Source organism: Lygodium microphyllum, chromosome 8, assembly GCF_053477565.2.
Source record: "Lygodium microphyllum isolate KBCC chromosome 8, Lygodium_microphyllum_v1.1.10, whole genome shotgun sequence".
In the NCBI taxonomy this organism is placed as follows: domain Eukaryota; kingdom Viridiplantae; phylum Streptophyta; class Polypodiopsida; order Schizaeales; family Lygodiaceae; genus Lygodium; species Lygodium microphyllum.
The window spans coordinates 139,644,964-139,789,142 of NC_141142.1; the positions used below are offsets into that span (position 1 = coordinate 139,644,964).

General features: G+C 41.6%; 1 protein-coding gene across 2 annotated transcripts; it reads left to right on the plus strand.

Annotated features, from left to right (window-relative positions):
- The first annotated feature begins 33,033 nt into the window (after window positions 1-33,033).
- On the plus strand, window positions 33,034-119,589 carry LOC148032936 (uncharacterized). Of its 2 annotated transcripts, none has more exons than XM_087683616.1 (5): window positions 33,034-33,333; window positions 33,391-33,552; window positions 73,493-73,627; window positions 74,065-74,135; window positions 118,226-118,899. In XM_087683616.1, the coding sequence occupies exons 1-5, from the start codon at window positions 33,073-33,075 to the stop codon at window positions 118,485-118,487; spliced, it is 891 nt and encodes a 296-aa protein (XP_087539742.1). In that variant the 5' UTR covers window positions 33,034-33,072; the 3' UTR covers window positions 118,488-118,899. The 2 variants fall into 2 exon arrangements, with proteins under 2 accessions (XP_087539742.1, XP_087539743.1); XM_087683617.1 differs by lacking the exon at window positions 118,226-118,899 and adding an exon at window positions 119,187-119,589 and having other exon boundaries at window positions 33,035-33,333.
- Window positions 119,590-144,179: the final 24,590 nt, after the last annotated feature.

Consider the following 144,179-nt stretch of genomic DNA (forward strand, 5'->3'; position numbering starts at 1 on the left):
TGGGTCTCAAACCAAACTCAACTAACTAAGGTGGCATACTAACTGAGCCACGAACTAGAGTAGATAAGGATAGCTATCATGTAGCTATTATTCATGAGCGGTGTACCAACCGCGTCTGCAACTGACAAGTCGGTGACATAAATATACAACGGTCACCCTGGCGTATCACGAGTGGAGCTCGATATCTCAACACTCCCCCTCGAGCTCAATCCCAATTCCTGCACACCAAGCAGGTCTCTGAACTTGCGCAGCTTCTCTGCACCCAATGCCTTCGTGAATATGTCAGCTACCTGATCCTTTGTGCTGACATAAACTAGATCAATAAGACCTAGTAAAACCCTCTCTCGCACATAGTGATAATGCACCTCAATGTGCTTTGTTCTAGCATGATAGACTGGGTTATTTGCCAAGTGTATACTACTCATGTTGTCACAATAAATGACAACTGGCCCATCTGTAGACTGATGCATATCATAAAGTAGCTTATGCAACCAAGCTACCTCACATGCAGCCATTGCTGCACCCCTGTACTCAGCCTCTGTGCTCGACAAGGCAACTGTAGGCTGTTTCTTGCTGCTCCAAGTGATTGCAGCACTCCCAAAATAGAATACATATCCACTGGTAGATCGTCTATCAGAAATACTACCAGCCCAATCAGCATCAGTGTATCCATGCAACTGTATCTGAACCCCAGTCTCATAAAATAGTCCATACTGCAATGTGGACTTCACATACCTAAGTATGCGTCTAGCCGCATCCAAATGTGGTTTCCTTGGAGCCTGCATAAACTGACTTACCAATCCAACAGCATAGCTCAAATCTGGCCTGGTAATAGTCATATAAATCAAACTTCCTACTATGCGTCTGTACATAGTAGGGTCTTCTAGAAGCTCACCTGCATCTGTGCTCAGCTTCACATTTTGCTCCAAAGGAACTGAAATAGGCTTACAGCCTGTCATCCCATATTTGGACAGCATGTCCAATCCATACTGCCTCTGCAAGAGCTGTATCCCACTTGGTGATCTAATCACCTCAATGCCCAAGAAATAACGCAGCTCTCCCAAATCCTTCATCTCAAACTTCTGCTTCAATAGCATTTTCACATGAAGGATATCTTCATCACTGTCACCTGTCATAATCAAATCATCAACATAAATGACAAGCAGCATAATACCTTTCTCTGTTTTTCTCACATAAAGTGAGAAATCTGCCTTGGAAATCTGAAAGCCAATAGTGACAAGATACTGTCCTATCTTGTCAGACCATGCTCTAGGTGCTTGCTTCAAGCCATACAAGGCTTTCTTCAACCTGCAAACAAACTCAGGATGAACAGCATGCACATAACCTGGTGGCTGCTCCATATAGACCTCTTCTTGCAAATCACCATGCAAGAAGGCATTCTTTACATCCATCTGATGTAAAGACCATCCCTTTGATGCAGCCATAGCAATGACTGCTCTTACGGTTGCCATCCTTGCAACCGGACTAAATGTTTCTTCATAGTCAATGCCATATGTTTGTGCATACCCCTTGACTACTAATCTTGCCTTGTATCTGTTCACAGAACCATCAGCATTGTGCTTCACCTTATAAACCCACTTACAGCCAATTGCATTCTTACCTTTAGGCAAAGGTACTAACTCCCATGTAGCATTTGCTTCCAAGGCATCCATTTCTTCATCCATGGCTTTCTCCCATTTTTCTTTTCCCATGGCTTGCTCAAAAGATGTGGGTTCTGGTTCCTGTATCACTTTGACCATATATGCATAGTGAATGGCTGTAAATCCATCATATTTCAGCCTATCCACAGGATACCTAGCTCTTGTAGACCTGCGCAAAGTAGGTTCACTCCCAGGTGCTCTCAAAACATCCCTGGTCTTCCTTACTCCAGGTGTAACAATAGAAGGAATACCCAACTCATCATCAATGCTCTGTTCTGAGCCACTGGATTCACCATCCACATAAGAGTGACCTGCATTCACATCAAACATGGGCTGATCAACCTTCTCTTTTCCTTTTCATGATACATGCATACCACTATCTGCATTGCTTTGAGAAGATTCTCCTGATCTCAATCTGCCTGTCCATGGCGAAGAATGTGAACCACTGCTAGAGGACGCTCCAGGTCCACTAATATTTTGTGACTGCTGCTGTGAATTCTGTGTAGCATTACCATTTTGTGCATCTTCATCATCAATCACATTTACTGGTTTATACCAGCTACTCATCTCATCAAAAACAACATCTCTGCTCACTGTAAACTTACGAGTAGAAGGGTTATAGCATCTATACCCTTTTTGCTGCAGAGAGTAACCAATAAAGATGCACTTCTCAGCTTTTGGATCCAACTTGGATCTCAGCTCATCTGGCACATGTACATAGGCAATGCAACCAAAAATTTTCAAATGAGAAATATCTGGTTTCCTACCAGTATACCTCTCCTCTGGAGTCATTCCATGTATTGCTGCAGTGGGAGTCCTGTTCATTATGTAGACTGCTGTAGCAACTGCTTCAGCCCAATAAAAATCTGGTAAGTCTTTTTCATTGAGCATGGCACGAGATACCTCTCCAATATGCCTGTTTTTCCTTTCTGCAATTCCATTTTGTTGTGGGGTATAACTGCATGAATATTGCTGCTTTATGCCATGCTCCTGCAAGAACTTTGCAAACTCATTTGAGAGGTACTCTCCCCCTCCATCTGACCTTAGGCATTTTATCTGCAAGCCTGTTTCTTTTTCAACCATAGCTTTAAGAGTTTTGAAATGCCCAAAAACTTCACTTTTTTTTTCATAAAATACACCCAAACTTTTCTGCTATAGTCATCAATAAAACTGACAAAATAATGACAGCCTCCAAGAGATGCAGCTTTAGTTGTCCACACATCAGAGTGAATTAATTCCAATGGCTTCTCACTCTCTTGAACATGTCTAGGAAATGGTTTCCTTGCCTGTTTTCCAAACTGACAGGCTTCACATACCTTATGCATTTCTGCAACCTTGAATTTGGGCAATCCTGCAACAATATTTTGGGCCTGCATTGATTTAAGTCGCTGTACATTAACATGACCAATGCGTTTATGCCAGATATCAATATCTGCAACTACACCGGTCCCATGTGCAAACATTGCTGCACTCAATTCAGACATGTCTGCATCCAATGTAAACATTCTGCCCTTCTTCTTTCCTTTTGCTATCAAGCGACCTTTATTTTTCATATCCTCAACAAAGCATCCATGAGGATTAAATCTGACCTGCAAGCCCTGTTCAACCATTTGACCAACTGAAACCAGATTCTTGGTGATATTCGGGACATGAAATACATCGGACAGGTATTTCTTTTTCCCACCCTGCATAGACAAGGGAATTTTTCCAATCTGCACAATAGGATGTGCAGTATCATCACCAGTCTCCACAAATCCTGGTTTTTCCATTTTCCTTGCATCCTCCATCCATTCTGCATGACCTGTCATGTGGTTTGATGCACCTGAGTCAACATACCATACATCATTGCTTTCTTCTGCACTTGTCATAGAATTGTTCATGTGCTGCACCATGAACAAATGCTCATTTCTGTCATCACCCTGTCTACTAGAAGATGCATAATTCCCTTGTTGCAGTTTTCCATTCATGATGTCATTCTGTTTTTTATAGCAGTCTTTAGCCATATGACCCATTTTACCACAGTAGTAGCATTCAACATTACTGTTTGCATTTTGGCCTCTTTGCCATCCACCACGACCTCTTTGGCTCCCCCTGCCTCTAGAGTTACCACGTCCTCCTCCATAGGACTGGTTTTCTTGAGTTTGCTGCATATTCTGATTTCTGCCACGGCCTCCAAATCGGCCTCCTCTACCTCTGCCTCTACCTCTTCCAGCATTTGAGTAGAAGACAGCTTCTTTTGAAGTTCCTCCTGAAGAAGATGCACCACCATTTCTCTGTTCCTCAGAAATTAGAAGAGCAATCAACTCCTCAAAATCAGGAAATCTTTCACGAACTGAAATGGATGTCCGAAACTGTGCATAATCCTTTCCTAGACCATTCAAGGTCACGGAAACTAAATCATCATCTTCCACTGGCGACCCAATGGAAGCAAGTGCATCTGCAATCTTCTTCACCTTCATGTGGTAGTCGTTGATGCTCATACTTTCTCTTTGCACATTATGCAACTCTTGCTTGAGCTGCATTTTCCTGGCTTGCGTATTTGTGCTATACATTTTTGACAAAGTATCCCATGCCTCCTTTGGCGTACTTGCATCCTGAATATGCACAATCATAGAGTCTGAAATACTGATAGACAGCCAATACATAACTTTCCTAGCTCTCTCATGCCATGTTTTAAATGCCTGCATTTGTTGTTGATTGGGAACATCAGGAAGAACTGGTTCTTCTTCATTTCCTGCAACAAATTCCCAATATCCTTTTCCCATAAGGAAATTCGTCATTCTAAACTTCCATGCCTGGAAGTTGTTCTTGTCAAGCTTTTCAGTGACAATCTGTGAAAGAGAATCAGACGCCATTACAGAATACTGCAAGAAATTCTGTCACTGCAAAAAAACACAGCTTCACCCTCACAAGGGCAAATCTGCAAAACTGGCGAAAGTGGTATTTGACCACACAGTCACTTCCTAGTGACGATTTTGCATAAACAGGAACCAAGGATGATTCTGAAACTCCCAATGTCTCTGCGCTCAAGCATACGATGCAATTTCTACAGTAACTTTTCACCGACCTGTAGAACAGTGGTCGCACAGCATAAAACTGAGCCTTTTCTTGAGTGCGTGCAGAAAACTTCCGTCTGCAAAACAGGCCCCGAAATGGCCTCAAATCAAAAAAACAAGGTCGCCAAGGGCTAAAGCCCTTTCCCGCAGCATATACTGCCCTCTTGCTTCACCGCGAAGGGCGTCTCAACCTGAGACAATGCACTCCTGCAATTTCCGGCTGTGCTACCTGCAGAGATCTGCTCCCAAAACAGGAAATGAAAGCAACACTGCTCCTCTTACCAGACCACCGCGAGCTTGGCTTGCTTTCTTGAGCTCCTTACCACGAACAAGGCTCTGATACCATGTCAAGATTGTGGGAGAGAAGGAAGGAGTCTCGCTTGAAGCTTTCTTGCTTGCACAATGGGGGAAGACACACAAGGGTGGAGGCTGAAAACAGTTTTCCTCTTCTTAGTTGTGTAAGCCAAAAGAACTCTAGTACAAAGAAATAGAAGAACCCTATATATGGGTCTCAAACCAAACTCAACTAACTAAGGTGGCATACTAACTGAGCCACGAACTAGAGTAGATAAGGATAGCTATCATGTAGCTATTATTCATGAGCGGTGTACCAACCGCGTCTGCAACTGACAAGTCGGTGACATAAATATACAACGGTCACCCTGGCGTATCACGAGTGGAGCTCGATATCTCAACATCTTCATGGAGCCTAAAGCACGCCGGAATCTTTCCTGGTCATCATCCTTAAACCCCATCACTTATCATTCACCCAACCACATTGGAAGCAGTGTCAGCCACCTACATGTTCCACCTGGCAGCCGACCTAACTAGCCACTACGTCCCACCGCAGTGCCATGGGACTGGCACTTGGCTAGGAGGGGGGTAATGTTACCGTGTTTCCCGCAGCACAGAGGAGCGCCGAAAAATGGAAAAAATGGAAATAGCAAAAAAGGCACAGAGTAAAAGCAGAAAAAGGCACCTTGACCGGTAGCCAGTCCCTTAAAAATTCAAATGTTCGGGCACGACCCTCAGAAAGCCGCAGTGTTGGCCCGAGACAACAAAAGAGAAAAAGGGCGCACCATTAAAATGTGGGAGCACCCCCTAATCTTTGTAAAAGAGTTCCAGGCTCGCTCCTGTGCAAAGTGTACGCGTTAGTTGGGAATATGATAAATTAGAATGGTGGGAAATGGGAAAAAGGGCCTAGGCTATGGCCGGCCATGTAAAAGAGGGAAAAGGAGATGACCGCCCAAAACGGATTTAGGGCTTTGTATATAAAGTTGAAAAGTGAATGAGAAGCTCATTCTTTGGTGTGTGGCAAAAAGAGTCTTCTTCTTTCTCTCTTCTTCTCTCCTTCTTGCTTGTGTGTGCTCTTGAGAGAGGGAGTGTGAGAGTGTGAGGGAGTGAGTGTGTGTGAGAGTGAGGGATCAAGAGGGTGAAGCTCTTCACCATCTCCTCTCCTCTTCTTCTCTTCTCTTCTCTTCTCTTCTCTTCTCTTCTCTTCTCTTGTGCACGCGGCTATGGAGGATGGAGCTTGGAGAGGGAGGAGGCTTGAGGATGCTTGAGCTAGCATCAAGAATCGTGGAGCTACCGGAGTGCAAGAGAGAGGAGGGTACTCGATCGAGCATCAAGGTAAGCTCACTATACTCGTAGGATCGACGGCGCGTCGGCTAGGTGAGAGATAGCCATTAGAGCTCGCTTGGAACGCTTGAAACAATAAGCAATCCGTGGGACTTGGCGGTTGAGCGAAAGCTCCCACATGAGTAGAGATGGAACAGAGGTGAAGATCTAATAAAATGAGCTAAGCCATGCTCAGTTGCGCTCTGATATAATGTAAAATACGTGGGAACTAGAGCATGGTGAATGCGAAAGCTATGGAGGTTGAAAGAGGAGAAAAAACTCATGAAGACATTGAACTTGATAAGGACAAATTGTTACACAAGTGAATTAGGTTCCAAGATTGAGACTTGGACTCATAAACACAATCTTGTGTATTGACAGTGACATGAAACTTTACTGGAAAGAGAAGAGTACTATCATTGCATTAGAAAAAGAGTGCAAGTACCATGTTTTTTAGGAATTGAGTGGTGGTACTTTCTCCTAATGTGTATAAGGGATTATGGTCCTAAGCCCTCATTGCTCCTCATAAAAGGACTAAAGTAGGTGTGATTGCAAATATTTCAACACGACCAAAGTTGAGAGACGTGGCTGTATCCACAAGTAGTGCCACTTAAACAGAGCCTACACGCTACGGACTGGCAAACCAATTAGGGCCATTGGCCAAGAAACACAAAGTTAGGAGAGAGGCAAGTAGTCAATGACCTCCTCACCATGCTAGTGACCACCTCGGTGAGTCTAAGCCTAGGAGATCTACTTAGGCAGCATCCTACGCTATGGCAAGAACTGAAGCAGTGGATTGAAGGAGCAATGGAGCAAAGGGCAGTTGATCTACATGATCATGACATGGTAATTCAGATACCTAGAGCCTAACGCTGCACTCGGTGCCCAAGTCCTTACACGTCAATGCTTTTTGGCAAGGCACCAAGAGGCATGCAGTTTTACGAGTCCTAGCTTTGGGAGACACCATGTGAAAGGGAATTGTGTATATGGGAGCAAGAGTTAGTGTGTTGAGCCATGCAGTACTCCAGGATTGGGTTAACCTACATGTCAAGAATGCTAGGTTCAATGTCACCCTAGCCAATGGAATGAAAGTGCAACCATTTGGAGTGCTAAAGAACTAGCCCTTGAAGATCGTAGGGATCCAATTTTCTATTGAACTTATAGTCATGAAGGGAGTGGATCCTATTAGGTTGGCCCTAGATACGCAATGCACAGGTCATAGAAGATTGGGGCAATGGTTTGATCTTTTTAGAAAATCGAATGGAGGTAGTAAGAGTAGAGATGGATACATGGAAGACTACACCAGCCGACTTTGATGCCATCTCCACCATGCTGAAGGGTGATGCACAAATTAGAAAATCCTATTGGCCATTAACCAAATACATTCCCTATCCCAAGGATGAGCGAGTTTGGATGCACGTGCTCGCCAAGATAGATTTGCCATTCTTAGACAGTGAGGAGTATTGCATGATGGTGAAAAGCTCTCATGGATAATCCAACCCTATCAAGGTACAAGTGGCCACCATCACAAAAATTGAAGATGAAGATGAGGAAGTGGTGGCACTTGCCTACTTATGCTTAGCGATGACTGACCAAAAGACGCACGTCTTTGACACGCTCATCGATGAGGGTGTTGCCTTTAATATCTTGACTCATGATCATTGGACTCAAATTGGAAAACCACAGTTACAGCCCACTAACGCCAAACTCAGCCCACGATCATATGCACTTCTGGGAAAGTGCAAAGTTGTAGTCTCTATCGAGTCTGAAATCTTGTCTATGGTCCTTTATGTGTTGCCAAATACGAAAGATGCATGCATAGAATCATTGTTAAGACAAACCTTTAAGAAGCATGCTCCTTGTAATGTTGACTACCAGTCACAGCGTATTCACTCTGCCATTGGCAATGTAAGAGTCTAGAGAAAATGCTCGACAACCAGGAGCAATTTCCAATGCAATTGAATGAGGAGCTAAACAAAGGGGAATTAGCTAAAGAGCTAGACTCTCCAAAAAGCGAGGCAGTTGTACCCTCACAACCTAGCAAGGCTATTCAATAGGTCGCAGCTATGTCCCATGAGGACACACTAGAGAAAGAGAATGTTGAGCCCCAATCAAGCACATCATTGGCTGATCTAGTTTGGGGTCCTGAGTCTTCAAGGGATACACATTGATTGCCTAAGAAAAAGAGGAGAAAACAAAGAAAACAACAATGGCAGTTGCAAGTGGTGGTAGATGCCATGAAGATCGAGACCAAGAGCACTGAAGAGCTGAGGAATAAAACATCAAGCCCATCCACCAATGAACCCATTGCCATCTCTCCTAATAGCGGTGAAACCTTAGACTCGTCTATGTATTCTAATAAGTCAAAGCAACCATTACCATCAATGGTTTCTTGCAACACTCAATCCACTGACAACATGACTTGCATTGACCAATCAAGAGTGGATACAACACTGTCACAACAAGATGACAAATCTATACTAGTCACATTCAAGGAGAACCAAGACGCAAGAGCAACAAAGCCTCAAGAGAAACATGAAAACCTCGAGGACATAAGCAATCCTAGCATTGATCAATCTTGCTCATCTAGGCCTGATCCCCCAGCTATGTTAAAGCCTAGGGAAGCCCCTAGAATCTTGCATGAGATAGCAACCGAGTAAGCCTTTATAGAACATAGAAGTGTCACAGAATGCTTAATTGAGTTGGATGCTAAACTCAAATTATTCGCATGTGTCTACGTCCTTGTAGACATGGGTACATTCCCTAAGGAGCAGCTTGAGGAATACTTGCCATATCCACTATCCTAGGAAGAGCAAGAATATCTTAACGACCACTACGACAAGCTCCTACATGAACGCATGCAACTCATCTTTGATGAGGAGGCTGACAAACTATGCCTGCCAGTGACATTCAACAAAGCGCTTTGCCAACCAAATCTCTTAGAGATAGAGCAACTAAAGCGACAATAAAAGGGTCCAAGTCAATTTGAAAAACGTTGGTTTGAAAACCATGCTACAATGGCCGAACTTGTCAGTCTCAGAGGAGTGATTGTCCAAATGGTGGTTTCAAAGAGACCCAACCTATGTGGCGCCAACTTCCTTTCAAATGTGTCAAATGATGATGATTGTGAGAGAGGAGATCAACATAGAGGGCAGCATCATAGAATTCATATTGTTACATTCTCTCTTATGTTTTTTCTTTCTTTCTTTTTTGGCTTCTAAAGGTTATGTCTTTTGATATTGAAACATGTAACCCATCAAATTTGGTCATTATTGACCATATATTGGTCTCTCACTATTTTTCCCTTAAAGTAATGTCATTTTATATGTATTTGGCATCCAAACATGTGAATTTTATACTTCTCCATTGAGTGTAGACTTCATTTTGTGCTTTGCTTCATTTTTAGCTTTAAAATGCATTGCATCCCCTATGCCTTAAATGCCATTTAATGACATGTGCCCAAGGCAATGATGCCATAACATTACATGTGGTACTGCTGCCACTACTAAAACATGGTCAATAGACCCAAATACAAGCAAGGGATAAAGAGTACTAGACTTGGCACCTTGTGTAAGGACTAGATTCCTATAGGTAATCTTCCATAAGAAATCACTCAAAGATATAGAGTAACATGCATCATCCAAGTGTCCAGAAGAGAGTAGGCTTTTGGTCAAAGCCAAAACATAGCGTACATTATGCAAAGTAAAGATGTTGCTCGAAGAAAATTGTAGTAATATATCTCTAATACTAACAATATCTAATGCCAAGTCATTACTCAATTTGATAGATCCTATTGTTGCAATAGGAGTGGAACCACTCGCAATAAGAGATAACATAAAATGAAGCCCATAAATCAATCAACCAATACTAAGTATGAGCTAATGAGGCATTAGTCAACTGTGAAACATCAAGAGAGAAAGCTACAAGTATGTAATCATCATCCGAATCAATCTACACTACATTAATCTATTCAATCTTGATGCTAAACTTACTTGGGATAATATTGTGATTATCATTCTTTTTCTACACTTTGCCCTTTCCCTTTTCCTTGCATTTGTCATTACACATTTTATGGCACTGTGACCAAATATGGCCTAGCTTCCCACAATAATGACAAGTCAATGTGGACTTATGGCTGCGTGATTTATTGCCAGAGTATCGACATCACTAAGAATGACACTTCTAAGAGTCTCTTCCATGGTGGCCATTACTACTCTTAGCATTCTGCCTCTCATGGTCAAAGCATGAGAACTACGGAAAGCATCAACATTCTTTCTATTAACTTCTTCATTCAATAATGCACCCTCTACATCTTGTAATTTCAGTCCATCAATAGACATATTTGCACACATAGCAGTAAGGAATGTGTCCCATGATTCAAGCAATGTAACCAGCAAGAACAATAATAGAAGATTCTCATTAAAGTCATTGCCCTATGAAGACAAGTGGCTAAAAATAGAATAAAACTCATTCAAATGGGTGAACATGAAAGTCCCCTCCTTCATATGAAGATTCATGAGTTGCTTCAACTAATACATCTCAGAGACAAGGCTCTGCTTATCATAGACATCACAGATCTTCTTCCATAATTGCCATGCAGTCTGCCCTTTAGAGACCACATTGTAGAATATATGCTTAAAGAGTGACAAAACGATTGTAGATTTACATAATTCATCCAATTCAACTCAATCCTCCACATCAAAGCATTCGCATTTTACGCACTTGTGTCTCAATGGCTTAATCCACAATTTCTACACCAAAAATTGCCATGTGTCTGTACCTTCTAATACTATAATTAGTGCCATCCCATTTGTCATTATTAAATATAGGAGTGTCATTTGATCCATCAGCCATCATGCCAATAAATGAAAGCATAATACAAGAAGACAAGTTGTTGCAAATGACTACAAATCGGCCCCAAATCATAGCCAAGACAAGGTCTAAATGGAAGAAAGTACCAAAGTGTAGGCATGTCCTCTAATTGTTAGTAATGAACTATTAAATCAAAGAATCTACTCTCATATATAATTCATAAACTTGCAATTATAGCATTGCTATAAAAAAATGCAGTAGTGAATCCAAGACTAATTGTGGGCAATCAATCAAGAAAAGCCATGCTCCCTCTGGTAGGTATACTTGGCAAAACAAATGGGATATATAAGAGTAGGTAGCAATGACTAGGCATGCAACTAGTACCAAGATATATGTTCACAACCTTAATGTGACAATAAACCTTACATTTAGTAGGCATAGACATCATGCATGTAGTAGGTCTCGAGAGGAATAAAAGTGAACTACCAAATGGACAACCAATTGAGCAAGAGTAACGAAGCTCAATATCTAGCCAAGTAGTGTGTATACATCACTAACATTACATTGACAGAGATAGGTGATGGATCCAAAGCATAAATCAAATCGGCCTAGGAAAGAGTAACTATATCCCAAAAGTATCAAGAGAGCATGTACATATCTCGTTGAGTCCCACTGTCTCAATGGACTTAGCTTAATTGCATAAAATCCAAAGCTATACTCAAATGCAAAAAATATCAAAGTAGCTCAAAGTAACTCTCACTAGAACAAAACCAAATGCTAACCAAGCGAGATGAGCTCAATATATCATATACATGACATTCCAGCATCCAAGATACATCAAATACATAGCTAGGAGCATAAAACCCAATAAATTCTTTAAGCCCATATGTAATAGTCATCATTGTAGTAATCAAAGCATGCAACCACAGCTCCAAGACATGTAAGAAAGCTCAAATGCAAAGGTTAGAGCATTTCATGAGCATACATAGGTGCATAGATAGCAAACAAGTATCAATGTATCCAAGTGGTATGCCCATTTATCATAAAAAAGCATTAGGTATAATCTTTCCTAGACAAATTCTTGTTGCCCATTGTATTACAGTAGTGAAATACCCTAAAAATTTAGAGCTAGGCAAGCTCAATTTGATCCATTACCACCTCATATATGTTTGCCAAACATTTCAATATCAAAATATATGCATACAACATTGGTAGAGACAAGAATGAACTCAAATGATTGACAAAACCCTCCTCAAACCTATATTATAGCAAGTCTAATGTATATTACAATAATAGTAGAGATTGAGGAGCTTCAAAATGATGCCAAATGTGAAGCACTAATGCCGAGAAGGATCCACAATGATGGCTTGAGAGTTAAAGCAAGCAATGGAGTTATTAAATATTGATTGAAATGCTACCAAAATAGCCTAAAGAATAGGTGCAAATCATGCAATGTTGAGAAGATTATGCTACTAGTGCTACTACTAATGGGGGGTGGGAAGTACTTACTAGTTCTCATGCAAGCCTTGGAAGGCGCCCTAAAGCAAGCTCAAAAAACCCTAGAGCAAGCTAAGGCCAAACGGTTACCTCAAATGGAATAAGCCATGGCTACCTTGAAGCAATTAACTAAAGCTTTTAAATTTGGGCGAGCTAAGGAAGCTTCTTAATCCAAAGCTCTTATACCAATTGAAGGTAGAAGCCTAAGTGGGAGCACGAGCAAGTGGAAGCAAGAGAGGTGTGAGCTATGGCACACACACACACACATAGAGAAGATGTGGAAACACTAACAATCACAATGTGTGACTGGCCTTCCCTTATTCATTAGTCATTGAAAGAATAAAGAATGAAGTGACAATGATGGGCACCCACCACATGTAGTGTACATGTATGCATATAGTAAGTTGTAGTGAATAGGTGGGTGGTGTAGGTGCAAGCGCCTTTAACCCCCCCAACACAAGAGATAATACATTGCATAAGATAACTCACATTAGCAATGTTCCTTTGGTGACTAGATATGGAACAAAGAATAAGCTTGGAGATGGTTTGTATATGTCTATCATCACTAAAAGTTTAGCTTCAATTGGTTAATTGGCTAATTAAGGGCTACAAGTAAGGCTCAATAAATATGGTTGCTTCATTCAGAAATTTAAAAAATGGAAAACCTGGTAGGTTGATTACTTGTGGCTAAAAGAAAGGTAGGTTGTTTGCATTGGATATAGGAACTAGTGTCATGCAAAGTTCTATATATGTTGAGACTAAACATTGGCAAGATAACAATGTTGAGTTTTTAAGAGGTGGATTTAAAGGCACACTTTATAATATTTTATTACTTTTAAGGCAAACTTGAAAGGCATTTTTTGGTGCAAAATGAAAACTTTGAGTTTAAAAGTGGTATCTTTCACCCCTTGATTATAAATGTTTTGATTCTTGTAATCATTGTCTTTATGGCAAGAAAACATGTAATTCGTATAAAAAGCATGCCATTGTGCACATGGGTGAGTCTTTGGCTCTCATTCATTCTAATGTTTATGGCCCTATATTATGTCAATCATTAGGTGGTACGAAGTATTTTGTTACTTTCATTGATAATTGCTCACATAAGGTCTAGGCATATCCCATAAATTAAAAATCAAGAGTATTGGCTATGCTTTAGTGATGCCTTGCTCTTATTGAGAACTGGTCTAGGTACAGGTTGAAATTCATATGATCTAAAAATGGGGGTGAGTATGTATCTAAAGCCTTTGAGAAATTTTGTGATGAGAGGTGCATTAAGCATCAATTGATTGCCCTATACACCTCAACCCTGAATGCTATGGCTGAGCGCATGAACATGGCGATTCAAGAGAGAGTCCATAGTAGGCTTAGCTAAGTAGGCTACTATTTGATTAATAGATTTCCATACACTACTATTGCCATACATTTGATTAATAGATTTCCATACACTACTATTGGCTGAGGTATAATCTGGAAAACCTTCATCATATGCTCATTTGTGTGTCTTTGGTTACGAGGCTTTTTGCCATGTTCCCAAGGACAAGCACAATAAGCTAGGTCCTAAGTTAGTGAAATGCATCTTTCTTAGTTATGGAAATGCAAGTGGGATGGGCTATCACCTGTGGGATCTACAAGGTCGGAAGATCATCTGTGGCCATGATGTTGTTTTTTATGAAGAGAAAATACATAAATAACATGAGCATGTAGTTAAGGTACACTGGGTGATATTTCAAGAGGAGCTTCCTTCTCCCATATAGTCAGCTACATAGCCTATAGTTGATGCTCCAGTGGCCCATGACCATGATGTTAGACAAGATATATAGGGCTACGATCTACTAGAGATAGCCAAAATTATTAACAAAGAAAAAACTGCAAAGGATAGGGCTATCCACTAACTACCAAAGAATGAGGATCAAGTCAAAGCATCTACTTTCATAAATGATGAGAGCTAAAAATAATGATAGCAATAAATCCAAAGCTAAGTGTGAGCAATCAACTGATAGAATCCAATTTGTAAAGGCCAAGTATATGTTGTAAGAAGCGGGGTATAAACAAACCACTAGCACTCATGCAACCAATGCCAAGAATTATCAAACTCAATGTGTTAGCATGGGATACATCCAATACATATAATTTTCATGCATATAGCAATCTCAAGATAACGGAATAGAACTACTAGATACATGATTGACTGAGCAAGTGTAAAGAAAGAAGCTCAATACATAGCCAAGCAGGACGAATGTATAATTGACAACAACTTGACATAGATAGCTACTAGCTTAAATCATGAATCAATTTATCCCACTAGATAGCAACTACATCCAAAAAGCATCTAGAGAGCATATACATAACTCAACTGAGTCCCACAGTCTCGTTGAAGTAAAAGCTCAACTACATAAATTCAAAGCTTTGTTCAAATGAAAAATAGATAACTAGCTCAAGTGGCTCCCATTGGAACAAAAATGAATGCGAAATGAGCAATGCAAGCTCAAAATATCAAGTACTTGGCCATCTGAAATCCTAGATACATCAAGCGTAGAGCCGAGAGCATAAAACCTAAGAGAATCTTCAAGCATGTATGTCAATGATCACTATAGCAACTGGCTAAAGCTCTAATACATGTAACCAAGCCCAAATGCAAAGCTCAAGACATTCCATAAGTATATTCAAGTGTATAGAATCAATGTCATACATCAATACATCCATTGAAGTATCCGAATAGGATTAGATGCCAATAGGCATAGACTTTCACATTCAATTAATTTGCCATGATAGTATAGCAAGTTTGTCCTAAACTATAGTTAACAATAGGTTTGTCTTTAATACAATGAATAATAGGTTTTTCCTCAATGTAGTGAATAGCATCTCTACCTTGCATTTCTTTCTTCTTATCAAACCATTTTGAATAATGTGTCATATGATTTGTAGCCCCTAAATCCAAAAACCAATCATCCTTTTTAGGGGGATGTGTGACATTGCCAACAAGTATATGCTCCATAGTAAAGATATGACCTCTGGCCATAGCTAGCACCACTATATCCACTTGCATAGTGCCCAAGTTGGGTCCTTCCTCAACCTCTAGAGATAGCATTTTGCTTATATAACTCTCACTCTCAAAGTGAGCAAAATACCCACAGTAATGACATACACCATCTCTTTATGGACTACATTGTCCTCTATCTTTAAAATAAGATATCCCCCTGCCACTAGGCATAAAATCACCATGTCCAAAAGAGCTACAACCATGTGCAAAGCTATCTCCATGACCATATGAAGATCCTCTAGCTCTAGATGAACTACCATGATCTTTTTTATGGTAAAATGAACTGTCCTGGCTAACATTTTTTCTACTACTCAAAATTTCTTATGTAAGCAATAAAGCAACCAACTCCTCAAAATTAGACATAGAGCTACCTCTCATTGAAATGGAGGTGTCAAGGGACTTGTATGTGCATACAGGTCCATTCAAAGTAACATATACCATGTCATCATTATCCACATGTGCATTATCGAATCAAGGTCTTCCACAAATTTTATTTATCTCTACAACATAATCACTAATGCTTCAATTCCCATGCTATGCACCATGTAATCTTTGCTTTAGCTATATCTTTCTTGCCTCTATGCAAGTGCCATACATTTTCTCAATGATCTCCCAAGCATCTTTACATGTACTAGCCTTCTTGATGCATGGGAATGATGTCTATGAAATGCATATAGGTATCCAATGCATGTGGCGTAAAATAAATCATGTTTTTTCATATATTGATAATGCCTCAAGGAAATGAAACCTTAAGCACATTAAGATGTCCCTATAGAGTACCTTGAAACACAAAAATAGTTAAATAAAATTACATGCAATTTCCTTTTTAACAATTTAATCCTTAGTTTCTTTATGAGTTATATTCACTTAGACATTTGTATCTTAAAAGTACAATGTTAACAATTGTGTAAGAGTTATCAACAAACATGTTCCATCGTGTCAAGAAATCATATTTTAGTTAATTGTCAAACAATCTTCACACCTAAGTATACATACACTTACATGTTAGACGCAAAATGATTTTGCATTAATTGAATATTAGGGCTTACATCGATACTTGTGGTTAAGGAATGTCCAAACCCTTGACCATGCATTTTTACAAGTGGTCTCATTACAATGTCCATCTTGGTCACCAACCAAGTGGAGCCATAATCAACTTCTTACATCATACATCGTACAAGGTGTTGCACCATTACCTACAGGAATGGAACTCGCGGCCTTGGGTTTATTTTCACCATTTTGCTATTACTTAAACTAGTAGTTCTTAGCGTACACTTACATATTGCTTGGTTTAAAATCCAAATTTTTAATTGGAGACTCATGACTTTGATGCAAATTACTTAGAATGATTATTAATGGAATAGCTAATGTTTTTTCAAATGTAAAATTAAATAGACTTATTTATAGAGGTATTTACATCAATAATTGAATGGGGATTTTAAGGTTTTACATCAACACACTAACAAATGTAGGGAAAAAACCCTTTTAACATTTTGATGAGAGTTTGAAGGCTACCCTAAAAACGTGATTTGACTTTCTAAGTGATCTAAAGATGGCTAGTACCTCAAATTTATGATAGCAAAAAGAGTTTATATTTGCAATGTTAGTGATGTGATTATGCATGAAATGAGCAAGATGAAGCATCGTCTTGATATAAGATCATAATTTATTTTGGCTCCAATCACCAAGCAGTTCAATGTTACTTGCCTTGCATAGGTCTGCAATCTTGCCATTATACATACGTATATATTTATTTCACAAGTTACTCTATATATGTTTGTGATGAAAATGCACGTCTTCATTTTAAACACCCCATCTTGCTACATCCAAACAATGTTTTGTGTATGGGTATCCAAATATGCCCTTATGAAACATGAATAAATTTTAAATAATTAGGAACATTAAGAGGTATTTGAGTTTAGATTTACAATTACATAACTATACGTGCATGTTATATAGGTAGATTGCAAGCATAATAGAAGTGGGAAAGGAGAAAACATATAGCCACAACTTCTTTGAGTTTACAAAATATGATGGTCGCAAGGATGGTAAACTTAATCTAGCTTGGCTCAATATGTTCTTTTCTTTTTTGAAGAATCTTTCACTAAAAATGATAAATTTAGATGTCCCACTAACTACTTATCGAATAAAGCTTCCCTTTGGTGTACCAACTACATGGGATGATTTCTAGTCTAAGGTAAAAGAATTTTTATTACTTTCTCTCCAAGCTAGATCCAATTGGGCAAAACTCTCATGGAAAGAAGTAGATAATATAGCTACATACACTGACAAATTCAAGCAGTGTCTTCTGCTTCTATGCATGCTAAAAGATGGGGTAAAAAGTACCCTACAACAAAAGTATGAAGATGGTTTGCATAGCTAGGCATTTAAGCAAAGTTAAATACACTTCAAACTTCTTCACTTTATGAAGCTACTTCTTATGCTCACAATGTAGAGAAAGAATTCTTGACCATAGCTCACCTCATTCACAACAACCAAGGAAAAAATCAGTTATCCCTCTCTCAGTAATGGCATGAACCCCTTTCACATGTAGCTAATGATCCACTTAAGACTAGAGACGAAACTAAATGTTCTAATGCCAAATATAAGCCCCAAAGCACCAATCTAAATGCTCAATGCAAATGATATTGCATTGTTTGTAAAAAGCCTAGCTATGTTTGTGCTAAACTATTATGTCAAGATGCCTACAAAGAAAATCACTACTATCCTAAAATTTCAACACATAGAAGAGGTTTCAGATTATCCCCTCCCCTTAATCGAACAATTGACTCGCTTCAACAAGAGGTAGCCAATGAAAAATATCCATCATCACATAATTCTATTTCGATGCATGCATTTTCTTTGTACAAAAGGATTCATTCATGATTCTAAAATTAATATTTGACATAATGATAGTAGCTCACACGATTTCATTTGTCAAGACAAGGGTCACGAGCAGACACAGTCTATAGCATAGCTCTCGATTGTAGCGCTAATAGTAAGTAATGGACCTTTATTCTAAGGCATTGACAGGGTTAAGGAGTAAAGAGATAGTCTACTTTAGGGCACAAGGGTATATGGACCAAAGGGACGTAAGATAGGCAATTAGTGTGGATGGACTTACTAAAAGTTGGTCTAAAAATAGTCCATGGATCTACCTAAAGATATGATGTGGTGCTAAAAGAAGCTATCATCTTAAGTGGTTGTGAGGTTAACTGAGTTTTTTCTAACTTTTGTGTTCACTGAAGGCAAGGCACCTACATACGCATGACATTGTTTATGAGAAATTGGTCAAACAATTACATTTTGAAACCATGCCATCCTTGTATAAGATTAAATATGCTTTCCAAGGAATCTAATTAATGGTACAAAAGAAATAAAACTATTGAAAATAACCAGGGAGATTTTTAAAGAAAATTGCAATTTCTTGATCGCTCTATTAGAGCCTTCTGATCTTATTTTAGGCATGCCCTTCCTCACCAACGTAGCCCTAATATTGAATATTGCACATGTAAAATTTCTTTCAAATTTTAGGGGTAGAGTATGACTTTGCAAAGTGATTTAGAGCTTGAGATGTTTCCCTTAATTACTCATACACAAGCTAAATGTGCACCTAAGAAACACAATAACACTTGTATGGTTTACATAATTAAGGTTGAGGAAACTAAATCCTCTACTCATAGTCTCACACGACAAATTTTTCTCAATACTTATAAAAATGGTTAAATGTTGATTATCCACCACAATTATCACATTTCAAAGGTAATTTAGAATAGAACTGAGTACTTCGAATGCTTTGCCATATAAGGCACCATATGAACATAGCTCACTACATTGAAAGGAAATCCAGCAACAAGTTACTAAACTATTAGACAAAGGCCTCATTAAACCAAGCTCTTTACCCTTTGAAAAAATCAAATATATAGAATGTGTATTGACTAGTGTGTCCTTAATAAAGTCGTGGTAAAAAGTAATATTCAATTCCGTGTATTGATGATTTAGTAGCGAAATGTAACGTGCCTAGGTCGTGACATGTTTTAGTAGTCCATTGTGGTGCACAGATCGGATGTTATATGCTCGCGTAGTGAATGCCAAAAGGTCCCCAAGAACAAAAGAACTCTACTTTTTACACAAAAATCAAGGTAGAAAGCATGCACGACATGAACAAGAGACCAATTGGGTGCAATTTTCCCCCATGCCTTGTGTGAGCACTCCACAAAGCATATATTTTATATATTAATCATCTTCAAGCTCAAATAATAGCCCAAATTACAAAATATCACGCTTTTGACTTTTGAGTTTGCTTTAGCATAAAATAGAAATAAAGCTAATGGGCGGGCGCCCAAAGAGTTAGGCATACCCAATACAATGTCCAAATACAAATATCATAATCGTGCGCCCATATGCATACAAAATAATAAATAAATATCCAACGCCTTAATAAATAGGCGCGACAAAATATAGGTGCCATGCCTAAGGTATGCGCCCATCAAAATATAAGCGATAACGCGAATACACGCTATCCTCCAATGCTTTCCTCCGCCACTGTTGCTATCTCTACACATCAACTGAAGCATTCACAATCGTTAGTAAAATAATACAATTAAACCGACAAAAGTGAATACTTAGCAGTCTTCAGCTACATAAATAAATCAACTGGTTAGAAATCAATCCTAACCTTAATTTATCACGAGTGCGCACTCTAAACTCATAAACGTTTATTAATTTAATATGTATTTTGCAAAATCGCCCGCTATGGAATCACCCATGTACACACTAAATTAATGAAACACCCGAAAAGGATAGGCGTCCCCATCAACTTCTCGCACAAAGAATCCACTTTGCGTATGAGCCCCGGTTAACAAAGTTTACGGAATCCACCGTGAAATATGCCTCCTGGCATCATAGCCCCGGGGTGGGATAGCAATTGTCCTCAATTGCTATTAGCTCAATGTGGAGCTAACAGAGTGGGGAAAGCATTTAAGTCTCTAGCGTGCATCCATTGGGCTTCCTCAACATGATGGTTTTTAAACTGGACCAAATATCTAGAATATCTACGGCCAGTTCTAGTGGTCATAAAGTCAGTATCTATGATAGCTTCATGCTCAAGTATTTCAGTCTCTTCATCTAACAAAGGTGGGTTTTCATAAATAGGGTGTACAGGTAATTGGCCTCTAAAGGGTCGTAATAAACTAATGTGAAATGTGTTGTGAATTTTCCAGTGAGGTGGTAGTTCTAACTTGAATGCATTGTCATTGATTTTGTGAATGATCTTAAATGGTCCATAGAATCTAGGTGCTAATTTCACAACTGGGTGTTTATCTACACTTTGTAATCTACGTTTTTCTATTCTCAACCAAACATAGTCATCAATTTGAAATTCACGGCCTGTCTTTTCTTATTGGCTTGTTTTGTATATGATTGCTGGGCTTTGGCAATCATGTCTTTAACCTCATAAAAAATAGTAGTGTGCATATTAGCAATATCATCAGCACTCTGAATTCTATTTGATAAAGATGCAACAGGTATAGACAATCTATAATCATAAATCACTTCAAACAGTGCTTTCTTTGTAGCTGTGTGTAGTGTATTGTTATATGCAAACTGCAGTAAATGTAAATGTGTGTCCCATGTCTGTGGTTTAGAAATAGTGTAAGCACGTAAAAGATCTAAAATAGTACTTTTAGTAGCTTCTGTTTGTCCATTAGTTTCAGAATGAAATGCATATGAGAAATCAATCTTTGTTCCTAGGTTAGCAAACAAAGTAATCCAAAATTTGTTACAAAATCTAGAATCAGGTCAGAAATAATAACTTTTGGTAATCCATGATTAGTGAAAACAATTTTCAAAAACAATTGTACTGCCTGAGATGCTGTTAAAGTTTTCTTGAATGGAATGAAATATGCTTGTTTACTAAGCCTATCTACTATAGTCCAAATCATATCATGGTTAGCTTTAGTATTAGGTAAACCAGTAATAAAATCCATAGAAATCTGTTCCCATGGTCTTGATGGAATAGATAAAGACATAAGTAATCCATATTGTTTACCATGATGTCTCTTAACTCTTTGACAAACCAAACATTCAGAAACAAAGTTAGATACATCAGTGTCCATATGTGGCCAATAAAAATCTCCAGTCAATGTACGTAAAGTAGATATGATACCTCTATGACCTTGATATGGAGGACAATGAATCTCATTCAAAACAAAGGATGTAAATGGAACTGTTACACATAATCTCTTTTCATAAAACATGAATCCATCATTGTAAGACAGTGAATCAATAGGAATCCAATTATTTCCAACTAATTTATTCCAATCAGCATGAAAAGTAATGTCCTGATGATAAGTATCTTTCATAGGGGTTAGAGAATCAAATGATATGGCAGAAATATTATGAATAGTCGGTCTTTTACTTAAAGCATCGGCTACTACATTTTCTTTACTTGGTTGATATTGAATAAGAGGATGAAAACTCTAAATAAAAGCTGCCCATTTGATACGTCGATCAGATATTTGGGATTGACTAAGGAGATGTCTAATACTTTGTTGATCAGTCTTAATCATAAACTCAGAACCCATTAAGTAATGTTTCCATTGTCTTAAAGCTTGTACAACAGCTAACAATTCTTTAAGTTCGGAGGGTTTCAGTTTACAGCTAGAATAGGCTGTGGGATGATTATCTTGCATAAGTATGGCTCCTATTCCGGATCCGCTAGCATCAGTAACTACTAAAAAGAATGGTCTATTGAAATCAGGTAGTTGTAATACAGGAGCATGGGTTAATGCATGTTTCAATAAATCAAAAGATTTCTGTTGATTATCAGACCAATGATAGACAATACCTTTCTTTAAAAGTTTAGTCAAAGGCAAAGCAAGTAATGAAAAATTTCGCACAAACTTCCTATAAAAACTAGCAAGACCTAGAAAAGAACGTAACTCATGCACATTTTTGGGTATAGGCCAGTTCAATATTGCTTCTATTTAATATCTTCTGATGACACAATATAACCTAAATATTCAATTTCTGTTTGAGAGAACTCACTCTTTTTCGGATTAGCATACAATTGATTATCTTTCAATAACTTGAAAACCAAAGACAGATGTTCAGAATGTTCTTTCTCATTTTTACTGAATACCAAGATATCATCAAAGAATACTATAACACAATGCTGATATTTCAAAAATATGCAGTTCATCATTCTACTAAATGTAGCAGGTGCATTAGTCAATCCAAAAGGCATCACTAGAAATTCATAATGACCAAATTGTGTTCTAAATGCAGTCTTGAATATGTCACATTTATCTAATCTCACCTGATGATAACTAGATTTAAGATCTATTTTACTGAATATGGTAGAACCTTGTAGTTTATCCATCAGATCATCTACCCTAGGAATTGGATATCTATTCTTTACAGTAATCTTATTTAGGACACGGTAATCAATACACATACGATAAGTATTATTCTTCTTCTTTACCAACAAAATAGGTGCGCCAAATGGAGAACTACTAGGTCTAATTAATCCTCTGTTAATAATTCCTCAACTTGATTTTGAATTTCTTTCTGCTCTATCTGGTTATGCCTATATGGTGCTTTACAGGGTGGTTGTGTACTAAGAATTAAATCTTTTTTGTGGTCTTCAGGACGTGAAGGAGGTAATCCAGGTGGTAGATCTTCAGCAAAACAATGTTTAAATTGTGCAAGAATTCTTCATGCCTAGGGTGCATATGTTTTTCTTTAACTTGCAATTCATTCACCCAAATTAGATAAGATTTATTACTTTTGCGTAATGCACGTTTAGCTTGAGTATGAGTAAGCAGTGAAAAATTATTGGATGCATGCATACCATACAATGTAATGTTTTTTCCTTGAAAATGAATTTTAATTGAATGCGTGGAATAATCTATGTCAAGATTATGTTGATGACGCCAAGGCATACCTAGGATAATATCACTGGACTGTAATGGTACAACTAGAAATTTCCTTCTTTCAGTGTATTCACCAATTTGAATTTCTAAATCATGCACCTCTTGTGTTCCATTATACATTGTGCCTAAGAACGCTACTTTAATGCGATAATGTGTAGGAACAGTTTGTAATTTCAATTCTTTCACTAACTTTGCAGAAATAAAATCATGTGTACTTCCATCATCATGCAAAATAATATTTTCTTTTCCATGTACTAAATATTTCATTGTCAACAAAGAATGTGGAGTTGGCATACCTGGTAAAGTATCCGAAGGAGTAGAATGTCATCCTTAGCTTCCGTAAAGTCAGGCATTTTCTCATGTTCTTCATCTTCCATTGCTCCTAGATAGTTGATATGGACAGGTGGCTTCTTCGATTGGCAATTGGCTGCTAGATGTCCAGGTTGATGGCATTTGTAACATACTATAGGTTTGGCTTTAGATACATTGTTTGCAATGGCAGGAAGTCTAGGAATATTAGGATTTGGCTGTGAAGATGACTTAGGGTTTTGATTGGTATTTGATGGCAAAGCGGGTGGTTTTGTCCAAGACTTACGGAAAGATGATGAAGGAAATCGACTTTGATTGAATCTTCTAAAATTTGAATTGAATTGCTTAGAACCATAGTTACCATTTGCTTGAAATTGTTGTGGATGCTTGTCTCTTCCTCGAATCTTGTCTTCAGTGTCATGAGCTAAAGAAATTGCATATTCAAGAGTTGCAGGCTTGAACATATTTACTTCAACGTAATAATGCTCAAGTAACCAGACATATACTTGCGCTTGTGAGTCACTTCAGGTACGTCTTCAAGCATGTGTAGTTGGAGTAAGGCATTCCAAAAACATTCGGTGTACTGAGAAATAAGCTCACGATCTCTTTGCTGAAGAAGGTCCCATTGCTTTATGGCTTTTTCATGGAATTGTGGAGGAAGGAAACTCTGCATTAACTTCTTTTTGAAACTCTCCCAGGTAGTGGAACAATCTATGCTCTTACGAACCACGGTCCACCAAAGAGATGCTCTATCCACTAAATGATTAGTGACACACTTGATTTTATATTTTTCAGCGTATGTCTCCTCATGAAAGTAATCATCAAACTGACTGATGAATGCAAGAACAGTTTTTCCATCTCGAGTGCCATTGAAAGTACGGAATTTGAAATTTCTTTTACTTATCTTTATTTCTTTGCGGATGGATTGAGCTTCGAGAGTCGCATCGATGGTTCGTCGATAAGATCTTCAGGTTGTGGTCCATCTTTGTCGGTAGTCGATCTTTGTAAATTGGCCAATTGAACTTGTAAGGCTTGCCGGGCTCTTCGTTCTTCATCCAACTACATCATAATTAAATCCAATTTTTGTTCCATGGTAGGTTCAGGAAGATCGCCTTCAGCCATTAAATCATCCATATTTTGTTCCGTCATCCTGTTGACTGTCAGAAAACGACTTGGCGTAGGAGATGTTGACGTGGTCCTCCGCAGTTTCAGGCCGGTTCTTCGCGATCAGAGGCTATTAGCAGAGGTTCTTGACCACCAGGAATCCACTCGTATCAACCGTTTGCGATGAGACTGACCGTAGAGCTCGATCGTTCCAGGAGCTTCGCCTTCGCACAAGATGGATAGCGATTGGAAGCTCTCGATCTCAACTTCGCTTTGATACCACTGGTACACAGATCGGATGCTGTATGCTCGCATAGTGAACGCCGGAAGGTCCCCAAGAACAAAAGAACTCTACTTTTTGCACAAAACTCAAGGTAGAAAGCATGCACGACATGAACAAGAGACCAATTGGGTGCAATCTCCCCCCATGCCTTGTGTGAGCGCTCCACAAAGCATGTATTTTATGTATTAATCATCTTCAAGCTCAAATAATAGCCCAAATTACAAAATAACGCGCTTTTGGCTTTTGAGTTTGCTTTAGCACAAAATAGAAATAAAGCTAATAGGCGGGCGCCCAAAGAGTCAGGCATACCCAATACAATGTCCAAATACAAATATCATAATCGTGCGCCCATATGCATACAAAATAATAAATAAATATCCAACGCCTTAATAAATAGGCGCAAAATATAGGAGCCATGCCTAAGGTATGCGCCCATCAAAATATAAGCGATAACTCGAATACACACTATCCTCCAATGCTTTCCTCCGCCACTACTGCTATCTCTACACATCAACTGAAGCATTCACAATTGTTAGTAAAATAATACAATTAAACCGACAAAAGTGAATAGCTAGCAGTCTTCAGCTACATAAATAAATCAACTGGTTAGAAATCAATCCTAACCTTAATTGATCACGAGTGCGCACTCTAAACTCATAAACGTTTATTAATTTAATATGTATTTTGCGGAATCATCCATGTACACACTAAATTAATGAAACGCCCAAAAAGGATAGGCGTCCCCATCAACTTCTCGCACAAAGAATCCACTTTGCGTATGAGCCCCGGTCAACAAAGTTTACGGAATCCACCGTAAAACCTCACGGAATCCACCGTGAAATATGCCTCCTGGCATCACCATTGGGAGTCTGATCTAAAAGATGTCCCCTAGCATTCCCACAGAATGTCACAGGGTTTGTCAGTTAGCTACTCCCGAGTCTACTTCGCAATGAAATGCATCGTCCAACCGTGTTAGGATCAACATGAATCTTCCTAGGTTTCTAATGGTCAAGTCATTCTACAGCCTTCGAGCATCAATGTGATCTAATTTGCGCAGAGCATCTAAACCAAGGCGGACTTGTATCGCACTTGGTTCAAAGAGAATGAAAAATGAGAGGGATGCATTGCTTGACCTCTCTACACATAGGGTAAAGTCCCATTCCGGTCCCCTAAAATGATGTGAGCCAGTGTTTTACCCTACATTATCTAAGGTCAATATGTCATCGCGATTTGAATGATGAGAAGCCTCCCAGTTCTCTAGGACCACCCTGCCATAGGACGAACCCATCGAGGGTTCCATCCACCTGTTCCCTTGATAGCTTTAGTTTCCTACTTACCTAAGGGCACATTAGTGATAACACATACAAGTAGCTTCCTTAATTAACCCGTTAGTCACATGTTCCTTTACGTAATTTTATGCATTGACACGAAAACAACTTAGATAAATTCCTTGAAAGTAAACTTTATATTAAAATTTCAACTAAGATACAAATCCCGTCCATAGGATGATTCTCGCAATCTGTAAGAATGAGTCTTATTTTCCTCCAAGTTTCTGCCCTTGCACTAGTAACAAGGCCTCAAGATTTCTTCCCGAGTCATGTAGACCATCTGAGTAGGACCTGGAGGCAAAGGATTTATAGCTAGAGCCCCCCTGGCACTTGAGCATCCTCCTAGAAATAGGCATTTATATGGAGAGACCTCTCACGACAAGTTCAGTCCACATTCTCGACGTGGCTATCAAAAACCCCCTTGGATAGGGTTGGTGGCTAGTTGGGGGTGCTCAACACGCCTTTCCTAGGTGTTTCAACCTGAATCCAATTTGAAATATTTTTTTCTTATCAATTCCTTTGTTAGATAACTCCTTTTCCAAACAGGTGTTCTTAAGTACAAACACAAGCAGAAGTGCACAATATGTGCTAGACAATTCTTTGTTCTCTTTGCTGAAGGAAATTCCGATTTGATGCGATAGCATCTAGTCTTGACTTTATCCCTGTTATCGTCCAAGATTTCCAAAGATAGCCTGATTTAATTTCCTTATTCTTTTGAATGAAGGAGTATCCTTGCAATGTTGATTGCAATTTGGAACATTGGCTTGATTGCAATTTGGAACATTGGCTTCCCTACAACGAAACCCTATGTATTCATTTGAACTAGGGTTTGTAGCGTAATTCATATAGTTACTTAAGGACTTTGAATTCCTTTCAGCTTCAAGCAAGATGAGCGTTGAGAAGAATCCTTCAACTCTTTAGGGTTTGAAATTCTTTCAACTTCCCTACGTATTCTATCACAAGTTTAATCTATGCTTTGTGTGATGTAATAGGATTTCCTATTATTTCAACCAAGCAATGGATGGGGATGCATAAAATCTATCTAGTTTAATTGCAATTTAATTCTTAAAACTTTTCATATGTATATATTAGCATGAAATTTTCATAAAATTTATGTTCAATGTAACGGCTTCTAAGTGTAATTTTAATTAATCACCTGAGATGAATGTGATGAACACAATTTTCCTAGTACGCTCATTATCTCGAAATATGCTCAATTAAGTTGCGATACTTAATGTAAATGTTATTTTCTCCCAATTTCTTTTTCCTAATACAACGGGGTGCACTTGATTCATAGGAGATTCATTTTCCGTAGTTGTGGTCCCATTGGTTGTAGTGGGAGTTTCAACGTTTGGAGAGATCTTTTGCTTGGGGGCCATCGTCCACAAGTGGATTTGAGAGATAAAGAAGAAGGAATGAATTTGAGATGAGAGAGCGTAAGAGAAGATGGCTTAGTCAAAAACCGAGATAGGGGGATTGAGCTAACTCTCTCCCTCACAGCCTCTCGGGGTAACTCCTCTCTCTCTCTCTCTCTCTCTCTCTCTCTCTCTCTCTCTCTCTCTCTCTCTCTCTCTCTCTCTCTCTCTCTCTTGGAGGGGTATTCTTCTACTTCCCTCTCTCTACCTCTCTCTCGCAGCCTCTCATGGTCTCCTTGTGGTTTTTCTAATTGCTCCCAATGCCTCATATTTATAGCGAAATAAGAAAAGGGTTGTGGCTGAGAAGAACAGCCCTTTATGGAGGGGATCTTAGAAAAATCAACTATTCGATGCTCATATCACAATTCTGATAGTTTCGTTGGCTTCGAAAGGGGGGTAAAACTCCAAGACACTTGATTAGAAATCTTTCAGATCACTCTTTCTTATTCTCCCTATTCGAAGTGATGTTTATTGCCTATAAACTGCAATCGTGACATGCATGATTTTGCCAATCTTTTTTTTTGTATTAAATCTCCAAAACAAGCAGAAAGAAACCACTTGTTTTTTTTACATGACATCCTGTTTTAGAAATCTCCACAGCTTTTTAGGTTATTTACAATAAGTAATATCTAAAATATGATAATTTTGCCCAAAAATCTAATATTTTTGGACCATCCATACTATACACATTAATACTAGTGATTAATATGGCTCACAACTCTCGTTCACATTGTAACTTCCGTGAAGGGTGGCTATAGTCCTTGTCAATCCGAGAAAAATGCCAGATTATGACTCTCGATTTTTTAAATTTTAATTAAATAAAAATTACTAGTTATTAATGTTAGTTAGTTTTTACTTTAGTTAGTAATCTTTCTAACTTATTAATTGACTAACTAACTTTCAAACTAACCAAATAATTTTTAATTGCATGGAAGTATTACACCAAATCAAAATGAGCTAAAAAAATTAGTAAATCTAATTTAAAATCTAGATATCATTACATGAGAAATTGACTCAGCTAATATTATTAAAACAACTTTTCATATGTAATTTGGTCATTACAAGCTTATTGTAATGCATTTTGGTTTAACAAATGCATGTGTGACTTTTGCTCGATTAGTTTTTAATTGATTATTAGTATTTTTTAATTGTGTTTTTTGATGATATCTTGGTATTTAGTTAATCTGAAAGTAAGCATAAAGAACATCAAAATTTATTATTGATTTGTTGTATCACAAGCACCTTTATACTAACCCTTTTAAGATCAGTTTCTTTCAAATCCAATTTGAATATCTAGGTCACATTGTCTTAGCCAAAGGTATACAATTGATCCAAAGAAAGTAACTAGTAGTAATGAGTGGCTAACGCCTGAGACTATCAATGAAGTTTATCATTTTTGGATTTAGTTGGTTTTTATACAAAAATTGTGCATAACTTCTCATTAATAACCTTACTGCTAATAATTCTATTGCATTAAAATGTTGCCTTTCATTGGGGTGCTAGTTAACAAAAATCTTTTGACATACTAAAGTACTTTTTGACCCATGCTCCTCCACTTCACTTACCCATCTTTCTTTGTAGTAGTAGTAGCATATGCTAGTTGATTTGGCATAGGCTATACTCATGCAAAATGATCCCTATTGTATACGGGAGCCATAAGTTAAATCATTCAAAAGAAATTTATAGTACTTACGATTAAGAACCTTTGATTGTTGTACATGCATTAGGTATCTAGAAGCACTATCTTATAAGATTTTAGGTACTTATTGAAACATACCAATAGGCTATTAAACACTTACTTTTTCAATCCCTAATCTTTGATATGCATATTAAATGGACTTCATTTACAAAGCTTCCATCCTATGATCTAATATCAACTTGGGCATATTAAGGTTGTTGGTAATGCACTTAACTGTTGACCCCATGACCATGCTTTATCGTAACACACACTTGTTTTTTATAACATTAAAAATTTCTATTTAAATCACATTTCTACTATAGAAATCTAGACTTTTAACTTGATGAGTTCTACTTATCCATGCGATAATGAATTTGGTAATGTATGACAACAATTTTAAAGTGCAACAACTACTATTTTTAATGATTGCACATACACAAATGGATTTTAAAGTGCAATAACTATTGTTTTTAATGATTGCACATACGCATATGGATTTTGTATTACCAAAGCAAGTTGTGTGTGATTGCACCATATAGGGCCACAACTATTGAAGAAATGTATGCATCCCCATACATGGAGCATTGATGAATTCAATCTACATTAGTTGCATCTAAATAACATTTTTATTGGTCAAATTTATAGCACGATGTTGCTAAGTATGTATCTAAACACGTTATTTGTCAACGAATTAGATATCATCATAGAAAACCTCAAGGTTTACTTGTGCCTTTATCTATACCTAATGCACCATGGGAATACATCTATATGAAATTTATAATTGGTGTGCTTGCTACATCTTCCCATAACGACATGATTTGGACTTTTGTGGATAGTTTTAGCAAAAAGGCATCTTTTAAACCTTGAAAAGATCCTATCTAAATCTCAAGCTACTAAATTATTTATTTATACTATATTTCCTTATCATGGCTTTCTTAAGGGTATCATCATTAGTTGAGATGGACGTTTTTGTAATCATTTTTGGTTTCTCTCTCTTTAGAAAATTGGGTACTAAAATGCATTTTCCTTTTGCTTTTCATCTCGAGAGCAATGGTAAAACTAAAGCAACCAATAGCATAATTCACGGTATTCTTAGGTCTTACATTATTGGTTGTCCTACTAATTGGGATAAGCAATTGCCTATCCTTCAATTTGCATGTAACAATACACCCCATTCAACTATTGGTTATGCACCCTTTGAAGTCATATATGGTAAGAAAGTGCCTACACCCATCTCTACCATATCCAATCAAGTTCTTACAGTTAATTCTATAGCCATTGATCATATGGAAATATGTAATGAAGTTGTTAACAATATTAGACAATCATAATTACAATATACTACGCAAGCTAATAAGCACCATAAAGCTATGACATTTAAAGAAACTGATTTGGTATGGCTTCAGTTTAAGAAAATAAGATTAAAATCAGTTGAATAACATCCCATCATTAAACTTGCTCTACGATATTTTAGACCTTTTCGAATTGTTCACAAAATTAACGATAATTCTTTTCGTTTAGGAATCCCACCTCATTGGTAAATCCATAACTCTTTTCATATTAGTTTATTAAAACCCTTTAAGGACACTCCAACCATTCTTATAATTGATGATCCACCATTACTTGAGGAAAAGATTGAAGTCTATTGAAATTATCATTGACCATGAAACAACTACCACTTATATTGGTATTTAGTTAAGTATAGAAACCATTCATTAGAATAATCCCACTGGATTTGGAAAACATTTATTTCTCCAACTTATGATGATCTAATTTTTGCTCACCATTCACAAACACATTAATATTTTAATCAAAGACCAATCCACTACACACTATTTGTGATTCATAGTCACTTATTTTTTTCTTGATTCGTCGCTTGAGATAGAACATTCGTTTATTGTTCCTTTTAAAATGATTTCCTAGGAAGACTTGTTGGACAAGGCAACACTTGCATGTGGTTGATCACCCATGATTTCTTTAACTTGTCAATCGAGGACAATTACTTTTCTGTCCCTTGGGCAATTCAATGAATATTCATTTATTTAATTAGCTATTGATTTAACGTGACTAAATTTCTATACCTTATGTAGAATTTTTGTTTTTTGACAAATTCTCATATAATTGCAACTTGTTGTATGTGAAAAATATGTAGCACAAGTCACATTATACAAGGTGGATGTCGGGAGGATTCATGTGTTTTGTGTTGGTGACATATTTAGATCAACAATTTGGAGAAAGACACAAAATGGTAAATGGGGCACGAATCATTAATCTTGTTATTTATGCACTTGAAGTGCTAGATATTTTATTGTGTGCTTCCAAACATTAGACATTTTATTGTATACTTGTAAAGTTGGGCAACATAATAAAAATTTTGAGCTCAAGATATTCAATATATTGTATAAACTTTTCAGGTATTGATTAGATATTAGAAAGAAGGGAGTTGCTCACAAAAAAAGGGAAAAACATAGATGTAATTTGTTATTTTGGGCACAATAGTAATGAAAATCTATAAATATATGCATCGAGGAGAGCCCTCTCAATGCATAGGGGACGATTGCACCAAATTTATGTCATGCTCTTCTTGCCCTCTTGTCTCTCTATATTCTTATTGTGTTCTATTCCAATTTCATTTAGTTTATGAGTTTGTGGATTATCAATATCAATAGCATGCTTGCACATGCGCGTGCACACACACACCACACACACACACACACACACGCACGCACACACACACACACAGAGTCTCTCTCTCTCTCTCTCAGTTCACTTATTCACTGTAGTTTGGCACAACCTAAGCATTTTACATAAACCTGAGAATAGAGACCTTTAACTCATTGCATAAGACATGATCACAGTTGGAGTCTTTGCTTGCAATCTAAGGCTTGCATCTTCAACCGAGAGGCAGGTGGTTTTCGATTACTTGCAATCACATGCTTTCATTATCATGTCATTCACTATTCAATCTCATGCTTAGCAATATCATATTAGTCACCACCCAATCATCACATCGGTCATTGGATGAGGACAATCTCACACCTACATCATCTCCTTGGTCACTCAGCAATCATCACGTCAGTCGACTACTTGCATCTCGCATTAAAGAATTATTGCCCACATCTCACATCAATCCTTGTATAATCATGATGCTAATCAATGTCTCCATTTCACATGAGAGAGAGAGAGAGAGAGAGAGAGAGTGTGTGTGTGTGTGTGTGTGTGTGAGCTCTATTAGCGTGCGTCACTCCGTGTGACCAACAGCTAAGGCCCCCCGAAAAAGGAAGGCCATTCTATAGAAGCCAGCTTGTGCGAACTATTTTTGACAAAATGAAAGAAAGATGGTGAAGTCCCTCTCGAGCTCCACAGGCATGCAGGCAAACAAGAAGGCAGCGCTAAAAGAGGAGGAAGACAGAGGAGCAAGCGCAAGTCTAACGGTGAAGAGGGAAGCACCGGACGACGACGACGACGTTCCGCTGGGAGAAAGGATGAAGTCGGAGGCCAAGAAAGCTGCAGAAGCAAGTTCAAGCCCAAAGACGCAGAAAAAGAAGAAGAAGACGATAGAGGAGGAGGAGCTGGACGAGGAAGACGAAGAAGATGACCTTCCTTTGCCAAACAAGAGGAAGACTAAGGCTATCGAAAATGATGAAGAAGATGACCTTCCCTTGACAAAGAATAAAAAGACTAAGGCTAAGGAAAATGGTCAGCTCAAGAAGGAGCCCAAACTGCCGACCACGAAGGTGAAAACCCAGGTCAAGAAGAGCGATGCAGTGTCCTCCAGCAAAGGGAAGGCCAGCATGAAGACTGTCAAGAAGGAAAAGGTGAGAGGTCTTCGTTGGGCGCATGCATTTAGATACGGGTACCCTAATGATATGCCTTTCTGTCATGCATTTACTATCAGACATCTTCTGTGGGTGGGTCCTTGAGGAGCTAACTGCTAATAACATAGAACTGGTCACAATAGTTTGTTCTTTTGTCCCATCACCAAGCTAAGGTCATCCATTTTTAACCTTGCCCTACCCATTAAACGTATAACTGTGGCCTATTTCGGACATTCTGTCTGCTAAACTGCGAATTAGACAAGCATGGACTGCTTTCTCGAAAGTATGTTGAATACTTGCCTGTTTCGAAATTTCTGTTTGTTAAATCGCTGACTATATAGGCCTGGAATGTTCTACTGAAGCTTTGTACGTTCAACAAATGGAGGGTTCTAGTCATATAAAAAACATTCATATAAGCAAGGGAGATTGATGCGGTCATTTCATTTGGCCTAGTGTACAAATTGTGAATCTTTTCTAGTCATTCGATGACCTAAAAGTGTTGGCTATATCAAGTTTCAGGTGTAAGATGACTAGTGATGGATTTTAAAATTTGATCAGAAATAGATTTTCGAATGTTCCTACAATCAAGTAGTTGCAACAACTAACCAAAACTTTTTAGAACTTTAGGTTCTCCATGAGAATAGTGCTGATTTTAGTGACGTGTTAAAAATAAACAAGGTGAGAGTGGACCATGGCAATCGTGAAAAGGCTTCTTGAGAACATCCTTGCTACACTTAAGAGAATGTTTGAAATTTTCAAGTGTGTGAATACTTGTACTTATGTGATCTTGATGACGGTTGCTAGACAATTTATGGAGTTAATTGAAAATCATGTGTTTGCCTCATCAACCTTTTCTTGAAATCTACAACTAGGCAGTTTCACTAAAGGAGCGCTGAGTAGGTAAACTTGACTATCTACTTCATCTCTCAATTCACAACTTTTATCACGGCCTTCCAAAAACAGCCTTGGCTTAAGGAGAATGGAGGCATTAGAGCACATCAGAGCAAGTTGATGGATCTCTCTCATCTTGACCCTATATTGAGTCTATCCCTCAAACTTTGGCTTGTATGCCATTGCTATGCCCATGCTTGGATTAGCTTGGAAAATCCTAACATGAAGGCAAACATAAATGATGCTCAAAACATCAAAGAAGTGACATTTGACTCTTAGTTAAAGCATGGTGACAGGTCCAAAATCCTAAGTTTTTAGTGGGGGACAATAGCAAAAGTTGTGATAAGTTATGCTGGAGAGGTACTTGTGGGTGCATGGTGTTAGTGTTGGCCTAGAGCGTTGAATGGGATATTGAAATGACTTGTGGTGCCATTTGGCGTAAGCGAAAATTCAACATTTAATGTTAGACTTAGGCCAAATGAAAGTTCAAACAACTTTCAAGTTTAAAGGGCTTAGCACATTTAACGTGGGTGGACACAAGTTGGGTAGGGAAAAGTGGAGAATTAATGTTTAGCCAATTTATTAATTGCTGAAAATTAACTCTAGAGGTTGAGCTTCATTTAGAAGCTTTTCTGCTTGGCAGTTAGAGAAGGAACTTGGCATGCAAATTGAGGGAAGGTTGATTGGGGGCTGATGGAGGTCTAGGTTGGCCATTCTAGAGGTGGACAACAACTGGAGAGTGGAGATCAGCCAATGAGGAGCTGTTCTAAGCCATTGGCAGTTGGCAGGAGACCCATTCAGCAATTTGGAGGCCTCTGGCAGCTACTGACCTGATCATCGACCCTCAGATCAGCAGGTGATTGCAGTTAGAGGTAGGTTCCAGCAACAGAAATCTGAATTTTCCATCTTCTCAGCTATATCTCTTGACATCTTACTTAGGCATTCTCAGCATTTCTCAGCAGCTGTTGGTAGGTAGTAGTGATTTTTGTTCTTAAAACTGTAATTTAGCAGAAATTGTGACAATTTACTGAAGACCTAATGATCAGAATAGCAGCTGCAATTGAAGAAATTGTAGCTGATCTGAAGGTTTACCCATCTACATTTGATTTGGCCAGCATGCAAGTGCTCAAGGACCAATGTGTTCCCAATCTATAGTCAAATCAAGGGGCAGATTGATTCTTGATGTTGCTGGTCACTTGTGACAGCCCATTGTGTTGGAATTTGTAGAGGGATCAATCAATATCTCTTTGTACTATAAGAGTGTGCAATAGAAGAAAGACAAATATGGAGAGGAAAGAGAAGAGAGAGACAACAAGAGAGAAGAGAATGAAGTGATAAATCTGCTCTGAATTTGAATGGAAGGCTGAATACAATGGAGGATTGATTAATTCTTGCATGCAACCAAATGTATGACTGAGGGCACCGGGTCAAGTTGATGATGGAAGATAGCACTAGAAGATGGAGAAATGTCTTGGATGTTAGAGTGTGTTGAAGATTTGTAAAAGAATAATGACCAGCCAAGGGGCGTTGCTGTAAACAGTCGAAATATGTCTAAACTAACCGTTGTTGCTTGTTGGGGCCAAAAATGTTGGCTGATTGATCAACAAAAAAAAAAATCAACAAAATGTAGGTTGCATCTAGCGAATGCTGGTTGCCCTTGTATAGTGTGAACATAGCCTCTTGCTATTAGAGATTAGTCATCCCCTTGACTAGCATTCTCAAGCTACAGTTGGTGCACTTAGTTCTCTTGGGTGGAGTTACACATTTTTCATGTCAGTTTTGGGCATTTCTAGTAGTCACCATTTCTTGGGCAAGTTAGACGGGCAGGTGGCAGTGCCACATGGTAACTAGGACGAAATCCTCCTCCTCACTTATCTTTTAGTTGTTGAAGAGAGAGACCGGCTTGAGGAGATACTTTGACAGCCCCTTGTATATCTGCCTTCTTCATTTCAACATTCCTTGATTGTAGATTTTTGTGTTCTTCTCTCTTCTCTCTCTCTCTCTCTCTCTCTCTCTCCCCCTCTTCTCGTGTTCATTGTTTTTCAGTCTTGTCCATATGCTTCTACATTTGCTGCACTTTGACATGGTATTAGAGTAGTGTAGAAGGGTTGATTGATCATGGCCAGACCTGATCGAGAGCATTCTTCGCAATAAAAGTTTGCATTTTCATTCTAGGGAGGCTAAGATGAATAGGTTAAGCCCGGAGAGCGAAGTTGCCGTTTTTTGCAGGTTTTTCCTATTGGTGAAGGAGAAAAGGCTGCGTTTTCAACCTTTTGGAGCAGATTTTGAGTTTTCATTGTCTAGGTAGGTGAAACTCGTGAAGTAATTGCATGATTAGTCTATAGAGAATGAAAGCTAATATAAGAATGAATGGATGCATAATAACTCAATCACAAAATGAGAGCTTGGATCATGGATCAAAGGGCATCAACACATAGCCCATGAGATGGCCTGTAAACAATAAAAGCGGTGGTTCTTTTGACACGTCTTGCGACTCTACAACACCTACAATGACACATATTAGACAAACTACTCTTGATGCACATGTTGATGCTAGGAAAAAGGAAGATGTCAATATAATATTGCTTTTAATGCAACTAGGTTTGAATATTTTAAGGATATGTTTGAAAGAATTGCAAAAGCAAGACCACTATATGTTCCACCTGTTAGAGATTTATTCATCCCTTGGATAGGCATTGGCAGTTTATTGTTGTACAGTTTGTACTCTTGGGTATAGCTACGCATTTCCTATTTTCAGGTTGTACAGTTCTATGAAGTCTATAGGTCGTTTCCAGCATATCTGGGTAGTCAGGTAGGTGAGACAAGCCAGGTAGGATGCCATGTGGTAGTCCATTCTTTTCTGCAACACTATTATTTGTTTTTTTCTTCAGTGACCGCATTTATGCAGCCGAGTTGCTCACATTTTAATAAATTTTGGCCTATTTATTGGGTGACCCGCCCCAATCATCATTCACTTGGTTTCATGTGGAGAGAGGTCTCGGCTTGCAGAGGTACATTCGACAACCTATTTGGACATCTGCCTTCTTTATTTCAGCATTCATTCACTATAGATTTGTGTGTTTTACTGTCTCTCTTGTCTCTCCCTCTTGAGTCTTCTCATGTTCATTGTCTTTCAGTTTGATCATATGCTGTTGCATTCGTTGTACTCTGAGATGGTATCAGAGCAGGGTTGAAGGGCTGATTGATTGTGGGCAGATCTGAACTAGAGATTGTAGTGTGATAAAAGTTTGCGTTTTCAGCATTCAAAGGCTGAGGCAAACAAGTGAAGCATAGGAGAGGAGCCACATTGCTGGTTTTTGTTGTTCATGAAGGAGAAAAGGCTGCGTTTTCGGCCTTTTTGAGCAAATTTTGAGTTTTTATTGCCTTTGGTGGTCAAAACAGGTTTTGGACAAGGAAAGGTTGTCCTAGTAGGGTTGCCCTTGTTTTTTTGTAGGTTATTTAGGTGACAATGTCTTTTGAGTTTGACATGGAGTTTTAGGCTATTATGGATAGTAAGGTCCTTGTCTTATCGACTCTTCCTTTTGATCAGAAGCTCGATGGGGAGGATTATTGCATTTGGTGGGTAATGGTACTTGCCATCTCAGAGTCGTATGATTTGGTGGAGCTGGTGACCGAGGCTATAGATCCTCCTTTTGCTTGTGATGCATCCATGTAAACGCCCCGAACAACGTAGTATGCTTAACAATTATGATATTCGCTTGTTTTCGAGATTTAATATAAAAGAGAATGAACACTTAAAGCTGAAAATGAAAATTACTCACAAAATTACAGCCATGAAAATGTAAAAGTAATATAGACAAGATTGAGGGTTGAAGATGGGCAACCCCCCCCGAAGGAATGTATTTCTGCTCAACCCAAGTCCCTTAGGGAAGAGCTCAGTTACAATCAACCTGAGATGAAATCCATTGTGATAGATTCCCATGGATCTTTGGGCACTGGAAGAGGTTGCAACAATCCTGGAGTCTTCTGCCTATCATACTTGGATTTTTGGCATACTAGACAAGCCTCAATGAAGTTATGCGTATCTCTTCGTAATGTTGGCCAATAAAAGTAGCGCTCAATTGCACTTAGAGTGGCTGCCCTCCCTCTATGCCCTGCATAAGGGGGTTCATGACTTTCTTTAAGCACCTTTTGTCGAATAGGAAGAGTGACACAAAGGCGATTGTTCATGAGAAGGTAACTGTCTTTGATGGAATAATCTGGATGAGAATCTCCTTGATGTAAATTTGACCAAATTGCTGCAAAATTAGTATCTTCATCATAAGTACTTCTCCTCACTCTCAGGTTGATTGTAATTGAGCTCTTCCCTAAGGAACTTGGGTTGAGCAGAAATACATTCCTTCAGGGGGGGGGGGGGGGGTTTGCCCATCTTCAATCCTCAATCTTGTCTCCATTACTTTTACATTTTCATGGCTGTAATTTTGTGAGTAATTTTCATTTTCAGCTTTAAGTGTTCATTCTCTTTTATATTAAATCTCGAAAACAAGCGAATATCATAATTATTAAGCATACTACGTTGTTCGGGGCGTTTACAATCCAAGCTTTGTACTGATGAGAAAGCTGAGGCGGTCAAGGTACAAGCATATTGGGATAAACTAAATGCCCACATTTTCTCCTTCCTCTTTCTCTCTTGCAGTCCACCCATTATAGCCCACATTGAGCACTTGACAATTGCTCAGGAGATATGGCTGGAATTAGACCAATATTGTACAATAGGATGACCGTTAAGAAATGGGCGTCTCTGGTATAGAAGTAGACATTGAACCCGTCCAAGTCTACATCCATGTGGGAGCATGTCAATAGGTCTTGGACCAAGAGAAATAACTCAAAGGTCAAAGTGCTCCCACTTTGGAGGCATTGATAGGTTAGTCTTTCCAAGAGAAGAAGAAGAAGAAGAAGAAGAAGAAGAAGAAGGAGGAGGAGGACAAGAAGATCAAGCAAGATAAAGCCAAGGAGTCTACTTGCCACATTTGTGGCAAGACAGGTCATTGGGTGAAGGATTGTCTTGACAAGGACTAGGCTAGTTTTTAATTACCAACCTATTCAGTTTTTATTTGCTGACCTATTCAGATTTTCATGGTTTTTCATCCTATTTATTCCCTGGCAATCCCTGGTCATCATGCACTTGGTTTTCAGGTGGAGAGAGAGATCGGCTTGTGGAGATACTTTCGATAGCCTGTGTACACATTTGCCTTCTTCATTTCAGCATTCATTCATGGCAGATTTCTGCGTTCTGCAGTCTCTTTTTTCTCTCCGTCTTCTCTTGTGTTCATTGTTTTTCAGTTTGGTCATATGCTTCTGTGTTTGCTGCACTTTGACACCATTGCTTTGAGTCTTTACGCACCGCTCTTTTAGAGAACGGGCAGCTACAAAGTTTCTTTCATTTGATGATGATGGTTTGATGGTGGAGATGTATGAGGAGATATGCACATTATGCCTAACAAGGTGGAATAGTTGTTATTCTCTTATGTATACAACTCTATATGTGTTGAATCTTGTGTTTTAGAAATGTTGTCATAACAGAGAGAAAGAGGTTGTAGCGAGTCGAATATCTTAAACAAGTTAGTCCTTGACTCAGATGAGAGATGAAAAGTCATGTGACATGGCATGTATGGTTGTTAGAGTGTAGAGGATGATAAGATGTAGAGTCGGGGCTGCCTTATCGTGGGGGGATTATGGATCCGCTGGGCTTGAATTGCAATCATTGGCTATTTGGATATTGAGTTCTGCTGTTAGCTCCTCTCATTTGGAGCAGTTATGAAGGTCTTATTTTCACATAGCTTCAAACAAGAGGAATTGTTTGGGTGTGCAAAAAAGCAAATGACTTGGTATTGGTCAGTGCTAGTTTGCACATGTTGGGAAAGAGCATGATTGCCCTCGTAGATCTATTTGTGGTATGGGAGATGCAACAAGAGGAGGAGCAATAGCAAGTTGAGCATGTCCAAGAGGGAGATCTCGAGGACGATTGTGTCATGCACGAGATGGAGCATTCTCTTGTAGGTTGATGATCAAATGATGCTATCATCTGTTGAGCTGTGACCATGAGCATCTGCCACTCAGTTAGCGCGTGTGTCATGGAGTCTTCAACCGAGATTTGAGTGTATAGTGTACACTCCTTTTAACATTTTGCAAGTCTCAGTCCTCAGTCCACTATTTTTACTACATTTCTCCATTTCTACTGTTTCTTTAGTCTTTAGTTCGAATGCTCAGCATTCAGTGTTTAATGCTGGACTTTAGTCTTTGTCATATTGCATTTCTCAATTGCCATTTGGCATTGCTACATCTAGTCTTCAATTTCAGTTTTCTTTTGTGTTTCAACTTTCATGGCTCATGTATTTTTTGATGTGACATTTTGAGAAGGGTTTTGAGTTAAAGTATTATATTTGTTTACTTTCTTTATAGAGTATTTCAATTATGTCTAGAAAGCATACAAATTTTAGGCCCCCATCCCCCGTCCCCCATGTCCTTGCCCTTGTCCCTGGTGGCTATGATTTTGATCAGTCAGACCTGTGGCCTGTTCCTTGGGATTATCTATGTATTGCTGCCCGCTACTCCACTGTGCCAGTCATCATTCAGTCTAGGTGTCCACATATTTTGGTCATCGTTTCTTTGTGTCTGGCACCCTCACTGACACTCTATGCTGTGTGTAGGGGATGACAGATTGCAGCCTTTTATCCTCGTGATTAGCTAGTTTTGTTCCTTTGATTCAACTGCATTTCTCACCTCCATATTCTCTTTTCACTCTGAGTTCTTGTTCTTTTCCACTTTACTCACTTATAGAAACAGCCATGACAGACAGAAGAGTAACAATCAATGCAACCGAAACCGTCAAATGCAGACAAGAACAATATGTTTGATGATCAAATTTCTGCATAAACAGTCCTCTTATTCTGCTGTAGATTAAAAGCAGCATGGGGTGATCTAAGACGTAGATTAGGCAGGTTTGAAATAGAACAAGAAAGGTCCAAACAGCAATGTCAATGCCTAGTACAGCGACGTCACTATGATGGTGACAGGGACCTGCAGTAAACATGGCAAGTAGATGTCTTTGCAACTATGAAACAGTCAGGAACGAGACAACACCTGCCCAAAGTAACTTGAAAACTGATACCATGTACGAATGTTCGAAGAAGTGGATGTTGTGGATCATGAAAGCAAAAACATCGAACACAAAGAGAGGTGAACACATGAACTGATAGATGTGTTAGAGTGCAATGAGTGTGGAAGCGTATGGACAAGATTGAAAGACAATGAACATGAGAGAAGAGGAAGAGAGGAAAGAGAGAGTAGAACACAAAAATCTACAATAAACGACTGCTGTAATGAAGAAGGCAGATATACACACAGGCTGTCGAAGTATCTCCACGAGCTGATCTCCATCTCCACCTGCAAACTTACAAGTGAAGTGAGCTGGCTGGAGGCTGCCACTAAATAGCACAAAATAGGCCAGAAATCTGATCCGGTCGGCCAACCAGCTGCTAAAATAACCAATTGCACATCTGGCTGACCAGCTGCTAAAATAGCCGACTGCACATAAAAAAAATGCAGAAAATTTGCAATTTGCCATGTGGCACTGCCACTCCCACATGCTCGGAGTAAGGTGCTTGCATCTGATGATTGTTGTAAAATGCCTAAACTAATAGGAAATGCGTAATTGTGCCCAAGAGAACTAACTGTACAATAGTAGCTTGACAATGCTAGTCTTGGGAACGAATACATCCCTACTGCCCCCTCTCACATCTTGGACGTACTACGAGGTGAAGGAATCTTTAGTATTGTGGAAGAACTGTGAAGAAATGCTCTAAATGCAAAAAACACAAAACCAATCGTACGATAGAGCACAAATTGATAAACATAGAACATGGTTAGGGTAACTCAAAGACAGTGAACACAATGAATAATAAAGTGAATGGATAGTGAATATATAATGCTTATGTAGTAGACACACTATGCAGTGAATACTGAACCTTGAACTCTCGTATCTCTAGGATCAAGGCAATGGTAATGAGCTGTAGAGTGTGTCATACTCGGAATGGATCTTGAATTGCAGCCAAAGGTAGCCTATGAGTATAGAATATTAGCAAACGTAGCTAAGGAAGGCTAGATTTGATGCAAATAGTAGTGTAGGAGAGAGAGGCTAGAAACGCAAGTATTTGAGGAGAGAGACAAATTGGGTGATAGTTGTTAGGTGCAAATGCAACTTGTGGAGGAGAGAGAAGATCAGGGCGGCAGCTAGAAATTGTAAACGCAGCCTATTGAGGAGAGAGAGAAGATTAGGGCAATAGCTTGAGGTTGCTGGCGACAACACTAGATGTTGATATCAGCATCAAACGCAACACTCAGGTAGTAGGCGACAACTTTGGGGTAACATGCAAAGGTGCGAAGGCTGCAGACAGGTAGCGAAGGATGGAATTGGGCGCCAGATGGTCGGGGGAAGCTCTGACTGCGATGTCCTTCGTGAACGGGGTGTAGGTAGCAGAGATACAACTTCTGAAACCTGCGAAAATGAGATAAAGGGAGAGTGTGTTGTTGAGAAACCACTTCTTTAGTTCACACACTTCATTTAGGGTTTCATACTGATAGCCCTGAAAGGGATGGTGTCCACATTTTGGCTAGAGCCACACAATGGTGTGCCACTTGTTAGAGGTAGAGTCATCCCCTAGACAGGCAGTTGGACACGTCAGCAGAGTACGGCAGTGCCACATCGGCACAGTATGGCAGAGGACACGCCAACAGTGCAGTCAGACAGTTCATTGTCTGCAGTCGAACAATTTTTACTATAGTCGGCTGCATTTAATGCAGCCGACCTGGTGCTGGTATTTCCTATTTTTTGGCTATTTATAGCCAGTTCGTGGCACACTCCAATATTCAGATTCTGATCTTGAGATCTGTTGGCTGAGACTGCGGGCTAACGAAGATCGAGGTCTTCAAGACGGAGACACATGTAGATATTTCCTCTGCCCTCGTGTATATTTCTGCACTCTTATATAGCATACTACACTGCAGATTTTCTGCGTTACACTGTCTCCTTTTCTCTCTCTCTCTCTTCTCTCTGTGTTCACTCTCTCTTAGTCTTTGTCCTACGCTTCTGCATCGCTACACTTTGACATGGTATCAGAGCGGTGAAGACGGACTGACTGAGTACTGAACTTACTTAAAGAGGAGATTTCAGCGTGACACAAGGCTGCGTTTCCAAGATTCGAGGGCGAGCGGGAGGACTACGCATCGGATCAAGGCTGAAGCGAGCGTGGGCGTGTGGGGGAGGAGTCCAATTGGTGAATTTGCTGCAGGTTATTGCTGTTCGAAGGGGAGGAAGGCTGCGTTTTAGGCCTTCCATTGCAGATTTTACATTTTCATCGACTCCGGCGGGGGAAGAAGGTTTGAGCAGCGGAGGAACCAGCCCTAGAAGGCTGCGTTTACACAATCAGAGGGGGCTGATTTTGCGTTTGTGCAGGCAGTGCAGGTTAACATGTCTACAAAGACTGATTTGGAGTTCCAGGCGATCATGGATAGGAAGGTGCCTGTCCTACCGGCTCTTCCATCGGATTAGAAGCTTGATGGTGACAATTACCGCATTTGGTGGGTGATGATGTTGGCCATTTTGGAGTCTTATGATTTGGCAAAACTGGTGATGGAGGAGATTAACAGGCCCTCGGCGAGAGATGAGTCCAAACTCTCTTCCAATGCTCGTGCGGAGTTGACCAAGGCCCAGTCTCATCGGGACAAACTGAATGCCAGGATTCGTTCTTTTCTTTTTCTGTCTTGCACCATAGCCGTGATAGCTCACATCGAGCACTTGACGGTGGCTCAAGAGATAAGGCTGGAGCTCAACTAGATGTACAATCGGATGACCTTGATGAAGAGGGTTTCTTTGGAGGTGCAGATGCGGACCTTGTTCGTGAATAAGTCTTCTTCGCTTCGGGAACACATCAACAAGCTTTGGCAGCTTCAGATGATGTAGGCTCAAAATGCAGGGAAGCCTATTTCCTCCGAAGACATGGCGATCACTTTGCTGTCCCAGTTGCCGCCACAATTAGGTACCTTTTATTCCGCTCTTATTGTCTCAGGGCGGGAGTCCACTCTTCGGTGGGAACAGTTGGTTCCTATGGTCTTGGACCAAGAGGAACAATTGAAGGGACAGAATGCTTCCAAATCGGAGGCTTTGGTTGGTCAAGCCTCTCAAAAGAAGGGGAAGGACCAAAAGATGAAGGAGGACAACAAATCTAAGAAGGACAAGGAGAAGGAATCGACTTGCCATATTTGTGGTAAGACTGGTCATTGGAAGAAGGATTGCCTCGACAAAGACAAGGACACCAAGAAGAAGGACACGAAGGATTCTGGAGTGGCGGTTGCACCCTCATCAGTTGTTTTTCTACACTTAGCAGTCATTGAGGACTCTACACCGAAGACTTCTAATGCTGTGATGGCAACTCCCTAGGCTCATGAGTGGATCGTGGACAGTGGTGCCTCCCGGCACATGACTCCTTCTTCCGTTGGTGTTGCTCATTTGCAACCTTTGCATGGACAGATTCTCATTGGAGACAACTCTTCTTTGTCTATTGCTACACGGGGTGAGATGCAGCTTATTTTAGATGGACGTGGTGATACCCACACTTTCGAGGTGCTGCATGTGCCAGGCTTGGGGTATCATTTGCTTTCGGTCCATAAGATTTGTGCTCTTGGTCTCTTGGTGGAGTTTGACAGTGATATTGTTCGAGTCCTCGATCGTGGATCGATGATGGTTCTTTGTGCAGGGTATGAGGAGAATGGCTTCTACAAATTAAAGTCTTCTACAGCTCTTACTTCTCTTCTTCTTACTTCTCAGACACAGTCCGAGCTATGGCATGCTCGGTTTGGCCACCTGAACTACGAGTATCTTTGGAAAGCGTTGCGAGGATTGTTTGTTTGAGGTTTGCTAGGCATAGTGGTGAGCCATCAGCCATGTGTCTCCTGCATTCGTGGGAAACTGCATCGGGACACGATTCCCAACAAAGCTTCAAGGCGGTCTACTTCACCTATGGAGCTTGTCTCTACGGATCTTTGTGGCCCGATGAGGATCGAGTCCCTGAAGGGGAGCTTGTACTTCATGTTGAACGAGATGACTACAGCAGGATGACATGGGCCTATTTCTTGACTTTGAAGTCGGAGGCTTTCTCTCACTTCAAGGATTGGCTTCTCTTTGAGGAGAACCGATCTGGTTGGCGACTGAAGACCTTGTGTTCAGACAAGAGAGGTGAATTTATGTCTAATGAGTTTGCTCGTTTTTGTGCAGATAGGGGCATTCACCAGGAGTTTGCTAATACCAACACTCCTCAAGAGAATGGCATTTTGAAGCAGAAGAACCGAAGTGTGATCGAGATGGCGTGCACCATGATGGAGCATTGACAGACACCTTGGTTTTTGTGGGCCGAGGCAGTGGCTACTGTAGTTCACATCCTCAATCGATCTCCCACTTCGGCCATTGACAGGATGACACCTTTTGAGGCTTACTTTGGGTCTAAGCCAATGGATATACCCGAATCTTTAGCAGATGGAGAGTGACAGGGAGTGGTTTTGTCCTCCTCGTTGGGCCTGTGACACTCCGAGATTCAGGGATTGAGGGGGTCCCTGAGGAGCGGGAACTGCAAGATGGACCGCAGAGGTCACGAAGAAATCATGCACATTCTACGGAGCTTGTTTGCTCTAACTATTATTTGATGACCCACGTCATGCAGGATTGTGAGCCCACTTTAGTGAAGGAGGCTTTGTAGTCTAACCATTGGCGGAAGGCTATGGAAGTTGAGTTGGAGACTATTGAGAGGAATGGCACTTGGTCTCTTGTGCCTCATCCTTCTCACAAGAAGGTGATTGGTGTCAAGTGGATCTTCAAGACCAAGTACCTTAGCGATGGTTCTTTGGATAAGCACAAGGCTCGCCTTGTTGCTAATGGTTTTGCTCAGTGCCCAGGCATTGATTTCCATGATACTTTTGCCCCCACTGCTCATATGGCGACTATTCGAGCTGTTCTTGCCTTGGCTAGCCATAGGAGCTGGCCTGTTTATCAGTTGGATGTGAAGTCAGCCTTTCTCAATGGTGATTTGCAGGAGGAGATCTATGTTGAGCAGCCTCCTGGCTTTGGGTCCTCCGATGGAAAAGTCTACAGGTTGAAGAAGGCCTTGTATGGCCTCAAGTAGGCTCCGCGTGCATGGAACGAGAAGATTAACTCGTTTCTTCAGTTGAAGTTGGGATATGGGCGCTCCAAGGCCGATCCACAGCTTTATGTGCACACTTCAGAGGTTGTTTATGTGTTGTTTGTGTTGTATGTTGATGATTTGATTATGACAGGGGATCATGCACAGAAGGTCCGAGAGACCAAGACAACTTTACATCAGATGTTCGAGATGATGGATTTGGGGCTTCTTCATTTCTTCTTGGGTCACGAGATTTATCAGTCTCAGAGGGGGATTTTCATCTCTCAGCATAGATACATTCAGGAGCTTTTGGTGACTTTCGAGATGGAGACTTGTCGGACCATTACTACTACTATGGATCCGAACTGGAAGGCCACTTCACACTCAGATTCTCCCTTGACGGATGCTTCTCGCTACCGTCAATTGATTGGATCCTTGATTTGGCTTCTCAACACTTGTGTTGATCTTTGTTTTGCTGTGGGTCTTTTGGCAGGGTTCATGAGTGAACCCAAACAGGTGCATTGGCAGGCTGCCCTGAGGATTCTTTGGTATTTGAGGGGGACCTCTGACTTAGGGATTTCTTATCTAGCAGGCATAGATGCTTTTGATCTTGTTCTTGCAGGTTGGAGTAACTCGGATTCGGCTGGCGATGTGGACCACTGGTGGTCTACTATAGGCTATTGTTTTATCTTGGGTACTGGTGTTCTCTCTTGGAGTAGCAAGAAGCTGCCCAAGGTAGCCCTTTCTTCTACTGAGGCAGAGTATCGGGCTGCTTCTTCCACCACATGTGAGATTGTGTGGCTTCGGAGATTGTTGGAGGAGCTTAGTTGACCCTAGACTTGTCCTACTCTTCTATGGTGTGACAATGAGAGTTGCATTGCCTTGGTATGGAATCCTGTATTCCATGCTCGGACGAAGCACATTGAGATCCAGTATCACTTCATTCGGGAGAAGCTTCTGGATGGGACCATTGATGTGGAGTACTGCAAGACGAAGGATAATCTTGCAAATTTGTTCACGAAGGTGCTTCCACAGGCTTTACTTCGTCAGCATTTCAAATCCCTCAAGTTTGATGTCTCATCTAGGATCTGAGAGGGGGTATTAGAGGTAGAGTCATCCCTTGGATAGGCAGTCGGACACTTGAGTAGAGTACGGCAGTGCCACGTCAGCACAGTACGGCAGGTGCCACGCCAGCAGTGCAGTCGGACAATTTACTGTCTATAGTCGGATAGTTTTTACTGCAGTCGGCTGCATTTAATGGGCTGCATTTAATGCAGCCGACCTGGTGCTGGTATTTTCTATTTTTTGGCTATTTATAGCCAGTTTGTGGCACACTCTAGTATTCAGATTCTGATCTTGAGATTTGTTGGCTGAGATTGACTGTGCTCGGGTTGATGGAGATTGAGGTCTTCAAGACGGAGACACACGTAGATATTTCCTCTGCCCCCGTGTATATTTCTGCACTCCTATACAGCATACTACACTGCAGATTTTCTGCATTACACTGTCTCCTTTCTCTCTCTCTCTCTCTCTCTTCTCTTTGTGTTCACTCTCTCTCAGTCTTTGTTCTACGCTTCTGCACGGCTGCACTTTGACACCACCCTAGACAACTTATGCCTATAAATAGGTAATCACTTCATTCATTCTACACTTTTACCACCCCACCACTCTTTAGTCATTTTTCACCCCTTTTCCTTTGTTATAAGACACCCTTGAGTCATTTTTCACCCCTTTTCCTTTGTTATAAGACACCCTTGATTTCTCTCACCAACCCCTTCCATTGCCTTCATACCCCTTCAAGAGTGTTGAGCTAAGAAATGCATTCCATGCTGATTAGCCACTTAAATAGTCCCAATACAAGCTTAATTTAATGAAAACCCTAAAATGGGACGCGGTTCAAGAGAGTTTAGTGAAACCCTAATTTGGGAGGATCCATCCTCATCTATAAATAGACAGGTTGTCCCCATTTAGTCTTTATCTCGTCCGTGTAGATTTCTCACCGGTGAGTGTAGATCTCAGCCATCAATCCACACACACATGGTTGTCCAGCCTTAGTGACTGCTGCCACACATTCCCTTTGTTGCGTTTGCACCTCCAGTGTGTAGGGGATAGCTGGTAGTCCATCTCCCTTATCAAGCGACCTTCTACTATTGTGTTTGGAACTCTTTATCACCTAGTGGCATTTGTTGATGATTGTATCTACAGCTTCCGTTTGGTGTCTTCTCTCCAAGCGACAGCTTCCTTCATCAGGTGATAGCCCCTCCACATCAAGTGACAGCTGCTAGCCCTCATCCACTCCTCTCCAGCTTGCATTTGGTGCTCTAGGCCCTCCGGACACTTGCGTTTGATTGTTGCATCCTCACTCCCACACTCTGACTAGTGGTCACAAACTTGGATTCGTCTCTGGTAGACGTTACTCTTCGACACACTGCTCTGCCCTTGGGCACACTGTATACTCTTACATTCATTCACTTCAAAGTTGTGTTCTTTGTATCCCTTCTTCTGTTTGTGTTTGAGTTTCTATTTGAGTTTTGAGTTTTGTGTTTAGGGTTTGAGTTTTACTTTTTGTGTCCGTGTTTGTCTCATTGTGCTTTTGTCGTGGTTGTACACTTTGTGTTTGCCTTAGTACAAACCCTAGCAGTGTCTCCACTCTCTTCTTTACATGGTATCAAAGAAGCTGGTGCTCTTATAAAGAGTATCCTGTAGATATTGTGGAGTGCTAGTCTTTGTATGAGGCATACAATACGATTCGTAATTGAATCACAATGTCATAGACACCTTCTTCTCGTGACCCCATGATGTCTTATCAGGCTTCTCCATCACTAGAGGCCTTGAGGAGGCATTGTGGACTATCTCATTGCCTAGATTACTGACCTTCTACGAGTTTGAGTGTCAGTTCTTGCGTTATGTGAGGTTGCAGGATCAAGTCCACAAGAAGTGCTCCACATCCATCTATTCAGAGGGGGTGAGAGTTCCTTGCCTCTTCTTTGGGAGTGAAAACCAATAGTAGCAAGAACTCGCAAGATGTGAAGGTAAGCCAAAACAAGGGTAACACTGCTTCCTTCAACGGAACCAAAGAAACATGGCCCTTTTGGTAGAAAATTCCTAAGAAAAATAGGTTTTGCACATATTGCCAAAGGTTGGGTCATGTGGATGAGGAGTGTTGTACCAAGGCCCAAGGTCTTTCTTCTAGAAAACCTCAATAGACTACTACAACTACACAGTCTAGTAGGGCTACGCCTCCTGCTGCTGTCCCATTTGCTCCTTCAAACCCCACGGTTGTTGGACATGTGGTACACAGATAGCCTCAACGGCCATCCTTTTCTACTCTTGAGGGGTTGACCAATTGGTCTGCTAGCACCGATCCTATTGCACTTTACGCATCCATTCTTAGGACCTCCACTGGACCTTCTAGGATTTTTTTCCCGCCTCGCGGTATGTCCTAGTGGCCACACACTTAGCCTTTTATTCTTAAGTCGTCCGCTGCATTTATACATCCATACACATTTGCATTATTGCACTTATTCATTCTGTTCATTTCAGTTTTGTTTTTCTTTTTTAGAGCATCTCTCTACTAACCTGTGTGATTGTAGATCTTACTCTCTTTTGCAGAATTTGTTTTCAGTGCAGGGCTAACATATAGGTTTGTCTAGTCCTACCTGGGTGTTGGAGACATGGGATACATACTGTTCCCTTCATGGTTTCATCTTCCTCGGAGTTTTGCTCTTCTCCTAGCATGGAGGCTTCCCCTCCTGAGGCGGATTGTACATCTCTCTTGATGCTATCATGGTGGTGCCTTCTATCTCACTCTTCTAGTCAGGATGCTTCTTCTCATCATGGTTCTTGCCACCATACGAAGACCGACATTTGGCTCCTCTTCCTCCTTCGGTATCACCATTCAAGGTTGAGAGGGGGTTCTTTCCCTTGATATTCTACAGGTTTCAGCATTTCTCTTCGCCATCCTTCCCCTGGTTGTACCTTCACCCCTTTGCATTGCACGATTTCATTATCTTTGTACTAGGGCACTTGGGCAAGTGAACAATTTCCCTATGAGGGACATTGTCCAAGTAGCACTTGTTGCATGAGCATCTCACAGCATGTAGCATACTCATTGTGCAGAGCACCACTAGATGGATCCTAAGTTGCTTTCATTGGCGGTTTGTCCACCACACACACCACCATTACTTCATCACCATTCTCTTGTCATCGATATCCTCGAGTGGATGGATAGCTTGTCTGTTTTGTGATGGGTTGGATCTAACCGTCCTTTCTCATTCTCTCGTCTTCTACTCAATCGACCGCAAACTATCTCTATTCAACAAAAAAAAAAGAAAAAAAAAGTTCATTGTAGTTTCATCTGTCTTTGTAGGGCTTGGTAGATCACCAGGCAACTGATGAGTACCCTTTGTCCAATTTGTTGTTCTCTCTGGGGTGACTACTTGAACTCTCTTGGTAAGATAACCATCGCCTTTGTAGTCTTGATAGGCCATTAGGCAGCCACTGTGCACCCTTTGTTCGATACCTTGGTTGCTTTGGGGTGGGACGCCTTGGGATAACCATTGCAGGTCTTTTTTTTTAGACTCAATTTTGAGCCTGAGAGGGGGTGTTGAGCTAAGAAATGCATTACATGCTGATTAGCTAGTTAAACAGCCCCAAAACAAGCTTACGTTAATGAAAACCCTAAAATGGGACGTGGTTCGAGAGAGTTTAGTGAAACCCTAATTTGGGAGAGTCCATCCTCATCTATAAATAGACAGGTTGCCCCCATTCAATCTTTATCCCGCTTGTGCAGGTTTCTCACCTGTGAGTGCATATTTTAGCCATCAATCTACATACATGTAGTTGTCTAGCCCCAATGACTCTTGCTACACCTTCCCTCTACTGTATTTGCACCTCTAGTGTGTAGGCGACAACTGACATCCCATCTCCTTCATTAGGCGACCTTTTGCTACTACGTTTGGACCTCTCCATCACCGGACTGCAGCTAGTGACTGCATCTACAACTTGCATTTGTTGTCTTCTCTCATGCTGACAGTTTTCTCCATCATGCGATAGCTCCTCCACATCATGCGACAATTGTCAGCTCTCTTCCACACTTGTTCAAATAGCTTGCGTTTGGTGCTTTAGGTCCTTCTGACACTTGTGTTTGCTGCATCCTCACTCCCACACTCCGATTGGTGGTCAAAGACTTGGGATCCGTTTGTGGTGGACGTCACTCTTCGACACACTTTTCTGCCCTTGGGCACACTGTACACTTATATTCATTTATAGTATTCATTCACTTCAGAGTTATGTTCTTTCTAGCCTTTCTTTTGTTTCTGTTTGAGTTTTAAGTTTTGCGTTTAGGGTTTGAGTTTTACTTTTTGTGTCTATGTTTGTCTCATTGTGCTTCTTTCATGGTCGTATATTGTGTTTCCCTTAGTGCAAACCTTGGCGGTGCCTCCACACTCTTCTTCACAAGGACGTTGTGGTTTCACCCTTCCTCTTTTGCTTTAGATGCTCTGTTCCATCATCAGGCCTTGTGTTTGGAGCATCTTTGACCTGCCGTCACCATCATCTGCTTGGCATCAACACCCTTTTTCATTAGGTTGCACCTTTACCTTCGTTTTTCAGTGCATAGATCTTCTCCTTGCTTGGCGTTATCATCTCCAGCTTGGTGTCAGTGTCCTGGCTTCTGGTGATAGTCTACGTCACTGAGCGTCAGTGCTTTCATGACTCGTCTATCACAGGGGCTGTTGGGACTTGCATTTTTGCAGCCTGGCTTCTTCTTCATCACTTGGTGTCACTTGCCTATCACAGGCTTTGTTGGGACTTGTGTTTCTGCAGCCAAACTCCTCCTCCATCACACTTGGCGCGACTCGTCTATCATAGAGGCTGCTTGGACATGCGTTTTTGCAGCTCGACTCCTCTTCCATCATTTGGCATCATCATTATCCACTTGGCATCAACATCTTGGCTGCTCTCCTTGTGTTTGACAACTCCGTCACTATGGGATTTGTGTTTTGTTGCCCAAGTCACTCCTTGGCATTAGAGGAGTGTGGTTTGCTCCTTCAACAGCTAGTGATCATCTTCCACATCTTCGACGACATCAGAGAATTGCGGTGCGCTCACTCTATAGCTGCCCTTCACCTTCCAGTGATTACTTTGATAGTCATTGCTCGGAGGACCGTGTTTCGCTTCCTTCATTGTGTAGATTCCCGTAGGTGTTGCCGCTTGATTCAGATAGGATAGTATAGTTATCTTCTGAGCTTTGGCTTTGTTGTATCAGCTTTTCTTCTCATAGTTTCATTGTGTTGTTCTTGTGTTTTTGAGTTTCTCTTCTCTCTCAGTGCTTGCTGTATACACTGTGTGTTACTTCCCACAAACCCTATAGTCTCTCTACACTGTTGATTATTTTTGACATGGTATCAGAGCGTACTTGTTATTTTTTGACATGGTATGAGAGCGCAGGAGCTCAAAGAGTTAAAGACCTTGTTCATTAGAGAAGGCAAAGACAGGTTGTGGGTTCAGTATCATCTACTGATTTCTCCCTTCATTTCCGTTGCATCACCAGGAGATAGAGATACCTTTCTCTTCCTCTCCCACCCACCCTTCCTTTTATAGGTTGATACTGCGGTGCTATGACTTTTCTCTAGGCTGATGGACAGACCATTGGGTGCTTCTCTTTCGGCATCAGCGGAACCCCCATCGATGCTTGTCGCTATGGACCTTTGCTTCCTACCTTGTCGGAGTATACGCATCTACCCCTAGGCACTCGTCGTGCCACCTCTTCCTTCTGGTCTCCCTTCGGCATTATCGGAACCTCCACTAATGCTTGCCGCCATGGATCTTTGCTCCCTACCCTATCGAAGTATATGTGTCTACCCATAGGCACTTGTTGTGCCAGCTCTCCCTTTTGGGCCACAGAGTTTATTCTACACTAGCTTTTGGATTTTTATACTCATGGCAATAAGATGCATTGGATGTGCACTAAGCCCTTTCGAGCCATAGGAGGATCGACTGGTAACACGGCCTCCTCGCGACCCCCGGAATGTGCTACGGAGGTTGCTTCTACTTCTTCTAGGGTTTCAGGAATGTCACCTCGACAACCTGCGATTTTGCAGTTTGCTTCCCCGAGAGATAGTGATTGTTGGATACCGTCCCCTTGGCAATCCGCTCCTTTGAGAGAGAGTGATTGTTTGACCCCTTCTATTACTTCGGCTCCATAGTACGCTCCACCGAGAGACAATGACCGTTGCCCATCCTTAGCTCAGCTCGAGTCTTTTCTTTTTCCCAACCTCGACTAAGGTTTAAGATGCCACCTCTTGGAGTTTTCGATATCTTTGATACCCCAGATACCTTCTTGGGTACGATTGGCGGCACTTTCTTTGTCATCAAATGATTTGGAGTTCATGATCCATGAGTCTTTAGATTCTTAGAGGGGAATGTACTTTTTTTGCCCTCCCAAGCTCTTACTTCTTTGGTTTCAGAGGGGACCCCTCCCCTCCACCTTGTCATAGATCCCCCTTGGTCCTGGAGTTGGGATGCCGTGTTGAGATGGCCCACGATGCGATGTGCGAGGTTGGGACTGAGGGGGATACGTAACACACCCTCAAGGGGGGGCACCTACTCATCATGAAGTTCGTTACCCACCATTTACTCTTTTGGGATGGTTGTCTTTAAGCAATCATTTCTTCTCTTGATACCCAAGATAGACTGCCTAGATTGGGGCCTTCGAGGTTCAGTTGTGACTTGGTGACGACACCTTCGAATTCCTTCCAACATGGAGTCATGAAGCTAGTGGCTTCTCCCCCAAGGTGGAGTTAGGTTCTATAGTTCATCCTGTCTATTGTTCCTCACTACAGGTTACCTTTCAGGTGGCAATCTTGGATCTCCGGGATCCTCTACATCCTCATTGTATCTCTCCTCGCTCCTCTTTCTTTCTCTCTTTTTGGGCCTGAGAGAAGGTGTTGAGAAACCACTTTTTCAGTTCTCACACTTCATTTAAGATTTTGCATTGATAGCCTTAGAAAGGGTTGATGTCCACATTTACATCGCTTTTTTAGTGGGCATCCACAAAGTGGTGTGCCACCCTTGACAACTTCTGTCATTCATTCTACACTTCTACCACCCCACCACTCTTCAGTCATTCGTTACCCCCTCTTCCTCCTTTATCAAATAGCCTTCACTTCTCTCACTAGCCCCTTCCATTACCCTCACACCCCTTCAGAAGGACATTGCGGTTTGTGGCTCATGACTGCCTTCACCCTTTCTCTTCTGCTTCAGGCGCCTTGTTCCATCATGAAGCCTTGCATTTGGAGTATCTTTCACTCGGCGTCACCATCATTTGCTTGGCGTTAGCACCCTTTTTCATCAGGCTCCACCTTCACCTGCGTTTTTAGTGCGGAGATTTTCTCCTTGCGTGGCATCATCATCTCAAGTTTGGCATCATCATCCTAGCCTCTGGTGACAGTCTACATTACTGAGCGTCAGTGATTTGATCACTTGTCTATTATAGGGGTTGTTTGGACATGGGTTTTTGCAGCTTGGCTTATTCTTCATCACCTAGTGTCGGTTGTCTATCATAGGGGCTACTGGGACTTGTGTTTTTGCAGCTTGGCTCCTTCTACATCACTTGATGTCACTCGTTTGTCATAGAGGTTATTGGGACTTGCGTTTTTGCAGCTTGGCTCATCTTTCATTATTTGGCGTTGTCATTATTCACTTGGCGTCAGCATTGGGCTGCTCTTCTTGTGTTTGATAGCTTTGATACTCTAGGATTTGTGTTTTGCTACCTAGGTCACTTCCCGGCATCAAAGGATTGTGGTTCGCTCCCTCAACAGTTGGCGATCATCTTTCACATCTCTGACGGTATCAGAGGATTGCGGTGCGCTCTCTCTACAACTGTTCTTCACCTTCCAGTGATTGCTTTGATAGCCCACTGCTCGAAGAATTGCGTTTTGCTCCCTTTATTGTGCAGATTCCCACAGGTGCTGTTGCCTGATTCGGACATGGCAGTGCAATTATCTTCTGAGATTTGGCTGTGCTGTATCAGCTTTTCTCAAAGCATCAACCATATATCTGCATTGTGTCTGACATGCATAGAATAGACAAATTTTGTCAAAATAGAGCAATTTCAGCAAGACCCTTGTCAAGAATCGCGTGGTGGGGGGACTTGCTCAAGATGCTGCACCGAACACACACAGAATGCACAAGGAGAAGCTCACTCAAGAGACAAGAAGAGAGATGGAGGCCAAAACGTTTTCTTGCTGGTTTCTTTTTCTTCTTCCACACTCTTTACAATGTACACAAAGTATAGATAAGATACAACATAAAGGAAAGTAACCTACTAAGTCAAACAATGCATAACCGACTACACTAGTCGACTGGCGCTATAACTATGCCAGCTGTAAATAGGTGTAACAACCTGAATATAATAAGTAATGAGTTAGTGGCCATGTGAGAGTCATAATGACCACCGACGTGCTCAGCGTAGACGTGTGGACCCATCTAACCAAGCGGTCCATCATCAATGTCCACATGTGTTGAGCTTGTCATCTCAACACTCCCCCTCAAGCTCAACTGCATCTCTACAACTCCAAGTAAGCTTCGAAACTTTTAAAGCTTCTCTGTACCCAATGCCTTCGTGAAGATATCAGCTATCTGATCTTGTGTGTTGACATATACCAAGTCAATCTCACCTGCTAGTACCTTCTCTCTCACAAAGTGGTAGTGTACCTCAATATGTTTTGTCCTGGCATGGAACACAGGGTTCCTAGCCAACTATATACTACTCATATTGTCACAATAAATGACAATTGGACCTTCCACCTGCACATCCAAATCAGCCATTAACTTTTGTAGCCATACTACCTCACATGTTGCAACAACAGCACCTCTATACTCAGCCTCTGTACTCGACAAAGCAATTGTAGATTGCTTTTTGCTGCTCCAAGCAACTGCTGCACTACCAAGAGAGAACATGTATCCGCTGGTAGATCTTCTATCAGACATACTACTAGGCCAATCTGTATCTATGTATCCAAACACCTGTACATCTGTACCTGCCTCATAGAAAAGTCCATAATGTAATGTGGACTTCACATATCTCAATATGCGTTTGACTGCATCCAAATGTGGCTTTCTAGGTACTTGCATAAACTGACTCACAAGACCAACAGCGTAGCTCAAGTTTGGCCTTGTAATGGTCATGTAGATCAAACTCCCCACTATCCTCCTGAACATAGTAGGGTCTTCTATCTCATCCCCAACATCAGCACTCAACTTTACATTCTGCTCCAACGGGACTGAAAGTGGTTTGCATGCTGTTATACCATACTTAGATAATATATCCAAACCATACTGTCTTTGGGACAGCCATATACCATCATCACATCTGATCATCTCAATGCCAAGGAAGTATCTTAGCTCACCTAAATCCTTCATCTCAAACTTCTTCTTCAAAAAGTCCTTGACTTCAGCAATCCCACTATCACTATCACCTGTAATAATTAAGTCATCCACATAGATGACTATGATGACCAAACCTGCATCTCCCTTTCTCACATAAAGTGAGTGATCAGCATCAGAAACATAAAAGCCAATATTGACAAGATATTCTCTGATCTTGTCAGACCATGCTCTAGGTGCTTGCTTGAGCCCATAGAGCGCCTTCAACTTGCACACATACGTGGGATGCTCTAAATCTTCATAACCTGCTGGTTGATTCATATACACTTCTTCCTGCAAATCACCATGCAAGAAGGCATTCTTCACATCCATTTGTTGTAACCTCCAACCTTTGGCTGTTGCCAAAGCAATCACACATCTGACAGTTGTCATCCTAGCAACTGGACTGAAGGTTTCTTCATAATCTATGCCATATGTCTGGGCATAGCCTTTTGCAACCAGCCTAGCTTTGTACCTACTAATAGAACCATCTACATTGTGCTTAATCTTATAAACCCACTTACATCCAATAGCTTTCTTGCCCTTCGGCAATGATACTAGATCCCAAGTTTTATTGGCCTCTAATGCAGCCATCTCCTCATCCATTGCTGCATCGCAATGAGTATGACCAACAGCATTCTCAAAACAAGTGGGCTCAACATCCTCAACTAGTTTCATCATATAAGCATAATGGTGAGTTGCATAACCTTCAAAACCAAATCTTTTAACAGGGTATCTGACCCTGCTAGATCTACGTACCACCGGATCACTCAATGGAGCCTTTACATTATTATGAGCTCTCTATACACCTGGTGTCCTCACTGAAGGAATGCCAAGCTCATCATCCAAGCTCTCTGAGCCACTGGAGTCTCCATTAAGAACTGCATCAATGCCTTCTGACACTTTACTCTTTTCTTTGTCTTTACCTGTAGTGCTACTAGATGCACTTGAAGATGTAGAGCTACTCCTTAGTCTCCTAGACCAAGGACTACCGGATGATGTCTCTGGTCCACTAAGAGTCCTTGATTCTTGCTTTTCAGCCTGTACATGAGTGCCATGAGCATCATCATCATCTAATGCATCACCACCAGATGCATACCAACTGCTCATTTCATCAAAGATGACATCCCTGCTCACTCTGAACTTACATGTGACAGGGTTATAACAACGATACCCTTTCTGCTCTAAAGAGTATCCAATAAAAACACATTTTTTCTGCCATTGAATCAAGCTTCTTCCGTAGCTCATCTGGCACATGAACGTATGCAACATAGCCAAATACCTTCAAGTGTGATACATTAGGCTTCTTGCCAGTAAAGCATTCTTCAGGAGTCATCCCATGAATTGCAGCTGTGGGAGTTCTGTTCATTATATAAACAATAGTATGAACAGCCTCAGACAAAAAATGCTTAGGCATATTCTTTTCAGCCATCAAGGCGTGTGCAACTTTTGCAATATGCCTGTTTTTCCTTTCTGCAACCCCATTTTGCTGTGGGGTATACATGTGAATTGTCTCTTTATCCCATGAGACCTCAGAAAATCATTGAACTCATTCGAGAGGTACTCTCCCCCTTCATCTGACCTCAAGCACTTTACTTTTAAGCCTGTTTCTCTTTCAACTGTAGCCTTGAAAGTTCTAAAGTGCTCAAACGCTTCACTCTTTTCCTTCATAAAATATACCCACAGCTTTCTAGAACAATCATCAATGAATGTGACAAAGTATGAACTGCCTCCAAGAGATACATTTTGTGTAGGCCCCCAAATGTTTGTATGCACAACATCAAGGATATTTCTGCTTACATCTCTGTCATGTGAAAAGGGTTGTCTTGCCTGCTTATCAAACTGACATGCTTCGCATACCTTATGAAATTCTGCAACTCTAAATTGTAGGCAAACCTGTAACCAACCCTTTGGATTGCATTAATTTCAGCCTTTGTATATTTGCATGTCTAATGCGTTTGTGCCAAATTTCAATATCTGCAACACCTTTTGCTTTAGCATACATAGCAGCATTCATAGTAGGAATTCCAACATCCAGAGTAAACATACGTCCAATTCTACTTCCCTTTGCTACCAACCTGCACTTGTCATTGAAGTCTTCTACAAAGCAGCCCTTTGCATTAAATCTGACTTGCAGCCCTTGCTCTACCATTTGACCGACTGACACCAAGTTCTTTGTAATAGATGGCACATGTAATACTTCTGAAAGACTCTTTGTCTTACTATCATGCAAGGACAAGGGAACTTTTCCAATGTGTGAAATTGGGTGGCATGAATCATCACCCGTCTGCACATAACCTGCATTTTGCAAATCCTGCATCTCTCCAAACCATTTTGCATGGCTGGTCATATGATTGGATGCACCTGAATTAACATACCAAACATCATCATGTGTTCCCTTTCCTGTAACAACATTCAGCATATGCTGCATAACAAACAAACGTTCATTTCTGTCTTCATTTTGTTGTGAATACGATGCATAGTTTCCTTGCTGCAACTTACCATTGCGAATATCATCTTTCTTAGCATAACATTGGGCTGCAATATGACCTGTTTTGCTACAGTAGTGACACACAATACCAGAGTTGTTAGAGCCTCTGTTCTGCCATCCACCTCTTCCTCTAAAGCTCCCCCTGCCTCTAAAGTTACTACGACCTCCTGAAACCTGTATATCGCCAAATTGCTGATTCAATCTGTTTTGCTGGTTGTCACTACCACGTCCTGTACCACGGCCTCTTGAAGAGAACCTGCCACGTTCCCTTCCTGAATTGGAGTAGAAAGCTTGGATCTGTTCACCACTTCTTTCAGATGTCTCACTCTGCATGTTGATCTCTTCAGTGATCATAAGGGAAACTAACTCATCGAAATCTAGAAATGGCTTTCTGACATATACGGAAGTTACAAACGACTTCCAAGCCTTTTCATTGTTAAGTCCATCCAAGGTAGACGACACCAAATCATCATCATCGGGCATTGCATCAATCGCTGCTAATGCATCTGCAATGCTCCTTACCTTCAGTGCATACTCATTGATAGACATATTCCCTTTCTTCAATGTATTCAACTCTTGCTTGAGTTGAATATTTCGTGCCTTTGTATTTACGGAAAACATACTTTCAAGTATGGTCCAAGCTACATATGAATTCTCTGCATTTCTAATATGTCCCAACATATTATTGTCAATTACTGTAGACAACCAATACATGACCTTCTTGTCTTTTGCATTTCATTTCTTCCGTGCCTTTGTCTCTTTTGCAGTTGGAGGATCACTCACCTCCGGCTCCTTTTCTTCACCTGAAACAAACTCGTAGAGGCCTTTTCCAATAAGGAAGTTCGTGACACGGAACTTTCATGAAGGGTAGTTCTTATCGAGCTTCTCAATGATGGGGCTTCCACTGTTCTCTGCCATTATAGCAAAACTAATACCAAACAGCAAGCAAATCTTCTGCAACCCTTGACCTGTAGTGCACAGCAATACACCAGACAGCATTTTTCACTGTCTGCTCAACAATACATGCAATCTGCAACCTGTTTGCAGATAAACCTTATGTTTGCTTCCTGCAAACACCTCAAGAATTACAGATTCGCAATCTGTAACCTACGTACCCACTTTCGGTCAAAACAACCGAAATCACAATGTATCCTGAAACTACTGTCCGCAACCTTGCGGCTCTAAAACGGGGCCTGAAACGGCCTCAAATGCCCAAAATAACTGCGGAAAAGCCCTAAAGGGCCTATCTGCAGAATATGCAACGCTCTTCGCGCACACCAAATCTCACTACAATCTGAGATTTTTGCTCTGCCCTGCTTCCGGTGCTTCCACAGACACTATCCAAGAGAAAGAGTAGAAGGATGGGAGAGCTTCTTACCCGTGGCTTGCTTGCTCGAACCTTGCTTTTTCTCCTTCACTTTAGCCTTCGAAATCAGCCTCTTTCAGTGGCGCGGCTTTGATACCATGTCAAGAATCATGTGGTGGGGGGACTTGCTCAAGATGCTGCGCTGAACACACACAGAATGCACAAGGAGAAGCTCACTCAAGAGACAAGAAGAGAGATGGAGGCCCAAACGTTTTCTTGCTGGTTTCTTCTTCTTCTTCCACACTCTTTACAATGTACACAAAGTATAGATAAGATACAACATAAAGGAAAGTGGCCTACTAAGTCAAACATTGCATAACCGACTACACTAGTCGACTGGCGCTATGACTATGCCAGCTGTAAATAGGTGTAACAACCTGAATATAATAAGTAATGAGTTAGTGGCCATGTGAGAGTCATAATGACCACCGACGTGCTAAGCGTAGACGTGTGGACCCATCTAACCAGGCGGTCCATCATCAATGTCCGCATGTGTTGAGCTTGTCATCTCAACAACCCCCAGATTTTCTTAGTGCTAGATGTTCAAATTGCATGGAATTAAACCCACATGTACATAAAATGACCAAATGACGCACAAATTTTTCCCAAACAGCAAAAGCCCCAAATTACACGGGGTCCAATGTGCATCAATATCAAGAAATTGGGTAAATTTCAGCCCAGTTTTTGCATGTACATGAAAAGCCCCAAATGTTGGAGGCAAAATGTCACAAATTCTTGCAATTTTTGAGACATGGTCTTGTTTTACATCACAATCCCCAAATCTGGAAAAAGCCCTAAACTTTTGGGCTGAAGCTGTTCCTCCACGCGTGAAACCTTGTCAAAGGGAAAAGGGGATAAAAGAGATTTCTTCTCTTAAAAAAAAACTTGATTTTTGAAAGATGTGACTCGGGGGGAAGGGTTTGTTGATCCCGTGTAGGTCACCTGCTGATCGTCGCCCGTCCGTGGCATGCTGTGGATCCGTTGTTAGTGCTCGTGAAGTCGCGTGGTTGTCGTATCCTATCCGCAACGTTTGTTATGCAACCCCGTTGCACAGGACACACACCCGTCAGTCGCGTGATGCAGGAACCCACAGTCGGCCTGTCGTTGCTACCATCGCCTGCTCCATCACATGCTTGCGCCTGACTCACGTCGTCACTATGTGCATCCCATGACTTGACTACTAGCCTTTGATTGTCAGCTGTCTACCGACGTGCCCAGTTTGCAACTTGACGTCGACTCCTTAACTCGCCCTTTGCGTACGTGGTCTTCTGCCTTAGCCCGTCACACAGGTCGCCAAGAACTCTAGATGTCTGCTTGTCTTGTCAGATCTCGAGAAGTGCGCAGAACTTGATGACTCTGATACCAGTTTGTTGTGATCGGTGATGCGAGGATCGAGACACGCAATGCTTGCTAGCAGCAGAGAGACAGAGAGAGAGAGTGCAGAGTTGAGAGAGAGTGAGTACGATTTGTGGGTACAATGACGAGTGTGTACCTCTTTAGGTTTATATATATATATATATATATGAAAGTACAAGTGCTAAGGGCGTGTGCACACCTGAGCACATTTAAAAGGTACGAGGGCCCTTTATTCCCAACATAAAGAAGTGAAGAGGAAGGCCCATGGTGGACCCCTCGCAATTACTCATACATAACACCCTATAAAAGGGAGTCAAGGCAATGACAACGGCAAGGACTTTTTGCCAAAATTGCTCAATAAGGCACAAGCATTGCATGGCTTTGGCCTCCTCTGTCTCATGCTTATCCCACTCATTCCATGCGCAAGGCGGACCGCACCTCATAAAGTCACTCCAACAATAACCACATGTAAGCAAAGCGAGTTGAAGAAGGCTTCTTCAACTCTAGTGTGCTATGCTCACGATACATCGCAAGCACCTTTACCTTTACCGTGAAGAAGGTGACAATTGATGTAGCTTTGTGGACCACCCTCTTCACCTACTTGAGCTATCCAATGTCCTCCATGAGCAAGTCCAAACAATGATTTGCACATGGAGTCCACACAATCGTGGGAAACTTGGCCTCAAGCAAATGGCCCATGCACTGACAATTCGATGCATTGTTGGTAACAACTTGCACCACATTCGAGGGGTCCACCTACAACCGCAATTTACAAATAACAAGCAAGTATACTAAAAATACTTAGAGGTTAGAGGGAGAAAGAGGGAGTTGAGCCTTTGGAGTTTCAACTTTCAAGATTCAAGAATGAAGAGAGATGGGGGTTGGGGCCCGAGGGGAAAGAGAGAATCAAGATAGATGTTAGAGGGAAATTAGAATAGGGAGATAGATAATTATGCATAAATCACTTATCATAGTGAAAGAAAGGGAATCAAATTTAAAAGGCAATGTATACCTGAATGATAGCTTGCCGAATGTAGTGGTAGATGAATGCGCCCATCGTTTTCCTTCCCCTCTTGCCAGTACCTATGGCTTGCAAAAAGTAAGTGCCGGACCCACATTGGCAATGGCTTTTACCATCTTTTTCCATTGCTCTTGCTTTAGGACATTGAATGCAAGATTGCACTCAATTACCGTGCATGCAATTTCAATGTCCGTAAGTCGTTGCCTTTCTCTAAGAAAGGCAACCAATCCACGCACATGGCCCGAAGCTTGAGAGAGAGAGGATTGTCTCTTTGGTGTCACATCAGGCTCCACTCTTCGGTTTTTACCGGAGCCGGATGCGGATGTGGAGTCCTCACCACCAATGGTAGAGGTCTCTCCCGCATCGGTTGAAGATACGCCGACATTCAATGCTTTCTAGTTAGTAGGCATAGGAGTGGATCCCCCTCTCATCTTGGTGAGAATCTCCTTTGCAATGTTTTGAGGGATCTCCTTGCATGGAGCAACTTGCCCCCCTGTCGTGGAGAAGCCGAGTTGCATCACTTGTATAGTGCTTCCTGCAATACTTGTGTGTCCAATGGTGGGAGTTGGGCTTCTTTGTGTCCCTCTCCACATGGATTGCCACATGGATTGCATGCAAATTGAAGCCCTTGTGCTTCTCATGAGTCATGGTGTGATGGATGATGAAGAGGCCTAGAGAGAGAGAGAGAGAGAGAGAGAGAGAGAGAGAGAGAGAGAGAGAATTGTCTTTTGCTTGTCGTTAAATGGGTAAACCCTAATCGTCCTGTAGCTCTGCATCTTCTGCGTCTCCATAGGCTTGCGCCTTTGATCAGCAGCGTTGTTGTTTGAGGAGGGTCGCATGCAGTCTTCTTGGCCCCCCCTTTTCTGCTTCGCAGTGGGTCACGCTTACCTGTCCTATCAAAAGCCCCATAAATTGCGACCTGCTCTTGCGTTCCCTGTACATACACTCTTCTGCTCGACCTACAGATTTGGCATCCCTTCTTCTTGCAGCGTCTGCGTGAACGACTGAGGGAGTGAGAACACCTTTTGCACTTACTATTCCTGTGTAGAGTGTTTCCACACAGGGCCTGCAAAAGATAGTCCCAGCCCAGATTTGGTGGGACATAACTTGTTAGTTCAGTGACATGTCTTGTGATCACCATCTACTTCTATAATGGCGAATCTGCAGGTATCAAATGGCATTGATATGGCCTTCCTTGATCAGCATATAGGGCAAGGGAATGACCAAGACTTGGAGGGTCCAGATGGTGATTTGATGGATGGGGATGAAATGGGCAAACATCGGTCGAAGAACCGGCCTTAAGCCCCCCAAATTTGTTTTAGCTAGAGGTTAATGCTTCTTCTTCGCAGATTGATGGGTCTCTTCAGTTCATGCTGGATACCGCTAATCATCTTATGTCAGACTATGTCCATGCTAATGAGGGTAAAGCTAATACTTTTCCGGATGGGGATCGAGTGGTTGCGATCACAAGAACTGATCTGGTCCATGACAGGGCTGCCATCGTTTACTTTACAAGAAGGTCTCCCTTAATCACTAGAATTCGTGCTTGGTTGCAGTCCATGTTAGTCAATGTTGAATAGTGCCATGATGATTCTTCAAGGCATATGTAGGCCCCTCTTGTTGAAGAGATATATGATGGACCCAGGGGATTCTTTGAGGTTCTTTTTAGTTCCTCGGAAGTGCGGGCTATCATTGTGCAACACATTCCTTTGTTTTTGGATGGGCAGTTGTTTCATATGGTCCCTTGGAGGCCTATGGCCAAGTTTTAGGAGGTGTTGAGGCAGGCATGCCCAATTTGGGTGGAGGTGGTTGATTTTCCTTCGCATCTTTGGAGACTTCTCCCTCTGGTACTAAGAACCCTTGGTGAGGTTTTGGTGGAACCTCGGTTGGCTTCCCGCAATAGGAATAGGGCATGTATACTGTGGGATATAGGAAAACCTCGCTCGACAAAAGTTCGTTTTGAAGTCCCAGGCTTACAAACGTTGGTGTATGAGTTGAAATGGGATACTTTTGTAGGACACTGTTTTAGATGTGGCAAGTTGGGCCATTTCATTTAGGAATGCGACAAAAATACGAAGGTAGTATAGGGCCCTATGGATCAAGATATGGAAATGCAAGACCACCTTCCTTAGCAAATGATTCAGCAACCAGTAGCTGATCCAGAGCACCTTCCCCGACATGGTCATGAGGAAGTCAAGAAGAATGTTTCTCACGTGGGTGGGGAGTGTCCTTCCATTGTGGTTGGGCGGAATTTGTCTCCTAGGGAGGATTCTTGGGTCACTGTGGTTCGTCGTAATGCTAGGCAAGATTCTCGCTTGACTCCTGCCCATCCTCGGCCGCCCCCAATCACTTAGACCTTTCAACGCAGAGGTAAGGAGTTTTATATGAAACCTCAAACTTTGCGTGCTCCGGCAGTGGAAGATAAAAGGACTTCTGATTCAGCTTTGTGATTCGATGCTCGTGGAAGGCTTGTGCCTCCTCAGGATGTTTTCCGCTCCCAGTAACTGCAGTTTCCTTCCCGAGCTTCGATTGCAGATTTGCAAAGGGCTGATCTTGTAGATGTTATTTGTAGTGAAATGGAGAGATTCCAGGCTGCCAAGGCCATTGATGTAAAAGGGAAAGGGAAAGCAATGGCTCACTAGTTTTCTCGTTTGTGATTTCATCATGAAAATAGCTTTGTGGAATGTGAAAGGTACTTCTTCGGCTAGCAAGCAGTATCGGCTGTGGAAAGTTGTGTTAGCTGGGTGGAAATTGGGGTATTTTATGTGCTGTGGAGCACAAACAATATGCTTTGGCTGGAGCTTCTTATGCGTATAAGGATTATGCAATCTTCTTTAGTGGTTGCGCTACGCATAAATCAAGGTTTATGTTGGCTGTCAAATCCTCCTTGCAACCAGCTTTGGTTTCTCAAGGTACCCGCGGCCGATTTGTCATCTTGGAAATATGTTATGAGGGAGAGGTTTTGTGGATTGTAGGCGTGTATACTCCTTCTAATGCAAGGGAACGTCATCAGTTTTGGGATGACCTGCACTGCCTTGCCATGGCTCGTCAAGGCTTTGTTATGGGTGATTTTAATGCGTGTATCTCTGTAGATCAAGCGACCTCACTGCATTTGGTTATGGATGGCCCTGAGCGATAGGCTTGGGATGCTCTTGCAGCGATATCTTTGAAACAGGACATGTGGTCTTGGATGTATCCATCACAAGTTGGATATACTTATCGTTCTTTTCAGCATCCAAATACTTGGGCCAGGCTGGATAGGATCTACATTTGTCAAAGTGACTCTTTTCTTCCTACAGCCATTGATATGCGGGTGGAAAGACAACATGTTTTGTCAGATCATTACCCTTTGGTCCTTGAAATGAGCCACAGACCTATTCATGCATTCAAGGCTCTCCTTGCCCATTTGCCTCTTTGGTTTAATCAATGTTTTTTGCAGCATAATCAGTTTTTGGAAGGTGTTCAACAGCTGATAGCTTCTTTTAGTTCGAAGGTCCTATCTACAGGGATGGAAGAATGGGCGGTTTTTAAGAATAATGCGCGAGCGTTATCCCGACAATATGGAATTCAGCATGCTTCCTCGTTTTGAGCTGAATCGCAACATACTCAATCTTTATTAGCTCATTCCTTGTCTTTGTGTCGGACTGGGGATTCCAATCATGACTTGCTCACTTGCATGAATATGCAAAATACAAACTGTTGGCCAGAGCCAAAGCTTTACATGATAACAAATGTCAAACTCATCAATTTTTTGCTCGTGTGCATTAGAAATATGCTCGCGAAAATATATTGTGTTTAAATGATGGGCAAGGTGATATGGTGAGTGATCATGCCTCCATTATTCAGATGACTGTTGACTTTTATACGGCCTTGTTGGGTCCGCAAGAGATTCCTTTAGATGCCGTTCTCTCTGCTCGAACATATATTTGTGACTTGGTTAGTAATTAGGTCAAACCAGAATGGGTGAATTTAATGGAGGTTGATATTTTTGAAGATGAAGTGGAAGAAGTGCTGTCTCACTTGCCTCGAAGGAAAAGTCCAGGCTGGGATGGCCTTCTTAATGAGCTGTTTTCAGCCTCTGTGCAACTGCTTAAGGACCCATTAACTCGCTTGTGTCAATGGGTGTGGAACTCTTTTATGATGCCTTCAAATTGGAAGACTACTATCATCTGGTTGTTGCCCAAGGTTCCCTCTCCAACCTCATTGAAACAATGGAGACCCATTTCAGTTATGGGATCGTTATATAAAATCTTCTCCAAAATTATTGCCAACAGATTGTACAAAGTATTTCCGCACCTCATTCATCCACATCAATACGGTTTCATTAAAGGTCGGAATATAATGCACAACATTTTGAATGTTCAGTTGGGAATTGATTATGCCAAAGCTTCTGGCCAGCAAGTTGTTATGCTTCAGTTGGATATTGAGAAGGCATTTGATCATGTTAGCCGGTCATTTGTGGCTCGTATTGCTCTTAATGGAGGGATTACAAAGGAAATTGCCTAATTTCGGTCTCTTTGGCAAGGCTGTCCTCTCAGCCCTTTGCTATTTGCTTTGGTAACTCACCGGATGCTCTCATTATTGGATAAGTTGGGAGCTCAAGGGGAGATAGTTGGCTTATCTCTTCCAGGCGGTGATTAGCTTGTGGGCCAATCTTTGGCAGATGATTCTTTTATGTTTCTTAAGGTGGATCATATTAATGTTAATCGGGCAATGATGGCATGGAATCTTTTTGCGTTGGCATCGGGTCTTCACATAATCCACCCTTCTCTCCTATACGGAGAATGATATGCATGCCTTGGGTTGGAATGACATTGTGATCCCAAGGGGCAATATAACTAGACACTTGGGATATCCTATTGGTGTGGAGATTGCTCCCCGTGCCTTGTTGGATTGGATGGCCTCTTGAATTCATGACAAGTTCATGTATTTGGAAATCTCAGAGTTGGCCTCTACATGTTAGATTGAAAGTGGCTCAATGCATTATGATTAGTATGATTTCGTTCTTTTTGCCATTTCTTCCTTGGACTAAGTTGTCCCTTTTGGATTTGGTCCAGCCTATCAGATTTATGTTGTGGAAAAAGAAAGGCAATCGTTTGGGGCAGGTATGGATCTCTTGGCAGCATGTGACCACTCCGAAAATGATGGGGGGTGCAGCTTTGTTGGATGTTAATTTGCATATGGCTGCTTTGAGGCTATCCCTTTTGCAAAGTCTATGTATTTAGTGTCATCCTTGGTCAGATATTGCCGAATTCTTCATAGAAAAGACTGGCATCTCTCATGATAGCACGGTTATTCATGCTTCTTGGTGGCACGCACTTAATTCTATGAGGCCTATAAAGGTCTCCTAGCCTTTTCTCCTTTCTCATTTGATTGCTTCTTGTCAGGAGATGCTTCGTTTTGCAGTTTGGCGTCCTCCGGATATTCGTAAGGAGGATAATTCGCTGCAAGGAGAAATGCTGGCTACCTCAAGGTTGTTGGATTGGCCACAAAAAGATTTGTAGTGAGACAAGTTTAATCGGATGGCTAGGTTGGGGTTGAAGACTGTTTGTGATGGAATTATTCCTAGGCATCCCTGCCTTTATTCTTTTAGGCATATTTGTCAATACTTTAGGGTGCCTCGTGGATACATGGATATTTGATCATCCATACATGACAGTCTTTAGAGGTTCTCTCCTTTGCCTGCGTTACAACCATTGGATCCATGGCGTGACTGGATGTTTGTGCTTCCTGCTGATTTTGAGAAAAGGTCGGCTAATCAGATATATCATTAGATGGTGGAAGCTAAGAGATGGGTCACAGGGAAAGTTAATAAGCTTTGGCATCTTAGGGATAGCAAAAAGAAGTAGCGGGGGAAAAATTTATGCAGCTCTGGAAGTCTAAGGTTTTGTATTAGGGAAAAGTGTTTATGTGAGAGGTTGCTCATTGGGGGTCTTCCAACGGGAGAAGTGCTCCGTGCCCGAAAGATCTCTGCATGTTGTCGTATTTTCTGTACTACATGTGATGAGACATTGCTTCACATCTTTGTCTCTTGCCTTGTTGCGCAACAGATCTGGAATTTCATTTCCCGTATGTGGTTCGAGGTGACTCAACACCGCACACCAATTCGTTCCTGGATTATGGGGAATTTGTCCTCTATGCCTTGTTCCTGTCTATTCCATTTCCTTAGATGGACAGCCCTGTGGCATATATGGCGTACTCACAATGCCTTTATTTTTGATTCAGCTTTGGGCATCCCTGGGCATGTGGCTCGTATGCGTGGATTAGTGTTATGGCAAATCTCTTCTATGATGTCTGCTGACCTGGTTCTTCCAAATATTGCTGCTCCCTAGGTGGCGATTGTTCGCTCTACTCCAGCTATTCCATCTGTGTGATTTATTAGTACTGTTCATGTATAGGTTGTTTTGGTTGTTTTGAGAGCTTACAGGCCTCATGTAAATAGTAAACAGAGAGAGAGAGAGAGATACAGAGACAATGTTTGACCCGATGGTCTGATGTAAATATTTTCTACTTAATTCAAGTGTCTTCATGGAGAGAGAGAGAGAGAGAGAGAGAGAGAGAGAGAGAGAGAGAGATGCTTGAGTCTTGATCTAGTTTCAGCCGATCTGGTTTTTCCAAACATTGTTGCTCCTTGGTTGGATATTGTTCGCTCCACACCAGTTGTCCTTTGTGTGTGATGTTTGCATGTTAGAGTCTTGGTGATTTGTGTTTGCTCTTTTTCTTAGCTGACCTAATGGTTTGATGTAAATATTGCTACTTAATTCAATTATCTTCATGAAAAAAAAGAGATGCTTGAGTCTTGACTCTTGAAACTTGAAAGTTGAAAGAGAGGGAGAGGCCCGAGGGTTGGGAAAAGTGGAAACTTGAAAGAGGAAGAGTGAGAGAGAGGGGATGGGAGATGAGATTTGAGAATGGCAAATGCTTTGATAGGGTGCGGGAAAGAGGGGATGGGAGATGAGAATGAAAAATCACAAGTCAATTCAAGATTCAAGAGAGGAAGATGAGAATGGCAAATACTTGCTGAATTGGTGTGGAAGCATGGAGGAGAGGAGCACCTTTTGTAGATGAGAGAAGGGTCAAACAGTCAAAGAGGGGTCAACAATCAAAGAGGGCTGCCAATTGGATGGAATCCAAGGAGGGCTTTTGGGGGGGGGGGGGGGGGAGTGCATAGCTGGAAAAGGGGGTGAGATGAGGTACCCAAGGCTTCCCACCCCCCCAAAAGTGCTATGCAAGTGGAACGCGCCACATTAAAGCGTATGCGGAATGTGGGAGGATGCGCAGATATGGTGTCCAGAAACGGCCCGTTTTATGGTACGAGTCCGTATGGTACCGTACATCATGGATTGTACGGTATGATCAGTACGGTACGACGTACGGAGACAACTATGACCAAGACATTAGAGGGTTGTGAGCTTACCACTCTTGAGTAGGCTCTTGCACTATAGACCTGGCATTGTGCTATGTAGGATGAGCTCGATTCTATTGAGTAGAATGAGACATGAAAGCTAGTTTTGCATCCACCTAGGTGGAAGATTATGAGTGAAAAGCTAGTCTACAAGGCTGAATACTTGTTTGATGGCACCTTGGACAAGCATAAGGCAAGGCTTGTTGCCAAAGGTCTCACTTAGAAGATTGGCTTGGATTACTTAGAGACTTTTGCTCCAACCACTCGAATGTCCACCATTTAGACCGTGTTAGCTCTTGCTAGCCATCGTCATTGGTCCGGTGCGTTGGATATGCAGGAGGAGATTTATGTGAATCAACCTTCAGTCTTCAATGTGAATGGCAAGGAGGATTATGAGTATTGCTTGGGCAAGGCTCTCTATGGTTCAAAGCAAGCCCCTAGAGCTTGGTATCAATGAATGGATGGCTTCTTCCTTTGGCATGGCTTCCAATGCTCGGATCATGACCCCAATCTCTACTTTCAGTTGGAGGGTTAGGCTTATGTGCTTATCATCCATTACGTGGATCATTGCATCTTTATAGTCAATTATACACTGGAGGTGGAGCATACTTGTGATTCCTTGGTCTTGAGGTTTATCGGTTACCTTAGGCATATTTATTTCTTTGCACTTGTACATCTCACAGCCTTTGGGGGAGTTTCACATGGCTTCTTGTAGGCCTATCACTTGCCCCATGGACCTAGAGTCCAAACGTTAGAGATTTCTTTGCAAATGCTACTCGTTATCGATGACTCTCTTGGTCTCTCATTTGACTCATCTGCACTCGGCCTAACATCTCTTTTGTGGTAGCTTTGTTGTCTTCTTTTATGAAGACTCTTCTTTGGGGCTCACCAATGAGCCACTCTCCGCGTTTTGTGATATCCATAGGGGACCTGATCCTATGGAATCTTGTATCGAGAGAGGCTTCCTCTTACAAGATGGAGTGATTCAAATTGGGCTAGCGACATTGAGTCTCAATGTTCTACCACCATATGTGCTCTCTCTCAAATCGGTGTAGTTTCTTGGAGCAATACAAAGCAGCCTATTGTTGCTCATTCATTGATGGAGGTAGAATATCGCGCACTGTGTTCTAGCACTTTGGAGGTAGTATGGCTCCACCACATACTTGTGGAGATTGGATTGCCTCTAGCGGGACCTACCTTTGGGTTGACAATTAGAGTGCCATTGGTCTCGCAAAGAACCTGTGTGTAGGAAGCACATTGAGGTTCAATACCACTATGCTCAAGAGTGCATCTTGGGTTTTGTGTTGGAGGTGGTCTATGGTCTTGCAGCAAATGATGCAGCAGATATCCTAACTAAGCTGTTATTGTAATCTTCCATGCTTCACCACATGCATCTCCTTGGCCTTCAGCCACTCCCAGGATCTGAGAGTGGGTGTTAGCATTTCTTGTATTCATGCTGTTTGTCTCCTGGTTGTGAGCTCCATTGGAGTCTGATGGAGACAGAGGAGCTTTGGCAGCTTTGCATGCATTTGCATTTGAGTTTCCAGTTTGGTTAGTAAGTCTCCAAGAGTGTTCACACTTGATGTTTCTGAGTGCATTGCAGTTTGTGCCATGTGGCAGGCTGGTGGCAGCATTTATGCTGGTTGGACTGGCTCATTTACACCAGCAGCAGGCTCGTTTGCTAATTTTTGCCTTATTTGGCAGCTGTTCAGCCAGTTTTTGTGTTTTCAGCTATTTATAGCTGCCTCTTACAGCCTGCCCTCACATTCAGCACTTGTTGCCTCCACTCTCCTAATCTCAGCCTGCTTTCTACTGCTTATTCTGGCGCCCACACTGATGCACACCAGCAGTGTGCAGGGGCTGATCAGTGCAGCCTTTTGAGATCAGTGCAGTTTTGTTTCTTCATTCTCTGCATTCATCTCGTCTTTTTCTTCCCTTCTCTCTCTGTGTTCATGATTCTCTTCTGTTGTGCATTCTGACATTGACTTCAAAGATGAGGGCACCCCTTTAAGTCCCACTTAAAACATCTAAGTTGTAATGGGAAGTACATTTGCTTGCTTTTAGATGGGTGCATAGAGTGACCTCGAAACTCAAACATAGGATGTCCTAAGGTTTTAACTAAAAAGAGCTGCCCCTGAATCATGTGAAACACATGAAAGGATATGCCTTAATTTAGCTTGAGGTTTGGTTGATGTGACTTTGTCAAAGTCTCCTCAAGGAAAAGGGAGAAGGCGCTCAAAGATAATATCCTGCACCTCCTTTTGATGCTAGCTTGGATTAACAAACATGAAAGTCCATAAAGCTGAAGGGGTATTAAAGTTGCACTGTCCCTTGTTTTGTTACAATGAGAAACCTTGAGAAATGTATTACCATTGATGTTGTATCTTTTTCTCCCGAATTTCAAAATAGAGCATGCCAATGGCATAGCCTACCGTCATAAGAAAAACTTCACTAATCTGCAGCGTGCAGGTCGAGTGCCTAACATTTGGCATGTCTTGCTGCCACGTCACCAGGAGGGGTTTTCATAGTTCTGTTTGTGTGTTACAATGTGGATGGAAATGACTGCATTGCAGGACAGGATGGCTTCTGCAGAGATACTAAACTCATGCTGATTTTGATACTTTTAATATAAAAGTCAGTGCGTATGCTGTGAAGAATACAAGTCAGGGCTGACCTTCTGAAGAGAATCAACAGCACTTCCATAGAAGGAAACCGTTTTGTGCATTTAACTGATGGCATCTGCTGTAAAGAAAGTAAAAAGTCACATTAACATGTATGTGGTTTCCTGCAGGTTGTGGTATCTAGCGTGAAGCAAACATCAGCTACAGGAACCCCCAAGCAAAAGAAGGTGCTAAAGGAAGAACCTGAGAAAAGAGAGAAAAAAGTGTATGATTTACCAGGACAGAAGCATGATCCTCCTGATGAGGCAAGCCTTGTTAGCTTCTCTAGTAGCTTTCATAGGGTGTGCAATCAAATAGATTTCAAAGGAGCTCAGTAAAGTATAGTTAGTTGATTGACCTGTGTTTTGTTCAGTTGCTTTGCCAATTGAATAAACAGTATGATTGTGAAAACTTGGAAATTTGATCATTTAGCTTCTCTAGGCAAGCCTTGGTTTTTCCTCTAGATTTTGAGAAACTTTCCAAACAATGTTGTTACTGTCTGTTTTGTGACAAAAGCACATCAATGGTCCACGAAAGAAGGAAAAGTAGAGTTTTTTGCACAAATGGGCATCACTATCATAGAGAATGTTCCAGACAAATTGGCAACATGGACACATGGAAATTTTAATGTATTGCATTGCCAATGGTTTCTTTTTGTCAATTTATGTGTAATTGGTCTGATGGGTCTTTTTCTGTTCACCAGAGAGATCCAATAAGGATATTTTATGAGAGCTTATACAATGAGAATCCAGAGAGTGAAATGGCGGAATTATGGTATGAAGAACCATCTTTGTGTTTTTGCTAATTAAAACTGCACAGTCAACTTTGCTGTAGTGTGATATTTCTAATATAGTTGTGATTCTTTGTGGTGAAAATACATTTGCTGAATAGTCAGGCGTTTTTTCCCTTAGCAGTAGGCAAGTGCTTCTCCCTTAACATAGTTCAAATTTTGCCCCTAACATTTGGTCTAAATCTCTTTCTTATGTATCGTGAAGTTTATGGTGCAATAATGAGTTTCTGTGACTAACTGTTTGTTTGTGCCTCAAATGTCAGTGGCAGTTGTTAATTTCTTGCCTGGGTCTCTTTGTTTATTGAGTAGTTCCTGAGCAGTAGAAGTCTTTGCCAAAAAGCTTTGAACTGACTTTCAACTGCCCTTAACAGCTTTGAACTGAATTCCAACTTAGAGGTAGAAATACTTGTATTAAACAGTTGAAAGAACTTATCGATAGCATCGCAAAAAAATTCTGGCCTTTTAGTTGTGGGTCAGCTGACTTGAGCCTTACATCACTAACATGTTACTGCCATACCTTTGACCTGTCGTTGGATAAAACAGATGATTTTTTTGGTAACATTGTAATGGACAAAACATGACCTTATGAGACAACATATTGAGATTTCAACTGATATTCATGTTGATGTTAGATAGATAATGGCTTATACGAATGTAAACTCGACATTCAACTCTTGGATTGGATCTCTTTCAAATGTATTCATTAACTTTGTTATTTTCTCAAATGTCTTGTCAAAGAGAAGATAGCTGATGCTGTAGATGCGAGTGCTCTCGCATACCTTTAGGACGTGCTAGAGTCTTGCATCTTGTTGCTCCAATCATCTAGGGTTAAGTAATAACTTTTTCTTCGTTCAGGCTTTGGATAATTTAGAAGGGTAAGTGTAGAAGGGCTCAGTGGCTCCTCACTCTTTGTGGTTGTTCATACTCTCATTCTAGAACTAGGAGGCAGTGAATGCTTAAAAGAATTGAACCTTTTTTCCCTTTGATTAGAAAAGGCACGGTTTACCCAAAACATGCACAACTAGTCTAGAATCACCCATTGCGGTAGAATAGAAGTTTGCATGCAGGGATTGAACCATTGCTCTCCAATTAGAGAGGGCTCATCTACTCCAAAATACACATGGTTTAGGGAGAGAGGCCAAACTGGAACAGAATTTGTTTGACGGATGAGTGAGTAGAGTAGGATTTATTTCCTTTGCCTTTTTTTCTTTTTTCAAAAAAAAAAAACTATTATCCTGGTGAAGAAAGTCACTATATATCCAGGCCATTGAGGTACCCCAACCACAATAGAGGCAGCCAAGGATGTCCACTCCTTTGATGTACCACCAAATTGGGGGAGGATACATTGTATGAGCATGATTAGAGTGATTCTAGTGGCGATTGAGCATTGCATGGCACGGGGTTTAACACAACCTTTCCCTGTTGGCTTCTAGAGGAGATTGAAGGATAGCTTTAGACCTAGAAAGATTTCGCTCTTTTATGTGGTTAGTACGAGACATAGAAAAGTTGTACATGGGATTGTCCTAGGGCCTAGTAGGTATGGAGAGGAGCCCTCAAGATGGTGTTCATGACTCCGTAGAGTCTATGATTGTGACATGGCCTATGCAGTGTGTTTACATGGGTCATAGACATAGGTCTATCTTTTTGATGCGAGGATACATAAGGGAATTATGCCTATCTCATTTCACAACTCTTGAGCAGGATTGCTGCACCTTATTTTTCAGAGTTGGTGTGGGCTGAGGGGCATTGTCATAGATGCAAGCTCATAGCTAGTAGTTGAGCTAAAATTCATTCCATATTGATTAGCTATTTAAAACAGCTCCAAACAGGGAGTGGTTCTAGAGAGTTTTCGTGTCCCATATGCAAAACCTAAATTGGGAGGATCCTTTTGCATCTATAAATAGACAGGCTTCCCACCATTCACCCCCATCCTTGTGTGCAGGTTTCTCACTCCCACATGTAGATTTCAGCCATCAGCCACCTTCCCTTTGCTGTCGAGCTCTTGCCGACTGCAGCACCATTCTCTCCAGCACTTGGGGTCTCCATCCTTGTTGTCACCTTGCTGCCTGGGAGCCTCACACTGCTGCATTTTCAGCTATCAGCTGTCACCTGTAGTTTCCTCACCATTGACACTTGGATCAGCTTGCATTTACAGCTTCAGACTTGGCAGTAGGCTTGTATCAGCCCATGTTTTTGCAACTGGTGTAGTCGCCTACATCCTCCACTTCCTTTGCTGTTGCTTGCATTGCTAACTACCTTGGTGATCAGCGTTTTGCGGTTTCTCACACTCCGATATCTACGAGTGGTGGTTACAACACTCGGGTTCCATCTCTAGTGGATGACACACATCAACCCCTCCCTCAGCCGGCTCCTGCGAGAGCCATCAGTTGTTGGATAGCTTTGCCCTTGAGCATTCTATACATTCTCTCATTCATTTACAGCATTGTTTCATTTACTTCAAAGTTCTCTTTCTTTTCTCTTTGTGTTTGTGTTTGTGTTTTTGCATTTTGCACTTTGCGTGATGCATTTAGGGTTTTGCATTTATTGCGTTATTGTTTGAGTTTTTGTGTTTCATGGTTGTACATTCTTTGTTTTCTCCGCACAAACTGTAGCATATCTTTACATGGTATTAGAGCCAATGCTCTTTTAAAGAGTATCTTGTGGTATTGTGGAGGCTTGGTTTTGTGCGAGATACATGGAAAACATGTAACCGTTTCACAATATCTCAGACTCCTTGGGATCCTACTATTTCACAATGTCTTAGACTCCTTGAGATCCTACTATGTCTTATCAAGCTTCACCATCACTCAAGGCCGTGAGGAGGCATTATGGAACAATGAGGAAGACAATGCTTCACCTTTACCTTAATCTTCACTTCCTTCTCGTTTTCTTGACTTCATGATAGATAAGGAGTTTGAAGAATTCATGTGCAACAAGTATGGTCCAACTTACCTCCCTTCTACTAGCTTTTCTACTACATTCAAACCGGTTGGTGAGATTGGCCACCTCTTCGATCAAGGAGGATATATGACATTTGGGACGATTGGCAAACCATCTTCTTCATCTCAGCCAAGCCCAGTGTTAGGTTTCACGCAGATATACATCTTAAAGTTTATGTGGAACTATATTTTTGTTTTTTTCCCTTGAGTGTGGAGTTGGTACTTCTCTTTCACACTTTCCTCCCGTTTTAGCGACATATCGTGAATCTCTTTCTTTTGCATTCAATAATCTAAGATTGTACTTTACTTCTGTATTTAGTTTATTGGGAGTTGGGTCTTCCATCTTTGCTTCTAGTTCCTTCTCTTTCTCTAGACCTTGGTCCCCATGTCACCTATCCTTAGGTGAATGTCACTTTTCACCATGATACGTCGTTAGGGGGATTATTACCCTTTAACATTGTGTCTTACCCACACCCGCAAGTGAGCACATTGGTTTACCTTGGGACAATGATGATGGGTATTCCCCTCACTTTCCTTACATTCTCTGGACCGAGATTTACCCTGAGAAAAGCCGCGGGAGATAGACTAACCCGAGGCTATGCAGCCCTCGGGTCAATGGAGAACCAATGTGCCCGCATACAGTTCCAGGAACCCCGGATAAAGCTCTGGCTTTTTGACACCTTGGTCACACCAGCCCTCCTGTACGGGGTTCCCAGATGGGGGTTCAATCTCTACCACACGCGGAGGGCCCCACAGGATCAGCCACTGCCTAAGGAGGAGGCCACCTATGAGGGATGGGACCAGATGGAGAGACCCCTAATACTTATGATCTCACGGATGATCCGAAGCAAGCTCTCCGTACCACACGAGATCATCTGCGCAGAGCTGGGGGCACTGCCCCTCGTGGCTGAGGCCCTCTTCCAGACCGTGACCTTCTTGCGCCGAATATGGGACCTGCCCCGGCACCGGTACCCCAGACTCGCCCTGAAGTCATCCAAACAGCTAGCAACACAAGGGGACACTGAGTGCTGGTATGCCCGAACAGAGACCTGGCTACGGCTCCATGGCCTGCACATGGACCACCTCCCCCCCACTACAATACAGCCTAGACTGCCCACACCTGGAGCTCAGTCGAGAGGAGGTAATTCGCATCACCAGAATGGATATCATCCAGATAGACATCGCCAGGACATGGGTGACCCCCACATCGGAACTAGGAACCAAGAAGGCTTTCTACCGAGAACACTTCCTGCATATCTCCCTGGATGGCTTCATCACCCGCCCAAGCTATATGGACACACACCTGTCTCACGGGGTCAGAAGTGCCATCGGACAGATCCGCACGTCCTCACACCAACTACGGGTGGAAACGGGCAGATACGGGGCCAACCCCCTCCCCCCAGAAGACCGAATCTGTCAGCTCTGCCATCTCGAGCCAGAGACAGAGGAATACTATATCTGTAGATGCCCAGTGTACTATGAAATCCGGGGACGCTTCCACTGCCTATTCAGCGAAGGATTCGGACCACTCTCCAAGGTGATGGAATTCAAAGACCAGAGATGCCTGGGGCTCTTTCTATTGGAAATACGATGCCACAGAGACCACCTCCTACGAACCACGGAGCAAAGACAAGGAGCCACCAACCAACGCACACTCAACGACTTCTACCAAATACCAGCTACCCTCCCCACCACCGAGGCCCCACCAGCCCAACCGGCCTCCCAGCCCCGGGGACCACCTTAGAAATAGCCACAGCGAGAGGTAAAGCCCGGCGACCACGCCCCGCTGGCCCCCGTCCCCGCAGAAGACACTGGTCGAAGATACAAGGGATACCACGCTGCCATCGGAGGGCCCTGCCCCGCCGCTTTAGCCTCTCCATGCTGGACCGACCCATGTGGGACATCTTAGGATGAACACCCCAGGAGCAGTTCCACACCGCACTGGGAGTACCTCTAGATTGTATCTAGTCCAGATATCATTTTTGTACCTACTCAATTTAGTTCAACATAGCATAAATGTTAGCTTCACTGGGACTTTTGAAATCTCCCAGACATTTGTATGCAACATTTTGGTCTCATAGGCCAACTTGGCCTGTTGTAGACGTTAATATAACTTTCTTTCTGTGCACCGTCACACGCTCCATGGGTCACTCCTGAGTAGGGATTTTCATCCTTTGCCCCACCTATTCCTATCCATTGTCCATGGGCTACTCATGCGGTCACCATGTCCATGACTAGTCAGTCAATCCCTTGTGCACACTTCTTGTATGCATGGTGGGTGCTCTGTGATTAGTTTTCAAGTGTCCTCCACTCCCCCACTCTACCTACTCTACCTATCTTTCCCATTCCATAGCACTACTACTCTTGTTGCTATGGCAAAGAATGGCTTCATGGATAGGGCTCATTTTAACGGGCCAAATTTCACAACTTGGTCAAACTTCATGCAACAAGTGCTTGAATCTCAGGGTCTTTGGGACCCAGCCGTCTAGAGCCTAAGCTAGATCCTCAACTGGCTCACCTTGATCACATTTGTCAATGGAAAGCTTGCAATGCCACGGCCAATGTTGAGTTAATGCAGGGGTTGCTTCTTGAGCTCCACTCTTAGTTACAACATTTTACTATTGCATCTAAGTATTGAAGTCATCTCATTGATTGCTCTGTGTCGTGAGATAACTCTCAATGCATTGAATTTTCCATTAAGGAAGGGGATGATTTGAAAGTCAAGAGCATTGTCTATAGGCAGGTACCTGTTGAGTTTGCCACTATTGGCTCATCGAAGTCAGATGACAATCAGGTTACATTCTTTTTGAACAAGCTCCTTCAAAAGTATTTCCACTTCGTCTAACACATCATCTCCTTGCATCGATTGCCAATCTTCTATGAGTTCAAATGTTAATTTTTCCGTTACGTGAGACTACATGATCAAGTCCACGAGAAGTTGTTTAGAAACCACTTCTTTAGTCTATACACTTCATTTAGGGTTTCGCATTGACAGCCCCAAAAAGGGTTGGTGTCCACATTTTGGTCACTTCTTTAGTGGGTGCCCACTCAGTGGTGCGCCACCTTAGACAACTTATGCCTATAAATGGGCAGTCTTTCGTTCATTCTTACACACCACTTCAGTCATTCTTCACCCCTCTTCTCTCATCATTCTGACATCCTTCTCTCCTTTTGTGTTTTACTATGGCGTTCTATTGCTGCGTTTTACTACGGCATTTTACTATGGTGTTCTATTGCTGCAATTTACTGCGGTGTTCAACTGTTGCGTTTTATTGTGACATTTTACTATTGCAATTTACTGCGGTGTTCTATTTTGCGTTTTACTGTGACATTCTACTGTTGCAATTTATTGCGGTGTTCTACTACTGCAATTTGCAACCCGGTCATCTTCCTGACCTTTGAGAATTGCGCTTTACTCCCTTGACAACTCGTGACTATCTTCTTTATCCTTGAAGGCATCAAAGGGTTGCGTTTCACTCCCTTCACTATGCAGATTCCCCACAGGTGTTGCCGCTTGATTCAGAGAGGACAGTGCAATTATCTTCTGATCTTTCGCTCCACTGTATTAGCTTTTCTTCTCATAGCACGATTCAATGTATTATCTCTGTGTTCTTCTTGTGTTTCTGAGTTTGTTCTCTCTCTCAATATTTGTCCTACACACCTTGCGTTTCTCCTTGCAAACCCTACTGTCTCTCTGCACCGTCGTACATTTTGAAATGGTATCAAAGCATACGTGTTATTTTGATAGAAGCCCTTCCACATTCTTATTGAGAAAGAGGTTCGGTTGCCTCTTCATATTTAGAGGGGGTTTGGTTGCTTTTTCTTCACAAGGAAAAATTCGAGGTGGCAAGAATTCTCAAGATGCGAAGGCAACTTAAACCAAGAGTGGCACCCCTTTCTTAAACGAAACCAAAGAATCTAAACCCATTTGGCAACAACTCCTTGAAAAGAATATATTTTGCATACACTACTAGAGATCGATGGATGTGAACGAGTATGGTACCAAGGCCTAGGGTCTCCCACCTCAAAAACCACAACAAATCGTTCCGACTATCTCCACTCCTACTAGATAGTTCAGTGGGGCTATATCTCCCACTTCTATCCCATCTGCTCCTGCCACAATGGTTGTTGGACATGACACACGGACAGCCTTAGCAGCCTTTATCTTTCAGTATTCTTGAAGGATTAGTTAATTGGTTTGCTAGTGAGGAGTACGAGCAGAAGCACAGAGAGAGAGAGAGAGAGAGAGAGAGAGAGAGAGAGAGAGAGAGAGAGAGAGAGAGAGAGAGCACATCAATACCTTTTACGAAAAAGAGAGAGCACATCAATTGAGGTGCTAAACAGTGTGAGAGTGAGTCAACAGATAGGTGTGTATCAGTGTGGGCACAAAGAAAAAAAATGTATTTATATGTTAGGGTACAAGTAAAGGGGTGTTCACACCTGTAAGTTTATATACGCGGGATAATTGGGAGTTTACACCCGAAGGGTCTTTACACCCAACACCTCTCTTTTAAAGGCTCGAAGTGGTGCCTGTAAGCTATCCAAATCCCACTAGTCTAATGCAATATTCATTTTGAGCCTTTGCAAGGCTTTGAGAACATCTGTAGGGTTATCTTGGGTTTTACCTTTGTCAGTGTGACAAGGTCATCATCCAAGACTTGTCGAATGAAATGATACCGAACATCTATGTGTTTGGTACTGTCACAAATATGGCATTTTTAGCCAAACGTATTGCACACTAACTATCACAACCAAGCACTAGAGTACGGGAAGAAAGACCAAAATCCTTGACCAAACGACCAAGCCAAATAGCTTCCTTAGAAGCTTCTATGGCTGAAATATATTCAGCCTCTGTAGTAAGTATTGAGTGCTACAATTTTCTGCAACCTTGAACTCCAAGAAATAGCTCCACCAGCCAAAGTAAAGACATACCCATTGTTAGACTTTCTAGTGTCAAGATCTCTTGCCTTGTCCGAATCACAAAACCCCTACAGCTCTAGTGTACACTTTCTATAGCATATACATTTGTCTTGTGTACCTTTTAAGTATCTAAAGATACATTTCATTGCTTCCCAATGTGGTTTGCTAGGGTTAGACATGAATCTACTAACAATTCCCACTGCATGGGCAATGTTTAGACGAGTTGCAACCATGGCATACATCAAAGAACCACAAGCTGATGCATAAGGTATGCCTTTCATCTCAATAGATAGCTACATCATCTTTTGGGCAATCGACTTTGCTAAGCTTTGTATATGGTGGTAAAGGCACGCCAAGAGACTTAGCATCGGCCTTAAATCTGTTAAGTACTTTACTGATGTACTTGTCTTGTGAGAGAAAGAAGTGCTGTCCTCTATCTCTTTTAATGCACATGCCCAAAATATGTTTAGTTGCTTCCAAATCTTTCATTGAGAAGGCTGAACTCAGTTACCTTTTAAGAGTATGTAAAGTACTCTTATGCTTTCCTGCAATCAGCATGTCATCCACATATAAAACCAACACAACAAGGCTTCCATCATTAGCCTTCTTAGTGTATAATCAGTGATCTGCATGGTTGGGTTTGAATCCATGGCTGAGCATTAAGGTATCAAATTTTTTATTTCATTGTCTAGGGGCCTGTTTCAATCCATATAAGCTGTGTTTCAGCTTACAAATTGAATGCTTTCCCTTGAATAGCTAAACCTTCGGGTTGTTTCATGTACAGCTCTTCATCCAGGTCACCATGAAGAAAAGCAATCTTCACATCCATTTGATAACTCTAAATCCAAGGATGTAGTGAGAGCAAACAAAACACGGAGTGTAGCCATCTTCACCACATGTGAAAAACCTCTTGGAAGTCTATGCTTTCCTTTTGTGTATAGCCCTTAGCAACCAAACGTGCCTTGTATTTGGGCTTCCCATCAATACATTTCACCTTATAAACCCATTTGTTAGGAATAGGCTTCCTATCCTTGGGCAAAGGTACAAGTTTTCATGTGTTGTTCGCATATAGATATTTCATCTCTTCTTGCATAGCAATCCCCCACTTTCTCTTGTTTTCACATGACTGTGCCTCTTTAAATGTCAAAGGCTCACCTTCATCAGTCAATAAAATGCAATCCAAAGATGGCTGAAACCACTATGGCTATCTTTTGATCCGTTTAGACCTTCTTACCCAATGATCTGTATTGATAGAAAATGGGCCTGGGCCTATATCCTTAGGTATGTGCACACCATCACTTGGTGGCTAATTTTCAGCATTTTCTTGTTGCTGTAACCTGTTTTCAGCATGTTCTTCTTGCTGTCCTATTCCATCATGTGCATCAATTTGCTGTCCATTATCTTCTGGTTGTAGCACAATAGGTTGCTGCTCATTTCCAGCTTCAAAAGGGACAGAATCTTTAGCTAATGGTTACTGAATGGCTGGCTGTTCATGCTGAAACTTGACCTTCTTCTTGTCAAGGTCACCATGTGTAGCATTTTTCAGCAACTTTGCCTCATAAAATACTACGTCTGGGTTGCATACTATCTTCCTATCTTGAGGAAGCCAAACTCTATATCCCATCTCTCCCTCATCTCCATATCCCATGAAGATGCCCATGATGGATTTCATATCTAGTTTAGTCCTCTGATTTACAAGAATAAGCACAAAAGCATCACAACCAAAGACACACAAATGGTCATATGAAGCAGGTTTGCCAATATGTAATGTGTGTATCCTATTTTCACATTCAAAATAATTTAAAAGCTTCATCACTGGTAGTGTATCGCTTCATCTATGTCTTAGAGAACTTCTCATTTTTTTCTTAAAGAGATTGTACTTGCATATAATTAACTTTTTAGTTTACTACCACTTATTTGAAGTGTAATATATATTTGACCTTCTCTAGAAGGGTAAAAGTCACTATTCCAGGGTTTTATAGTCTTTAAATTTTAGGCATGCTTAACTTTAATATTTCAAGTTATTATTACTCATTATATAAAAAAACATGCCTTCAAAAGCATTTAACTAAATATCCATTATGCTTTCGACTTGTAAAATGCCTATTTTTAATGAAGTGTGGTTTACGGCTTCTAGTTTAGAAAACAAGTTAACCAAGTCATTGTGGCATGCTTATGTGACTAGTGAAGACTAAAAGTATGATCCCAAACCTCTTTAGGAAAGCCATTTTTCAACGTACGATTGGGAGAGCGATTGCACACATGAACTGCACTTTTAAGAGCCGCTCCCTAAAACTGTAGCGGGAGATTAGTTGTGGACAACATGCATTTTACTCTCTCACAAAGTGTGCGATTATATCTTTCAGCCATGCCATTTGATGCAGGATTGTAAGGGGTTGTCAACTCTCTCTTAATGCCATGCATCTCACAAAATCTTTTAAACTCATTAGAGATATACTCGCCCCCATTATCGGTTCTTATAACTTTTAACTTAAGCCCTTTCTATGTGGTAACAAAGGCATGAAAACTTTCAAAAGCATCAAACACTTTTCTTTTGCTCTTTAATACGTACACCCATGACTTTCTACTGAAATCATCAATAAAAGTGACAAAGTACCGTGCATCCCCATGTGAATCAACAGGCATAGTACACACATCTGAATGTACTAAGTCAATAGCATTGGACTTCTTAATAACACCAGAGTAATAAGGAGACTTCACATGTTTTCCATATATGCAATCATTACAAAAGTCCAGACTAGAGCCTTTTACATCAAATCTCCTTGAAGAGGAGAGAACTTGAAGGCCTTTCTGGCTCATATGACCAAGTCCTTTGTGCTAGAGTTCCATCTGTGATGAATGAACTTCAGCCATAGCCAAAAACTTGCCAGGTAATGCTTTATAATGCAGATAATACAAAGTCCCCTTTTTGTTGCCTTTAACAATTAGCATAGAGCCCTTGTGGACCTTACAAAATCCACCACCAAAGGTAGTAAAATACCCTCTTGCATCAAGCTGTCCAACTGATTGTAGACTTTTCTTTATGCGAGGTACATATCTGACATCAAGTAAAATCAGCTCTTGACCATTTTCAAGGGCCAAGTGAATGGTACCTACACCCTCTATTTCACATGCATAATTGTTACCCGAGTAAACCTTGCCTAGGCAACCTGAAGTGTATTCATAAAATGACTCCAAAGAGGGAGTGACATGAAAAGAGGCATCGTTGTCCACTATCCATGATTGAGACAACCCATCATGAGTTGAAAGCAAGGCATTAATCACCTCCTTTTTAGTGATATGCATATCACCTGTTGTTGCCATAATATCTGCATCATTACATGAGGTTGCAACAAGTATCTCTCCAGCGTTAGAGAGCTCTTCAATAACCACACTAGATGCAACATTTGCTTTTGCAACTTCTTTTGAGGGAGAGCTATCATCATCTTTCTTGTCATCCTTCTTTTTCTTTCCTTGCTGTTTCTTTCTTTCTTGCTCTTTCTTGCAGTAGCAACAATCGGGCTTTTTATGCCCTTTACGTCCACATTGATAGCAAATGACATCCTGTTGTTTGCCCTTTCTTTTACTCTTGCTTTTGCCTTTATTTCTTGCATTACCTCTCTTTTTTGACTTGCCTCTAAGATGATAAGTTGTACCATTGCTTTCTCCAGTGGACTTTCTTCTAATCTCCTCATTGAGAATAGAGCCCCTAATACCATCGAACGTGAAAGCAAGGTTGTTGCTCAATGAAACAACCAAAGACTCCCAAAAAGCACTCGAATGCTCCGATGCCGGCTTAGACTCATCCAACTCCATGTTTACAAGCTTGCGCATAAGAAGAACTTGATTAGTGTTGTATTTTCTTAAGTATCCATCAACTTTTTTCATATGGCATAAGCTGTATCAAGACGCTTAATGTCCGTAAGTACATCATTAGATACGGCCATTTTAATGTATACAATGGCCTTATTGTTGAGTCTAGCCCAATCCTCATCTGTCATAAGAGCATCATCACAATCCTTGAGAAACAAAATGCCTTGCATCCTATCCTTTCACAAGTCAAAACCAGTGCCATCAAATCTCTTGATTTCAAGAACAGATAGATTGTCATTGCTGCTTGAAGCATTTGCACCCATTGTTCAGCAATGTATAGAAAAAAACTGCAATTTATAACAGCAAACAATGAGCTGAATGTTCAGTTAATATCAGCCCAAATTTTCAGACAGTGAGAGCAAGGTTTAATCCAAGTACATATACAGCAGTAGAACTCATGACTTTCAGCAGTATAACTGAAATTTCAGCATGTACTCAAAGCATACATCATTGCCAAGTGACTCCCACTTCAGCAGTATCACTAAAAGTACATTTGCAATAATCCCAAATCTACGAATGATCACTAGGAGTGCTGCAAAATGACTGTTCAGCAATACATAAACTCAATGGAAGCTGCCCAACATATATACTGCATACATGTGTGACCAAGTACTTTTGATACACAGAAGAAACCAACATTCTTTGCAATTTCATCAATATTTCACACGTGGGAATGAATCTCACTGCTTACAACACCAAGATTGCATCAAATATGTTTCCAATGTATATTTTAGACATCATTTTTGCCAAAATTCTTAAATTTCAGCAAAACCCCCAAAATTTTACTGACAAATCTGAACCGATTGCATGAATACATAAACCCGAGACCAAGTACGAACAAATGTTGCAGAAATTTCACGAATTCTGCAACCCCAAATTTTGGTGGCCAAGGGTGCACAAGTTTCCAAGAAATTGGCTCAACCAAGCAAAAATTTCACTTGCATCTAAAAATCCCAAAAATTTCGGAGACCCATGCACTCAATGTTTGCAATTTAGGGATTAGGAATCAGTGAAACATGTGTTTGGCACCAAATCTGGGAAAAGCCCCAAATTTTGAGGAACAGATTTGCACAGATTTGTGTTCTGTGCTTACATGTGCAAACACCCAGAAGAGAAGGAAATAAGAAAGTCCGTTGTGTGACCTGAAACCCCGCCAGCGCATGTTGCCTATCGCTAGCAGTCCGCCTTATCCGCCGTTGATTGGTCGCGTGTCGACTGCCGTCGACCCGGTCCTGTCGCAGTCCTGGCTGCGTGGAGATCCCATGTGCCTTTTGCCTCGATGACCTGTCGCTCACAACTTGGCCTGATGACTATCTCTGCTCACTCGTCGTCTACCTTTGCTTGTCATTTGTCACCTGTCACGTGTGACTATAGACTGTACCTATTACCTGCTCCCCATAGCCCGCCAGTCTGTTACGCTTGCAGCAAGCGTTACCTCAGTTGTCGCCTACAGGTCCCAATGATGACGAGAGAGCATTGTCTGCAGTGACTGTTGGCTTGTACCGTCATGCTCTGATACTAGTTTGATGAGTACAAGCAGAAGCGCGCACATAGAGAGAGAGAGAGAGAGAGAGAGAGAGAGAGAGAGAGAGAGAGAGAGGTGTGTGCTGAATAGTGTGAGTGTGAGAGTGAGTCAATGGATAGGTGTGTACCAGTGTGGTGCCCAGTACACAAAGAATAAAAATGTATTTATATGTTAGGGTACAAGTAAAGGGTGTGTTCACACCCGTAAGTTTATACACACGGGATAATTGGGAGTTTACACTTGAAGGGGCTTTACACCCAACAGCTAGCTCTTCACCCATTGTACTCTTTGCATCATCCATTCCTAGGTCGTTCTCTACACCTCCATCTAGGACCACTTCTTCACCTCATTAGTCATTTCATTTGCAGCAATTTGTTGATGGACAGACGCGATGGTAGCTACATCCTTAGTCTTTACTTCTTTTGTCTTCTGTTGCATTCACTCATATATATACACTCGTTGCATTCTTTTAAAAAAAAAAAAAAACTCTCGTTTTCTATTTTGTTTTCCTTTGGAGCATCTCATTATTGACCTTTGTTTTGCAGATTCTAATCTCTTTTGCAAGGTTTTATATTTCAATTTAGGGCTAACATGTAGATTTGCATCGGTCCTTCTTGGGCTAGAGACATGGGATGTACACCGTTCCTTTCATGGTTTCATCTTCATAGGAGATTTGTTCTTCTCCTAGCATGGAGGCTTTCCCTCCCAAGGTAGACTGTGCAACATCTCTCTTGTTGCTATCATGGCAGTGACTTCTACCTTGCTCTTCTAGTCAGGGTGCGTCATCCTCTCATCTTCATCTATCATCATGGTTCTAGGCACCACATGAAGACTAACATCAGACGACTCTAAGGATGTTTCTAAAAACTTAACTTGAAAAATACCACTACACATCTTTTTTCCAATAGACCACTCATAGGGTTGATTTGCCCCTTAGGTTGATTCGCATTGACTTTTGTATGTTAGCATTCACTACCGCCATCAAGGGCGCATTACACTTCTTTCAGATTATGGATGATTATTCGAAATATATTCTAGTTTACTTCTTACACTATAAATTTGATGTCTTCACATACTTCTTTGCTTGGGTGCACCTTGTGAGAAATGAGATTGGTCTTCATATAGGTACTATGAGGAGCGATAGTGGTGGGTGCAATTACATAGTATGTCAGAGCCCATCCATGCACCAGCATTGTGTAAATTGAAGCTCGCTGCCAGATCTGCACTTCTCTATGATCGTACAGCCTGCGCCACATCTTCAGGCCGCCACGATGTTGATGACTGACATGGGGCGTTTGAAGACCCATACGTAAGCTCTCTCCACTCAAAGGGTTTCCCAAATGATCGCATCTATGAGGCACAATCAGAAAAAAACCAGGCCCTTGTCTGCAAACCCTAAACGAAAGCCATAGCCATTTCAATATCAAGCTCATTTTTCCTACATTTCCTTGAGTTTTGTGAGTTATTACATGAGCAAGACATCTTCCAGTAGCTGGAGTCATAGAGCATAATAATCAGACCGTGATAAACATGGCACACTCTATGCTGTTCATAGTAGAGTTTCTTGAGTGCCTATGGACTGAGATTGTTAATACTTTAGTATACATTCTCAAGATGTAGCTAATTGTGGTGGTTCCTCAAGATGCTCTTCGAGAAGTCTTTGGGAGTTGTGCTTACATGTAGACTCCTAATGATAAGATAAAAAAGCTGAAGCTTCAAACTGATCTCGTGATCTTTGTAGGTTACTCCTCCAAGACAAAAGCATATCTTTTGTTTGATCCCAAGAGAAACAAATTCATTTCTTGGAGAGAGCTAGTTTTTTACGAGAGGGATATCGTATATCCTATTGCATCAGCCCTCGAGCCGATTCCTCAATCTACATTACTTGAGATCTTTATGGGCTGAAGCAAGCACTAGGTTTATGGTTCCATAGGATGCATGAGTTCCTTAGAACTCATGGCTATCATTCTACCCCATATGGCCCAAATTGGTATTTTAAAGGAATCTGTTATTTTCTGCTGTATGTTGATAATTTATTTATTACATTATTACATGCTCCGATTCTTCTTCATTGTAGATATTAAGGTGTAGCTTTGTACCACATTCAAGATGACTAACCTAGGTGAATTGTCCTACTTTTTGAGTATGGAGGTAGTTCCATCTAGGGATGAGATCTTTGTTGTTGGGTGTAAAGGCCCTTATGCTACTCTCGTTACTCCCATGTATATATTTATTTACACATGTAAACACACCCTTGCGGGTGTAAGTGTACCATACCCTAAGTATAAATACATTCTTTTATTCTTTGTTTGTACCACACTGGTACACACCCATCTCTCGACTCCCCCCCTCTTTCGTTGCATTGCATTGCTAAATACACCTTGATTGACGCACACACTACCTGAGTGCTTCGTCTCGTGCCCTTCAAACTGGTATCAGAGCATTGGCAAGAGAGAGAGTGTTTCTCGAGGATAGTGACATGCAGTCATGAACAATCAGTGGTCAATTTGACCAGCAGGAGTGAGGTGACAACAGGCATGACAGTCTGCAGCAGGCGTGACCAGTCAGGTGACAACGTTTCAGGCCAGGCGCAATCGTGGCACACAGCCGAGGCAGGCGACAGCTGTCGGGAGCAGCTAACAGACATGAACTGCAGCAGGCGACACGTCAAACAGACACACGACCTGCAGCGCAGTCCCAACAGGCAACACATCACATGTCAATGGCCTGGCTCCTCGGCACATTTTCAGTCTTTCTTGACATTTTTTAATTCCTTCCAGCAAGCAGGCCCTCTCTTCATTAACGGGGGTTCACACGCGTGAGCATAGGGCTCAGATCCATGCAGATTTATGCCTGGAAATTTGGGGCTCTTCCCAGATTTGATGCTGGTCATGCAGAACAGTGGCATCTGACCCAAAAATTGCAGACATTCTGTGCATTTGCTTCAAAAATTTTGGGGCTTTTCTTATACAAGTGAAATGTTGCTCAGCTGAGCCGATTTCATTGTAATTTGTGTACATTACGACCCTGAAAATTTTCAGAATTTGTGAAATTTCTGCAACATTAGCCTGTATTTGATACTCGAGATAATGAATTAATGCAATTGGGGCAAATTTATTGCAAAAATTTTGGGCCTTCTCGTATCGGTGATACATTTTGAGCCAATTTGTACTTTGACAGTGAAATTACAGTAGATTCACTACTGAGTGGGAGAAATTTGGACTTGGGACGTTTCAAATGTCGTAAAAGGGCAGCTTCCCTTAGTACATGTATTGCTGAATGCTCATTATGTAGTGAAATAGTGGTACATAGAGCACTTGGGTTATTGCATTTAGAAGTTACGGTGATGCATTATTGAAGTGGGAGTTGTCATTTATGCATATGTATTAGATTTGATTCATGTACATGCTGTAATCGGCACTTTGGACTGAAATTGCAGCAAAAATATCTGCTTCTTGGACACCTTTGGAAGTACAAGAGTGTGTACTTGCTATTATAATCAGCAAGCTTGCTATTCACTGAAAGTGCTCAGCATTTTATTGCAGTCTTTTACTGTTGAAGATTGTTGGCAGTGCATCTACATTTGACACAAAGAATCTTTCTGAGATTCGTAAATTTGATGGCAATGGCTTTGATCATTGAAAAGATGGTATATAGGGTATACATTTTCTGAAGGATTATGATGATGCTTTGGTGGAACATAAGCCTGTTGCTTTGTTAGATGGCAATCGGGCTAAAATGAATAAGAAAGCCATTACTTACATTAAAATGGTTGCCACAGATGATATCTTGGTTGATATCAAGGGACTTACCATTGCTTATGCATTTTGGGAGAAACTCAAGGCAACGTATGAGAATACAACTCTTGTCAATCGTGTACATCTCATACGAAAGTTAGTGAACTTGAAGCTTGATGAGTCTAAGCCCGTTTCAGAGCATTTAAATGCTTTCACTGGTATCTTAAGTCAATTACAAGATGCAGGCTTACCGGCTTTTGATCCTAAGCTGAGGGCTATTTTCTTACTTATGACTTTGCCAAATTCATGGGAAGCATTGGTTGTGTCATTGAGCAACAACCCCAACTTGACATTTGATGGTGTGTGTGGTTCTATCCTCAATGAGGAGATTAGCCACAAGGCAAGTGGGAAAAACAGCAGATCAATCTACAATGTAAGAGGACCAATTGAAAAGAGGACGAATGTTGCAAATAAACACAAAAATCGCAGCAAAAGCAAAGAAAAACAGCAAGATGTCACTTGCTATCAGTGTGGATGCAAAGGGCATAAAAGGCCCGATTGCAGGTACTTTAAAAGGGAGCAAGAACGCAAGAAGCAGGCTAATGCAAAAGGCAAAAAGAATGAGAAGTATGGCAGCTCTACCCCTAAAGAAACAGAAAAGGCAAATGTGGTATCTAATGTTGTTATTGACGAGATAGAAGAAGATAAAGATGTTGATTTGCTGGTTACATCTTCAAATCTACATGCTATGACAGTGGGAGACATGTATATCATTAAAAGGGATGTGATGGATGCCTTGTTGTCTGCTCATGATGGTTTGTCACAATCCTGGATTGTTGATAGTGGTGCTTCATTTCATGTAACTTCATCTTTGGAGTGTTTTTCTTCTTATGGAGGAGGTAACCTTGGGGAAGTTTACATGGGGAATAACCATGTATGTGATATTGAAGGAATGGCTACCATACACCTAGCTTTTGAAAATGGTTAGGAATTGATTATTCATGATGTTAGATAAGTACCCTGGCATTAAGAAGAGCTTGCTTTCTATTGGGTAGCTAGATAATAGATGTTACACTTGAACAACCATCAACTACTTCTGAAAATTCAGCTCCATTTGATGTTGGTTATGATAATTAGCGTATTATCATTGAGCCAAATGACAGTGGGTAGCAAAGGGATGCTGAAAATCAGCTTGGGCAACAAAATCAACATATTGAAAATGAATTACAGTAGCCTGAACATGTATTACAGCAACCTGAAAATGCAGTTCAGCACCCAAATAATGAGGTCATTGACATTTCTTTGGATATGGATCCATGGCTTGATAATATAGATCATTAGGTGAGGAGGTCTACATTGTCAGGAGACCTATATAGAGGTTTGATTCCTCTTTGGATTGCATTTTACTTAGATGAGGGTGAGCCTCTCACATATAAAGAGGTATTATCATGTGAGTTAAAGAAAAAGTGGAAGCTAGCTATGCAAGAGGAAATAAAGTCATTGTATCAGAATGATACTTGGGATTTGGTTTCATTGCCCAAAGATAGGAAAGCTATTCCTAATAAATAGATTTATAAAATCAAATGTGTGGATGGTAAACCCAAATACAAAGCTAGGCTTGTGACTAAGGGCTATACTAAAAAAGAAGGGATTGACTTTCAGGAAATCTTTTTCACCTATTGTCAAAATGACCTCTCTTCGAGTATTGTTTGTTGTCGTAGCATCTATGGATCTTGAACTTGATTTATAAGAAGAGCTGTGCATGAAACAATCTGAAGGCTTTGTTATGCAAGGAAATGAACACTTAGTGTTTAGTCTTAAGAGAAGCTTGTATGGTTTAAAACAAACTCCTAGACAGTGGTATAAAAAGTTTGATGACTTTATGCTCTCACATGGGTTTAAAAGAAGCAATGTAGATCACTGGAAGCCTTACAATACTTGTGCTTTATGTGGATGATATGCTTATTGCTAGGGTAAGCATAAAAGCCAGGTTAACGCATTGAAAAGAGAACTAAATTCAGCCTTTTCCATGAAGGACTTGGGTGCAGCTGAACACATTATGGGCATGCATGTGACAAGAGATAGAGAGCAGAAGCTCTCATTTCTTTCACAAGAAAAGTACATCAGCAATGTACTTGATCCTTTTTCTATGGTAAATGCTAAGCCACTTGGTGTTCCTTTACCACCGTACCTTAAGCTTAGCACATCACATTGCCCAAAAGATGATAAAGCATCCAACTTTGAAGGGTATTCCTTTTGCTTTAGCTTGTAGATCACTCATGTATGCTAGGGTTGCCACTAGACCTGACATTGCTCATGTAGTGGGAGTTGTGAGCAAGTTTATGTCAAATCCTGGCAAACCATACTTTAAGCTTAGCACAACACATTGCCCAAAAGATTATAAGGCAGCCAACTCTGAAGGGTATTCCTTATGCTTCAGCTTGTAGATCACTCATAAATGCTAGGGTTGCCACTAGACCTAACATTGCTCATGCAGTGGGAGTTGCGAGCAAGTTTATGTCAAATCCTGGCAAAGCACATTGAGAAGTAGTGAAATGCATCTTTCGGTACAGTACCTTAAGGGCACATAAAGAAAATGTGATTGCTATGAAAAGGGTATGTTAGATTTGCAAGGATATTGTGATGTAGACATGGCAGGTAACTTGGATACTCGAAAGTCTACTAGCGGGTACATATTTACTTTGACTGGTGGGGCCATTTCTTAGTGCTCTAGATTGCAAAAGATATTAGCACTTTCTACCATTGAGGCTGAATATATTTCAGCCACTAAAGCTTCGAAAGAAGCTATTTGGCTTGGTCATTTGGCCAAGGAGTTTGGGCTGCCTACCAAAACACTTGTACTTGGATGTGATAGCAAGAGTGCTGTATGCCTGGCTAAGAATGCCATGTTTCATGCACACACCAAACACATTGATGTGTGGTATCACTTTATTAGACAGATTTTGATGATATTCTAGTCACACTGACTAAGATCAAAATACAAGATAACCCTACAAATGTTCTCACTAAAAGTCTTGCAAAGGCTCAACATGAGCATTGCATTCCGCTAGTGGGAGTTGGTTAAAGGTTTGCTTAGGACCTTTAGGTGGAAGGTTGTTTGGTGTAAAGGCCCTTATGCTACTCCCATTACTCTCGTGTATATATTTATTTACACATGTGAACATACTCTTGCGGATATAAGTGTACCGTACCCTAAGTATAGATACATTCTTTTATTCTTTGTGTGTACCGCAGTGGTACACACCTATTTCTCAACTCCCCACTCTTTCATTGCATTGCATTGTTCAATACACCTTGATTGACATACACACTACTTGAGTGCTTCCTATCATGCCCTTCATTTGTATCCCAATAAAAACATGTCCTTTAGTTAGTTGAGTAGTATTGCATTGATTAGACACAGCATGGGCCACACCTTTTCATCCTATAGTAAAATTGTCTAAGGGTCCCCATGGTCACGTCTTCAATGAGGTTATTTATAAGTTTGTGGTAGGGAGACTCCTCTAGTTGAATCACACTTGCCAAAATTAGCTCACATTGGATTGCTTGCATGCATGTGTTGAGATATATACATCATATTCCTTTGGCTTGACCTATGGTCATAGTTTAATTTTGTAGGGGTACACAAATTTAGACTAGACGAGAGATCCCAACACTTAGTACAATCAATCTTCCTTCCTTGGAGAGGGTGGTAATTCCCTGATCAAGCACTTAATTATAAATATAAATTGAAATGTACAATTTACCTTAATAATCTTGGATATTGGACACCTTGTTGGCTCCAAAATTGGTGCCCCCTTGCGGTATTTCTTTAACTTCAATTGCCAATGGATTGATTACAGGCTAAGATTCCATGATCTCGTTGGCTAATCCAAAAGTGCCTTGCTGGTCCAACAATCAACAATTTGCCCCTTGATTTTTACCCATGACTTGCTTGAATTGGCTTCAACTGGCCAAATGCTACCCCAAATTTACAATGGATGGTTGGGCATTTGAAATCCTAGATAATACAATAAATTGTAGGTGCTGATTTCAGCGTATGATGCCTTCTCGTGTTGGCATGGATCTCGAGGTGGTTGCTAAACCCTAATTTTTGCATAAATTTAGGATTATGTGAGAACAGAAAGCTCAGTTAAGAGTAAAGTAGACAATGTGGAGAGTGAAAGCACGACATCCAATGCAATAGACTGAAGTGTGAGGTGCAAGTACAAAGTACAATCCTTAAACCTTAGGGTTGTAAGAGGATATTCACACCCGAAGTGTATGAAACACGATAAGTGTCCAAAATTGTGTAACATAGGCACATAAAATAAAGGGAATAAATCTGGAGGAAAAAACCTCTCTTACGGAGAGTAAAAAGGTGTCCCAATGTCATACTGAAGATCACCGACACTGCTTTGTGAGCGTAGGCATGAGTGAAACCCAACAAACCCCCTTGGAGTGAAGAGTGATCAAAATACAAGGGTCATCCGCCACCAAAGGAGATCAAATTTAAAGCATTGAGAAATGCTTCAAATTTGTCACGAGGAAAAGCTTTGGTGAAGATGTTTGCTACATTACTCATGGTAGGACAATAGAGAAGGTTGATATCTCCAGCATGTAGCCTCTCTCTGACAAAGTGATAATGGATCTCAATGTGTTTCGTGCGTGCATGAAATATGGGTTCTGTGCCACTGCAATGGCATTCTGACTGTCATTGAACAAAGGAGTAGGCTTCGTCGTGATAGATACATCCAGATTAGCTAGCAAGCGTCTAAGCCATACGCATTCAATTGTGGTAGTGAAAGTTGCCTTATATTCAGCTTCACATGACAATGTGGCAATAGAGGATTGTTTCTTGTTAAGCCAAGAAATGCAAGATGAGCCAAGAAAGAAACAATTGCCACTAGTGGAGTGACGAGAATCATAATCACCAGCCCAATTAGAATCACTATAAGCATGTAAGTGCAGTGGTCCCCCCTTGGCATGAAGCAATCCAAGAGTCTTAGTACCTTGCAAGTAACGGAAAACACGCTTGGCAGCTTGCCAATGTGACATGCATGGCTGATGCGTATATTTGCTTAGAGCTGAAACTACAAAGTGTATGTCCGGCCTAGTGTTGCGTAGGTATCTAAGGTATCCAATTGTTGGAGCATATGTGTGTATATCAAACAAGTCACTGTCATCATGCAATGTCAACTTTAGTCCAAGTTCCATTGGTGTACAGACTGGCTTGCAATCTTGTAAGCCAAACCTGTCAAGAAGTTTACCAATGTATTTCGACTATGATAAACCAATGCTTCTAGCATCATGAATGAACTAAATGCCGAAGTAGTAGTGCAAAGACCCAAAGTCTGACATCTCAAAAGTTGTAAATTTTGTTTGAATGCTGAAATCTGATCAGCATGTGTCCCTATAAGCAAAAGGTCAGAAACATATAGACAAATGATCAGCATGGATCCCCCCTCTTTACATACGTAAAGAGTAGACTCCAATGAGCTGTTTATGAACCCTTGGTTGAGTAAAAAGGCATCAATCTTTGCATATCAAGCTTGAGGAGCTTGTTTCAAGCCATATAAAGCCTTTTTCAGTTTACAAACCAAGTGTTCGGATCCCTCAACTGCAAAACCAATGGGTGTTGTACATACACTTCTTCATGAAGTTCCCCATGTAAAAATGCAGTTTTAATATCTAGTTGATGCAAAGTCCATTCATAATGGGCAACCAAATCAACCATAGACCTAATGGTGGTCATGCGGGAGGTAGGAGCAAATGTCTCCTCATAGTCAATGCCTTTCTTTTGTGCATAGCCCTTGGCTACAAGCCTAGCTTTGTATTTGTCAATGAATCCATTTGCATTCCTTTTCAGCTTGTAGACCCATTTTGTTCCAATGGCTTTCTTCCCAATAGGCAAAGACACTAAATCCCATGTTTGATTCTTTAAGATGGAATCAAACTCAGCTTGCATTGCTGCCATCCAATGTACACTATGTTGTGCATCCTCAAAACATTCAAGCTCCTCATCATCAACTGTATGTGCTGCCATAATAAACTCCATGGTATGTGCACCATCATGCACATACGAGCTTGCCTTCTAGTATGACCAGCCATGGGAGCATCCAAATGACTATCTTTCATAGTCTATAAATACCATCTAGGCATTTGTCTAGTCTCTTGATTGTGTACAGCTCTTGCGGAATTTCAAATTCAACACCTTGTTGAAATATTCAGATCAGCCATGGGCTGATTTTCTACATTCTCCAATGGAATCCTTTGCTCTCACTACTACACCCCACAAAAATGCATTTGACAGTCTCGTTATTCAACTTTTTGTCAAAAGATGACATACCAACTCGGCACACATGGAGAAGAGAAGAGAAGAGAGAAGAAACTCTGATGAATGGAATGATGAAGAACCATGGAGTGAATGTGATACAAGGGAGTAAGGGTGCCGTAGCACAAGGAAGATGATGATGACAGCCATGAACCACGAACCACAATGTTCTCCTGAAGGAGTGTGAGGGCAGTGGAGAGGCTGGAGAGAAGAGGTGACGGATTGAATGAATCAGCCTAAGGAATGAATGAGAGAGTGGCCTATAAATAGGCACAATCAGTCTAGGATGGTGCCTCTTTTTTGGGCTGCAAACCCTAAACACAAAACGTAGAAACACAAAAATGCAAACCGCGGATGAAGGGTTTCTCAACACTTTTTTCCTAGTACCATGGGAATGTGTGCATATACAAGACATCCAAAAGTATGAAAGTGCCCAACAAAAGGTTTTTGACTGTTCCAATCCTCAAAAGGCGTGATGCTCTTTAATGCTTTGGTGGAGCATCTATTCAGAACATGGCAAGCACACATAACTGCTTTCATCCAAAAGCTATGTGGCAAGCTCTTTGCTTTCAACATACATCTGGCCATCTCCATGAGTGACCGATTCTTTCTCTTTGCAACCCCATTTTGCTGTGGAGTATAAGTAGTAGTGTATTGATGAACAATGCCCTTTTGCTTTAAAAAAGAATTCAGCATAGAGGACATGTATTCTCCCCCTCGGTCCGAACGGAGAGTCTTCACCCTACAGCCAAATTGGTTCTGAACAAGTGCTATAAAAGCAAAAAATGCATCATACACTTTTGACTTTTTCACTAAAGAGTAGACCCAGTAGAAGCGAGTAAAGTCATCAATTAATAAAAGTCACAAAATAGTAATAGCCACTTAATGACTTTGTCTGCATAGGGCCACATACATCTAAGTGTGCTATTTGTAACCTGGCTGTGGCTCTAAAAGCAACATCACGGAGAAATGAAAACCAATGCATTTTCCCCAAAATACATCCCTCGCAATAAGTGGTTAGAAGGTCTCTCCAAGAGAGGTAATCCATCAAGCATCTGTGTACGTTGTAAAAGCATCAAGCTACCATAGTTTACATACCCCATACGAAAATGCCATAACTCCGCATTTAACATTGCAAGGGTAAGAGTGGATGCTAAATAGACCGATTGATCAACTGAGAGAGCATTCAACTCATATAATCCATGACATAGAGTGCCTGTCAAAACCAAAGTCATGTGTTTCTTATCTCTTACCATGCATCTGTCATCATTAAAGGTAACCTACAAACCGCACTATGCCAAAGAAGAAATAGATAACAAATTCTTTTTTATACCTGGCACAAACTAGGCATCGTGTAGGCAGAGAATAGAGGCATCAATGGCTGTGAGCACAATCTCCCCAATACCTCTAATAGGGTATGATGCATTGTTGGCACAATGTACAAACTTGCCAACTAGAGTTACCATAACAAAAGCTAACAAATCTCTGTGAGAGGTGATGTGCCTAGATGCACCACTGTCAAAAATCCATGTGTTTGAATCCTTAGTAGAGCTAAATGCTCTATCAGCCCAAGAAGACTCATAACTGCATGTATAAAAACAATAGTCCCTGTCTGCAACAAAGGACGCTGACTCAGTAGTAGTGGAAGGTGCATCAGAAACAAACATCCTGGACTCCTTCTCCTTGGCTATGCGCTTTCTACACTCAGTGATGTAGTGGCTTGGCTTCTTGCAACAGTGGCATTTGCCCTTCTTGGCATATGTGCCTTCTTGTTTCTTATTGTTAATCCTCAGATAAACAAGGTGAAAAAATCCAGAAAATCTAACCCTCAGATGAACAAGGTGAAAAATCCAAAAAATCTAAAGCAGAAGACAAGGCCAAGGCGAAACCGGAATGGAGAATGAAGGCACACCAAGAAAAATCGGAAAACACAAGTGTGAAAAAGCCCTAAATCAAGGAGAGACGCACAAGAAAAAGTGCAAGTTAATACTTTTGTAAAAGAGCACAAGGTGCACCATGGTTTATTTTAAGAGCGTCGGGTTCTAACCCATGCAAATTGTAAATGTAGATGGGAGATAGAAAGGAAGCTAGGAAGATAGGAGAACAATGGAAAAAAGGGCTTAGGCTATAGCCGATCATGTAAAAAGGGGATGACCACCCAAAGGGGAATTAGGGCTTTGTATATAAAGTTCAAAAAGTGAATGAGAGCGCATTCTTTGGTGTGGCGCAACAAGAGACTCACCTTCTTCTCTTCTTCCCTTCTCTTTGCTTGCTTGTGTGTGCTTGAGGGAGTGCGAGAGTGTGAGGGAGTGAGCGTGTGAGGGTGAGGGATTAAGGAGGTGAAGCTCTCCACCATCTCCTCCCTTCTTCTCTCCTCTTCTCTTCTCTTCTTTTGTCTCGTACACGGCTATGGAAGATGGAGCTTGGAGGTGGAGGCTTGAGGATGCTTGAGCTTGCATCAAGAAATGTGGAGCTATTGGAGTGCTTGAGAGAGAAAGCAACTCAATTAGGCATCAAGGTAAGCTCACTACACTCGTAGAGAGGGATGACACGTTGGCTATGTGAGAGGTAGCTATTAGTGCTCTCTTAAAACACTTGAACAATAAGCGGTCCGTGGGTCTTGGCGGTGAGCTTGAGTTTGCCTCTATACTTATTGCCCTGTGAAGTGCTTGAAGTCCCAGAGCTCTGGCGAGCATTCTTTGCTTGGCTGCCCTTGCCCTTTTGATGTGCCATAAGGGCCTGTTTAGAGGCTATAGCATCCACATCAGTGTTCTTTCATATTTTCTCCTCCTCTAGAAGCAAACTAACTAGTTGAAGGAAAGTAAGTGGCTGTGGGGCAATCCTCATGGTGAGGTTCACGGCCGTATGAAAGGCCAAGTATGAGGACGACAATGAATTTAAGGTAGTAGATATCAACTGTGCATTTGAGTGATACTCATCAAGATTCATGAGTTGCTCACGCAAGTCCTTAATTTTATTCAGGTGATCCTGCATAGAATCAACCTCATCCATCTTCACTCTTTCAAGCTCTTTCTTCAAGAAAGAGATGCAAGTTTCATTCTTTCCAACAAACATCTGTAGCTTGTGTATCCCTCGTATCCTATGCCTTTTGTGCTGCTGATCTTTGGGGAAGTGGCTGAGTTGAAGCAAGTTGAACGGGATGAGTTGCCCTTTGTCCGCATCCTCCTGGAGGAGGGGTAGTTGGAGCCACAATTCTTGGCCTCACTTCTTCACCACTGACATAATCCCAAAGTTTTTTCGCTATCAACACATTTTTCATCATGAAGGACCAAAGTGAATAGTTGTTGCCATCCAACCGATCCTCCTTGGATTCATAAGTAAATACATCACCTCCCTGATTTGCCAACAATGTTGATCAGAGAGCAAAAGAGCAATGTCCCAAGTTGGACCAACCTGGAAATCTCAGAATTTCTAGAAATTACAACAATTAATTTGCTGTAATTAGTGAATTGAAGCACACTTTGTCAAAACTGTCTATAATACACAGTCCAAGGTGTGCAATAAATGCTCAGCAACACTACAAAAGCCAAAGCCCCAAAATTTCTTGCCCCAAAATGCTCAAAAACAGTCTATTTTAAATTGAAACTGTACTATATGTACCAATGTCTTCACAAAACCCAAAATCCCGAAAATTCTTGACTGATTTGCCAAGAAATTTCTGCAATAATCGTGTCCTAGACATGTATTGAGATTGATTATGCTTGCCCGGGCAACAACCCCTTCCCCAAAAATGAATTTGAAATAATTTTTTTTTCTTAAAAAAAATTTGTACCTTCGATTCAAGGCAAGAGACCTGTATTTATAAAGACGGTTTGTGATGGAGGCTCGCTAGAGGTAGTCCGGCGCAGGAGATTAGGCGGCGCTGGTGGCGGGAGCAGGCACGCAGGTAGGCGTGGAGCTGTAGACAGGTGGGCGCATGTGGCGCAAGGTAGAGGGACAAACGTTGGTGGCGGGAGCAAGCATTGGCTCAGAAGTGCTGCTAGGCACAACGTTTTTGCTGCAGACGGATTGTTGGAGCACTGGCTCACAGGTGCTGCTAGGCACGGCGTTTCTGTTACAGACGGATTGCTGGAGCAGAGCAGCGAGCTGGAGGAGGCGTTGGGTAGTGCAGCAAGGATTAGGCGGTGCAAGAAGTAGGAGTTGCGGGCTGGACGAGGCGTTGCCCGTGGTGGTGCAAGCCAGAATGGCTGGCGTTGGCAAGCTGGGGATGGGCAGGGGCCGCCTTTTGCACTTGGAGGCTGGCTGGAGGATACCAACTAACTGAGCGTTGTTGCGGTGGACTTGGCGGTGCAGGTGGCAGACCTGCTACAAAAGTCGAGTTGCTCAGCTAGAGGTGGTGGCCACAGGTTGACACTGGAGTGGCGGCTCAACTGAGTGAGAGCTCACTCTGATACAAACTATGAGAACAGGAATGGGTCAAAGCTTAGGTGAGAGTGAAGTAGATAGTGTGGAGAGTGAAAGCATGACACCCAATGCAATAGATTGAAGTGTAAGGTGCAAGTACAAAGTACAATCCTTAAACCTTAGGGTTGTAAGAGGGTGTTTACACCCGAAGTGTGTGAAACACGATAAGTGTCCGAAACTGTGTAACTTAGGCACATAAAATTAAGGAAATAAATATGGGGGAAAAAACCTCTCGTAAAAAGAGTAAAAAGTGCCCCAATGTCCTATTGTGAAGATCACCGATACTCCTCTGTGAGCATAAGCGTGAGTGAAACCCAACAATTTATAGAAAAAATCCCTATTTTGTCCACCAAATATGATTGAGATTTGCTCCAAATGGCTGAGAAATGTTGAGATCCCCTAAGAATGGGTTGGAATATGTGAGAGAATACTAGAGAGAGAAAATTCAATGTTTCCACATGGGGAAACCCCTAAATTTGATTGTAGCTTGCACCAATCAATATTTAATGTTGTTGCCTGTTGTTGATGAAGGTCTTCCTGCTGTCACCGGCCCCAAAATGACTCTTGTCTATTGTCCCATCCGCCAATGGCCGTGTTCTTTGCTGAAAATAGAACCTGCAGCTCTCTCTCTCTCTCTCTCTCTCTCTCTCTCTCAAGCTTCAAACTGATTGAATGGTTGAGATTCAGCCCAAAAAACGTTTTCTCAGTTTGCATTGGCATTTTTACCAAGTGGCAGCCAACCTTCTAAATCCATTTTTCAGCATTATCCATCCATTAAATTAATTTTTAGAATTAAATAATTGTGAATTTTAATTTCAGCCCTTGTGACCTTGCCCAAAATTAAATGTGTCTATCCTTAATTAAATTGGATAGGCCATTTGCAACTTGGAGTGGTCCCTACCCTTAGACTAGCGTTAATTAATTAATTAGTGCTAGTCCCTAGTGTCACCATTATTGGTTAAAATTGACACCAACTAATCACCAAAACCCAGTTAGCACAACTTATCACAAGTTTTACTTGTGAGGCCCACTGTATCCTTGGAGTCCTTGGCCTTTTACCATAAAATAACTGCCATGTGCAACACGTGCTAAACAACCTTGCACATTTGATTAATAGCTTAATCAAATGTTATCAACAAGATTAAAACGTCTCAAAATTTCACATTCCCGTGACACCTAGCATTCCCATGGTAGTCACATCTTCTCTTTGGGTACAACTCCTATTTTTTGGTCCAATTCTCAATAGGAGATGATGGTTGGCTTTTGTGTCAAGGTGGAGTACATGACTTTTTATGATGGCACCACTAAGGTTCTCTACTTGAGGAGCTTATTGGTGTCACTTTAGTTCCCATATGACATTTCAATTGTCGTCTTTTGTGACAACTAGAGTGCCATTGCACTAGTTGGTAACCCCATCATGAGACTAAAGACAAAGCACATAGGAGTACATTATCGGTTCATTGCAGAGCATGCTGAGCTAGGCGCCATTTGTCTAGAATTTGTCTTCGTTAGACAACTTTGTAGATATATTGACCGATTTGGGTTCCACGATACTTGCTACCCAAGATCAGCATAGATACTTCGTGCCGTTCTATTTGATCATGATGGGGAGAGGTGGTTTTCTCTAGCTTTCCTTTACACTGTTCAATAGTAAGAGGGAATTTCTTCTCTTGGTGCTTACAAGGTTTCAATTACTTTTTGCTTCATAATATTATTTTTATATTATGTCATTATCTGTATCATCAGGATGATTATGAATGTAAATGGGCTCTTTGGCAACAAGTGAATAATTTTCCTATGAGAGTACTATCCAAGTGATACTGTTATATAGTATTTTGCGTGAGCATGGTATATTGCATTGCCCTTTGCATTATCCTATGCATTGGCATTCTGTTATGGATCTGTGCATATTTATTCCTTTTCAGTCAAAGAGTGGTCTAGATCCACCATATTTGTGGTAGCTGTAAAGAAATGCCCTAATACAGAAACATAAACGAAAAGTGTATGACAAAGCACAGGCTGATAAAATAACACAATTAGGGTTAGGGTAACTCAGAGACAATGAACATAGTAAATAAATGAAGTGATATAACTACTGAATAATACGATGCTCATGTAGCAAACACACTATGCAGTGAATGAATACTGAACCTCGAACTCATGTATCTCAAGGATCAGGGTAGGGGTAATGAGCTGGAGAGTGTCGTACTCCGAATGGATTCCGAATTGCAGCAAGGCAGCCTCCGAATGTCGAATACCAAGAAACACATCAGTGAGAAGTTGGATCTGATGCAGACAGCAGTGAGGAGAGAGAGAGACTAAAAACGTAGGCAGCAGGTGAGAGAAAGACTAAAAACGCATGCATGACAGCCTACAAGAGAAAGACTAAAAACGTAGGTAGGACAGCCTGCAGGAGAGAGAAAGACTAAAAACATAGATAGGACAGCTTGTAGGAGAGAGAAAGACTAAAGACGCAGGCAGCATGATTGTGATGACGTGGCAGGCTGTATGGCAGCAGGTCTGTATAGGAACAACAGTCGCCTGGTTGGAATTAGCTCCAAACTGCACGAAAAGGGCTAGAAATCGGTGCCAATTGATGGAGACAGCAATGGACACCTTCGGGTGAGATGCCCTCCGCGAACGGGGTGTGGGCAACAAGCTGAAACACCTGAAATCTGCAAAAACGAGATTAGAGAAGAGTAAAGGGTTGACTGCCTATTTATAGAAAGTTAGGGTTCTAGATCCTCTCTCACTAACTCTCTCGATCCGCTCCCCATTTTAGGGTTTTGGCTAAAATAAGCCTAAAATAAGCATGTTTTGGGATTGTTTAAGTGGCTAAGTGCGTTTCTTAGCACAACATCCCCTCTCAAGCCCATAATAGGGCTAGAAAAGTAGGCCAGCCTAAATTTTAATTTACTCCAAGGTGTCCCATCCCAAAGCAGCCATGGCATCAGACAAAGGGTGCGCGTCGGCTTTCTAGTGGAATACTAAGACTATAGAAGCGATGGTTATCTTACCAAGGGAAACCAAGTGATCATCCCAGAGAGGACAAGGCATTGGACAAAGGGTGTACGTCGGCTGCCCAATGGCCTACCAAGCCCTATAAAGGTGGATAGAATCAACTATGGACTTTTTTTATTTTTTATTTTTTGTTTTATTTTTGTGGTTGTTTGAAAAGTGTTTTGAAAATACATAAGTAATATAGGGGCAGCGGTCGATTAAGTGACAGATAGGAAAAGCTAAAGAGAGTTTTAAAACCAAGTCATTCACAAAACTAGCAAGCCAATCCCTCACATTGACTAGGATAAGTGCCTAAGGATGATAAAAGTATGTGTTTGTGTCAATCATGTGGTGAATATGGGGAGAGGCAAAAAAGATGATGGTGGGCTTAGCAAGACGAGCAAAGCAAGCAAGGGTAGGGGAACTGCCTTTAGGAGAATTGCCATGTGTTATGCTACGAATATGGTGGATCCTACAGTCGACCACTCCAAAAGACCGAAGAGAGATAAATGCGCACATATGCATGTTTACATGAACAAAATGCCAATGCATGGGGTAATGCAAAGGGAGATGCAAGATGTCATGCTCATGCAATATGCTACGCAATGGTGCCACTTGGACAGTGCCCTCGGAGGAGAATTGTTCACTTGTCCAAGTGGCCTTTTACAATCAAGTCATTCTGACAGTGCGGATGAAGTTACAAATGTTCATAATAGAATACAAAAGAATAATGAATGTAATGTCTAAAAACTGTAAGCATCATCACTGTCACGATCAAGAGTAGAAGCCGCTCCCTCTCAAACTGGAAGGGAAAGCAAGAGGGAAGCAGTCTCTCCCCGTCAAGCTGAAGAAGTAGGGGAGGGAGTACCCAAGCCGATCTTGGGAAGTAGGTATTGAAGAACTGGCCGGTTGACCGCTTTGGTTAAAATGTCTGCAAAATTATCTGATGAAGGCACAAACTCTAGGCAAATAGTATCTAGCTCAATCTGCTCTGGGGAAAAGTGAAAGTCGACTCCCACATGCTGTGTCCATGGTGTGATGATCGGATTGCTTACAAGGGCAATGCCACTCTGGTTGTCGCAGTAGACAATTGTGGGAGAGGTGCAAGGAAAATGAAGTGCCGCTAGTAAACTCCTCAGGTAGATGGCCTTGGTGGTGCCATCGAAGAGAGCCCGGTACTCAGCCTCGGCCGAAGAAGCCGCCATCGTCTTCTGCTTACTGTTGGACTGAGAAATGGGAGTCGTACCCAAGGTAAAGAGGTAGCCGCCATGGGAATGTCGGGTATTAGGATCTCCTGTCCAATTAGAATCAGTGTACCCTTGCAAACATAAACGAGAACCATATGTCAGGCTATAAAAATAAGTATACCACAAATAACGCAACACACGAAGACATGCTATCCAATGTGACATCCTAGGTGCTATGAAATACTGATTGACTATGTTAATTGAGTAAGCTAAATCTGGCCTCGTGTGAATTAACCAAATAAGGTTTTCTACAACAGAGCGGTAGGTATGTGCATGTGCCAGTTCCATGACTATTTGGTTCCTACACTCTATGACTCCATTATGAGAAGGGGAGTTGGTAGAGGTGAGCTGGCGAGAAATGCCATGCTGCTATAGAAACTCGGAGAACTCGTGGAAGATAAACTCACTACCGCTATCACTCTTCATGCAACTGACACGGCGACCAGTCTGGTTATGAACTAGCAACACCCAAGCAGAAAAGTATGTGAAAGCATCGGACTTATGCTTGAGGAAGTATACCCACGTGTATCTAGAATGATCATTCACTATCATTAAGAAGTATAGTGCGCCATTCAAGGCAGCAGTGGATGTCGGCCCACAAAGATCAACGTGAATCAATCTAAGAGGCACCTGAGCTCTATGTGAGGTTTGTTGAGGAAATGGGATAAGGTGTTGCTTTTTGAGCTGACAAGCTTTACAGATATCTCGAGCTAGCTTCAGGCGTGGAAGGCCCTCAACTAGCTCACGGCGTGACAACTCATAAAGTGAGCCATAATCAAGATGCCCTAAGCGAAAATGCCAAAGAAGCTATGGAACATAGAGCCCTCGGCTGTCGACGCGGTCAGAAAGTGAGTCATGTGGTATAGGCCATTAGGCTGTGCCTCATCGTGAGCAATCACTAAACCAGTCTGAGAGTCAAGCTTCTCGACAGTGGTCGTTGTAAAGAAAACCACTTACTCTAGCCGGCAAAGTTGCTGAATAGATAACAAGTTTACCTCAAGCTGAGGGACATGATATACATTGTCTAGCGTAGCCAGGTTCCTTGTTAGTGGCAAAATTGACGCAACCTTGGGCCTGAACCTTGACCAAGGAGTTATTCCCTACGTGGACCTGCCCGACTGTAAGGGCTCGAGTACGGAAGATGTTCTCTATAGGAGTCATGTGATGTATAGCTCCATTGTCCACAATCCAAACAGCAGCAGCTGAAGTGCTCGACTGTGTCGAGTGGGCCTCTGTGGTAACCTCGTCGGGAGGCAACTCACAGATATGGATGAGATTCGCAGCTAATGTCTCTAAGAAGACGATGTGGGCCTTTGTAGACCGGTCAGACAAGCCCTCTGGAGTTGAGAATATTGTCGACTGAGATGGCTATGCGGTGGCAATGTGAGTTTGAACTTTAAACTACTCCTTGCCATCACCTTGCTCCTTGTTGGGGGTTGCCCGACTGAGGGGCGGGGGTTTGAGACTTAGGTTTTGGTGTTGTGCCTCTTGCCTTTGATTGACACTCATTGTCAAAATGGCCAGCCTTTTGACAATGTTGACAATACCTATTCTTTTTAGGTACATTCTGCCACCCAGGTTTAGGGATTGGGATGTTCCTTGTGAGTCCACGGATTGATTTTGATTTCGAGCGTAGATTTGGTTTTGTTTTTCCTTTCCATGTTGCCCTTTCTGAGAATGAGCAATAAGAACCCCCTCTGAAGAGGAATTCATATGAAACTGATCGAACAACCATGCATAACGCAACATCTGACACTCAAATTCATAGAATGTAGGCATGGTAGGCTTTGAAATTATGCCTTCCACAAAATTGAAGTATTTCTTGGGGAGTTTGTTTAGGAACAATGTGACCTAATCGTCTGAGGAGTTAGGAGTCTCCATAGTGGAGAATTCAGCGAGGAGATGCCGATACTCAACCAACTTGACTTTCAAGTCATCCTGGTCAGTGATTTTGAAAAGCGGAAGCTCATGGTCAAGATTAATACGACGGGTCCTATCTCGAGCCGCATAGCGGTCAATCAAGTTGTGCCCATCGCTCTGACGCTAAGTCAAAATGTTGAAGCTGAGAATGAAACTCGGGCAATAAGCCCTGCATCAGCTCGGTAGTAGCGGAGGCATTCCTAGCCTTCCATGAGCAGACAACCTCATATGGAACAAATGCGGGATCGGGTTGGGGTTAACCCTTGCACAAGATCCCATAGGTTTTGGGAGTCAAGGACATGTCTCATCAAGTTCGACGAAGTAGTAAAGTTTGACCCATTAAAACGAGTCTTGTCATTAAATGCATGGCAGAAGATGAGCTAGAACCATGAGCTGTCGAGTAGGTAGGGTAAGATGAATGTAGGGGATAAGATTGTGGAGGGTAAGATGGTGGAGGTGGAGGTGTCTGATAAGGAGGAGGAGGGGGAAAAGATGGATAGGCAGAAGTAGGTTGTGAGTGTCCAATGAGTGCCGATTGAGGTAGAGGCACTGGAACATGAATGTTTCCATAAGGTGCCGGTATAGGTGGAGGCACTGGGACACGAAAGCCTTGTGCAAAGTAAGACTGGGGCACAATAGTATGACCAGAAGGTCCACTAAGTAAAGCCATGGAGGCAAACTATGGAGTCAATTGATCCACACTCCGGAAAGACTAGGGGGGATACCCAGGCTGCAATGATCCCGAAAGTGTGTAAGAAGTAGGTGGAACACCACCCGATAGAGGTAAGAATGAGGTCCTAAAGGATGTGCCTATGTTTCCATAACCCCCCGGTGTGATGTGCAGTGCGACATAAGGTGTCTGAAATGGAAAAGTGAATGGTGTGAATAGAAGTGGAGAAGCAACAGATGAATGTGGTAGGATGGGTGGGTTTTGAAAATGAGGTGTATGAGATGCAGATGCATTTTGTTCATTTTTATCATTTAATGATTGGAAATGAAAATGTGAAGATGATGCACCATACAATGAAAAAAAGGAACACCAAATTTATTTTGATTCTGTGAAGTAGACTAAAAAGAAGGAAGGTTAGAAGAAGAGGTACTTGGCTTTTTCTTATAATCTCCACGACGTGTGTTTACATACAAGAATTGGTCCTTAAGAGGAACTTTTCCGTTGTCAACAGACTGGACTCTTTCTTCCACATGATCTCTACCATAATATTGCAAAGCAGAAGAGGTAAAAGAAGAAGGAACAAAAGACGAATCTAAAGTACCTTGCACCGGAGTGGACGGAAGAGGATGAAAGAAAGGAACATACTCCGGGTCTTGTTCTCCAAGAGGGGGGCCCATCCCTGATGGAGGTCTCAACGGCCATGCAATATCATCAGATTTGCGCGCAACATCTGAAGAGAGAAATTCATGCATACCTTCATTTAGAAGCTTTTCTTGAAGGGCAATCCTTCGGTCGAGCTCCTCAATCTTCTTTCGTCTATAAGCTATGATCAGTTTTTATTCTTCAGAGGTAAGCTTGCCTAGCTTTTCTTCCATGTAATCAGAAGTGTCTTCCATCATGTCGCAACTTTGTGGAGCAAGCTGATCGGTCCACTCTTGCTCAGTTCTCGACATAGTTGATTTTAGAGACTGAATCGGTATTGTTGTGTTCGAAGTCATTTGAACCTACAGTAGTTCTTGCTTCTTGTGTAGAGCTTTCAGATCAAAGGCCTAGGTTTCTCAGAGAGTACCAGGCTCTGATACCATGTAAAGAAATACCCTAACATAGAAACATAAACGAAAACCGTACGATAAAGCACAGACTGAGAAAAGAACACAGTTAGGGTTAGGGTAACTCAGAGACAATGAACACAATAAACAAATGAAGTGATATAACTATTGAATAATACAATGCTCATGCAGCAAACATACTATGCAGTGAATGAATACTGAACCTCGAACTCCTATATCTCAAGGATCAAGGCATGGATAATGAGTTGGAGAGTGTGTCGTACTCTGAACGGATCCTGAATCACAAGAAGGTAGCCTCCGAATGTCGAACACCAGCAAACGCATTAGTGAGAAGCTGGATCTGATGCAGACAGCAGTGAGGAGAGAGAAAGACAAAATGCAGGCAGGACAGCTTGCAAAAGAGACTAAAAACGTAGGTAGAACAGCCTGCAAAAGAGAGAAAGACTAAAAACATAGGTAGGGCAGCCTGTAGGAGAGAGAGAGAGAGAGAGAGAGAGAGAGATAGATAACGATGCGTCGCCTGTGCCCCGTCGCCATCGCCTGCAGCCCTGTCGCCTGTGCCCCGTCCTCGTCGTCTGCAGCCCCGTCGCCGTCGCCAGCATCTGGAGGCCTGTTGGCAGCGTGCCCCGCCCTGCCGTCGCCCGTCTGACCTGTGGACTCTGCTCCAGGTCAACGCACGTCTGCCCTGCGTGTCAGAGCTCCTGCTGTCGCCATCGGACCTGGGCCCTCCGGACTGTCGCCTGATCCCTGCTCCGCAGTGCTTCAGTTGCTGACGGTTTAGCCCTGTCGTCGCCTGCCAGCCTTCCTTCTCAGCGTTCTGGCCTTTGTCACTGCCCGTTGGCCCTGTGTTTCGCCCTCTTGAATCTGCTCCCTTAGGGTTGCACCCTGACCCACACGTTATCTACACCCCCTCGGGATAGGCCACGGCTGAGGCCGACAGGTCTGCGGGACTTGCACACAGAGAGAGAGAGAGAGAGAGAGAGAGAGAGAGAGAGAGAGAGAGAGAGAGAGAGAGAGAGAGAGAGAGAGAGAGAGAGAGAGAGAGAGAGAGAGAGAGAGGGGCGCGAGCGCGAAGACAGCAGTATGGCTGGCCTGGATATGGATTTTCTCGACCGGACGGTGGCAGCCCTTGGCCCTGATTCCGATGCAGAGTAGTCGGAGGATATGGTGCCATGCACGGAGGAGCTGCCTCCGGGTTTTGAACTGCCGCCTGCCGGCAAACGCTCCAAGCATACTTCTGATGAGCCAATGGGTCCTCAGGAACGTTCCTATGCGCAAGTGGCCTCTGATCCTATGGATTCGCAGGAAATTGACTGGGAGCATTTGCTGGACTTTGCCAATACTCTGCTTAGCGATTATGTCCAGCATAATAATGAATCTTTTTCTGATGCGGGAATGGATGATATGCTGGAAGCCACGGTGGACCCCAAATCAGTCTTGCGATCCTTCTCGGTGTTTTATGACGGTGCAGTTATACTTTTCTTCACTGGCAGGATCCCAGTGCTTTCGCATATTCGCCAATGGATGCACCATTTATTGCAAGCGGAGTGTGTTGAGGAGATCTTCCTTGGACCTCGCGGCTTTTATGAGGTGCTGTTGAAATCGGAAACGCATCGAGCTGAGCTCCTGTCCAAGTTGCTACTATTCTTTGATCGCCGCTTGGTTCATGTTGTGCCATGGCGCCCCATGGCCGACTTCCAGCATCTGCTTCAACGAGAATGCCCGGTGTGGGTGGAGGTGGAAAATTGTCCGGCGGTCTATTGGCCCATGTTGAAGGATGCGATGGCGGTTGTGGGAACAGTGCTGGTCCCCCCAAGCCTCAGGGCGATGAACCAAAACCGTTTATGCATGTTATGGGACACGGCCAGGAAAAGGCCCGCGCGGCTTCGCCTCAATTGTTCAGGCATGCATCCTTTGCATTTTCGCTTGAAATGGGGCAACTTTGCGGGACACTGCTTTTCATGTGGTAAATTGGGGCATTTCATGGCCGAATGCCCTGAAAGACAACCGTCTTCGGAGGATGCGCAGGTTGTGCTGCCCAAGGATGACATGGTGCTTGATGCCCCGCCCCAGGAAGCCCTTCAGTCTCCTCATGTCATGGATAAAGGCAAACAACAGGTCCTGAGTGTGGATTCCCGTCGCACTGACTGGATTGAGGCACGTCCCAAAAAAGGTAAAAACTTGGATGCAGGCCTGGCGGATCCTGGGCCTACTGCTTCCCAGGATTCCGTGCGCACGTATACGCGCAGGAAAGAAATGGTCACTTCACAGCAGGCTGCGCGTCCTACGGCCCCGTCTGCCCCCCGTAATCAGTCTCCAAGGAAAGTCTATACCGACGGCCCCAAAGGCCCACCTGCTAAGCTGGCGTTTGATACCAAAGGTAATGTTATTACACCCTGGGATCGGCGTTATCCCCGCCCCTCTCCCAAGGCAGTGGATTTCCCTTCTACCTCTAAAGCAGGTCGCCAGAATTCGTTTGCAGTATTGGCTGATTTTCTGGATGAGGGTGTCCTGGATGCTCTCGCGGAAAAGGTGAAATCGAGGCAACAGGCGCCTCGTTCCTGACTTCCTTTTTTGAAGATACATGAAGATAGCCACGTGGAATGTGCGAGGCATTTGCTCTCGCCATAAGCAACATGCCATGTGGACCATCTTGCATGAGAACCAGTGGGATGTATTGTGTGCAGTTGAGCACAAAAGTCACAGTGAAGCAGGAAAAGTTGTGGATTGTCATGGATTCCGTCTGTTTTATGCAGGGACCCATGCTACGCACTATTCGGGCGTGCTGATGATTGTCCATGAGAAATACCAGCCTGTCCTTGTTAAAAATGATGTGCAAGGCCGCTTTCTGGTAATCAAAGTCTTATTTGAAGGAGAGATTTTATGGTTATTGGGCCTCTATGCTCCGAATGATCCCGCATCCCGACGGGATCTTTGGTCCACTTTGCAGGGCTCCATGTCACTCGGCCGAAGGGGGTTTTTGATGGGAGATTTCAATATGTGTGTTAACTCTTCTCAGTCCACTTCAGGGCATTCGGTAATGGATACGCCGGAAAGCCGGGTGTGGAATTCCTTTGCTTTGCACGTACTCAAGCAAGATCTTTGGTCGTGGCTTCACCCTTCTTTTTCAGGGTTTACTTTTCATTCCGCACAATATGCAACTACCTAGTCGCGGCTGGACAGAATGTATATCATGCAGGGGGATGATTTTCTTCCCGAGATGCTGGAAATGAAGGTCTTGCAGCAATATGCGTTGTCGGACCATTTCCCCCTCCAGCTTGAGATGCGGGCACAATCTATTGCACCTTTTATGCAGTTGCTGGATAGGCTCCCTTTACGTTTCAACTCCTCTTATTTGAAGCATTCAATTTTCCAGGGCTATATGCAGCAATTGATTGAGAGGTTCTTATTGGACTTCGCCTCTGAGGGCTTGCCTTCATTTGCACGGCTGCTCTCTAATGTGCAGCGGGTTGCTCGGCAGTATGGGATCCATCATGCCTCGCTTTGTCGCCGACGTCAACATGCAGCAGAGGACTTACTGGCTTTGGTCCGTTCCTTGCTCCTGGATTCCCCAGATGATGATTTTCTGCTGTCACTGGAGAGGCGTTTGGCCCATCTTATTCAAGTGTTTCAGTTGAAATCTTATCAGCAGGCCAAGCTGCATAACTTGACTGACACATTGCAAGATAGTGCCTGCCAGTCTCATAAGTTCTTTTGCGCCTTGCATGCGTCTCCGGCTCGCAAAAATTTGACCAGACTCCAGGATTCGGAAGGTCGCATGGTCACTGATCCGCAGACCATTGTCACCATGTGCAGAAATTATTTTATGGAACTTCTTGGTTCTTCTCCCTCGCCTTCTAGCCAGGTTACGCATGCCCGCTCGGTCTTCTATCATCTGGTCCGCCAGCAGGTTCCATTTGATATGCAAGCCACTTTGGAGGCGGATATTTGCGAGGAGGAGGTTATGGATGTTTTGTTGCACCTGCCTAAGGATAAAAGTCCTGGCTGGGATAGTCTCACTAATGAATTCTTTCAGAACTTGGCCACGCAATTGGTGAAGCCATTGGTGGTCATGTTTCAGCAGGTTTGGGAAACAGGGATCATGCCCTCCTCATGTAAAGAAGGCCTTATCAAACTGATTCCAAAGGTCCCTTCGCCGTCAAAGCTGCAACATTGGAGACCAATCTCTTTGGTGGGCTCCATGTATAAAATCTACCCCAAAGTGCTGGCGAATCGGCTTCACAAGCACCTTCCAGCTATTGTGCATCCTCTCCAATATGGTTTCATTAAGGGCCGCAACATTCTGCATAATATCTTAAATGTGCAAATGGCTATTGACTATGCGCGGCACTCCGGTCAGGAAGTGGTATTGATTCAATTGGACTTGGAAAAGGCGTTTGATTATGTGGACTGGTCTTTCATTGCAGATCTCATGTCTGCTATGGGCTTTGGTACCCGGATGTCCCGATTGATCTACACCATTAGTGCTGCGGCTTCCTCCAGAGTTATGCTTAATGGTGGGGTTACAGAGCCATTTGTCCTTGCACGCTCGGTCAGACAGGGTTGTCCTTTGAGTCCTCTCTTCTTTGCCCTGGCGACTCACCCGGTCCTTTCAATGTTATCCTCCATGGCAGCTTCTGCTCAGCTGGCAGGGTTGTCTCTTCCTTTGGGCCAGCACTTCGTTAGCCAATCTTTGGCTGATGACACTTTTATGATTTTGCAGGCGGACAGGGACAACATTCGAAAGGCATTAGATGTTTGGACGCTCTTTGGTCAGGCCTCTGGGCTTTGCATCAATGCCTTTAAGTCAGCCATTCTCAGTTGCACGAAGCCTGATTTACAGTCATTAGGCTGGCAAGGCCAGGTGGTTTCCCGTGGCTCCATTGTCAGGCATCTTGGATACCCATTGGGGGTGGATGTACGGCCAAAGGACCTGCTGGAGTGGATTTCACAAAAACTGGCGGCGAAGTTTATGTATTGGAAGTCGCAAGCGTAGCCATTCCATATTCGCCTCAAAGTGGCTCAGACAATCATGCTACCAATGCTAACGTATTTCCTGCCATTGTTGCCATGGACGCCTACTACTTTGAAGGCTCTCACTCATCCCATCCGTTTCATGCTATGGAAGAAGGATTCACTGCAGGCAGGCATTTCGTGGATTTCATGGTCACATACATGTACCCCTAAGCGCATGGGTGGTGGAGCTATTTTGGATGCAGAAACTCATATGCTAGCTCTCCGTTGGTCCCTTTTTCGTGCCATGTGTGTGGATCATCACCCGTGGACCATCATAGCCTGTTATTTTCTTGAGGACAGTGGGCTCCGCCATGGTAACACACGGCTTCGGGCCTCCTGGTGGCATGTCCTTAATGCTGACTCTCGTTTTTCCAGTCCCTCTTCCTCTTTGTTACTGCACTTGGTCGGCTCTTGGAAAGTGGTGCTCCAAAAGGCCCGTTGGCACCCAGTAGGGGACCGCTTGCAGACTAACTTCTTTCAGCTGGAATTGTTGGCAGTATCGAGACTCCTTTCATGGGAAGATAAAGATCAGCTCAGACCAAGATTTAACCGCATGGCCCGTTTAGGTGTGACGTCGGTTACGGATGCTACCCTTGCCACTCGCAATGTCCTCGTATCGTTTCGGACTGCTAGGCGACTTTTCAAGATCTCGCGCGGATACCGTGATTTATGGGAAAAGCTTTCGTTGGAGCTTCAGGGTAGGCAACCCTTTCCTGCCCTGGCTGTGGATCGCCCTTGGCAGGACTGGGACCTTGCAGGCCGGTTGAGTCTGGAAAAGGCCTCTACTAATCAGGTGTATCATCTTCTCATTCAAGATCACCAATGGCTGGGTGAGAAAGCTAATACTGTTTGGGGACTGCGGAAATCGCTGTCATGGTGGCAGACAACGCTGATGGAGGGCTGGCTGAATAAGACACCTTTCAAATGCAAGGTCTTTCTTTGGCGGGTGATGATTGGTGGTCTTCCTCTTGCCTCGGCCCTTGCCAAGCGTCGCATCTCGAATGGCAATTGTTTCTTCTGTACCACACCGGCGGAATCGGCCCAACATCGTTTTCTTTCTTGCCCGCTCGCCAAGAATATCTGGTCACTCTTGTCGCACATTTGGCGCGCAGTGGTGGGGTCCTCACTATCTCCTTTCGACTGGGTTTTTGTGCGCCCGAAGTATCCCACACCGCCACAGTTGCATATGAAGATCTTATTTCACTTTTTCAGATACTGGGGATGCTGGCACATTTGGACCACGCGCAATGCTTTTCTCTTTGATTCGGCCTCTAATGTACCGCGACATATTGCCAGGCTTAAAGGGCTCTTGCATTGGCAGCTAGATCTCATCCGACACTCCGACTTGCTCCCTCGGGAGGATTTGCATCCTTGGCATATGGCAATTGCCTCTGGGTCGTTGCCATGATTGGTGTAACCTTTTTAGTGCATTACTACGGGGATTCCCCACACGTTGGCCTAGGGCCCTCGTGTCTCTTGTAATCAGAAAAAAGAGAGAGAGAACCTCTTCACATGATTGGCTTAGTGTCATCATGTATCTTGTAATCAAGTAATCTTGTAGTTTTTTCGTAATTAATACAATTACCTTTTACGAAAAAAAAAAGAGAGAGAGAGAGACTAAAAACGCAGGTAGTAGGATTGTGATGATGTGGCAGGTTGTACGGCAGCAGGTTTGCACAGAAACAGTAGTCGCTTGGTTGGAATCAATTCCAAACTGCGTGAAGAGGGTTGGAAATCAGGCGCCAACTGATGGAGACAGCAATGGACAGCTTTAGCTGAGATGTCCTCTGCGAATGGGGTGTGGGCAGCAAGTTGAAACACTTGAAATTTGCAAAAACGAGATTAGAGAAGAGTGGAGGGTTGGCTGCCTATTTATAGAAAATTAGGATTCTAGATCCTCTCCCACTTAATTCTCTTGATCGGCTCCCCATTTTAGGTTTTTGGCTGAAATAAGCCTAAAAGAAGCATGTTTTGGGGCTGTTTAAGTGGCTAAGTGCATTTCTTAGCACAACAGTAGCTCACATGGCAATCTCTATGGTAGCCTTCCATACGTACTCTCCATACTTTTCTTCTTTGCCAACACCCACACGTGGTTAAATAGCTTGTTTGGTTTGTGGTGTGTTGGATTTGACCATCCCTTTTATTTCCATTTGGGGCATATATACTTAATAGGATCAAAATGAATCTCATTTATTAAAAAACCAAAAGAAAAAAGCTCAAAGTGGTTCAAATTGCCTTTGTAGGTTCTAATTTGTCATTATGCAGTTGATGAGCACCTTTTGTGAAATGTGTTGGTCTCTTTGGGATGACCCTTTGGGCTGCCTTGGTAATACAATCATTGCCTTTGTAGTCTTGATAGGTCCTTGGGCAGCCGATGTACACCCTTGGCTTGATGCCCTGGCTGCTTTAGGGTGAGATGGTCTTGGATCATTATGGTTGAGCTATGTGTTGCAATCCCTTCTTGGTTCCAGTATTGGGCCTGAGAGGGGTTGTTGAGCTAAAAGATGCATTCTACTGATTAGCTCCTTATTATAGCCCCAAAACATGCATATTACCAAAAGTTTCATTAAGTGACCGCTTTTTAGAGTCTCTCTCTGTCTTGTAAGCCAAATCCTAACCACTCAACCTATCCTTGTTTGAAGATTTTTGGTGCCTTATTCTTTGCTATCCACACCCCTTGTTGGCTGATATCAACCTTTGAGGTCCATCATTAAGCGCCTGCATTTAGCCCTCCTCCAATTGCTAGCGACAATTTGTAGCATAGTCATCAAGGACGGGGGACAAGGGATGGGGATGAGCATGGGAGGACGAGGGGACAGGGCCCTAAAAATTATATGTTTTCTAGATTAAACAAATACAATAGCTTAACTCAAAAACCTTCTAAAAATATCCCATAAAGGTTTTAAAAAATACATGAGCCATGAAAGTTGAAACCTAAATGAATAATGAATACTCAAATTGAAGAGTAGAAGTAATAATTGTCAATGCCAAATGGTGACTGAGAAATGTTGTATGACTTGAAGACTATAGTCCAACAGTAAACACTGAATAATGAGTACTCAAATTGAAGACTACAAGAAACAGTACAAACTGAGAAATGTAGCAAAAGTTAAAACTGAGGAATCATAAATGCTGTTCATGAGGTGGCTTACTAGACAATGCTCACACCATGCATTGAAGTCATACATTAGTTTATACAACAGGGTGCAGGCAGGGTCAAACAAAGACATAACATAGATAGATAGAAGGGGAGAAGGGTATCTTCATATTAAATAGGTCTTGAAATGAGAATTCAACTCTGCTCTGCATTAGCAATGGAACATAAGAATGCTTATTTTAGCAAGAAAAAAATGTGGTGGTTACCCTGCCGGTTTCATTAAGGTTCTCCTTTCTGCGAGGATGATGGAGCATGGGCTTCTTGAAGCTGACGATGCAGAGAGGGCATTTCAAAAAAAGAAAAAGAATCAGCTTACTCAGAAACTGCTCTCTCCTGGCAAGCCTCCAGCAACAGATGTCAATATCGAGTCTGTAAGGAAGTCCTCCATAAAGATTATTGAAAAGACTTCTAAGGTTCAAGTCTCAAAAGTGAAGAAGAAGGCAGACTCGGGGGATGGTGACATCATCTTGAAGCCCAAAAAGAAGATAAAAAAACAAGCATAACTAATAGCACTTTATAAGTGTGCTAGCAATGGCATCTGAAGGTACTCTCAGCAGCTGTACAATAGACTGACCCGAACTTTTTTGTAGATGTTACATTTATGTAGAGAAACTTGATCAACAGCTCACTGCTTGAAAGTTGTAAATAGGTAGTGCAACCTGAGCTGCTCTGATTTTTTTGAAGAAACTTGGTCTACAGCTCACTGATAAAGTTGTTACCAGGTAGTGTAAATGAAGCTGTCACATTTTTGTAAAAGGACTTGTGCAACAACTTACTTCTTGAAAGTCGTGTAAACAAATTTCAGTTTCAATTTTCTTAGGGTCAAAAGCATTGGGGACGTGTGTTAAGATAACCTTGACAGAAAGTGGGGACTGACCTGTGTTAATGGGTTGAATATTCCCAAGTGATCAATATTGTATGGTTTTCACAAATTGATACATATCATGTAGAACTTTCAGAAATATATAGCATATGCTAGTTGGCTATTTTCATAAAAAATCGGGTGCCAAATGTTTAATTTAAGTGAAAAAAATTGTATCAAGAGTTTGGAATGCATATTAAAGAGCTTAGTGGGTACAATGAATGGTACCCTTATTCCTTGCTTATCTTTATGCATACATGATTGTACTATGTGCGCTTATACAAGGGATGTTTGTCTGACTATTGACTATTGGCTTTTACCCCAATAATCTCTCATGTAGAGGCCAATGCGTCTTTATGAGATTATAAGAAGAAAATGAAGATACTATCCTGCAACGAGAAGTGCTCAGAAGACAAACTCTTTGTGAGACAATCTACAAGGTTATCATTTGTGTAGACATTGACAAGCTCAATGTGCTTGTTCTCAAGTATCTCCTTCATAAAGTAACACTTCATCTCAATGTGGTTTTGTCTTTGTATGAAAGATAGGGTCTCATTTTGACTAAATGACACTTTGACTATCACAAACTAAGGTAGGCACATCTCTTACAATGCCCAAGTCTTTTACTAAGCTATATAGCTTCATTGTAAGCCTTTTACCAAGGTTTGCAATATGCTTGCTAACCACTTCCATTGCATAAATAATATAGCAATTGTAACATACATCAAGCTCTCATAAGAAACCTTGGCCGTTTAAACCTTTTGCTCATCTAACTTGGGGCTTATTCGCTTGGCTAAGCTTCAAATATGGAGGTAATGCAACACTAATGTTTTTTCACTGTCCATATTAAAACATTGCAATATCTTTTTAATGTACTTTTTTGGAGATAAATCTCGATCTCATAATGTGTATGCCAAGAATGTGATTATCATTTTTTAAGTCCATGTTAAAGACTATAGAGTAATCAACATGTCAATCATATAGAGATTCAAAATCATAAGGTTGTCATCCATAGTCTTTCTAGTGTATAAGCAACAATTAGTCTTACTTGTAGTATACACTTTGAACCATGTAAAAAGGCTTTGACTTATGATATCACTCCATAAGCTCTTACGTAGCTTACACATCAATTGTTGCTTTTCCTTTCACTACAAACCTTCAAGTATATGAGTGTCCTCATGTAAATCTCGATGTTAAAAAAGTGTCTTTATACCCATTTGAAGGAGCTCCATATCTCGAAGCAACCAAGGCAAGTATCATTGGAGGGGTGGTCCATCTTAACTACCAGTGAGAATATCTCATCAAAGTCAATCCCCTTCTCTTACTTAAATCCCTTGGCTACCAATTTTGCCTTAGATAATACATAAAGATGGGAATAGCTTTCAACTTGTAGATCTACTTGAATGGTGGTATATGTTTGCCCTTAGGCAAAGGCAAATGAGCCAGCTTGCAAGTAGCATTTTTCACCAAAGAATCCTTGATTACATAGCTTTTTTTCACTTATGAGTGTTATACCTAGTCATAGGATAAGTTAATAAGGAGATTCAATGCAATCCATAACTATGACAGTTTAAAGACGAAGTGTATCTATCTACTAGTCTAGGAATTGTTGTATATTGTCACAAAATTGGCTCAACAAGAGTAAGTTTTGCAATCATAAACCATTGTAAAATGGCCTCAATAAGAGCTTGTGGTTGTTCCATCTCATCATTAGCTTATATTCCAAGCCTTACATCATGTGGAATAGGCTATGCATTTTACTCATTTGATGGCTATCTATCCTCGTAGAATACTATTTTACAAATCTAAGTGTTTTAATGGGTTGTGTATGTGTCTTATCTTCATTAAAAATGACATCATGGCTATGTATTGTCTTCTTAGACTTGAGATCCCATAAGCGATAGTCCATTTTTCATGAATCTCAATATCCAAGAAAAATACACTTCTTAAGACTTAGGATCAAGTTTATTCTTCTTGCCCTTAGAAATATACGTAAATACTTGAGAGCCAAAGATATACAAGTGATTATAACTAGGTCCCTTTCTAGAACATAGGGCCTCTAAAATTTTGATATCTAATGGCTTACTAGAGGAAACCTATTAATCAAGTGCATTGTTGTCTTTACAGCTTTAGCCCAAAAAAACCCAACAATGAGACTAACATTTAAAAAGCATACTTTGGACCCTTTCTTGAATGGTCGTGTTCATCTTCTCAACCAAACCATATTGATTAGAATTTTTAGAAGTTGTTCTCTCTTTTGACACCACTGCTTGCACACAAATTTGTAAGGGCATGATAAGTGTGTTTACCACCATTGTCAGTTCTTAAGTAGTTAAGCTTTTTGCTTAATTGATTCTTTATAAATAACCAAGAACTTTTGAAATGCATATATCATCACTTTTTTTATGAAGAGGATAATCATAAACCTTCCTAGTGGCATCACCTATAAAAGTGACAAAATGTGAAGCTTCACCTAATGAGACTGTGTGTATAGACTTACACAAATCGTTATAAACCAAATCCAAGCAATGAAAGTGACAAAATATGAAGGTAATTTATAAAACTGACAAAATATGAAGCTCCTTCTAATGGGACCATGGGCATAGTCCACACAAATCACTACAATCCCAATCCAAGTACTCTAATCTTCTAGTACTATCATATCTCTTATGTGACAACTTTGTTTTTTTTTTAAATGCTCACAAAAATCAAGATTAAAAAGTTAAAATGTAGAAGATAATTTAAACAACATAAATCTTTCATTTTAACAACTAATATCTGTACCAAATAATAAAGAAATTTATGTGCTTTAACCTTAGAAATATGCAAAGGATATAAAGTACCAGATTTATGTCCTTTGGTAACAATGATAGACCCTTATAAAATTGTTTGTACATGATCTCCAAATATCATCATGTAACCACAATCATCAAGTTGTTTAGGGTTAATCAAACTCTTATCAATTTTCAAACATATCCTACATTTTGCAAGACAAAACAAGATTCATTAGGTTGTGAAAAATCTATATTCCCTATAATAATAATGCCACATGCACAATTGTTATGAATAGGAATGCATCCTAGTCTCCCAACATCATAAATAGTGAACCACTCTCTATGAAGAGTGGTATGAAATGATGCTCTTGAATCCAAAAGCCAATTTTGTGATATGTCATTATCCACGGACCAAGAATGCATCACCAAAAGAGGAAATGTACAAGACATCTCCATAGCAACATTCTTTATATATCCCTTCTTATTACAAAAGAAGTATTCCATATCCTTGTTACTCGAGACTTCTTAACTTTCCTCTTTCATGAGAGTTCCTCTCATAATGATTATATTAGAGGTCCTTGACCCAACATTCTTTCTATTTACCTCCTCATTGAGTAAAATGCTTTCACCATTAGAACTTGTAAGTCTAATTGCAAGTGCAAAGTTGCTAATAGTTATCCTGAAAGTATCTCATCTCTCTATCAAGGTGGTCAACAACAATGTAGGCTTAATAGAATCATGGAAAGTGATCTTCTATGGTATCAACTAGCCAAAAATGGTATTAAACTCATAGAGATGTTTAGGACATTAGAAGTTCCTTTCTCCATGTAGAGGTCAATGAGTTTCTCCAACCAATATACTTGCAAAACATCATTTTCTTTCCCATACAATTCACATAGTTCCTTCCATATATGAACTATATATCATGTCTTTTACATTAAAGTAAATGGACTTTGAGAGTGTTAGCATGATAGTGAAACATGTCATCTTTTTTCATGTATCTACATCCATATCCTCAAGCTTAATACCATGACATTTGGCTTTATTTGCTCCTAAGGAACCAACACATTATAAATTTTCTCTTTACAATAAGACAAATTAATATTTTAGAAGTAGATGAAGAAGGCATAATAGTTACAATATGTTTTACATGCCAAAATAATAAGATATGCTCAATTGCAAGTCAAATGGAGATCAAATAACTACTAATCGCTCAAAATAGAGAGAAATGTGTAGCAACCAACCAAGATATGGTCAACCACAAGACAAAATAATAGCAAAACCTAGTGCTCAATACAAGGGTAAATATAATATTCAAATAGCTTGAGCACTCTTCAACACATCAATCTTTTCACCATTATTTTTTGGAATTTCTCAGCTATTAATCTCAAGAAAACAACCTCCAAACTATATGTGTCTTGTTTTTGTAGTGTGAAGTTGGTTCTAGCTTAATTCAGCCTAATCCAAAGGTTACAAAAATAAATGTGCTGTAGCTTCTAGAAGATTAAAAAAGTGACATGAACGGAAGAATTGCTTGATATCTTAAAATTCATCAAAGTAGGTCATATTTATCATAAACCTCTTGGAGCATCCGGATACATCACTATCTTGGCAAACCATCAAGTATCTTGTCCTTTCTTTTTCTTTGATCCAAACTATAGTAGGTCCCCTACTTAAGCCTTGTGCTTTGACAAGGAGGCCCCTTACTTCAAAATGACAAGTTTTCTTATTTCTTAAGAAGCCCTTATGGTTGCTTGTGTAAAAAGTATGCACCAAAACATCTTTCCAAATATCCAAAACCAAGCCATTCTTCTTTAATTCCAACCACTAATGGCTACCCACATGCAACCAAATTGGGCTATTCTAGTCTCCAAATTGAGCCTCAATGGCTTCTCAATCCAAAGTACTTGTTTATCTTAGATATAGAGCTTGATAATGAGAATGGTACCTCTATCAAGATGTAAACATGCACAAATGATATAGAAGAAGATTGAATCATCGATCTTTGCAATAAAGTGATAGTTCTCATGCTCCTCACTTCAAGCACAAGCTTCCATGAATGCCACTTTAATACCAGTTGAGAGCACGGTAATGGTCAGATGCAAGGTAAAAGATATGGAGTGTAAGAGGGTTGTGTGTGTGTGTGATGCACATAAGAGAGTTTAGTGGATACAATTAATTACAGTTTTATATTTTGTTATATTCACTTATATATAGTTGTACGATGTGTACTTCTACAAGGGGTGCCCGTAGCTATTGGCTTTTAATCTTTACCCCAACACTATCTACACTGTCATTTAAGCCCACACTATTGCTATGTCATATTGCTTCACTTTTACCCACCTATTGATCATTTTCTAGAGAGAGAAAAATGAAATGATTTATTGGTATTTGCAAAAGGAAATAGTCACCCTATGAGACCATGAGTTACAATCATCGGTATGATGTTACAATTGTGTGAAAAAAAAATTATATGTAAATAAAAGCTAAGCGTTAAAAGCTAAAATAAGTCCTATCTAATATAATCATGAGTAATAAAGCCAGGAATCGCATGATGGGGGGACCTGCTTGAGCTGTTGTGTTAGACACACACCATACACACGAGAGGAAGCTCACTCAAGAACACAAGAGAGAGATGGAGGCCAAACCATTTTCTTATTGGTTTCTTCTTCTTTTTTCACACACATTATAATGTGCATAAAGTATAGATGAGATACAACATAAAGAAAAATGTCCTACTAAGTCAAACATTGCATAACTGACTATATTAATCAACTATCGTCATAATTATGCTAAAGCTATATGTAGGTGCAACAAACTAAATATAATAAGCCAGTGATCATGTAAGGATCATACTGACCACCGATGTGCTAAGTATAGACGAGCGGACCCATCTAACCATGCGGTCCATCATCAATGTCCACATGTATTGAGCTTGCCATCTCAACACTCCCTCTCAAGCTCAACTATATCTCTTAAACTCCAAGTAATCTTTGAAATTTTCGAAGCTTCCTACACCCAATGCTTTGTGAAAATGTCAGTTATCTAATCTTGTATGATGACACATAATAAGTCAATCTCTCCTACAAATACCTTCTCTCTCGCAAAGTGATAATGCACCTCAATGTGTTTTATCCTAGGATGGAACACTGGGTTCCTATCTAACTATATGCTGCTCATGTTGTCAGAATGAATGACGACTAGACTATCTTATTGCACATCAAAATCACCCAATAAGTTTTGTAGCCATATCACCTCACATGCTACCATAGCAGCACCTCTATACTCAGCCTATATACTCGATAAGGCAACTATAGGTTGCTTTTTGCAACTCCACGTAACTATTGTACTACCAAGGAAAAACATGAATCTACTAGTAGATCTTCTGTCCTAATCTGCAGCTATATATCCAAATGCCTATATATCTTTACCTGCCTCATTTAAAAGTCTATAGTGTAAAGTAGACTTTATATACCTCTATATGCGCTTACTGTATCAAAATGAGGATTTCTAGGCATTTGCATAAACTAACTAACAAGGCCAATAACATAACTCAACTCTAGCCTTGTGATAGTCATGTAAATCACACTCTCTACTATCCTCCTGAACATAGTAGGGCCTTCTATATTATCCCCAACATTAGCACTCAACTTCACATTTTGCTCTAATGCCACTAAAAGAGGCTTACATGTGATCATACCATGCTTGGATAACATATCCATGCTATACTACCTTTGGGATAGCCATATACCATCATTGCCTTTGATTGCCTCAATGCCAAGAAAGTACTTGAGCTCACCCAAATCCTTTATTTCAAAAAACTTCTTCAAAAGTTCCTTAACTTTGGCAATCCCACAGTCACTAGCATCTGTAATAATCAAGTCATCCATATAGATGACTAGGATGACCAAAGTTGCATCTCCCTTTCTCACATAAAGTGAGTGATCAATATTAGAAACATAAAAGCCAATGTTGACAATATACTCTCCAATCTTATTAAACCATGCTCCAAGGAGTGCTATTATTTAGCAAGCTCTTCACTTGGAGCTTTTGAGGTGCTTCTTAAAGCTTTTTGGCCATCACTTGGATTTTTTTTGTTATTTTATGGAGCTTTTTGTTTGATTATGTTATCGCTTTGAGTTTAATTATTTTGTAATTACAAACTAATTAGATTAATTGTGTTAGGATGTTGAATTGCAAACTAATTGCAAACTCTTAAATGCTTTGATCTCCAACAAAAGTAGCTGTGCAACTACTTCTAAAGCATGAAATTTTAGCATAATTTTATAAGTTTATGAAGTAATCCCAATTTAAGTGAGATCCAAAATCCATAGAGTCATACATCATTCCCAAGCATCATCAAGCCCCGTGGCATGCACTATCAATACAAAGCATCATATTAAAAATAACGCAACTACAAATCATGTAAAATCATCATCGTCACTAGGGATAGATGGCGGTCCGTATGCCACATCAACCAAGCACTAGTTGTAGAGGCTAAAATCACCCTCAAGGCACATGCAAAAACAATGCATCTCTATGCATGCTCTACCAAGGCCGCCACAACCTGAAAAAATATCCAACACATAGCCGAGATCCTTTGTGAACGTAGCAAGGAGCCATCTACAAAAGAAACCATTTAGTAACATCCATAACAAAAGCATGACGTATCTCAATGCAAAGTATAAACCAGTATAAGAGTGTATAATGCACCTATAAAAAGCTAGTGATCTTTCTGCACCCCCTCAAACCTCTACACCATCCACATAAGTGTGCTCAAATGATGTGCCTTGGAGGTCTATCTCGAAGAGGAAGCTACGAGAGGCGAGAAACCTATATGGGCTAACCCTCTCGCCAGGCTCTCTATCATATGAAGGGACACGCATCCCTCGATAAAACAAGCCAATAGTAAGGTCCATGACCTAACAATACACAATCATCTTGTTAGCTATTTAAACTTTTATTTTAAAAAGTTACATGTTTGTCTTCAACACACTTACCTCCTCTTGAGTATTAGGGCGTCTATATCCACCCTCGCACACGAGAGTCCATGTGGGATGGAGCTTCAATTCAATGGCATGAGCTCCTCTAAGCACTTTTCCAAAGTGTTGTGCAAGTCACCAAGAACCCCTCATCTGCCAAGAATCTATGGACTAGATCTATGACACCTTTGACAAGTGCACTAGAAAATGTATTCCATTCGGGAATCCCTTTCAAATAGAAAGATGTATAAGACCATGCAATATCACATGAGTTTATGAACTAAACTAATGCAAGCACATGTAGGTTCTGCCTCAAGGCCAACAACAAGTAAAGATGTAGGAAAATCCGCAAACAACAACTTATCAACCATGTATGATGGGACACCATCACACTAGTAAGAGTTGATGGTATTTCCCTCCATGAAGCACTAAATGCTAAAATTGAAAACATAATAACAAAGCATAAGCAACCATTATAATAGATGTGTACATAGAGGATAGTGAAAAATATACCCATCCAATGCAAAATCGTCAATCGATGTCACGTCTACCAATAGAGCATCTATGATAGTTTGGTATTGAAATCCTATCATCAAAATAAAGTTTAATTACAAATGTTGATGTTGGATAAATGTTAAGCATAGAATGTAAAGCTAGAAACCTATATACATGTCTTGCGCATATAGCGTGACATCTACAAGACTTTTGTATAGGCTCTGATTGATTGAGTCATGAATGACATAGCCCAAGAAGGTATACTATGTCACAAAGATCCCTCAAAGTGACCCTTACTTTTTGTCATTTCTTTTCAAATGCTATGCATGTCAAAACCATCTTTTTTGCCTAAAGTGGTAAAGAAAAATAAGAAAGAAAGTAAATTATTTAGTGTTTAAAGTTTAAAATTTATATTATCTTTAAAAATAAAAATATATACTTTTAACATGACTCCAATAATCCAAAAAATGATACTTGATTCACCTTCTATTTATTCATCCAATGAAACAACTTTCTCTTTTGTGTTTAGACCTTCACTTCGTTGTACCAACCTCATTTGGTTCACTTATATTACCTAGGCAATGTACAATCAATAAAATAGTACTTTAATAAAATTTTCATCAAATGCAAACCCTAAACTCTATCATTCATGCACATTGGCTTACCCTTACCATGCTCCAATGCATCATCTATCATGGGGTATCCTTTCGTTTTCTTATGGACTTTTTCTTCACTGTAGTATCAATAGTTGCATCACTAATGGTACCTTAGTAGTGTGAAGTCAACAAAATACAATATTATATTCATGCAAATTAGAAACAAGGCTACTTGGATCAAACTAAAACTTTGCACTCCATCCAATATACCCTTTGCCATGCTACCACCACAAGTCACCTTTATCCCCACAACCAGAGGGACCATGTCTATTGTATTGGACATTTCTAATTTGCAAAAACAACAAAGTTAAGATAACTTTCATGCTAAACAAATACATTTTAGAAAGTACCATTTCCTTCATCCTCTTCTTTGTGCATAGAAATTACTCTATTTTGTTCCAGGAACCCTGCATATAAGGCAAGTGTTAATAAAACAAATAGCTAAGAGCAAGAGTTACCACATATTTACTATGTTTGGCTCTCAAAGTACTTCATGTCTCTTAATTCAATCTCTTGCCATGGAATGTTTGGCTCTCAAAGTACTTCCTCTCTCTTAATTCAATCTCTTGCCATGGAATGTCATCCAATGGATAGTCTATCCACCATGGACAAACATGCATTTCCCATTCCAACAGACCCCTCTCAAGCAGTGCTTTTGAGAACATATAATTTTCACATCCCAAGTCCATCCACTCCTATACTAGAGGAGGGAGGCTTTCTAGCACCCCACTTTCCTATAGACTACACAACCATCTTTTCCAAAAACGTAAGAACAAACAACAAAAGCACTCTTAAGTTAGAATACATTTGTACATATGCTATTTAGAACATATGAATTCTTTATATTAGAAATACTTGTACACCATCCTCTTACTTGATTATGTGAGCTCTGGAACCTTCTTAGAGTCTCCAACATTCTTCATCTCACCAAAAATATTTGCAAATGCCTTTAAAGTATGTAAACGTCTTTGGCCCTTTTAAAAAAAACATCAAAGCCTCGTGGAATCTCAGTGCCATCAAATTGTAACCTCCTGATCAATAAGGAGCATTCTCCAATCATATGAAACCAATACACCTCTTACTTCATGTAGCTGTGAAATCTCCTTACATCTGCAAAGTGTGACATAGTGGAGTCCTTCGCCTTTGTGACAGTCATGAGAAGTAAAGTCTCCCTTTTCCTAATATATTAGTTATTGAACAAAAAAAAACTTCAATATTGTTGAACCAAATTAAGTTCGATTCCAAAAAATAAGAGAACATTAGTTGAGGAAAATATATCTCTCCATAGTAATATTAGCACTACAAATGGCATACAATTTGTCCTTGGTAATAGCCATCATGTTCTTTTCATCCCAATTCAATGCAAACAAAACAGAAAAGAAATCCTCTCCATGTGCAGGATTAGCTATTCCAAGGTACTTGTATCCTTTGTCCCTTAATTTATCTTGCTCTTTGTTTATGAATTGTTTTCTTTTTGCCTCATAATTTGCCTCTGGCAATGTAAGCTCCTTGAGGCGGGCCTCCTCTTTGAGTATGGCAAAGTTATAGTCATCCTAAATAAAAAATCAATACACTATTCATAGTTATGGTTAAATTCAAGTTACCACAATTTGTTATGCTGAAAACTAAAATCCTATACCAAATTTTTTACCTTCCACACCAAAAGTGATATTAACAAACATGGGCTTTTGTACCATGGATCATTGCCGTGGTTACTTTTGCCTTCAATTTCATACTCTATTTTAGTCCACTATCTTTAAGAAGGGCTCATCCTTTCCAAAATTCTTTGTTTATCGACGATGCCAAACTTTTGGAACATGAAAATTTCATGGCCTAGGTTGGGTTTTACATGTGCTCTTGTTACACTACAACATTGAAAATTGTCTTTAAATTTTAAGATTCACACATAAATAAAACCTAATCACATTCACATAACTAATAAATGAAACCTATTGGTATAAATAAATTTACACATAAATTATCTTTATATTTTGAGATTCGCACATAAATAAAAACTATTGGCATTCACACATAACTGATAATCTATTAACCCATTCGAAAAAGTTAATAGTGATAAGTATACTTACACATTTGATATATCCAATGCTAACAATAGTTCTCATTTTTTCTTCTTCTCTACTTGAATGAATTGACATAGAACTCTAACATGTCGTGAAATATCTTCACTATAAACTTTATACATAAAAAATAAAATAAATAATTAGTCAAAGAATGAAGTATCATCACAATAAACAAGAGAAAACAAGACAATGCATAGTTACCTTCCTTTATCCTCTTCATACATGTCTTCAGCTTATGATTACCGTCCCATACCAAAAACTTGAATGAATTGACATAGAACTCTAACATGTCGTGAAATATCTTCACTATAAACTTTATACATAAAAAATAAAATAAATAATTAGTCAAAGAATGAAGTATCATCACAATAAACAAGAGAAAACAAGACAATGCATAGTTACCTTCCTTTATCCTCTTCATACATGTCTTCAGCTTATGATTACCGTCCCATACCAAAAACTTGCCCCCTCTTAGATCAACCCACTCATCAGTCAATTCATCTTCAAACCTTTGGTTAACTTCTCTCCAAAGAGGGCCCCACTCTTCCAAATTTTGGGGAGATGCATCCATTAGCTCACCAGTGGGCCTTCTCAAAGAAACCAAAATTTTGCCCATTGTTTCCATATGTGAAGCATTATCGAAAGATGAAATCAACCATGTAGCAGAACTAGATGCAAGCCTTATAGCCTCATAGGACACAAGTCTACACAAAGGGATAGGAGGAGGAGAAGTAGACCTCCTTACAAAAAATGAGGTCAACACATAGTGGAATTCGTCCAATGGCATAAAAATCATGCATATAGTAGGTCTTATAGGTAACAAAAAGGACCTGCTAAAGGCACAACTGACTTAGCAATAATATCAAAATCTCAATACATAGCCATGTCAGGTGTATGCATCCACTAGGTATCCACTGCATGCATACATCATGAAGGGAGCATATACATGAAGTGAAGATCCCATTGTCTTACTATAAAGAGCTCAAGCTCAACTTCAATCCAATGCACAATAGAACATCCAATGTCAAGTAAGTAGCTCAATACATAAAGCCAAATAGCTCCCACACAATACATACATCATGTCAACTAGATGCCTAGTGAGTCCATCCAGTTCACATCCCAATCCTCAGCCATAATGTTTTTTGGTTTGGCACCCTTATTTTTTATTGGTCTAACCTACAATTTCTCACTAAAACCTGCCGTATATCTGGGTCTTCCAATAGCTATAGTTAGTCCCATCCAGTTTCTCAATATTGAGGATAGCACTGTCACAAGAACCACTAGCCATAATGAGACCAAGCAAGTGCATAAAAGGGCAAAATGGACTACTCTAATATCCTACAAATCAGCCAAGACCACTGCTAAATCAAGTCAAAAACAAGAGGTACTAACAAAATAATGAGCTATTCCACAAACTATAGTCAAGAAACTGTCAAGACAAGATAATTGCTCTCATAAATAGTGCAAAGAATTGCGATTACAACATGCTAAAAATAGAGAATAGCATTAATAAATCAAAGCCAAGCATGAGCTATCATCACCAATAAACTACAAACTATAACTGCCATGGATATCATGCACGATGCGGGTATGTACAAACAACTAGCAGTTAGCAATCAATCATGTGGCTAGTATCCAAAGCTGTCAACCTTAGCAATCGTGTGACCAGTACCCAAAGTTGCCAACCTCACAGTGTCAGAGTGGAATACATCCAATTGCATAAAAATCATGCATGTAGTAGGTCTCATGGGTAACAAAAGAGACATGCCAAAGGCACAACTGACTAAGGAATAGTAATAGAAGCTCAATACATAGCCATATCAGGTGTATGCATCATTGACAACAACGATCTGACAGAGGTAGGTGTCGGTCCAAAAACAAGGCCCAAGGACAAATGTTAAATCAGTCCACTAGGCATCCATTGCATACATACATCATGAAGAGAGTTTACATATGAAGTGAAGATCCCATTGTCTCACTATAAAGAGCTCAAGCTCAACTTTAATGCAATGTGCAATAGAACATACAATGTCATATAAGCAGCTCAATACAGAAAGCCAAATGTTCAATACATTTATATAAAACACTCGAATGATATCCAAGAGAAATAGACATGAAGTGCTCATTGATAAAAGCATGCTAGTTACTATATTACAACAATCAAATCTCTACCAAATTTGAGCAAATTGAGGTCAATCCAATCCATAGGGGACTCCCAAGCATTAGATAACCATCCATGCATCAAAGGCAAGTACCATGAGCATGACAAAAGTACATTAGAGTGAGTCATAGGTTGTCCAAACCTATAGACAAGAGGCCTATCTAAATATCTAGCCAATGTTTGAGTGTGTATTGCCCAATAGAGTACTCCAATGTAACCAAGAATGCATGGGGAAGTTGTTAAGATTGTGGCCAAGTGCAAGAAAGCTTTGGATGATGTTTATGTTAGTCATACTGATTAGAGACAAAAGCCTGATCTACAAGTGAAATCATGCTCAGTGCCAATTTGTGTGCTCTTACCAATGCTCAAGGTAATGGGGTTAAGAGGGCACTTTTAGATGATCTAGCAAGTCTATTCAAGCTTTGGTGAAAGTCTCAATAGGCCTTGACACATGTTGTAGTAGTGAAGCATCAATAGTTACCTCAAATAGAAGAAGCCATGATTGCCATGAGACTTGATATGCTATAGGTATTCAAGTGCTGGGTTGAGTTCCTCTCAATGGTGGAAGAAGCAAGAGTAAGAGCAAGAGAGAGAGACAAGATGTGGGAACTCCAATAGTCACAATGTGTGACTGGCCTTCCCTTATTCAAATGTCCCTAAAAGAATAAAGAATGAAATGACAGTGATAGGCACTCGCCACCTATAGTGTACAAGTGTGCATGTACTATCAACATAACTAATACACGAGTGGCTAGGCACATGTGCCTTTAATCCTAATTAAAATTATCGATGTTGCAAGTCTACAAAACCTTACTTACCCTCCATTGGACCCACTAATGCTATGAAGATGCCCCCAAGAGAAGTGACTCCATGATGATAGTGCCAATCCTATCCTAATCTATTCACTGCATGTTTGATGTTCTTATTTTCAAGGCTATCCTTTGCCTAAGGATAGCCTCTAACACTCGGTGATGAGCCTCATCCAGTGTTTTGGTTGATGGTCACCACCAAGTGGTTCATGGCAATCCTTTGTCTCAGAGAAACCTCTATCGCCTGGTGGTGTCCTTTGTCCAATGTCCTTATCATTGAGGGTCAGCACCAAGCATCTTGTGGCTATTGTTTGCCTAGGGATAGCCTTTACCGCTCGATGGTGGCCCTCATCTAGTGTCCTTGTTATCAAGGGTCACCACCAAGTAGCTCATAGACACCCTTTGCCTAGGGGAGCCTCTATTACTCGATGATGACCCTTGTCCAGTATCCTTGTCATGAAGTGTCATCATCAAGCGATTCATAGCAACCCTTTGAACAAGGATATCCTCTATCGCTCGATGATGACCCTTGTCTAGTATCCTTGTCATTGAGGGTCACCACCAAGCGGCTTGTGGCAACCCTTTGCCCAATGCATGCACAAATCAAAAAAGAAACAGCATCAAGTGTTTTTAGCATAGGAAGCAACCCCACCCAATTCTAGGGTCTCTTTTAAGGTCCCACCTTATTCTTAGGGTTTCGCTTCTCTTTTTTCCGGATCTGCAAGTTATTTTGCAAATCTAAAGTCTATTTTATCCTTATGAAAACTTGGTATTTTCGCCCTAAAAGATAATATGGACATTTCTACCTATGGCAGGCAATTCATGCACTGCCTTGCCCTAACCCGCACTTAGCAGGATTTCAAATGCTTTTCCAAGTCTATTTAGACATTAGAATTTTTATCGACGAATTCTTGTTAATGTCCAACAAGTCCTATAGACTTCAAATATTTATTTAATTTCTTGATACTGATAGTTTCAGGGTTGTTAAGTATTTCATAGTTTTTTTACTTCAACATTCTCGATATTTTAGGTTAGGTTTTCTTGCTAATTCATACGTGGGTCAACTCATGATATTCTCACCAATATAACCATTAATATTAACATTGTGTGTGTTTTCAGCATGAAAATAATTTTTATTTTATTCTAATCATATTCTACAGTTTAATCGACAATGTTCGACCATCTGTCAAACTTTCAACGTTATTTAAAAAGATCAATTTTTATTTAGCTATGTCCTAAGTGCAATGCTCATTGTTTTTCTAAAAAAACTTTATTCGAAGCAATGAAAAAATCATAAGTGCAATTTTTCTTTCATCTTTCAGACATCGAATTATATTATTACGCACCTAATTTATGCGCATCTAGTATATATTTTCCTATACAATTTTCTGTTGATTTAATGCATTGATTATTTCATTATATTATCTAAATTATTTTCTATAAATTATTATAAAACTCATATGTACCTGTTTATCATTAGCAAAATAAAATAGAGACGGTCACTTTCAAGGGAAAATTATAAAATATTCATTTTCCTAACATCGTCTACCTTTTTTCTATTATTATAATCGCACGCATCATTAATGAAATAACAATAAATATCAAGAAATAAATCATAATTAAGATATTAAAAATTAATATTTTCCAAACCGATGAGATATTACCTCTATCAGGTTTGTAGTAACGGGGGTTTCGCCAATTTCTACCGCATCATTTTCTTCATCGGCTGCATTTCTTGCTTCTTTTGCTTCAAATGGGCTTCTTGAATTTTTGTGAACTCGTGGAGCCATGGATGTCAGGTGAAATTAGCGTGCTAGTTCAGGGAGAGTTGGTGGTCGTCCATAAAAATTTTGCCAGCGTTTTGCTTTGTGATATGGATGCATGGAAGAAAGGCGTAACAGGGGGTAGAGAAAATGGAAATGAGGTAGAATAGGGGTATTTTTCTAACTCCCCTATGAAATTGCTCATCCCTCTCCCCCCCCCCCCCCCCCCTTTCCCAACACCTCTACAATATGGCATACCCCCCCAAAAAAACCCACTCCCCCCCCCCCACCCCAAGAAAACCTCACTCTACCCAACTCCCCCACAACATGCCATACTCCTCTCCCCCTTCCAACTCCCCTATGACATGGCACACTCTCTCCCCCCCCCCAAAAAAAAAACCACTTTCCCATGAGTTGGGATAACCCACACACCCCCCCTTCCCCCTCAAAAAATCCCACTCCATCCAACTCCCACATGGCATGGCACACTTCTTCCCCCCTCTCAACTCCCCTATGACATGGCACATTCGTCCCCCCTCCCAATTCCCCTATTTCATGGCACACAAATCCCCCCTCCCCCCAAAAAAACCCCCACTCCCCCCTCACAAAAAAACCTCACTTCACCTACCTCTCCCATAACTTGGCACACACACCCCCCTCAAAACACCCCACTCCACCTAACTTCCCCACAACATGCCCCTCTCTTGCCCACAAAACCCCACTCCACCCAACTCCCCTACAACATGGAACACACTCTCCCCCCAACCAAAAAACCCCCTCCACCCCAACCTCCCCATGACATGGCACACTGCCCCCCCTCCCCAACTCCTCTATGACATGGCACATCCCCCCATACAAACACCCCGCTCCCCCTCCCCCCACACTCCTCTCTGCCAAACACCCCACTCCACCCAACCTCCCCAAAACATGGCACTTACACTCTCCCTACCTCCCCACACCAAAAGTTCCTACTCCACCCAACCTCCTTATGACATGGCACAATTCCCTTCCCCCCTCCCAAATCCCCATTCCACCTAGCTCCCCCACCACATGTCATGCTCCTCTCCCCCTCCCAACTCCCCTCTAACATGGAATAACCCTTGCCTCCCCCCCTGCCACCCCTCAAAAAGCCACGCTCCCTCCCACCCCCTCCAAAAAAACCCACTCCATCCAGATCTCCTAAGACATGGCATATCCCCCTCTCAAAAAACCCAACTCCATCTAACCACCCCACTACATTGTATACTTGTGCCCCCTCTCAACTCCCCTATGACATGGCATACCCCTCCCCCCTAAAAAACCCCACTCCACCCAACTCCCCCACAAGATGGCACACTCTTCTCCTCCTCACAACTCCCTTGCGACATGGCACATCCCTCACCCCCCCAAAGAAACCCTACTCCCTCCCTCCCTCTTCAAAAAAACCCCACTCCATCCAACTCTCTTATGACATGACATACCTGCCCTAAAAGATCCCACTCCATCCAACTACCCTACAGCATAGTGCACCCCTTGAAAAACCCTGATCCCCCCCCTCTCCCTCTAAGAAAAACCCACTCCATCCAACTTTCCTATGATATGGCATACTCCCCCTCAAAAGACCCCACTCCATCCAACTTCCCTATGACATAGTGCACCCCTCGAAAAACCCCACTCCATGTCTCCCTCCCCCTCAATCCCCCCAAGAAATATCCCACTCCACCCAGCTCTCCTACGACATGGCAAACCCCCTTTCCCCTCAAAAATCCCCACTCCACCCAACTCCCTTATGGCATAGTGCCCCCCCTCCCCCCGAAAACCCCAATTTTGTCCCTCTTATTAGCTTGCTTATGGTACTTATGTTAGTCTATAATCTCCTCATTGTAACTCCTGTCAATGTCTGATGGAGATATAGGAGCTCTCGTAGCTTAGGTGCATTTTCTTTATTTGTCAACAGTGTGCATTCCTAGGCCAATTTTCATAGTTTGCTTACATATGCTAGACATTGTCATTGTCATTTGGGATTTTTTCAAGATCATCCCTATTTTTTTGTGATCTTTTTCTTCAATGACTAGCATTTATTGCTAATCGACCAACATTTATGGCCTCTCCTAGTACAAGACAGCCAAATTTGGGCATTTATAACTATTTATAGCTAGCTCTCCCACTTGACAAACAAACACACTCTTCAGTCTTCAATATTCCCTTTGCAAGTGTCCATTCTGACACTCCGACTCTTCATGCTTGGTGCTCATCATCAGTCTAAATCAGGTGCCCTCATTGATGCTTTGGGCTACATGCAAGGACTAATCAATCCATCATTGTTGTATCACAATTCTTCTTCAATCAATGTAGTATTCTTCCTTCATCTTTTGCTTCCTCTTTCTCTCTCTACTTCTCTCTGTATTCGTGTTTCTCTTCCATTGTGCACTCTCACATGATATTAGAGCCTAAGTGAGGGAAAAATCAGGTGATTTCTTGCAAAAGAGTAGGTTTTCATCATGAACGAGCGACCTAGATCTTCAAAATGCAAATTTTTAGCATGCATTTACAACCCATACACGTGGTCCATTGGTGTGACTGACCTTCCTAACAGCTAGGCGACAGCCTCTAGGACCTAGGAGGGCAGCATTCAAGCATCAAGCATCATCTATTTTTGTGTTTTGCAAAAAATACAAATTGGTTTTTTACAAGTGATCTCTTCTTGGTATAGGTGATAACATCTTGTTGCAAGCGATAGCTTTCTAGGCATAGGTGATAGCTCTCTAGTGTAGGTGATAGCTTTCTATGTAGGCCATAACTTCTTGGTGGTGGCAGGTGATAATTGTTTATTTGATAAACACAAATTTCTGGATGATTTTAGGATCAAAGATGTCTTACCAATTCATGAGCTTTAATTACTTAGAGAAGGAGCTTCTTTCCAAACACTCTTCTAAGTAGAGATGTGATTATCGCGATTATAGCTGGCAAGAGGAGTCCCCCATTCTCACCCATCCCTCTTCTATTTATCTTTCACATAAGGCTCTATCCTCATTGAAGATGTTATCCTCGATACCCTTGACGTAGGTGCATGTATTACCGTCATTACCCAAAGACGATAAACTCAATGGTTTGAACTGTTCATTGTGGTCATGTAAGATGGAGTGCATACTCGACACCTTCAATCTTTGGGCCCTTGTTTCTGTTAGATATGATCAATGCCCCACCCTCATTAGGTGCTACCAATGATCCATGGTGCTCAAAGTTGTAAGGCCCCCATTATGAGGAGAAGCCAAATGTGAGCCCGGACATTGGTTGAGTCCTGACTTGTATATCAGATGAGGTCTATGTGACCGGATGGCAAAAAGGTGAATGTTGTGGGTCTAATCTTTGGGTTAGACGGAGTGGTTAAGCTGGTAGCAACTCGAGGCACATTGCATTGAGTTGCGTGGTAAGGGAGTTAAAAGGGGCCCCTATTGTGGGGTCTGGGGGCCGCGGAAGCGGCCCCTGGCTGGGGGGTCCCAGGGGGGCCAGCGGCCCCCCTGGCGGGGGTCCGGGGGCAGCGCCCCCGGCCCGATGGTAAAGGGAATATTCCCTGGAATATTCCCTGGCCGACTAGTGGAGGCTCATATGGTAGGTCGGTCAGCAGGCCGACCTAACGACCTTCGCGGGCTATAAAAGCTAAACCCCTTCGCGGCCATCATTCACTTATCTTTCACCCAGTCAGAGTTGTTGTTCCAGCTAGCCTTAAGCTCTTCGCCTATCTTCTGTCTAGATCGCCATCTAAGCTTCACTCAGTGGAAGCGCACGGGTGGACAGAGCCATCTTTGTATCAGTTGTTTGGAGTTAAAGAATTTTACTGATTCTCCTCTTATCTGTTGTGTACTCTCTATCTCTTTCTCAGATTCTGTTCGCTGCGCCGTGTAATATTTTACATGGTATCAAAGCCCAGGGGGCTCTAGAGATCGGAGAGCGTGCAAGAGGCAAAGGCTTCAACAGCAAAGAGAAACGATGTCGACTCCGGGAAGCAGTTCTGGCGCATCAGGAAGCGGTGCAGGAGGTGGTGCTGCTGTACCGGCTATTCAAACACTGAGGATTCGTCCACCAACCTTCAGCGAAGGCAAGTTAGATGGTACAAACTACACCTTGTGGAAGTTCAAAATTACAACTATCCTTGATTCTTATGAGCTTCTGGAGACTGTGCTGGGGACTGACGCAGAACCACAGTCTATCCCCGACCCATCAAATCCTAGTGTGATGATTCCTCCGAATGCAGATCTTCTACGAGCTTGGAAACGAAGGAATGCAGATGCATTGTGTGCCTTAGTTACAAGCTGTTCTGACAGTGTTTTGACTCTGATTCAGCATACAACCAAAGCGTCAGAGGCTTGGAATGTACTAAGGAGTTAGTATGAAACACGAAACCAAACAAGGATTCAAAACTTGGAGAATCAACTAGCAGCGGAGAAGTTTGCTGAAGGAGAGACGATTGAAGCATTCATCACTCGGATTAAGAATCTGCGCGACCAGATGGCTGGCGCTGGGATACAAAAGACTAGCGAAGAGCTAGCTCGGAGGTGTCTTCGGATTTGTCCACAAAAGTTTGATGGACTAGTAATTGCCCTTAATACTCAAGTGAGACCTCAAGCTTTGACTTTTGAGGAGTTTTGTGCATTATTAATGGAGGAGGAGTTGAGGCTGAAAGCCCGAGAAGGAAGCAACAATGGAGATGCTGCATTCTCTGCCAATGCAAAAGGCAAAGGTGTTTCCTCCACCAAAAATGATGGTGACAAAAAGAAAAAGGGCGGCAAGAAGAGGTTTCAAGGAGAGTGCTTCTACTGTAAGAAGAAAGGACATGCAATTGCAGATTGTCGTGTCAAGAAGGCATATGAAAAGAATGGTACCCTTAAAACTAAAGGGAAAGAGACAGCCAATACGGCTGAAGCAGAGTTGGAATTATTCATGGCGACCATTGAGGAAGTGTGCTCCTCGGCGCAAGAAGAATCTACCACTGACTCTTGGGTGTTGGATAGTGGGGCCTCCCGTCACATGACCAACAAGAAAGGTCTATACAGTTCTATGCAGCCTCTACAAGAATCCATCACTGTGACGGTTGGAAATGATGCTAAATGCCCTGCTGCGGGCACAGGTACTATTTCTTTTGTTGCTGCAAATGGTGAAGTCAAAAAGCTTTCAAATGTGTTGTATGTTCCCGAAATCAGGAGAAATCTCTTATCAGTTGCTGCCATAACTGATCTTGGTCATGAAGTGAGGTTCAAGAAGACAGGTGCAGAAATTATTGATAGTGCTAGCACAATTGTTGGCAAAGGAGAAAGAAGGAACAACCTGTATGAGCTAAGTGCTCTTACAGCCACCGCTGGAGTGGGCACAAGTAAGCTTTGGCATGAAAGGTTTGGACACATCGGATTTGCAGTATTGAAGGAGATGCAAAAGCAAGGTATGGTTGCTCACCTACCTACAATAACTGAATTGAAGGAACCATGTGAAGCTTGTATGATGGGCAAGCAACAGAGAAAGGCATTTCCACAAGAAAGCAAGAATAGAGCACATGCTCCTCTAGAGTTGGTGCATGCTGACTTGTGTGGTAAGATGCCTACACAGGCCTTGGGGGGATCTTCTTATTTTATGTTGATTGTCGACGACTACAGTAGGAAGATGTGGGTGTACTTCCTTCGTGATAAGGCTCAAGCTTTTGGTAAGTTTAAAGAATGGCTAATACTTGTTGAGAATGAAACAGGGAAAAGTGTGAAGAAATTTAGAACAGATGGTGGTGGTGAGTTCAACTCAAAGGAGTTTGAAGGCTTTTGCAAGAGCAAAGGGATCAAGCGTCAATTGACGACGCCTCACACACCTCAGCAGAATGGTGTTGTGGAACGCAGGAATCGTACCATTGTGGAGATGGCAAGATGCATGCTAAAGGGCAAGGGATTGCCTAACCATTTTTGGGCTGAAGCTGTTAATACTGCAGTCTACATTCTAAATCGGAGCTACACAAAGGCTCTCAAGGGAAAAACACCTCATGAGGCTTACACTGGTAAGAAACCATCTGTTTCACATTACAGAATTTTTGGATGTGAATGTTATGCACATGTTCCAGATGAGAAGAGAAACAAGTTACAACCAAAAAGCAGAAAATGTATCTTCTTGGGTTATAGTGATGAGCAGAAGGCTTACAAGTTATATGACCAAGAGGCAAAGAAGATCATCGCGAGCCGTGATGTGGTGTTCAAGGAGGAGCCGCATACAGTGGAGGAGGAGAAGGCAAGGTCTTCCACTTTATCATCAAGCGAAGAAGTAGTCCACTATGAACCTGTCCCGAGAGCTATCCCTATCCTTAAGGAGGAGGAAGCATCATCTTCAGATGATGAGGAAAAAGTTCACCAACCTGACATCACCCCACCGGAAAAGCCATTGCCGCGCTGGGTGAAGCAGCTCTATGACCACAATAATCCTATGCCTGCATCTGTTGAGGAGAAGGCAGACGGACCAAGGAGGTCTCAGAGAATAGAGGAGCAAAGGAGGGCTTCTGCTCACATAGTCAACATGGCCTTGATGGTTGAGATTATGAGAGAAGTAAAGGAGCCAACTGACTTAGAAGAAGCACTTGCAGATCCATCATGGAAGGCTGCTATGCAGGCGGAGTATGACAGCATAATGAAGAATGACACTTGGGAGCTAGTGGATCGGCCAGCAAAGCGGAAGATTATTGGCACCAAGTGGATCTGGAAGGTAAAGTACAAGGCTGATGGTACCTTAGAAAAGTACAAAGCTAGACTGGTTGCCCAAGGATTTTCACAAGTTGAAGGGTTTGATTTTCAAGAGTCATTTGCCCCAACTGCCAGAATGACTACTATTCGCACGGTACTTGCAGTGGCTGCCCACAAGAAGTGGCCAGTGTACCAAATGGATGTTAAGTCAGCGTTCTTAAATGGTGACCTCAAGGAGGAGGTGTACGTGGCTCAGCCACCAGGGTTTGAGGCCCCCCATTCTGAGAACAAAGTGTGTAAACTGAAGAAGGCATTGTATGGGCTGAAACAAGCCCCCAGAGCATGGTACCAGCGGATAGATAGGTTCTTTTTAAACCTAAACTTCAAAAGATGTGCCTCAGATGCTAACTTGTATGTTTACAGGGATGGTAAAAAGTCTGTAGTGATTGTCCTATATGTGGACGACCTTCTTATTACAGGTGACTATGAAGATATGATCAACCAAACTCGAAAGGCTTTGAGTTTTGAGTTTGAAATGACAGACTTGGGCTTGCTGCACTATTGTTTGGGGATTGAAGTCTGGCAAGAGCCAGGAAAGATCTTCATCTCTCAGAAGAAGTATGCATGGGAGATCTTGAAGGCATTTGGCATGACCGAGTGCAAGGAGATAGCTACACCTATGGAGGTGAATGCAAAGTTATCCATCGAGGATACATCAGCATTAGCAGACATTGGGAGGTATAGGAGGTTGGTCGGCAGTCTGATCTACTTGTGTAACACCAGACCAGATATCAGTTTTGCTGTTGGTGTTTTGAGCAGGTTCTCAAACAAACCTCATGAGAGTCATTGGAAGGCTAGGATGCGGGTGCTCAGATACTTGAAGAAAACTCTTGACTATGGTATCACATACAGTTTCGAAACTTCTCTTGTGGGGAACTGTGACTCAGATTGGGCAGGAGACATTGATTCCAAGAAGTCAGTTTCTGGTTATTGTTTCTCTTTGGGTTCAGGAATTTTCTCTTGGATTAGTAAGAAGCAACCAACAGTGGCATTGTCTTCTACCGAAGCAGAGTACAAGGCAGCTTGTTTTGCTGCATGTGAGGCCGTATGGTTGAGAAGGATTCTATGGCATATGGGAGTGCAGGATGAAGAACCAACTGTGCTGAGATGTGACAATCAGAGTTGCATCGCCATTGCCAAAAATCCAGTGTTTCATGCACGCACCAAACATATAGAGATCCAGTATCACTATGTGCGTGATTTGATGGAGAATGGGATAGTGGAATTGGTCTACTGTCCAACAGAGGAGAATGGAGCAGATATCTTCACCAAAGCACTTACGAAGGATCTGCTTCAAGTTCATCTTCAGAGACTCGGCATTGGGCCGAGGAGATAGTTCACCTATGGGTGGACATTGAGGGGGGGTGTTAGATATGATCAATGCCCCACCCTCATTAGGTGCTACCAATGATCCATGGTGCTCAAAGTTGTAAGGCCCCCATTATGAGGAGAAGCCAAATGTAAGCCCGGACATTGGTTGAGTCCTGACTTGTATATCAGATGAGGTCTATGTGACCAGATGGCAAAAAGGTGATTGTTGTGGGTCTAATCTTTGGGTTAGACGGAGTGGTTAAGCTGGTAGCAACTCGAGGCACATTGCATTGAGTTGCGTGGTAAGGGAGTTAAAAGGGGCCCCTATTGTGGGGTCCGGGGGCCGCGGAAGCGGCCCTTGGCTGGGGGGTCCCAGGGGGGCCAGCGGCCCCCCTGGCGGGGGTCCAGGGACAGCGCCCCCGGCCCAATGGTAAAGGGAATATTCCCTGGAATATTCCCTGGCCGACTAGTGGAGGCTCATATGGTAGGTCGGTCAGCAGGCCGACCTAACGACCTTCGCGGGCTATAAAAGCTAAACCCCTTCGCGGCCATCATTCACTTATCTTTCACCCAGTCAGAGTTGTTGTTCCAGCTAGCCTTAAGCTCTTCGCCTATCTTCTGTCTAGATCGCCATCTAAGCTTCACTCAGTGGAAGCGCACGGGTGGACAGAGCCATCTTTGTATCAGTTGTTTGGAGTTAAAGAATTTTACTGATTCTCCTCTTATCTGTTGTGTACTCTCTATCTCTTTCTCAGATTCTGTTCGCTGCGCCGTGTAATATTTTACAGTTTCAAATTCCATCCCCTATCCTAAGGAGGATCCAGTAGATGGAACTTCTATAGACCATGCAACCTTGTGGGATCTGCTCAACTCTCAAGACCAATCCTTTCTCTTTAAGTGTTTGTAAGATTTTGTTGTAATATTTCCACGCAATAAAATTTCGTTGGTTAGTTTGAAAGTTAGTCAATGTGGAAGCTTTCACTCAACCGCTAAGACCCACGGACCACTTATTGTTTCAAGCGTTCCAAGCGAGCTCTAATGGCTATCTCTCACCTAGCCGACGTGCCGTCAATCCTATGGGTGTAGTGAGCTTACCTTGATGCTTGATCGAGTACCCTCCTCTCTCTTGTACTCCGGTAGCTCCATGATTCTTAATGCTAGCTCAAGCATCCTCAATCCTCCTCCTTCTCCAAGCTCCATCCTCCATAGCCGTGCGCGCAAGAGAAGAGAAAAGAAGAGAAGAGAAGAAGAGAAGGGGGGATGGTGAAGAGCTTCACCCTCTTGATCCCTCACTCCCACACACTCACTCCCTCACACTCTCACACTCCCTCTCTCAAGAGCACACACAAGCAAGAAGGAGAGAAGAAGAGAGGAAGAAGAAGACTCTTTTTGCCACACACCAAAAGAATGAGCTTCTCATTCACTTTTCAACTTTATATACAAAACCCTAAATCCCTTTTGGGCGGTCATCCCCTTTTTCCCTTCTTTACATGGCCGGCCGTAGCCTAGGCCCTTTTTCCCATTTCCCACCACTCTAATTTTATCCTATTCCCAA

Bases quoted from the DNA above. Each gene is read 5' to 3' on its own strand.
- LOC148032936 (XM_087683616.1), top strand. From the start codon at position 33,073: ATGGTGAAGTCCCTCTCGAGCTCCACAGGCATGCAGGCAAACAAGAAG. The intron at 33,334-33,390 runs CTTCCTTTGCCA...GAAGAAGATGAC, and splicing joins AGGAAGACGAAGAAGATGAC to CTTCCCTTGACAAAGAATAA. The intron at 33,553-73,492 runs GTGAGAGGTCTT...GGTTTCCTGCAG, and splicing joins AGACTGTCAAGAAGGAAAAG to GTTGTGGTATCTAGCGTGAA.